The 121896-nt window shown below is 41.4% G+C and overlaps 1 protein-coding gene, 1 long non-coding RNA gene and 2 pseudogenes across 9 annotated transcripts; all 4 read left to right on the top strand.

The window, feature by feature from the left end:
* Positions 1-15443: 15443 nt before the first annotated feature.
* Positions 15444-15562, top strand: LOC118610320 (annotated as a pseudogene).
* A 7039-nt stretch (positions 15563-22601) lies between these two features.
* On the top strand, positions 22602-22718 carry LOC118610449 (annotated as a pseudogene).
* A 1733-nt stretch (positions 22719-24451) lies between these two features.
* On the top strand, positions 24452-58168 carry TMX3 (thioredoxin related transmembrane protein 3). Of its 8 annotated transcripts, XR_004953765.1 has the most exons (17): positions 24452-24601; positions 25627-25681; positions 29549-29588; positions 30763-30886; positions 35625-35670; positions 36828-36908; positions 39322-39421; positions 40037-40114; positions 43738-43804; positions 44764-44862; positions 47622-47679; positions 47839-47892; positions 48666-48722; positions 51966-52095; positions 52260-52440; positions 53264-53332; positions 54807-54945. XR_004953765.1 is itself a non-coding variant. In XM_036230120.1 (16 exons), the coding sequence occupies exons 1-15, from the start codon at positions 24556-24558 to the stop codon at positions 52430-52432; spliced, it is 1089 nt and encodes a 362-aa protein (XP_036086013.1). In that variant the 5' UTR covers positions 24452-24555; the 3' UTR covers positions 52433-52440; positions 53264-53332. The 8 variants fall into 8 exon arrangements, 7 of the variants coding, with proteins under 7 accessions (XP_036086013.1, XP_036086010.1, XP_036086012.1 ...); XM_036230120.1 differs by lacking the exon at positions 54807-54945 and having other exon boundaries at positions 52379-52440; XM_016120994.2 differs by lacking the exon at positions 52260-52440 and having other exon boundaries at positions 24556-24601; positions 54807-58168.
* A 2419-nt stretch (positions 58169-60587) lies between these two features.
* On the top strand, positions 60588-69043 carry LOC107498201. Its single transcript, XR_001593972.2, has 3 exons — positions 60588-64232; positions 67011-67127; positions 67443-69043. It is a non-coding gene; the product is annotated as an uncharacterized LOC107498201 (long non-coding RNA).
* Positions 69044-121896: the final 52853 nt, after the last annotated feature.

Below are 121896 nucleotides of genomic sequence, written 5' to 3'. Positions count from 1 at the left end.
GTGAGAACTATTGGAATTACTGGACAGAAAGAACAGGATAGCTCGACTTCTCTGAGTACACCTTGTTTAGTAGATTCGACTTTCAGACCATGTAAAATCAAATTAAAAAGCAATCGATCTCTAAAACTGCAAAAGAAAATGAAACCAATAAACTTATATGCATATCAGGTTAGTGGCAATGACCACACAGGGACTAACAATTCCAAGTTATTTCAATTCCAATAATTCGACCACAAGAGCTGCAAAAATTTTAAACTCTTTTCAATAGTCATGTTCTTGGTGATGACGTTGGTAATGTTATCCAAGACTGCTGAGTGTATATTATGGACAATGCAAATAATATATTCGACCCGTGATATGTTAATGTTATCACATCTAGTATCTTCAAGAACCAGGATTTTACTACGTAAAACTATACAGTTTATAAAATATATATAACCTAGCTTTGTTAAATAAAAGGGCCAAGGAATAACAGCAACTCTGTAAGCAAAGATGACCCCTAACACACAAAGGAACCGTTTAAACATGAACTAAAATAATAACTTCAAAACAAAATAATTTCAGTGCTGCCTACCGAAAGATGCTAGTGAACACCTGACTAAATAATTATATTGCTTGAAATAATTGTATTTGTTAAAAGTGAATACAAGTTTTATGCAAAGCTGCTGAAAAACGGTCCTATTTTGGTATTCATTTACTGTTAAGATAAATTTATATTAGGATGCTATGTAGCAATGGTTTTCGGTCGTTTAATTTTTTAATAAATTTCAGTAGATACATTTATATAAAAACTTTATGGAAAAAAATTAGGATCTAGAAGATTAACTTTAAAAACTTTTGAGTAAATCTGACCTGCTCTTTACCACGTGTGAAAGTGAACTCACTTCCTGGGCTCTGCAGGACGGATGGAATTAGCCTTCCCTCGCTGCCTGGCCCCTCTCCAGCTCCCCGGCCCTTCTCTCTGCCTCCTTATAACTCTGGAGTGCAAATTATTTACAGCTGTAGACATCCTGTAACACGGAAAACAATGACCAGGTTTCAAATTTAAGGGAGGAATGCAATCCAATTCCTTTATCTTGGCTTTGTTTTTCTAGTTATGAAGAGACAACTTCCAAGAATGAAAATATCGTATGTCACTTTGGAAGACGTTCTTAGAGCTAACGATACAGTTTGAGTGCATGCTGATAACGACGCGACCCTTTTCTTTACTTTGTAATTTTTCTTTTAGGTTCCACCTTCTACGCCTCAGGAATGAAAACTATAACATTTATTTGCCCATTTTCCTCCTCACCAGAAAGCTTTAAGTCCCTTTTCCGGACTCATCTCAGTTTGGTCTCTCTCTCTTTTTTAAATATATTTCTCATCTCCTTTATCTTTTTTCTTCCAGAACATTTTGTTAAACCACAGAGTTCCCTGGGAACGTGTACCAGCTCTCTCTGAAAGAGAAACATTGATCCTATCCTTTTAATTATTCTGCTTGGAATGATCCAGACGAATCTAGCTATGTTCCAGTGTTAACATTACTTCTTTCCTCGAACTAGATAAATTATTTCTAAAACTCAATTCCCAAATAAACAAAAAATTAACATTTTGATTTTTTAAATCATTTATCAAGATAGTCTAGCTCAATGAGTAATAAACAACTTGTTAAGTAGTTCACCTTATTTTACAAAATTAAGAACAAATCACCCAGTTCCTTAGCAGTCCAGACTTTGCCCAAGCCTGTAAAACATAAAGCAAATGGAAAGTTGGCCATAATGCTTGTGAAGCAAGCCAAGCCAGACAGTATGGGTCAGAAAGCAACGTTTTTTACCCAGCGCTTAAATATTAGAAGTTATTCACAGCTGCAGATAATTTGTACGCTACAAGTTCTAAGAATATGGTGCTGAGTATAGCTTTGTCCTAATTATCTGGTTTGGCTGCCTGGGCTGCCCAGCTTTACAGGCTGATTTCCAACTTTCCATTTCACCTTGTGCTGGCAACAAGAAAGACTTCAGTAAATAAATCCATTCGCGTGAATAAATCTTCAATCTGCTGAATGGTACTAGGTTGTGTACAAGGCTCTGGAGGGCTGTGACTTTGATAGCTGAGCCAAGGTGCTCAAGTTTGGGGTCAAGAACTCTTGGATCTTTGGCTGATGTCATGGGAGAAGAATTCGATCCTGCTCCTCATTACATTTGATTATGTACCTGGTTATGTTAATCTCTAACCTTGGAAATGTGTAGAACTGAAACAATACAAATCAAAACAATTGGCAGGGTAAAACGGTTAATTCTGAAGTGTTACAAAACAGGAGAGACCTATTTACCTTAAGTGGCTGTGACGAGACATTTAAGAACTAAGAATCTTGGGAATTCTCATTTCCAAGCGATATGCGTTGTGTGTTTATATTTCATAGTAACAACTCACATGTGCAGAAGTGTAAATTTCTCTGTTTTCTTATGAGTAAATTCAACTCTCAGGTGACCTGAATTTTGACCCCTACTCCACTGATGGCAGAAAGCTCTGATTTTTCCCAGTTCAAGGTCACTCAGTCACGTCCACGTTGGAAATGGAGACCTTGTTGGTAGATATGCAGATGGATCCATGGCCACCTGTCTGCCTAACCCCAAAGCTCTTCCTCCCCTGATGCCACCCCCAACCTCATTCTGTAAAGCAAGACACCCCTCACCCCATGTCACAAACTCGCCCGGTGTGACACAAGCGCTAACATATTATTCAAGGTTCCTCCGAGGTTCCTTCCCCTTTCCTTTTTATGGGCGTTACCTGGGTCCCACGGAGCGAGAGGTAAAGAGAAGCGTGTGACTGTCATTCATCCTGAGTTGGAGATGTGAGCCCCTGCTTCCTGAGCTGTCTTGGTCACTGCTGTCTCATGTCATACCACACCCTGATGCTTGTAGGCGTTTGGGAGCAGTACCAGCCACGGGTGTCACCAGTCCCTTACAACTCCTCATCTTGACTTGTCACACATTCTACACCTTCTCGTTCTGGCGCAGGGGTCTTCTGAGGACTTCCTCTCCCATGACGGGCTGGGGAACCATGTAGTATGTCGAATTCTAAGAGGCTATCGTCAGGCCCATGTGCCTAAACACCATCCCTCAGCCACTGATCATTTAAACAGATTTTATGTTTTGCCCCTTGCAATCTGGAAGGCCAGGCATGAAAGCCCTAACCTTTGAATCTGCCAAATCTGTCACCGCCCCGCTGAGAGGCTTCTTGTCATCTGCCAGCATTGATACCAACCAAGGCCCCTCAGAGCCTTTTTTTTCTAACCTAGAAACTAAAACATTTCTTTCTTTCATGATAAAGCCATAAGTATTTTACAATATCAAAGATTTCTCCTTTGAATAGAACAAAAAATTATCAGATTTGTTGGAAGCACAAAAGACCCAGAATTGCCAAAGCCATCCTGAGAAAAAAGAATGAGGCTGGAGGCATCGCTCTGCCCAACTTCAAATTATACTATAAAGCGACAGTAATCAAAACGGCATGGTATTGGCAGAAAAACAGATACACGGACCAGTGGAACAGAATCGAGAGTCCAGAAGTAAACACATATTTATATGGGCAAATAATTTTTGACAAAAATGCCAAAAATATACAGCGGAGAAAGAAAAGCCTCTTTAATAAATAAATGGTGCTGGGAAAACTGGAAAGCCACATGCAAAAGAATAAAACTAGACTATCGTCTAACACCACACATCAAAATCAACTCACAATGGATTAAGGATCTGCATATAAGACTTGAAATAATAAAATGCGTAGAAGAAAACATAGGAACTAAACTCAAGGACCTTGGGCTTAAAGAGGATTTTACAAATTGCCCTCAAAGGCAAGGGAAGTAAGAGCAAAAATAAATAAATGGGATTACATCAAACTTAAAAGCTTCTGTTTAGCAAAAGAAACCATCAACAAAGTAAAGAGACAACGAACCAAATGGGAAAATATATTTGTAAACAACACCTCTGATAAGGGCCTAATATCTAAAATATACGAAGAATTCATACGACTCAATAACAACAAAAAAACAAACAATCCAATCAAGAAATAGGCAGAGGACCTGAACAGACACTTCTCCCTAGAGGACATACAAATGGCCAACAAATACATGAAAAGATGCTCAACATCGCTATTAGGAAAATGCAAATCAAAACCACAGTGAGATACCATCTCACATCTGTTAGAATGGCTATAATCAACAGGACAAGTAATAACAAATATTGGAGAGGATGTAGAGAAAAAAAACTCTCATACACTGCTGATGGGACTGCGAATTGGTACAGCCAGTATATAAAACAGTATGGAGGCTCCTCAAAAAACTAAGAATTGATCTACTATATGATCTAGCAATCTCTCTCTCTGGTATTTACCCCAAAGATTTGAAAACCCATATCCAAAAAGATATTTGCACACCTATGTTCATAGCAGCATTATTCACAGTGGCCAGGACATGGAAGCAACCAAAGTGTCCTACGATAGATGACTGGCTAGAGAAGCTGTGGTACATACATACAATGGAATATTACTCAGCCATAAGAAGAGATGAAATACTGCCGTTTGCAACAACATGGATGGACCTTGAGGTAATCACGCTAAGCGAAATAAGCCAAACAGAAAAAGTTGAAAATCACTTGATATCACATTTGTAAGATATAAACCAAAAAGTAACAAATGAACAGGACAAACAAACAGAGACTCATGGACATGGACAATAGACAAGTGGTTACCAGAAGGGAGTAAGGAGGGGGGAAAATAAAAAAGTAAAAGGTTAAAAAATAATTATGTATGTATAGGATGAAAAAAATAATAAACGGGCATTAAAAAATAAAATTAAAATAAAGATTTCTCCTTCAGTAGTGTAAAATTCTATACGCAGTCTTCTGATCTTAGCTATCAATTTTTAAAACTTAGCTTTTAAGAATCATAGAGAATCCTGTCTGCTTTATACAAGGCTTAGAGCTTATGAATCGAAATGCATTCAGCTTTCCAATGTCACTATAGTCAGCGAGCGAATCTACCATTAAATGCAGAAATGCTCCCTTTAAAATCCAGGCAAGGGTCCCACGGCCTCTGCGTCCGACCTCCTCGTCTCGGCTACCGTCCTTTGCCACCTGGACTGATGCGATCGCCTCTGGACCCACCCACCTCCCAGCAACCACGCCTGTCACTACCCCCACCCCGTTCCAGTCTGTGCTTCAGAGTCATACGCTCAATGCAATTATGACCATGTCGCTCCGCAGTTTAAAGCCCTTCAACGTTTTCCCATTTGCTTTAAGAGAAAGACCCACCTTTTTAACACGCCCTACAAGCCTCGGCATAATGCATGCTCCCTTTCCAGCCTCGGCTCTTGAACTTGGCCAAGCTTCGCGCAGACCGGCCATGGCAGTTACTGTCAGTCCCCGGGACAGAACTTGTCTCTTCCTCACGCGCACCCTCACTTACCGCGAGCCGGGGGCGTCTCGCCTACTGGCCAGGGAGTTCTGCAGCCCCACCCTGAGAGGTCGCCTTCCAGCACCCACTCCTTCGTTCGGGTTCCTACTGAAAAGAACGTGAGACCAAAGTTTGGGTGCAGTTAGGGTACCTGGGGATATTCCAGGAGCAACAGCAGGAGCAGAGAGAGTGAGGGGCATAAAATGGAACACAGGTGTGCTATGAACTAAACTGCGTCCCCCCAAAATTCGTATGTTGAGGCGCTAATCCCCCGCACGATGACGTGTGGAGGTGGGGTCTTCGGGAGGTAATTGATGTAGATGAGGACATGAAAGCAGGGCCCTTACGAAGGGACGAGTGTCCCGATGAGAAGACACACCAGGGAACTCGCTTCCTCTCTCATTCCCCCTGTGAGGATGCAGTGAGGAAGCAGCCAGCCGTCTGCAGGCCAGGGGCCAGGAAGAGGTTCTCACTGGGGACCTCACCAGCTAGCACCTTGATAGTGGACTTCCCAGGCTCCAGAACTATGAAAAAGAAATTCTTGTTTAAGCCGCCCAGTATTTTATTATGGCGGCCTGACTTGATAATACGAGGTGCTGACAAAATTTTAATTACTGAAAATCTGGTAGGTTTTTAACAATAATGTGTTTATCAATATATTTTTTCTTTGCAGTTAACAATTTTTATGTCTTGTTTAAGAAATCCTATCCTGCCATGCAGAGATATTATCTATCGACTAAATGATTTTTAGTTTGGCTTTTATATCCCTACCTGTAGTCCACCCAGAATTTTTTTAAGATGCGAGGTGGGAGTCCGATTTCATTTTTTCCCATATGAGTATTCAACTCACTCTGGTATGACCCCCCCCAGATTCATTTACACACCACTCCACAGTAATCCAGCTAATAACATAAGCCCTGCCAGGATGCTCTCTTGCTGAAAAACCTGCAACAATTCCCCATCGTTTAGCAAATGAAGTCCAAGCTCCTTGGCGTTTTATGTAAAGTTGATTATAGTGACAACTCCCACCATATTCTTCCAATTCCTTCTGCTCTAAGTATGCGAAATTACCTAACTCCCCAAAAACACGACATTCCCAGTGAATTTACCTTTGACTCATAACAGTAAACCTTGCAATGATACAGATTCTGTACAGCTAAAGAGAAAAAATAAACAGCTAAATTAAGGGCTCATTTTGGTAGGACTGAGGTATAAAACCAAAAATTCAGAAGGAGAACTTCAGACATAAATTTTTAGCCACGGAAATAAAAGCTTCAAGATTGTATTTTTCTCAAGACCAAAGAAGATGATGCTGCGCTACCGCTCGTCCCGAAGCATACCGTCACTGTCCCCAGAAATCCAGTGACGAGGGGCTCGGCCGTTCCTTTGCGCGATCTCAGTGTGGTTTGGATTAGGAAAGAAGCGTATCACGTTGGGTAACAAACTGTTTAAGATTCCTCTCTGAGAAAAAGTGAATAAATCTTCCAACAGCCCTTTGAAATGTCTTTTTATTAGGATAGGATTCTCAGCTGAAAACACTTAAAGTGTTTTTTTTTAGTAATCTCCAAATGTTTTATCTCCTCTTCGGGTGATGAATTGCATTCAGACAGTTAAAGTAAAGGTAACTCTTAAGAATCCAGAAATTATGCAAAGTTTGATTCCTCTGGAAAAAGTTCTTAATACGGTGGTGACATACTGAGTGACTGGTTTCCAAGCGCACATCTGGGGTCTATTTCTAAGGATTAGGACAAGATGTCATCTATTATATATATATTTTTAATTTGCTGTAAGTCAGTAAAAACATTGAAGATTTACTCTCTGCTATGTTAGATGACTTACATGACTGTAAACAATATAATTGAATGGATGACAGAAATACAGATGAATCACTTTGGTGCCTTAAGGAAACCCAATAAATGGCAGCCTTCATCCCTCCTGAGTTCTGAGCATACTAAAAATGAGGCTGGGAACAAGGCCTTCGGAGGACACACCGGCATCTTGACCGTTCACAGACGTAAGTTGTAGGAGGCGGCCCACGGCAGGCGGCGAAATGAGCTCCCTGACTGACCTGCAGACTTAGTCCCAGTCACAGGAGCAGCTAGAAGGCCGTGTGTCTTCCCGCGAGGACGGGGCCCCCGAAGCGGACAACAGGGTCCACGGCGCAGAGGACATGGGTTGCCTGCGGCCCCGCTGTGCCCAGGAAGCGGAGCAGAGGACCTGAGGAACCAGGTTTCTCTCCTCAAACGTCTGGTCACTGCAGCACCACCAGCCCCACCTCGTGGGAGCCGCGGAGGAGGTCACAGAAGGGAAACCTCGCCCCCTCAGAGAGGGGAAGGACAGGTCTGTCCCAACGTCGCTCAGCCGCTCATGCTTAGCTCACCGGGCCAACCCCGTGACCACAGCGTGGTGCGTCCTTCTAGAGGCAGGAGAACACACGCCCATCCCGATGTCCCGTGCCTGGCCGCATCCTGAGGCCACCGCCCGCTCCCCTGGACAGACTCCCGAGGCGAGCCCCGGCTGCCGCTGCAAACGGTGGCAGCAGCGGCGACCCGTCCACGCTCACAGACGACACTGTGGCCGGCTCGTCCCGGCCGCACCTTCTCCAGGGCCTTCGCGGCGACCGACCGCCTGGCAGCTGGGGGTAACCAGTGGGGAGCCATCCGAAGGCGTCTTTGCACACTCGTCTGGTGAACGTCCCAAAGGGGCTGTCGGATGGGACCTGAGCCGGTGACGCTGGCCGGGGCACTCTGCTGCCACTCCTGGGGGCCTGGGCTGCGCCAGAGCCTGGAGGCCTCGGTGCGGCCGGCAGCCGGCAGCTCCAGGCTCGAGGCAGGAGGCCCGAGGCGACCCGACCCGACGAAGCCCCCTGATGGAGCACGTCGCCTCTGCCGCGCTCTGCTCTTCACTAGCGAGTCGCTGCCAACGTCCAGATTCAGGAGGAAGGGACAATCCCCGACCCTCACGACGGGAATCTCGAACTGTTTGCAGACACGCTGCAAAACTTGCACAATCCAAAACCCGTGAGCGTTGACCCTGTCTCGTGAGGACCCGAGATCCGTCAGAAGAACACGCTAACCCAGGACGCCCAGCTCCGGCCGTGCCCACGACCACGGCAAAAGCCCCCGCCGGGCTCCCCGCCTGCCGCTCAAGCCGTTCGGGGGTGTGCCGCGGCCGCCACCTGCTGTCACCCCGAGCCTCGCCGCGCGCCGCGCGCACAGCCGCGTCGTTCCTATCCCCTCTGAGGCCCGGTCCCGGTGCCCGGGACCGCCCCGCGGCGGCTGCTTCTGAGCAGAGGCGTGGGTCCCCGAGAGGAAGGGCTTCAGTGCCCGGCTCGGCGTGCCGCCGGGGACGGGCGCGTCTCCCCGGGTCGGCCCACGCAGCGGGGCCGCAGCTGGCCTGGTCCCCCGGGAGCGAGCGCCAGCGCCGGGTCCCACGCTGCGGCAGAGGCCACCAGGGGCCCCACGCCCTGTTCCCTTGCAGCGTGACCCCGGGACACGTGACCACCTGAAATGCTAGAGCATCAGAATCCGCACTGAAGCCCTGGATGTGAGGGCAGGGACCGTGAGCAGCGGCCGGCCGCGGAGAACACTGTTGGGGGCCCAGATCCCCTCCCTGGCAGCCACGCCCAGCCCCATCCTGCGGCCCAAACTCACAGCCCACGCCAGCTCTGGGAGCTGCCCTCAGCCTGTCAGGATCCAGCGCGCCTCCGGGCCCAGGTTACAGCCAGAAACCTACTGCCACAGGCCCGAGAAGCAAAGCTTGACTCTTTTGCCTCAAACTAACGCCAACCTTCCTGCAACCCATCCATGCCCCAGAGCTGCGCTGATGAATCTAGCCGCATGTGGCTATGGAATGTTTGAAACGGGTACGCTGTTTACACATTGGATTTTGAAGATTTAGTATCAAAAAGAACATAAGATTTCTCATCAATGTGTTTAATACGGATATATGCTGAAACGACAATATTTTGGCTGTACTGGCTTAAGTAAAATGTGTTTAAACCATCTGTTTCTTTTTACCTTTCTAAATGTGGCTACTAGACAGTTTAGAATTACAGACATGGCTCGCAGTGTGTTTAACTATCTGCGCTGGGCAGCACTGCTTTGAGCCTCCGCCTGGACCCGACTGAATCCAGTCTCCAGATGACACTCGTTCTTGCTGAGCTGGAAGCCCGACCCCCTCCCGCTTCCCCAGAGCACACCCATCACTAAATCACCAAAACAGAAACCGCCTCAGAACCAAACCCGAAATCCTTCATGCTCTATATAACTTAGGTCTTCGGTGCTCCGTAAATAACTGGATAGGATGTACATCGTCAAGCTAAGACGAAATGAAGAAAACAGAACGTATATAACAACAAGCACTAGGCACCAAGAAGATCCCATAAGGACGATGTGCTTGACGTACGGCATTAGGACATGGTGTCAAGTGGCGTGCCTGGTGCAGTGACATAAATGATGATTTTGATCAGAACGCTAGAAAAAACGCAGCCTGCATCGCGCAGGTCTTACGCTGGCTCCTAATCAGTCAGCGATAATTCACTCTCAAGGTGGGGGGCGACCTCCGAGTGTTACGGATGCTATTCCTGGGCTCAATATTTGCGATGATCATCACTGCTTTCGATTAAGTGAAACTCCACACGTCGTTAAAAATGTGGGAACCCACAGGATGTCATTAGGGTTCAAACCTTAAACGGCCTGAAATTTCAGGCCTTCTCGAAAACGACACTCGCGGGGAGCTCTGTGCTCTTGCTCAGCGTTTCTCCGGGGACAGCCTCACAGGCGTCCCTGCGAATACTAACGTCAAAAACGTGCGCTGAAAATTCTGAAAAGTCTTGCCCAGCTTAACTGTACTATACAGTGACAAAACACTCGTTTCATAGGAAATGGTACAGTATTTGGCATAAAGGTGCTAGGTAAAAGTGTATCTGGTCCCTGAAGAGCTGACTTCACGGGAAGAGTGACGATTAACGAGGAACAGGGCCAACACGCCGGCCTGCGTTACCTCATACTGCCACACGGCGTCGCTCTAACATAAGGTACTGAGGATGGAGTAAAACCTTTAGGAGACGTTGTCCAGGAGAATATGCCCGATAATGTGATCGTTTTGCGCGGTGACAGATGATGACTAGACTTAGTGTGGTGATCGCATCCTAAGGTATATAAATGTCAACTCACTCTACCATACCCCTGAAACTAATATAATATTGTGTACCAACTATACTCATATAAATAAATAGATAATTTGCAGATAAAAATGTTTAGTTAGAACTATTGTGAGCAACGCAGATCTTACAATATTAGGTGCTTCTAATTGGTGAGTTTATACTGAATCTCACATCTTATTTATCAAAAAAAAAAGTACTTATTGGAATGTTCTGGACATATGACAATCTGCAGCTTGGTGAAGACACCTAGTAAGAAGTATGAGCAGTTCAGACAACCAGGGCGTGTGTACTTGAGTTTCTTTACCAGATCTTCCTTAATGCTAAACAGGATACACGCAAAAAAAACCACCATATCTGTACATGCTAAAGTAAATTTAAGGACATCAAAGATATAGATTATAAAATTTATGTATTATATTATCATCTATATATAATACGTAGTTACCTATTATAATCCCTCTATATAACAGAGATTATAATATTAACCTATAACATAGGTTATAAATTTATAAAGCTTCTAGTGAGTTAGGGCAGATCACCTGCAAAGAAACAAGGATCAGAAGGATGAGAATGCATGCAAGGGAACGAGGAGTAGTGTGCGTTTTAAGTATTTAAGGAAAGAATTTCAGATACAAATTATATGCTCAAGCAAATGTCCTTTTAAATACGTCGTTATAATAGAAACAAGTCAACAATATAAAGCGTCAGGCATTTTTTCCCACAGAGGAGTCCTTTATAAACTTTCGTGAAGTAAATACTGACATGAGTTCCTCCAAGAGAGATGGAAAGGATATTCGCATGTCATCATGAAGTCTTGTGTGGTCTAAAACACCGCATCTCAAAGAAATTAAAAATAATATCCATAAGAACTCGGTTCAAAATTCTAGAAAGCATCAACAGGTCGAGAAGAAGGAGGATCGACTAAGTACTTGCACCTTTCACACGCTCTGTCTTTGCCCTGCCGAGCTGTGGAAAATAGATGGAAAATGTCTAGAGGATGGTAATGAATGGTTAAGTGCTTTGTTTTGTTTTTTTCCAGGAAACGCACTTAAATAGCTACGATCTAGGCTGAAAAAAAATATCTGAAAATGTGGACATTTATCAAAGCCTGAGAGGAAATAAATGTGAGGAACTCATTTTCAGGATACTGAATTAGGAGGCTGCGCATTAAATCTGAAATAGACTTAAAACTGTGACACACATAAAATCCTTGGCATTTATGGATTCCCATTCGTGGTTCAAATATATGGGATGCATAACATTTCCCCCTGAGCCAGGTAAGGAGAGTAATCTCTTGCTATTGTCACACCCGTGGCATTCAGAACTTACTGACCCACGCTGACTGGAAAATGCGCTTTGGACTTTAAAGACCCTGCTGTCCTGACTCATCTCCACAGCCCCGATGTAATAAACGCACCTTCACACAGACATGTCCCTAGCGTCGACTTTGCAGAGCCCTGGGCCTCCTAATGAGCCCCGAAAGCACCTACCCTGGGGGCAGGTGACTATTCTTTCCTGCCCTCCCCAGAGGACAGGTCTCCTTTCGCTGCCATAGCAACCACTGCAAAGGGCTTTCAGAGTTTTTAAGCATCTTTGTGGGTTTCTCTGCAAAGGTACTCTAGACGCTCTTGGCTGTTTCAAAATCGTGTCTCAGAGAGCGGGGCTTTGTCTGTAATAAACCTTTATAAATAAAGCACGGACTTTGTTATTTCTCCATCTGCATGTAGATCTGGAACCTCTCCGGGGAAAGGCAGGCAGAACTTGGGTCAAATTGGTTGGCTGCTCAGACCTAGCTCTTTGATTCTCGAACACATGGTTCCAGCAGGTGTCACCATTCTTGTAAGTAACAAAAAAAAATTCAAACCTAAAGGACCTTCCAGATGGATAGAAACAAGAGGAAAATGCCACCGCAATATGGAGCAAACCCATGCAGTCAAACATCCATGTCTTTTTTAATAACTGAACTTACAGAGATTAGTTGGAAGGCCACTTAAGTAAGTTCTCATTTCAGGCAAATAATCGGCATGGTTTGTTTCCTGAATCTCAGTTTACTCATCTATAACAGGTACTGATTCATAACAATTGAAGTTGTTAAAAATGTGCTATATGCTGACAGGTGTGATGTGCCTGGCATGCCACATGCCTCCAACAAACGCAAGCTTACTTTGCTTCAAGAGTGGAAGGGTTTATTTGGCAAAGCCAAACTATGGAGAACGTGGCCCCAAGGCAGCCAGTAGTTGGAGCCAGAGAGTCTCGACAAAATGACAGATTCTTAATGTTTCATTAGAAAAGCATTGCGGCCCCGTGGAAACCTGTATTTTCGGGGCCTCTTTCACAGACCTTCAGGTCCTCACTTACGACTCGAAGTTCAGCCTGTCTCTCCCTCGGCCGAAATCGCAGTGTCCTCCCTTCTGCCTGCTCCACTGTTGACCACAGGCACTGTGATTCTCAAGGGGACTTAGCCACGTTAGTAATGTTGGTGCATTAAGTAAGCGACATGTGATGTGTGCTCTTCCCCTTTCCTTTATGATTCTCTCATGTGTTTCTTAATGAAGGACACGTTTTCGGTTCTGAGTCTGGGGTCTCATCTTCCGGGACAAGGACGGAATATGTGAGGGGCCTGTCCCTGGTGTCTTACCGTCAGGCCCAGCTCGTCGTCTCGCCTTCACCGTCCTGGCTGGCTCTGGCTCCACTCGTGGGCTGCTTTCGTTCAGAAAGACTCGTGAGTTCACTTGAGCATCATAAACTAAGTCCATTTAGCCTCCACAAAGCCTTCCCCAGCTCTTACGTCTCTACACTGTTCTTATGTATTGGACGTCTTCCTTTTGTTCCTAGGCTAGGTCACCCTGCGGGAGCCTCTCAGTCCAAGGTCCTCAGTCCCCCTCTCGTTAACCTGTCGTGGTCCCTGGTTTATAGCTGGCATGGCGGGAACGACTTGATGTTCCAGTCTTCTGTTGAAGGAAGTCGGAACAGGACACCCTAAGATGTGCTATACTGGCATATAGATTATTTTGAGCTGAAAGCAATCGAGACCCTGCCAGCTCATGAGAAACATGTACCTCTCCCCTTAAAGAATTTAAAGTAGGGGCCTGCCCCATAAGAACAAGCCGTCACCAGAAATAACTTTTTATAAGCTATCTGCAGGGCAGGGCAAACATCTAACTACTGAACATCTGTTCTTCTTATCAACCTGCCAACGACCTTCCCCCCCACTCTGAAGGCCCGAGGTGCCTGCTCTCATCTTTAGCTCAGAATGCCATTTAGAACTTAACTTTCTGCCTAATATACATGGGTTCCCATACGTACATATTAACATCCCATATGTACATCCCATTAACATGAGATGTTAATTTAATTATTTGACCAGCCAGAAGAACCTAGAAGAGTACAGAAAAATGTCTTCCTCCCTGAAACAGTACATGGTTCTGTGAGCCATGACATCCTGAAACATTAAAGACAAAACTAGAAAACTTCAACCTCAAATAGATGAAATCATGTTATCTGTGGTCACGTGAGAGTTATGAAAGAAAGATAACCGGGAGACATTCCTAGAAAAAGCCCTCAAGAAAGGCCAAATACCTACTCAGGGGAATAAGACATCAAGGTCTAATTATTTCATGAGACCTGGGTGGGGTCTTCCCTACAAACACTAGTTTAAGTACTAGAAATACTTACAGTGCAGAGGATACTTGTAAAAGCCTTGTACTCCGGACTCTGGCCCACATGAAGGAGGCTGAAAATTCCTTCCCTGAAACAGAATGTTACTGAAATTAACTCCCACTCTGAACTAGAACGTTTGAGTACTCGAACATACACCGGAATGGAGGAAGTCCCTCAGAGCATCCGGGAATACTGAACTCAGAAAACTGAGAAATTTTTTCTTTTTTGAAAAGAACAAGACCTATTGAATAGACATAAAACTTAAAACTGGAAAGCCATTAACTCTTCTCCTTTGATATGAGATATAATCACGGTGTTATATAAAAGAATTTCCTTCAAAAAGAGCTCGGACTACACTGATTCATATAATTTTCCGAACTTTTATTAAAAAGGAAATGGCATTTAGAGATTTCAGTCTTAAGAACAGTTGTCTCTTTGAAGAGCTTCCCTCCAAATGAATTTAACAAATGATATATAGCCGAATTAACATTAATGCGTAGCAGATTACACAATGAGCATGCGCTCCCATATACATAACGCACATTAATTATTAATAAAATTAATTGTACCTCCCTGTCTACTAACATGACCTAGAGACAATGGCACCTCAGACTAATAGTGTAAACATGAAGCCCAGATTATAGTTTTTAAAAGCAATTTTCCATGAAAAGGAATCTGTTTCTTGGAGGGATAACTGATTCCATGTGGAGAAGGAAGGTGAAAGAGAAAACAGAGCTTCTTTATCAGAAGCCAAGGTTCTATTCAAGGTTTAGTGAAATCAGGTCAGAAGGACACAGGAACCAAATTCTAGAGGTTTGATTGCGACAACATGGGCATCCAAAATGGAATAATGACTGTGATAACTTAAAATACAGTAAATCTACTCAATTCCTGACTCCATGATATACAAAAAGATAAATACTTAAATATGCCGAAGAAGGTCAAGAGTTCAGAATATATTCCTACTGGATCTCATTACTCGGTCCTTTTGGTATCGTTGACACATTTATCATATTGATGAATGATACAGCCTCTAGTAAGTATTAAATACATAGTCTAAATGGCGTTTTCTGACTCAGGGGAATGGCCTCATAAGTGTGGAATCCAGGCTGACAAAGACATATGACATCCAGAATCAACGTGCTATCATTGAAAACAGAAAGATTTGCACACTTTTAAGAATATGGTCTATGGCCATGCCACCCTGAACAAGCCCAATCCCGTCTGATCTCAGAAGCTAAGCAGGGTCGGGCCTGGTTACTACTTGGATGGGAGACCGCCTAGGAAGACCAGGCACTGTAGGCGTGAGACCGCATTATGTTTACAAGTGTTTAAAGCTCAGGGGAAAAGGTGTTTACAAATCTAAATGTTCTAACTGGCTTGTCCTCGGTGCAGCGACAGACTTCTGTGAGTAGACAGAATTATCACATGAGTCACTCCTCTGTTGAAAGCAAGAAAAAACTGGCATAATAACTAAAAATAAGGTTCAAAGTGTTTCCTCAAGGTTACAGACAAGAATCTAAATTATTCTCTTGGTCTAACTCTCCAGAAGTAATAATCTAATTAACTGCATTCTATAATTGGGTTGGCACCTTTCGACCCTAGGGAAATTTAGAAGTAAACACAGATATTTTTATAATAAATAAAATAAAGCATTAACATTTTCGTATTTTTCTATTTGTGATGGATCAGAGAATCTGACCTGCAATAATGAAAGCCTTGCATCTCATCTGAAACACATAATCTAGGAATTTATTTAGATGAAATCTTACCTCTTATATCTGGTATTAAAACATCTAAGAGAAACTTAGGTGGCCTGCAGTCTTCTATATTTTACTCACATCAGCAGTGTGAGAACTGCTGGTGTCCCAAGACCACACACAAAATGAAAACCAAATAGTACGTGAATGAGGTCTTACTTTGCGTTACATATTTTAATGGCATGGAGCATTTTTGCGTATTTTTAATATATCTTCTTCTGTAAGATAGCGGTTATATATTTTGCTCATTGTTATGTGACGCACTTTTCACTTTTTCTTGATCAATTTTTTCTTGATTTTTTTCATTAACATCCTTTTTTAGGTACATATGTTGCACATGACAGTCCCAGCTCTGCCGGTTTTCACTCTACTGTCTCCACGGTGTCCTCTCAACGAATGTATCAGTCTCTTCCTTCTGACTAGCAATTCCTGTGTTTAAGAAATTCTTTTCTTCACCAAAATATTAAAGGTATTCTCATATATTTCCTCTAAAGATTTTACTATCTTGCTTGTTCATTTGTCTTTTTTCTCACTAGAATTGATTGTCAATGGTGTAAGAATTGGATCCAAATCAGTTGTTTTGTTTTACGGATATTGTCTCAGTTCAATCCGTTCTTGCCTCCCGTGTGATCTGTTACACACCCGTGTGATCTGTTATGTACGTCTCTGAGCTGTCTGTCTAGTCCGTAGGTCGCTTTGTCTGTCTCTGGGCCAGCACCAAATCATCCTCATCTCTTTAAGTACTGATGTCCAGAAGAATAAGTTCTTTCACCTTACTCTTTTTCTATGTGAATGTCTTGGCTAGACTCGGATGTTGGCTCTTTTATACAATTTTTAAATCAGCATGTCAAAGTCCTTAAAAAAACAAGATTTTCAATGACATGTCCTTGAGTCTATAGATAATCTATAGATAACAGATAACTATGCGATGTTGAGTTTATTGGTATCTTTTTAGCTTATTTAAATAATGTTTATAATCCACATAGCTGTCGCTAATGGCAATATTTTTTAATAATATTAATGTTTTTTAAATGTATGTTTTCTTTTTGTCATTCTAAAGAAATACAATTAATTTTCCCATAATAATTTTATACCTGCCCACTCTGTTAAACTTTTATTAGTGCTAATAATTTGCATGAGTTTTTCAACTTTTTCAAAATACAGTCTTATCTATAATTAATGACAGTTTGCTCTACTCCCCATCCTTATGCCACCCCTTTTTCTTCTTTATTTTACTACACGAGCCAGAACTTTAAATGCAATATTTAATAGGCGTAGTAACTGATATTAAAGGAAATTTTCCTATTTTGTTTTACCTTGGCAATAATGTTTGCTATAAGTAACTAATCGTTATTATGTATCCTGGTATTTCCCAACCCTTTGAGCACGGATCACACCCGCAGAACATGATAAATCTGCAGGGTGCATTGATGTAAACGGATGAGGCCGCTCAAGGCAAGAGACAACAGACGAGGCTGATCTGCCCACTCCAGGCCACGCCAGCTGCTCCTTAGATAGCGTGGTATCACAGCTGCAACAAATTCTCGGTGTGTGGGTTTAGAGCTTTACTGTGATCTGGGGAATGCGACCAGGGGGACCAAACTGGCCCCATACTTCAGTTTCTGCCATTGTTCAATCCTCAGGTAGTATTAGCAGCATCAGCTTCAGTTATAGGTATAAAAAGCCAAATCAAGATTATGCAGCACGCCTGGACATGCCATTCAAGACCTCCCAGAGAAAGAGCCAGCATGGTCTGCTTGCCTGCTATGTGCTGGACCTGCTCCCAAAAAAGACAGTTGCAAATGTTGCTTTTCCTGTTGGCAAGCGGCGAAACTTTATTAGCAACGTGAGCTTCGGCAGAGCCTAGTGGCATGTCACCATTCAGTCCATCACTGCATGGCCTGAGTCTCAGCACGTCCACTCCCATCGTGGGCCCACTTTGCCACCTCGAGAGACAGAACCAGGGCATCAGCATGACTCCAGCCACCTTCAGAGACTAGAGGAGTCCTTTGCTGAGCAAGAGAACGTTCCACTTTGATACGCACTCAGAAAGGCTACAGTCATCCCCGAGCGTGGTACCTGACACAGGGTACCTTCAATGTCCATTTCTCTATGGCTCACTTGCCAGGCCAAACTGCGAGCCCAGAAGCACCAGTCCAAGAGTCACTATGCACCGGCTGGCGGAGGTTCTGTGTCCAGTTCTCGCCATCAGCCCACAGGCCGCTGACCTGCTTCTGCTTTCTCCCGCGAGGAGCTCACCACCTGCTAGACACCGGGCAGCTGCTTTCCCCGTGGCACTCCATTCTGGAACCACCACCTCTGAACCAGGCCAGTTCCCTTACAGCCTTGGGAAATTCGTGAAAATTCGAGGCCCATCCGTAACTGCAGCAGGCACGTGCTCAGGTGGCTTTATGAGAGTCCAGTGGAAAACAGGCTGCTTGCTCACGGATACATGGAGTCCCACTGTGCGCCACGGCAGGACGTGTCCGTACTGTTACTTCCATTATGATGAACATTTCCTCCCTTGTCAGAAAGTTTTTCGATGTTACCCATGAAACAAGGAGTATTTCAGCAGTTGATATAATTCTGTGTCCTTCAGTTAAAGAAGCCTTAATAAGTGGCCAATACTAGCTAGTAACTGTCCTTCAAAGACAAGCATGAGAAAGCAGCATCAGATAATTGTTGGCTTTCGCCAAAGACTCGAGTCTCCATGGAGGCAGGCGGCTGACATTTAGAATACTGCTTCAGCATTAGGTCCTGTATTAGTCCACTCAGGCTGCCATGACAAGACACCATAGATGGATGGCGTAAACGACAGACATTTACTCCTCACGATTCTGGAAGCTTGGAAGTCTGCAATCAGGGGGCCAGCATAGCCAGGGGCCGGTGGGACCTCTCTGCCTGGCTTGCAGACAACAGCCTTCTTGCTGTATTCTTACATGGGGGAGGAGAGAGAGCTAGCCTGTCTCCTTCTCCCTTGTAAGGACACTAACTCCATCATGCCCCCCACCCCCTCCATGACCTCTAACCCTAAATACTTTCCCACCTCCAGATACTATCCCACGAGAAGTCAGGTCTTGAGCAGATGCATTCAGGGTGCCGTGCCGCCGTACATGACTGCAACACACGTCCACGGGAAACAGCCTGGGCTACAGCCTGCACAGCTCCAAAGCCTGTTCTTGTTCGGGCTTCCGATCACACACGACTTTGACCAGATTATTTAAATACATTGTCCCAACACTGCTCTTAAACAGTGCAAATGATTTCTCCAAAAGCCAAACAGGCCTATTAGGCATTTGGGCTACTGTTTCGTCTGTGGACCAGGGAGCAAGAACATTTCATTCCTGGCGGTCTGCAGTGCGCTACAAGACACTCCAGCCTGTGTCAGCCCCCAAATAGTCTATGCAAGGTCCCAGGTTTTTTCAGCATTCATTAACCATCCTGGATCAGTCATCTGATTTATGATCATCGTAAAGTTGCTTTTAGCTTCATTCTCAGTTTCAGAAATAATCATAACATCACCAGTTGCATGTACTGGAACCCTGTACAGCTGTATCGCACTAGACATGTCTCAGTAAATTGAGACAATACACAGGGGAGTTCATTTATCCTCGAGGTAGATGCATCCTGGGAACCAATCCACATGAATGCATGTTGCTATTGACTCTCCCTGGCAACATGTATTGCAAAAAAGGCATTGGCTAGGTCAACCACAGAATCTCAGGTACTCTGTTTAGCAGCTGAACAATCTGGACAAGCATTAGAGTTACTATGAAATACAGTCAACTACCCCACAGGATCAGCCTCCACGACCTATCTGTCTTCCTCAAGGGCATGGGCAGGTCATTGCTGAGTATGTGGCTCTAACACACCTACACCTAACATGTCCTTAATTAGGGTGATAATTCTGTATTGCCCTAGGCATATGACAGTGTCTTAGATGAACTGTTCCAGTCCGCTTAGGTACTCAAACAGCTCCCATCACTCATACCCAATTAGGACTGGGTTTAGGGCAGATCTACTAGTTATTTTTCTCAGCAGAGCGGGGAATCGTTAACCAATCATTACAACCATACTAATTATACATTCGGGTAAAAGGAGACATCCCCACAGTATCTTTTTAAGTCATATATTTCAACTTTTAAGGAGACTTTCTTTTATTCTTTTTACAGTGGTATCTCCTGATTCCCCTAAATTAATTCCATCACCCCTAACGGGCTCATTAGCAGGTCTAGGCAGCGCTCCTGCATCTGGGTGACCTAAAATCGACAGGCCACTCCGCCCACACATTCGTAAAAGGCCTGGGTTCTCCCACGGGGATTTGGTCAGGAGATCCTGCCCTTCATGACACACTGTCCCTCCCTGGCCATATGCAGTCGGCAGAATTCTAAAGATGTAACATAATAGATTTCTGTTGTCTTAAGCTACAGTAAAAGAAAACTGCTATCTTGCCTTGGTTGTAAAAGTGGGCATTTGGAACTCAATGCCATGGGCTCATGAGAGCCTTTCTCTCTCTGAAATTCCTGACAAGACAGCATATCTGCCTGGTATTTTTTAGACTTTGGGAAGTTTGAGGAGAGGCAGTGTGTTTCCTTGGCTTCCTCTAACATTCTATCAAGGTTTTGGCGGGCACTCTGCCATTTTCCTTTTTAATGCCACTTTAAACGAACTGTCTGAAGATTTCCAAACTAATAGGTCCCGAATTCTTGCATTTTTCTTGTTGTGATTTCCTTTCTTTCGTGAAACCCGAACCTCCCTATTATGTGAAGTCCCATAGGAGGAAACTGAGATAAAAGATCCCAAACTGCCTCTTTCACATCTTTTGAGGTCCTACGAGCGGTATCACACATGACGAGCATGGTGGTGGGGCACCTCTTATCAACACCTGGGTGAGGGGGACCCCGCGGGGAGCCAGCCCAGCACTGTCTGCATCAATAGATACTGACATTTAAATGACAAGGGACGGGCAGGCCAATTACCCTTCTCTAATATGAACGTCCCCTGTCATAATCCATTCCAGGCAGCAAGGACGTCCCCTTGAACTACCCCCACCAAGTCAGCGGCCAAGGGAGGACCCTGAGTGGGTACGAACATCTCCCTCAACTCGACAGTGTTCACAGCCAGAGACGCCGCCACCTGATCTCAAATCCTCAGACGCCATGTTAACAGATGCCATGTGAACGCCTGTGTCAGCACTGAGTAATCCCTTACTGATTTCTGCCCTGTCATCGACTGTCTCGCTTGAACGACCTCACCATCGTGTGTCTCGTGGGCTTGGCTGCCCATCAGAAGTTAAGCATGCCCAGGCTCCTTCAGTCAGAGTTCCATTAGCCAGCCGGAGAGGACAAGGTTCAATTCAAGGAGATTCCGAACTTTCCCTTTTGCTAACACTAGAAGCAGCGGCTAGAAAATTGATGTGGCCGGCCGGCCATCGGTTTGCCTTTGTCTTCTATTTCGCTAGTGTCTGGCGTGCATGTCTAGGTTGCAATGGGCAGTCTTATCGGGAACTGATTTCAAAGCCTGTGTTACTTCGAATCATTTACTGCGGCTTGGCGACCCCCCTGCGTCAGGAGTTCGTTTCCATCCCCTCTATCAGAATCGTCCTTTTTCTAAATAATGCCTAAGCCATACTTTTAGCAAAAATGAGTCAGAGTCCTGTAAGAAATCCCATCTCTAATAATGCCAACTGTACTAAGACAGGGTTTGAATGCAAAAGAAGAAAGACTGTTAGGACCGCAAATAACAATACAAATCTATAATTTCTTAGAGAGAAAGGAAACCATATAACGACAGCGTTGCATTAGGATGTGGATCACTGTTAATGACTGTCGCACAGCAAGGGGCCTGGCGAGGCCTGGTACAGGCTCCTACCTGAACCTTCCATACAGGTCATGGCTGTGAGCACTGTCTGCTTTGAATCAGGAACCACCTTCCTATATGTACACAGTACGCCTTGGAACTAGGGAGTCCGGGAATCTCGCTGTGTGTGTTTGTTTGGTTTAATATTTTGCATGTTCCTGCTACAAAATCAGCCTCGACAGTAGCGATCTCTGGAGGTCTCCCTGTGACCGGATGCAAATCATTAACCTCGCTCTTACCAATAAATGATGCTGACGAGTCGGTAAAAACCACCCTCAAACCTCTTGGATCCATGGTTACGGAAGCAGCGGTGTTAACCAGCGTGCTTCCTGCACGGGGACCAGAGCCGAGCGACAGGCGGAAACTAGCAACACGGCTCAGGCTGGAAACCAGCCTGTTCAGAAAAGCATCCTGAAGAACGGTCCTACTACTCGCGATTGACTGGTATCGGGAGTGAATATGTATCAAATTCTTTTATCACATTTATTTAAATGATTACGTATTTTCCATCTTCTGTTACTGTGGAAAATTTACATCGCTTTGCCCCCACTAATGTTAAACCATGCTTGCTTTTCTGGGGAAAAAAAAATGCAATTGCATCTTTTTTTTTTTTTTTTTTTTTTTTTGGTGCACTGCTATATCTGGTCTGTTAACATTTTATATCTTTATACTTCCTTCACAATTTTGCTGTGAAACTAAAACTGCTTTTTAAAAGGGAAATCCTTGTCTATGGCCATGCCACCCTGAATGTGCCCAATCTCCTGATCTCAGAAGCTAAGCAGGGTTGAGCCTAGGTAGTACTTGGATGGGAGACCACCTAAGAAGACCAGGTGCCATAGGCGTTAAAAAAAAAGAAAATCCTTTTTAAAAGAAAATGAAGCATAGAAGTTTTTGCTAATAATATTCAATCTAACATAATAAAAATCATTTTACCAAAGGTTCAGGGGACGAAAACTGCAAGGCAAGTTCAGCTGGGAGCTGTCACTCATGCGCATAGTTAGGGGAGGGCGGGACTAAAGGGAGAGAAATTGGAGAAAACAGCTGATGAAAGTACTTGTACGGAGCACATAGCTATGATTTTATCCTGTATTCCAGGGAGAAGTATTAATGTTTTAAATGATGTTTTGATTTGTAGTTTCGAAACACCAATCTATCCATTGATGCACAGGATGGCTTGGAAGAAAGTGAAACTAGAGGCTAGGAGCCCAATTAGGAGGTTATTTCGATTATCAAAGCAAGAAAAGATGAACCTGACTTGAGAATAACAGAGATGGAGAAATGGCCGCAGATGCAAGAGATACTTAGAGGACAAAAGCAGCAAGATGTGGCAACCAGTTGGATATGGAAAATATTAAGTTGGTAAGTTACTAGACTAACTCCTGGGGAATGTGACTGGTTGTACATTTGTACCATTAGCCAAAATAAGATGACTGAAAAAGACAGGTAAAATGGAGGGAGATAATCCTAGAGCAGGAAGAAAGCCTGAGAGGCAATGCAGAGTCCCAGAAAGAACACCAGCTCTGGAGTCTGAGACTTCGTTTCAAACAGTGACTCCATCATTTTTAGTTATGAAGTAATTCATAACTAAAGTTATTAATTACCTTCTCTGAGCCCCTGGATTCTCACCTCTATTTCCTATTTTAAGAACTTTTATGAGGATTAAATATTTATGCATGTTAAGCTCTTAGAATAAACTAGACGCTCAAATAAAAAGTATATTTGAATCTGAAGGTTTGCATTGGATACTATGCTGTATGCATAAAAGGAATGGAACCTAGGGTTTACTCTCCATCAGATTATAATCTAATTTTCTAGTCCTTCTAGTAATTTTCTGTCTAGTCAAATCTCATAGCAATGTTTATGAGATTTATGCCTGTTGGAATTTTCGACCTAAGGTGAACAAGGCTGACATCACAATTCGTTTTTGTTCTCAGAACACACATTCCACAGCTAATAATCTAAACATTTTGGTATTTTATTTCCTATAAAATGTTCATCTAAATTAGATGTAGTCATTGTTGCAGGACCCATCATCTAAAACTATATCGCTTTCATAAATTATCTTTTTGTGTGTAGAAAAAGGGTAGCAACATAAATATTTTATGGCATTTGACTTATCTCAGGTTTCGAGATAAGTTTTTAAAAGGGATTCCTCTGGTTGGCAAAAATGCGTCAATGGAGCTTTCTGTACCACCTTTTCTAACCACCGCTAACACCCACCTCTCCAGGAATTCGGTCGCTCACAGCACGTGAGCAGCACAGCGAGGGAAAGATCTGGCAGAAGCCGCCCCCCAGCAGCATGGTCAGAGAGCGTCCACCTCCAGTTTCAAGTTTGGCGGGTATTTCGCTTCCCGGAAACGCCCCCCGAGCCACACACGCCGCGCCGCCCTCACACGACGGCGACCGCACGCCAGGTTCCCACGCTCCGCGGGGCCGCCAGGGGCGCCGACGCCGCGAGCGGGCGACTGCGCGTGCGCCGCGGCCCTGCGCGTGCACCCCGGCGCTGCGCGTGCGCCGTGCTTCCGCGCATGCTCGGAGGCGGGGGCCGGCGCGCCCCGCCCCGCCCCGCGCGCCCGGCCGCCCCGGCGCGCGCCCGCTTCCCTTTCCGGAGCGCGGGCGGCGGCCCTCGGAGTCTTCCCCTCGCTCCGCAGAGTCGGCTTGCGCTCCCTGGTGGCAGCCATGGCGGTGCGGAAGCGCAGGGACGTCCTGCAGCTCTGCGCCACTGGTAAAGGCCGCGCGCGTGCGGCGGGGATGGGAGCGCGGCCCCCCGACCCCGGTGGGGTCCGGCCCGGGGCGGAGGGTCTGTGGCCGCGGGTGGGGGAGGCTGCGGCGCCCGCTGAGGTGTCCCCGCCGTCGCGGCGCCCCGCGGCTGGGCACATGCCGTGCGCTCCTTGCGCCAGCGCGTCTCGGACGGAGACCGGCTGCCGGCGCGCGAAGATGCGGCCGTCTTCCGTGGAGTCTGGTTCTCGGGGTGTCAGGAAGTTTCAGGAGCGCCGACCGCACTGACAGGCACGAGGGATGATGCCGCCCCTCCGGCTAGCAGCCAGACCTGGCTTCGGCTTTAGGTTCCCAGGCTTGTCACGTCCAAAGACTCTCTACCCATCCAGGGGCTAAGAGAGGGATGCCCCGGGACAGACGTGGCCAGCTTGTCGGGGTTGTGCAGTGCGTAAAGTGACCCGTGTCACTTTAATTCCTCGGCTTCCATATGCCAGCACCAGGTACCCCGGTTCGCCCCGTGGAGTGTTTACATCTTCACAACTGTTCAGTTCCCACTATGTGACACACACCTCTGTAGTCATTAGAGATGTAGCCGAACTTCGTTGCTATCTATAAATTGGGAGGAAAAAACTGGCAGTATTTTGAGTGGCATTTTGAGTTTATACCCAAGAGGTAACTGCTGCTAGAGAGAAAGGAGGTAGATACAGAAGAACGATTTCGGTTTCTACACCCAAAAGATGGAATGGTGAAGAGGAAAAAGGATGAGAGTAAATGTGTATTTAAAAACAATCTCCGTGTCTTCGATTTATTAGTGTAACTCGCCGGCCACAATATGGCTGCGTGCAGAGTAAATAGTCATTGAACGCGGAGTGTTTATGCTTTTGCATCACTGGTGCCCCGGGATGGCTCAGTGATGAATTTTTTGGGAGGCTTTAAAAAAAATCAAAAACATAGGTGACTAAGTATATAGTATGAGTCAAATGATAAATCAGCATTTATGACATACATTTTGTCGGGTTTTTTTTTTTCCAGCTCTTTTACTTGATATGGCTTTCTGTAAAGGATTTGTAGAAGACTTAGATGAATCGTGAGTATGCATGTTTTCAAACAGTATCTTAACTTCTTGCAACTGTGGATATTTACGTGAATCTAATCTTTTAAGAGAGACACCTGGTGTGCCTCTTGGCTTGCATCATCGCAGGAAGTGAATACAGCCTTGTCACTCTCAGCTTGGCTTGTCCTAAGCAGCCACCTCAGCACAGCGGAGCTGACGTAGCGGCAGGGCGGTTGGCGGAGCGCAGCGCCCCGTGGCTGAAGGGCTGCGTGGGGCCCGCCAGCACCTCGCCAGCCCTGCCGCTCGGGGACTGCTGGCGGAGTGCGTGTGGAAACCGTTTGATTCCGAGGGGAACCGTTGTCAGCAGGGTCGTAACCTCATTATGCCGTGTCGCTGTACATGTCCTTCAGAATGGCCTAACAGCGGTGACTTTTCCTGAGGAGGAGGAGGGGGAATGAGCAGACACCCAAGACCCTCACCTTCCTCAGCTCGGTGCTTTCTGGACCCTGACAGATGTGGCCCACCATCGCGAGTTTCCTGTCACCGAAAAGCACATCTGTAGGGGCCCCTGCCAGCCATCCCAGTGATCCCTTGGGTCTGCAGTGAGGGGTTAAGAATAGCTCGTAATGAGACAACCAGACGCAGATTTCTAAGTGTGTCCTCGCTGCTCCTGCCTGTTACCAGACTCAGTTAAGTCTCCTCAAGAAGTCGGCCCAGCTGGTCTGTGACACAGTCCAAGTCTTAACTGACAAATTTATGGGTAGAGGAAAAGCAGCCACCGCAAGATAAGCACAAAGAGTGGCATAGGAGTTGGAGCTGGGCGCCTTCTGGGTGAGTCGGGCGAAAGGCTTTCAGGAAAGATGTCCAGGTCTGGTTCCTCAGTAACGGGGTCCCAAGGGAGGAGATGGATAGGCTCCTCACCGTGGGCCCGATGGCCACATTCCAGGCCCTGAGGAGTCTGATGGGTGTTCCCACTAGGGACCACAGGACAGCCCCTATGACTCTTACAGATGGTGTCCTGCCGTCCTGCCCAGTGAGTCTGGAGACGAGTCAGAGCACCCTGGAACGGGTGCCCAGACCCTGACAAGTTTTTAGGGTGGGCCCGGAGGTTCTGTGCCAAGGTCAGAGTTCACTGGGGAGGTGGGACAGAATTGCACATGTCAGACCTTGTGGATTCGGTGCACAGCTGAGTGTGATCCCTGCAACCCAGGATGAGGAGGAGACATGAGATGCCCTCCGGCCTTGAGTCTGGTGGTAGCCACGGGCGCCCTGGCCCAGGCCGGCTCCGGTGAGAACGTAGGGCCCCTCCTTCTGAACGTGCTGTCGGGATGGACGTGGAGTCTGTGTGCAGTCCTGCTCGCCTCCGTCCCCTCAGGGCCGTCTTAGTGGGGCACGTGGAAGACACTGAACCTGCCCGACTCCCAGCTCCTAGCGCCATCGTCTCCCAAAAATCCTAGGGGTGGCCTGCGAAGAAGTGACTGTCGCGAGTGCCGAGCTGGGGGGACCCGAAGGGCCCCAAGGACTGTCTCATTCAGCAGCCCTGCCCGGCCTCACACAAGGCCTGGGTGCTGGGAGGCCCGCTGTCGGTTACCGGCAGCTCCGTGTCCTGGTGCTGCCCTTGACGCTGGTGGGGCTTGACTTCAGGAAGAGGCCCGTGGGGAGCCCAGTCTGGGGCAGTGGACGTCACTAATGCTTTTTTCAGGTTTCTCCCCACTAAGCTGATCAGGATCAATTTCTTTAATGTGTGACAGATTCAGCACACTTTAACGTCCTCCTACGAGGCTGTCTAAATCCCACCCATCTGCCATCAGTGGGTAGCTCGTGGTCCAGAAATAGGCCTGCTTGGGCGGGAGCATTGGTCTTCCACTATATCAGTGGCAACTTCCCAGAGGACCCAGACAGGGGCAGGGCCCAGCAAGGACTAGACACCATGGCAACATGGCTGGGCTGTTCCTACAAACCAGGTACAGGGACCTAGTGCCCCACCGAAATGCCCGGGCATGACGTGGGAAGCAGTACAACATCTCATTCCAGATGAGATTGCTACTAAACTTTTGGCCCTTTCTGACCCAAAAAATAGAAAAGCCCAGGAATCGATGGCTCTGTTCAGCTGCTGATGCTGCCACCTAACCTGTGTGGGGATCTTGATAGCACCTATTACCAGGTTACCAGAGAGGCCACTGCCTTTGAGCAGGGCCCCAGCGAACAGGACCACAGGCCTCTTTTCCCTGGACCCCATGGACCCATGTCTGCCGTTGGATGTCTTAGCAGCCTCTCAGTTCACTGATCGGGGCCCGTGGCAGAAGGACAGCACCACGGGCCCGCACGAGCCCATGTGCGCCCCAGGTTGGCTGAAAGACGCACACTTCCTGGCTCTCGTTGGGCCGTGGCGGGCGAGTGCAGTGGGCTCACGGGCAGAACTTCCCGCCACGCCGCTGAACAGGGACGGCTCTGGAATGTGGCGAAGTGGAAATGGCACGTACAGGGCCCGGCTGGAGTCGCATGGCCGCACGAAGAGCAGAACTCCCAAGGCTGCCGCCGGACCACCCCGAGCCGGGTTCACGGACGGCACCTCCCAGCTGGCTGCCTTGGAGTGGAATTGGGTGTGGCCCCCGCCCATCCCGAGGGAGACCTGTTCTTCGCCAAGCATGGCAGAGGAGGACCTTCACGCAGTGGCGCCTCCGTGCCTTGTGGAAGACAGATATCCGCCCCGGGGCCTCCACCGCGCACTCGGGCTCCAGCCCCGGCAGATAAGCACAGCTGTGTGTTCACTGACTCGGGGCTGTGGCTCCTGGCCTGGCCATTTGGTTGTGTGGTGCATGAACAGACGAGACACTTGGTGAAAGAGAGTTTCTGCTCCCAGTAAGAGTTTTGTGACTTACGTAGATGTTTACCAGAAAGGCCTCTATTCTGACAAAGGAAGATATAACTAAGGAGCATGTCCTGCTTATCAGCTATGTGCAGAAGAGGAACTATTCTTCACCCCAGAGCAAGCAGATGTGCACCAGCCGCCTCCTGGATCCACGAGGGGATGGTCTGTGGAACTTAAGATGCCACCCTAGATTGGGCTGGTGTGCACAGACCGACAGTGCTGTAAGAAGACACCAGAACGTGAAAAAGCCATTGTGCTTGTCACCCTGGATCAGGCTGAGAGTACTCCCCAGGAGCAGGTCGCTTCCAGCGGCCCGGGGCCTCCCAACATCCCACCCAGAGCCTTCCCCTGGATCCTGATTGCAGTTGACACTTTCTCTGGGTTTGGCCTAGCCATCCTCATGCATCCCATGGACTCAGGCGACATGTCCAGACCCCGCAGGAACACTATTTCCTGTCAGGCCCCCTGAGAACGCTGCATCTGGGAACAGCCCTGGGTTTGCAGCACAGGCTGCACATCAGGGGCCCGGTCAAGGGGCGCACAGCAGACTCTCCGTGCTCCCTGTCACCCCTAATCCGCAGAGGTGGTTGAATATTTAAATGAACAATTAAGCTAAAGGGCAGGCTGCATATGCCGTCGGGAGGGGACGAGATCACTCTAGCCTAGATCTCACACCTCAGGCCAGCAGCCCGGGGTCCCCTGCACGGTACTTTTCACGAGTGCTGCGCGTTTGGCCAAGGTGTCTGCTGGCCGCCTTCCATTGCACACCCTTTTACAAAGGGGGAGCAGAGCCTAAAGATGCGGGTTCACCAGCGTCGAGGGTGGATTAAGGGTGCCGTTCTTGTCCACGGCACAGAACAGACCGTCGCAGGTGGAGAGGTGTGAGCACCTTGGGACCTGAGATCTCATAATCGGGCTGTGCTCTCTTGGCCTTAACTGTAGGTTTAAGAACCTTATGACAGTACCCACCCCTTCGCTTATGTCTGCCTAACTGCCTAACGATTTGTTTCCTATTTTCTGTTTTTTAGGTTTAAAGACAACCGAAAAGATGACATTTGGCTTGTAGATGTGAGTATGTGAATTTCTTGTACTAATTAAACACCTCTAACATTTTAACTGTTATTTTGTATTCTCCACCCAGATATATCCAGTTAGTACTTATGTATTTTACTGAGTTCATTTTCTCTGAAAGTACTGTTTGGGTTTTTATATTAAAATGAATATCAGCCTTACGGTTCCTGACAAGAAACATGTTTTTGATGAAATTCTGATGAGGTTGGCTTGTGGATTATTTCTGAGGAAGATCATGGGATGATTTTATTACAGAATTTACCCTTTTTAATATTATCCAAGAGATTGTGTGAATTAACATCACTTGACAGTCAAAATCAGATTTCATCTGAATAGTAAACAGAGGAACAATTTTTGCCTTCCTTTTCTCACGTGCAAATTTGGGATGTATTTAAACTCACGGTGTTCGGGACCCGTGTTAACGTGCGTCCACGCAGAAAGTAGGCAGCAAAAGTGGCCTGGCAGTGGCGGACTGACAGTCGCAGAAGCCAGGCAACGAGGCACGAAGGCCCGAAGTTTAAATCTCTCTCGGTGTATGTTTGATCGTTTCCATAGGATGATGTTAAAAAATAGATGTCTTAATTCCTTAAAATACAACGAGCAAGTGGGTATTCCATTTAACTAGAGGTGCCTGATTACCACCCCAGCCATCTGGTGTTGAAGGAGGAAGAACTGTGGTTTTAGTTTAATCAGCCTGACTTGTCCCTCCGCCAAACGTTAGTCAACTTAATGGTCTCCCATGTCTTACCAACGGTTACGCATAAACTAGCAAAGGCACCTACTTTGTTGGAATTTTTATAGTGTAAATAGATTGATGTTTATCATGTACACGTAAGAGGCGTGTACATGTACCTAGTGGTCTCGTGTATAACATAGACACACTCACTTAGAAGCAAAGATGTTTTTATTGTAAATCATAGATCTGTCTTAAACAGTCATTAGTAGTCATTTCAAATGAACTCAACGGTAGTGTCGACACTGTGTTACAAGCCAGGAGTTAACCTGTCGAGGCTTACATGTGTCTTATTATGTAATCACTTTGAAAATTATATTTAGACCTTCTGTCTAAAACAGATTATTATCAGGTCATTCATTCAAAGAAATTCTTTAAACATTAAGGTTGATCCCCACAGTAGCATAGCATTTTCGTGGTTGTCTTTTTTTTTTTAAGTTTTATGCACCATGGTGTGGTCATTGTAAAAAACTGGAACCGATTTGGAACGAAGTTGGTCTTGAGATGAAAAGGATGGGTTCTCCAGTTAAAGTGGGAAAGATGGATGCTACTTCCTATTCTGGTAAGTATTTATTTACTCAGTTTACCACTTCAGTCTCCTCATAATGAAAATGTTTTAAGTATGCAAAGCTGCATTCAAGGTAAGAGGAAGAGATGTATATTCTTTTGTTCATGTAAAATTTAAGTTGTCTTAATTTAAGACTGGGCTTTATGAGTTAAATGAATTAACCATCGACTATGTAACATGCGGTGTATGTTAATGTTACGCCCACTAGAGCTGCGTAAGCTTTTGTTCCTGCTTTGAGCCACCTGAGAAAATCAGCACCCGAGGCGGCCACAGCAGGTGAGTGGCAAAGCATCGACGTTGCCGTGGGAGTTAGGAATGAGAGTCTGAGCGCTGAGATGGCGTGGTGGTGGAGGAGATGGGAATCCGAAGGATGCGTTGAGTCGGGATGAACAGAAGTGAGGGTCAGGGAAGTATTCCCATTAGAGAGGCTGTGAAAGCAAAATCGTAGAGCAGGAAATGAGCGTAGATAAGTACGGACGGGGGAACAGACCGTCTTAGAGCGGAGGCAGAGGAGAGGTGGCCGCTCCCGTGTGTGTAAATACAGCCGCGTGGGACGCAGCCACGCTCGTCCGTTAGCTGTCGTTGTCAGTGGCTGTTCTCATGTTCCCGTGGCCGAGGTGAGCAGCTGTAGGGGAGACTGTATGTCCCGCAAAATATCTATTTATGATCCTTTACAGAAAAAGTTCACTAACACTTGTCTTAAGGGATTCGGGGAAAGACAAGGTGAGGCAGAGAAACGTGGGAGGAGCGTGGCCCCAGAGAGCCGACTGGCGTCACGCCCGGCTCCGCCTGCTGCTCTCGCGCTTTGGCTTCTCGCGTCTCCAGTTCGTACACTGGTAAATGTTTGTGGCAGCGGCTCTTTCATCGGTGGTTCTGAGGTTTCGGGCACACAGCACATGTGAAGTCCCTCACCGCGTTCCGCAGAGCAGGTTCCCTTTTTCTCAGTGAGTGGGTGGAAGTGTGTGGCGCGTCTTCCCTTTTGGGAAGTCAGCATTGTGCTCTCGTTACAACCCCGGGGACAGACCTGTGTCTTCCAGCTCTGCCGCGCCCTGCTCCTCTGGCGTTGGGGAAGTGCCACAAAACGCCATAACTTCAGTTTCCTTGTCTGTAATCCTCCGGGTTGCGAGGATTGTGTTAATATTTCCAAAACCTCTAGGACAGTGGCTCACACATGTAAGGTGATAGTGGTAGTGCCATAATTTAAGGGCCTCTCAGGTGGGAAAAAGTGTTCTGGATGTTATCTGTTGTCAATTGAGAGGCGTTGCATATTTTTGAGAAGGCAAGTGATTTGAAACAACATTTTGGGCAATAACATGTAGCATGGAAAGAAGAGCAGAAACGAGACAAGCCTCTAAGTCAACTTTCGTGTGCATCTTGGCGGAAGATGCTGGAAGCCCAGACTTGGGCGGGTGGCAGTGGAGCAAAGAGGAAAAACAGTGACTCTTACAGAGAGTGTCAAGGGTGAAATCACAGGTGTGATGGATCAGCTCTGTGATGTGAAGAACAATCGAAAACAATAGTGTGCGTTTCTTAGTGTAGTTACTGAGCTACACGGCCGCTGGTCATATGGAAAAGAATAGATTCGATTTTGTGTGCATTTTCATGAATTTGTGGTATTTTGCTTTGTGGATGTTTGGAAATAGGAACTAGAGTATACGATGTTAGAGCTGGAGTTACCGAGTGAATTGTTGAAACTTTGAGAGGAGGAGAGATCAATAGCAGGAACTTACTGTAGAGAGAGAATAATATGCTTGAGTTGATATTTCTTGCAATAATTTTAAAAATGTTAAAATATTCAGCTGTTGCTCATGATGTAAATTGCTGTGTTTAGGCACATGTGTTGATTAGGCATGCATGTACATATATTCATTCATGTAGACCATTCATAGTCAATATTTACTTAACTGCTATTTGTCAAGCCCTGTACTAGTCTCTATTGATTAAAGAACCAGAAGAAATCCTCATCATGGAAATCCTTACAGTGTAATAGAGGGAGAAAGAAGAACTGACCAACAAGTGCAGTAAAGTCTTAAACATGGCACATTCTCGGGATCAGTTGAATTATCCTGTGAAGTAACAGTACGTTATAAAGGAAAGTGGAGTATAGAGGTAATCAATAAAAATAGTACCTATAAATCAGTAAAAATCTTAGCGAACTACTCACGTGATGCTACACTGATAATTAACCCTTTACATAAAGTCAAATTTTATAGACTCTAATTCATTATTCAGTACTTATTATGTGCCCCTGTGGTTAGGGAGAAAAATAACCAAGACTGTTTTCCTAAGTAGTTTAGAGGAGAAAGTATTTCAAATGCTGTAACTGAAAAGCAATGTTCTTATAGGTCTTAGTTTTTTACATACTTTACGATGGGCCTTAATCATTTTACTTTCATAAACCATTAAGAGGTTGAAATTTCACCTGTGGTGTCATGATCATAATAGATTTTATTTCTTTTTCACTTAGCATTTTGTTATCCATTATGTTGAATTAATAGGAGAGGCTTCTGTGCAGTGCGTGAAACATGTCATGTGACACATCATCTCAAGCGTCTAGCTTTAGGCAGGGAAAGGGGGCGTGCCGTGTGCTGAGGACCACTCCGCCAAGCGTTGCGATGGTGCTTCATACAGTTTCTGTCCTTTACTCCGTGGATGGGGACCAACAAACCCCCTCCACCCCCACCCAGCAAGCCTGCACCCAGCCTGCATGGCAATGCCCGCCTGTAAATCCTGCGACTACTCGAATCATACAAGGCATTCATTCAGCAGGCATTTAATGAGCGCTTGCCGCGTGCCACGATACGCCAGGCACGTTCTGGGCGTCGGTGATGACAGTAGTAGCAAAACAAACGCTTCCACTCGTATGGGATGAATATTCTAGTGGGAAAGACAAACAGTGACCAGTGAACGTAAGTAAATCGGTATTATTTAGTGTCGATGTTAGTGGTGGATGCATTTTCTACTTTATTATGTAGTCAAGGAGATGTTCTGTGTGCCATGGAGAAGAAGATATTTTCTTCTTAGTATTTAAAAAAAGTTGATAAGTGTTCAAAACCCACTGTCTAGAGATTATAAATAGATTTTTGGCATATAAGTCTTAAAGGTCCCTTAAATTCTTCAAGGCAGTTCCAATACAGGCATTTGAGTAGAACTTGGAATCAGGTAAAGAAATGGAGTTTCTTTTTCAAGCTATCTGCCAATGAAATTCCGTGTCTAACTTTAGAATACTAGAGGATTGCCTGTTTCCTAGGGATCTCTTCCATCCCCGTCGGTACTTTATAGGCTGTCACAGAATCAGTGTTTCTCGGCATTTAGTCTGCATACTACCTGCATTAGGATTACTTGGGGCGCTCGTATAAATTCAGATTCCAAAAGCCCATAACAGCCCTACCAAATGAAAATTTCTGAGACTGGGTCATGAGAATGTATTTCTACATGGACTTCAGGTGATTCTGCTGCACGCCTATGTTGGGGAATCTCAAAGTATTATTGTAATGGCTCGTTACTTACAGGGCTTTGCTTTGGGGTGGGATGGGATTATTCAGTGATCAAGTATTGAAAAATCTCTTATAGCGTATTTGAGAGTGGCTTATTTCTCAATCATGTAATTGCAGGGGTTGGAAGCAAATATACTCAGTGTATACACTCTGTGTGTAGAATTCCTGAACTGGAGAAATTCGAACTGTCGTGACATCCCGCCCTGTATGCTTGGAATTTTGGATGTTACTTTGTCACAAGTTCTCTTTGTCTTTATTCTTGCATATTGGTGGGGAGTGTTTTGAAACCAAAGATTAATGATTACTAAAGTGATTGGCAAACCAGAACTCATGTATAAAAGTAGTTTCCTTATACCCAACTGTGATAAGGAAATATCCTGGAAATGAAGAAAATTAATAGAGGGAGAGATCACGTGAATAAATACATTTATTTATAGTTGTGTAAATATATCGTATATTGTCTATTTAAAGTGGGAATATTTTTTCTTTTTTTGTCCTAATTGCCTTGAAGCTGTAAACTAATACAGTATTAATTTGCTATTTTTATTTCTATAATTTTTAGTCCTAATTCTCTGTCGTTTGCTTTTGTTATTATTTCAGTCCCTCAAAAAGATGCCATTATAGCAGCCATGTCTCATTTTAATGCAAGGATTTGAGAATAGTCTTTGTAACATTTGGAATTATTCTAGGTTATTATAAAAAAAACTTTTAAAACGAGTAGATAAAGTTGCTTTTAGATCATTATAACTATAGAAATTAAATAATTTTTCAGATATAGTTTTTTAAATTAAAATGTAATGCAGTTCTTTAAAGTCTCAAAAGACATTAAGGGAAGAGACAAGACTTTTTTTTAAAAGAACTATTTGTCCTGGAAATGAATTCAAATGAGAAATGAGATTTTATTTATATATGTGTGTTTGTATACTTTTTTTTTAACAAGAATGTCTTTTAAAATAAGTACTGTAAAGATAAAATTCTAGCTATTCTTTTGACAATTTTTATGTTGTTATACATAGTATTTTGTGCAGCCCATAGGTTAGATTGTTAAGCAATTATTTTGTGTGAGAATGTCATGTTTTTTTGTTAGTGTATATTCTTTTTAGACTTAAAAACAACATATCTCTTTGAGTTTGTGTAAATATGTTGATATATTTTTTAAATAAAAGGCTCATTTATTACTCAGTTTCTCATTTTTTTAAAAAAATTTAGAATCATTTATTCTTTTTCTTATCAAGGCATTGCTTCAGAGTTTGGAGTTCGAGGTTATCCAACAATTAAGCTGTAAGTTGAGTGTCGTACGTTTATATGTGTATTTTTATTAGTTCACTCTACTTACATTTACTTACATTAGTTTCTAGTAGCTTCCTTGGAGGATTGAAGATTTGAGTCCAGCAGTTCTTTCTAGGTCCACTATGTGATCAGAGGAAAAGGGGCTGCATCTTCATGCTTTTCTTCGTATTTAAGTAACTGTGTTGTTCATGGCTGATACACTAAATGTATTTTGAGTGCTAACTGTGTGACAGGCACTCTGCAGAGCAAGGTGTGAAAGGTCTTTTATTCTTGAGCTCAAGACTATATTCCGCTTTGTCATATGAATCTCGTCTCCTAACAAAGTTTACTTTTCTATAATTGTAATAAAGATTTCATCAGAGAGGAAGGAAATAGGGAATCAAAGTTATGGATGTTAACTCTGATTTGTAGATGTTGAGCAAGTCTAATACACAGCGCATAAGTTGGAAGAAATGGTGTGATAATCCTAAAGGGCTCAGTTTATTTTATACTCGTGATTTTACTGAATTTTCTTAGGAGCTTCATTCATATCCTTATTTTCATAATGTGGGTAGTTAAATCATTTTCATATTAATTTTCACAATAAGTTTTTATTTTAGTATTTTAAGATCTCAAATTTCAAAATTTGAGTGATTTTAGTTTTTTGTTTATTGGGTTTTGTGTTGACCTTCCCTCTCTTTTTAAAAATGTTTGCTAAACCTCTTCTATTTTCTTGTGTTAAGTAAATTATCCTTTCCATTTTTTGTTTAATTATAAATGTTCTATTGTGCTTTCACAATTTTTTTTTTTTTTTAAATCTCAGTTGGACACAGTTCATTGGCAGGCTTTTGGAAAATACCTAATTTTCTAGAGTAGATGTTCTTATGCATTGGTTTACTGTAAGCTTGGAGCATCTGTCAAGCATATAGCTATCAAATACAGAGTAAAATATTTTCATGTAATTTTAATAAAATACAGCCTTTTTCTTTATATTTTGAGTCGCCTGTCTTTTGAAGCCAGTTGTCTACATTTATGTAGTTATGATACTTCTAAAACACCTCCGCATTTATTATTCACATACCGTAATTTTTATATAATAGAGCGATCAACATTAAATATTAAAACAGTTGAAATAATTCAAGCTTTTTCCCTTCTTTTTTCTTTTTAAGATTAAAAGGGGACTTGGCATATAATTATAGAGGACCACGAACTAAAGATGATATTATTGAGTTTGCTCACAGAGTATCTGGGTAAGTTTTTACTAGGAAAAGCCTTTACTATATGATATTAATATTTAAAAATTAAATGTACTTTAGTAGAATGTTAGTGTACACACATATTTTTAGGGACTTAACCTAAATAAAATTTGACTTTATGAGAAAAGATACGGTTACATAGCATATATAAAGAGATCCTTTAAAAAAAAAAAAAAAGGATTTGTGCTTTGTATTATAGACTTCTTAACCTCACATTTAAATTCATTTAGTGTATAGAAGAATTTTCCCCGTTTTTAATAATACATTTCCAAAATCGGATTACTTCTCACAACCTTGTGAATCTTAATTTTTCTTTTATCATTTTGATTTTTTACTCCCTGGTTTATATCAGTTTTTATTGTTACATATTTCAGAGTTTAAGAGAAACCTCACAGTATTAAAAGCCCAGTAGATTTGGACTTTTAATCCCCAGCCTGTGCACTGGAAAATTCTTCTTAGATGCAGCTGAAATATTTGCCCTGCTCTGTCGCCCTCGGCTTTATGCCTTCTGTGAGGTGTTACTGCACATTTTGCTTAGGATGTGACATAATTAGAACCCAGAGATCTATTTGAGTTTCAGATCCCTGAGGCTTTACTGATAAGGAAACAGATTCTTCCATAATAAGCACGTCCTGTGTATTTGAATGCAGTGATTTTGTGTTTTAATCTACCTCTTGCTCGGTTATAAAGAACATTGGTGTTTATTACTATGGAAATGATTATGTGCATCTTTTTGAAGAGAACACTCATATATATAGGTTAATGTATATTAACTTTGAAGGTAAAAGGGGTCAAATATGTGGTGCCAGAAAGAAATCTAACTACGTGAGGTGAACATGATGTAAATATATATATGCCTCACTGTTAAAATGTACAGCTGAAATTCGTCAGTTGCATTAACCAATGTCACCATAAAAAGTAAATAAAAATGTTTTAAAAAGCAGAAAAAAAGAAAGTATAAGCACTCTCTTATGAGTTTGACAGGATATATTCTGTTGATAGCTTTAAATAGCTTTAATATAAATTGAAAGATTGGAATGCATTACTTGGGTGGCATGATACCACTTGGCTTAAATTATTTGAGAAAAGACGGGAATGAGCTTTATATATTAAAACTTGCAAAGCTTAATAATATAATTTTCACTGTTTTCTCGTTGATTGTGTACTACATTTTCTCTATTTGTTCTGTGAATTAATTTTGAGATACCTTTAAAATATATGAGAGGATTGCTAGTAGGATGTACTTTATTCCCCCATAATTTAGGTTAGCCTTTATGTTTTGGCAATTTTTAATGAGTTTTAGTTTAAGTTTAGGAAGGGTTTCCCCTGATGTAACTAGGGGTGACTTGATTGCAAATGGAATTTCAAGAGTCCGTTCCGAAGTTGCATCACTTACCAGTTAATTACCAAAGTAAAAATAAGAACTAGAATCGAGTGATGCAATGCACCTAAAGAATTGTGCATTTGGAAAATATGTTTGCCCTTGTAAAATGTCTTTTGTTCTTTTTGCAAATTTGGTGGAGTTAGAATTTCATAGGCTACATTTTTTAAAAGACTGTTTCTTCTTTAAGTTGTTTTAATAGCATTTTGTAAGTGATACGTTTTGTAACAACTTTTGATGTTAATTCATTTCTGAGTCTGTTTGGCTTTGAAATATGCTTCTATAATAAAATCCTTATACTGTTTTTATCAGTTTCTAATGTACTATTACGACTACCATTTTTTATTTTTCCTGAAAGGAAAATGTACTTACAAAACATTTCAGATGTTTAACCTCTATCGAGTATTTTAAAACTACATAGCATTTAAATGGGGACAGAGTAAGACAAATATTCTTGACATAGTATTATACACTCCTGGGATAGTATTTCAGTGTGTTCGTGTGAATGATCTTTTGAAAGGAAGAAAAAAATAATTCTCACGTGGATTATTTTGTTTTTGCTGAAGACTCTAAACAGATGTTTTTGCCTATCAAAGTACTGGCTAAGATGATGGTACTCTTTAAAGGAATGTATTTGAAACTTAGTTTTTAAACAGAGATTAAATTGCAGGTACTGTATTTTTGTTATATGGATGTAATGGTAGCCATGTCCCACAAGTTTGATAAGATTTATGTGAATCGGCTGATACATTTAAAATGCAGTTAATAAAACATTTAAACCTTATGGCCTTGGACACAATAGGCTGTCACATGAATAAGAGTAAATAAATTGTTCACTGTCTTTAGATCAAATGCAAGTTTGTTTTTGGTTTGCATTGCTTTCTTTTTTTTTTTTTTTTTGGTTTGGTTTGGTTTTAATTGTGGTGAAATACAACACAGAGCTTATCACCTTAACAACTGAACATGTGCAATTCAGCAGTGTCAAGTGCATTCAGGCAGTCACGTGTGCGTGTGGTTTCCCATCAGGGCCCTGATCCGGCCGCTGCCCAGCGCGCAGATGTTCGAGCATGTGCGGAAAAGACACCGTGTGTTTTTTGTTTACATAGGCGGAGAGTCACCTTTGAAGGTATAAACAATTTTATTTTTTAATCCAAAAAATTGCTTCACTCTTATTGGAGATAATTTAGTTCAATCTAATTTGGAAATTTTTATAATAAAAATACTTTCTCAGATATCTTCTATAGTGTTCCCCTTCATGAAATACAGTAAATGAAAAGTGGGTAGATGGTGTCTGCCTTTGTAGTTTTTCTATTATTGTCCTGGTCATTTAAATTTTATATTGCTTTTTGCATTTTGAGTCTTTGAGACCACAAAATGCATTTGAGTGTAAATTTTTTAAGGGAAAAGATCATCGTCTTAAATTATTGTAGAAATATGTATCTGTGTCTACCCACACCTCTTCCTTTAATCAAATTAAAATACACTGAGCTTATGCTGTATTTAACGAACTTTATTTAGAGTGGTGTGAAAGCACTTGGTTATAGTGGTCATTTGCTCTAGAAGCAGTTTACTGCATTTGCTTAAATTTCATCTTTTCACATAAAAGGACGTAAGGTAGAAAATTGTAATGAAACTGCCTAATGATGATACCACTTGCACCGAATGTTTAATGAATGTTTAATGAGGAATGAATTTTGATCTTAATATTTAAAAATCACCTTTTTTGTTTGCATTTTCACAGGAGAAATACATAGATGCAGCTTCCGAATTAATCGTATATACATACTTCTTTTCTGCCTCAGAAGAAGTGGTTCCTGAGGTAATTTTTAAAATTAGATTTTAATGACAGTTCTATTTTTCTAATTATTACTTGATTTTATCTATCGGACTTATTGTCACTGTGACATGTGGAAACAGTAAACATAGTAACTCTGAGAGCTCCAGGCTGCTTACTGTTAATAAGCAAACATCACCAGGTGGATGGCATTTAGGGATTATTATTATTACAGTCATGCTTTTTTCCTCTTTAAAATAATAACAGTAGTGAATGGTGATACCTCGTGCCCTCAGCTGGTTCATAAGTCGTGGGTTTGCTTATATACATATGTATATAAATTAAAACAGCGACTTCTTATCCCCTAGTCACGTGCCGTGCACCGTATGAAGTCCGGGGTTGGTGACAGGCGAGATAGTCGGGATTCTGATGGGCTGGAGCTGGCGTTCTCACAGGTGGAGGGAGGGACCGAGTTTAGAGTTTCGGGTGAGGTCTTCTGTTGGGTCTTCGGAGTGGGATAGTGACCCTCAGTAAACAAATCTATAAACATATCAGAACCACTATAAAAAAAATAAAGTGTCAGTAGGGACATTTACAGTTGGGGTGGCTGCGCTAGATCCGTTGATCAAGAAGCGTCTGTCTGAGAAGACGACACCTGCACTGGGACTTCTGCGACATGCAGGAGCGTGCAGAGCTCTGTGGCCAGAGCGAGGCAGAAACAGGGAAGTGAGACTGCCGTGCCCAAGCCGGGGCACGCCGGGCACACGCGAGGAACAGCGGGGGCCGGTGGGCCGCGATGCCGCGAGACGGGAAACCGGAGGCGGGCAGAGGCCTCGCAGGGCGTGGCCGGCGCGCCCGAGCCGTTGCCGCTGGTGAGGGACTCGTTCTCCAGTGTATTTTAAGGACGTTGCCCTGGGCGAGGTGCTGAGTGAATCGGATGGGCATTTCTGTAGGTCCGGAGACGTGAGTGGAACTCTTGAAGTAACACGGGAAGGGTGGGCCCGGAGGTTAGTGTGGGAACTGGGGAGAAGTGAAAGCATCGTCGTGTTTCTGCAGACGGCATTGGCCGAGCTTGCTGAGCCGGAGGAAGAGGGACAGGTGAAGGACGCTCATGGGTTTGCGTTTGAACCACCAGGGGGAAGGTGTGCATGAGCTGTAGGATGTGGCAGGAGGAACACGCTGGGTGATGGGAACGGGATCCGGAGTTTGGAATGGTGCGTTTTTATTTGATTCGGTGTATTAGACACCTAGGTCCAAGGATCATAGACACAGCCGTGTATAGGGGTCTAGAGTTAAGGCTCTATAAACAGACTTCTTAAACGCAGGATGTAGAGTTTTAAAGAAGTAAGAGGGTCCAGGACCTAAAGGTGGCAAAGGAAAATGAGAAGAAATAGCCACTAAATAGAAAGGCAAGATGAGTGGCAAGCCAAGATCTGAAACAAGGAAAAGTGTGTAAAGTGGGCGTGCCCAGCGAGCGAGCTCCTTGCAGCGTGATCCCGTGAGGACGGGAAGGTAGCGAAAGAGGAGCAGTTTCCTTCGCAGTGAGGGGACACGTGCCTCCTCACTGGTGTCGTGTACGAGGATGCGGGGAATGATCGGAGGCCACAGGTAGAGGCTTCTCTTCCGAAAAGGGTCACTGCACAGGGGACCTGAGAAATTGTAAGTAGCTGAGTGGAAACGCGGAGTAAATCAAGGGAGCTTGCTTTTTAATCAGTGTAAGTTATAAAAAATCAAAACCATTTTTTTCACAAAAGTATGTGATATTACACGTTTTTGGCTTAATTTTGTTAGTTTATTTTTTAAACTTATTGAGGTGACATTGGTTAGTAAAATTATATAAGTTTCAAGTGTACAATTCTGTAATACTGAGGGAACCGCAATGAAAACTCCAATGAGAAACCATATCACACCTGTTAAATATTTTGTTTTAAGACAATTACAGTTACCTGGAGTATGTGTTTAATGCTTCCCGCAATATTTACGTAGATGTTTATCCTATAAATATGTATTTTGAAATGATTTTCAACTCTTTGGGGAACTGCCACCAATTTCTGGTCAGTTTAAACTCATTCAGGTTTGCTTGGTTCGGTCTAAGAAGTTATTTTGCCATATTTTATGTGTATGCATTCATTCTTGACGGGGGGGAAGGTTTGCTGGAAAATCAGCCATGCAGGCCGTCGGAGTCTAAACAGATGCCTCAGAAGCTTGTAAACCCCCATTTTGGAATGCCTTAGGGTATCTTAATATATGATAGCCTAGAATGGACCAGAACTAGAACTTTTAATACACTTTCGTCTCCTAAGTACAGTGGGCCACACCGAGTTAGTGTTAGAAATGAGAATGAGTACTGGACGCTCATCTGTGAAGCTGTTCGGGGCATTTCACGTGGGGCGATCCAGGCCCTGCCACCGTCCGACCCTATCTCTGTCCTCAGACGATGATGGGGTTCTGAGATGTCTGTAACATCTGGGTGGGCAGAAACGGCGTCTGCTACATGGGCTGACTTGGTTATCAAGCTGTTTTTATTTTTATTATTAGCCTTCTAACAGTTTTCCGTATCATTCTTTAATTATTCCTGCCAATATCAATATTTGTCATATCTTTTCTAGTTCTGAGTGTGTGGTTGCAAAAGTTGGCTGGGGGAAGTGGCGATCGTTCTTTTCCAGAATAACATGAGGATTTTTGCTCCCATAGAGATTTCTCAAGGACAAAGCCCATGAATTTATGGTCTTCCCATACTTTGAGTTTTAACACGTGGTCATGCAAGGCTGCTTTAGCTCTCCAACTAGCACTTATAAAAATCGCAATAAGTGTAATAAAGGGATAAAAAGATGAATTAAGACAATTTCTGACTTCGGGATGCTCAAAGATGCGTGGAGGAGATTGTCGTGCAGACAGATAACTGTAATATGAGGTAGTTTAGGGGGAGACAAGGAAGGAGGAGGAGGGACTCACAACACGTGGAAACAGACGGCCGCAAGGTTTCAGCTGTTCAGTCATGGTGTGGCCCACTCAGGTGCCCTCGAAAGACAGGGGCTTACCGTTAACCATACCTGGGAAGCACCGTTGTGGCTGAGTTGCTGAGATCGGGTGGTAGAGATGAGCGTGTTGCCACAGCCTCACGCAGAAGCTTCGCCCCGCCCTTAAGATAGCCATTCTCGTGGTGCCGTCCTGTTTTTTGGTAGAGATGTTTTGTATTACCTGAGATACGCCTCCTCCCTTTGTGATCTCTCCAGGACTGCTGTTGGTTTTTATTTTATTGTTATTGTTGCTTTCTTTTATTAGTTACATACTGATTGATTTCTTTATTGTTACTTTCAGTATTATGTCACTCCTGTGAAAATTACGTGGCTTACCTAAATTATATCTCTTCTGCTCCAATACTGGTTTCCATGCTACAATTTCCCTATTTTGAAATAATTACAGCACAGATAATTATTGTACGAAGCTACGTTGTGAATGAATCCCTTATTAATTACAAGGTCCCACTTATTAAGGGTTTACAGTATAAGGCTGCTCTCTCGTATGTCAGTAGATCTGACGGCTCTTTTTAACTATAACTTTTGTCATTTGTGTGTGTATTTCTGGTGTTACCTTGAGTTTTGAAAATATAGCTGTCCATTGAAATTTTTTAAACGATAAAATTATTTCCGTGTCTGATTTTGCAGTACGTGACGCTGAAAGAAATGCCCGCAGTGCTCGTGTTCAAAGATGAAACTTACTTTGTTTATGACGGTAAGTTCCAGAGTTTTAGCTCACATAAAACATTTTAAACTTAAAATGCTGCGCCCATTGTAGGACTTAGGTGTTGATGAAAGATTTAGTAAATGCAGCTGCTGCTCACGGTTTCCATTACTTGAAAGACTGATGCTGCATTTTTCTTACCCTTCAACTTTAGTTTTTCCATTTAGTTTTCTTTCATTCAAAGTTTCATTTTTCTAGCTCGAGTCATTTGCCTTTTTGAGAAGTAAAGGCGATGCAGATTCTGTATATTACTTTAAAACATCCGAATTTAATTGTTAAAAAGACATGACGTTTCAGACACACACACCGGTGAGGCAGGAAAACGTGTTCGGCGGCGAGGCCCGCGGCTTCCTCCCTGCGCGCCGCCTCCCTGGCGGGCGGGGCTGACCGCGCACCTGCCGCTCAGCATGTCTCCTCGAAGCAAACACCGACTCTATGAAATATTGTCGTTATGTTAAACATGCATCATGATGAGGAGAATGGTGAATAACAAACCTCTACGAACATGCCCATCACCCAGCCCGGACCCTTACCGAGAACTTAGCACATTTGCTTCAACAAGCTTTTCTTTGCTGAAGTGTTTAAAGCAAATCCCAGTGGCAGTCCATCACTGCGTGCTTCCTCAAGCATCTCTTTAAAATTGTGGACCTTTTTTTTAGATTACCACATGCCGTTACAACATTTAGCAAAACCGACAAAATTCCTTGGCATTATCAAAAAGCTGTTCCCACAGTTCCCAGACAGTGCCCTCAGCTGTCTCGGGGCAGTGTGACAAGCTCAGCGAAGAATTGCTCTGTGTATGAATGTTCGTGCATCTGGTCACTTAGAGTAGATTCTTACAAGTGAAATTTATAATTTCAGATTATGATCACGCATCAGCCATGTTATACGACATTATCAACATTTTACAGACTTAACTACACTGTAACATACCAACTTTGTTTTTTAAGAGTACGAAGATGGCGATCTTTCATCTTGGATCAACAGAGAGAGGTTTCAGAACTATCTGACTGTGGATGGCTTCCTCTTGTATGAACTTGGAGACACTGGTAACAAACATATGTACAACTCTCCCTCACCCTACAGAATTTTTCCTTAATTGATGACTTAAATCAGATTCTGTAGAAAATGAAGTTTAAGCTCTATTTATAATTTCTTCTTTAGACCTGAATGCCAGTTTTGCCTTATGAGAATATAGATTAATATTACCAAAGAGCATATCTTAATATGTAAGTCAAAGAGCAGCTAGAGAGGGCTTATTTATAGAACCGAGAGCAACAGGAAAACGGAGCCTGGATTATGAGGAAATGAGAAAAAATAACTAACCAGGAAGCTGGTTATAACCAGCTCAGGAGGCTGATTTCGTGATAGAAGCTGAATAGAACTCACAACCTTTAAAGCCTGCTTTTGTTTGTGAGGAAAATACGAGTATCAGATTTGCATGATTCCTTAAAGCTCCGTGATTGAAATTGACAGGCAAAGCAAGTATAAATATAGATGCAAAAAAGAAAGCTATACGAAGCTAACTGTATGGTCTCAAATGCATGAAAACTATAAAAATTATAAGAAGCTACCTGTGTAAGCTTTAGGAGGAAATGTTCCATAAATTTCTAGCAAATACAGGAACTTGGCAGTAGGTACTAGTTTCTAAAACATAGGAAGTCACGGTCACTGCAGCATCTGGTTCCATTCACGACTTTGTGATGAGTGGGATGGAAGGGGAGTTTTAGATGGAGAGAACGGGGGACCTTTACCGAAGGCTCAGCTTTTTTATTTGAGAAGTGACAGGCTCTAGCTTCCTCTTCCTGCTGTCCTGCTCTTGAACCTGATTGAGAATACAAAATAGAAACACGCTCGCGGTCCTGTTGTTTCATAAATCTTTCTTAGGATGGTGTTTGTTCTGGTCCGAAGCCTGTTCTTTAATATTCTCTATCCGGTGGTGTTTCTGTCTTCACTTGTCCTTCTCGGGGGCACACGTCAGCTCAGTGCTGGATCCTGACATGTGGATACTGTCGAAGATTTTAGATTTACTTGCTAATTCTTCCAAGCCCATGTGAAAGGAAAAAGGAGAAAATGGAGGAATACAGTCATTTTCCTTTCAGTTATTGTAATCACAGGAGACAGCCTGACCTCAAGGCAATTAAAATAGGCAGCTTTGGCTCGGTCTCTCCTCCCAGATCTATTTGGAAAGAAGCTGGCTGTGGCAGTCAGTGCTCCTGCCGTGTGTCCACCAAACCGCCCTTGTCGGGTATCAGCTTCAGCCATCATTTCACCCGGCCACTCATCCTACAGGCGCCGCCACCAAGTCCTGACTCTAGTGGCTTCCGAGAAGTTCCGGAGCCCGCAGCTTCTGACTCCTGCCCGAGGCGCCAGCCTCGTTCTCTCTCGTCCTTCCCCACCCGCTCCCTTCTGCAGCCGCACTGACCAGAGGCCACGTGCCTCGCGCCAGAGCACCTGCATGCATCCTGTGCTCTTCGCCTGGACGTGTGTAGTTAATTTACTTTCATGCATCAAACTCACGCCAAACGCTGCTTCCTTAGGAAAATCTTTTACGGACCCCTCAAAACTGCTGTGGCTTGCTGCGTGGGGCTCCGTTATGAAAACACCACGTGTCTCCCCCTCGGACTCCGGCTGTGCACTGCGCATCCCTGTGATCGTCCGCCCTGCAGGGCCATGTGCTTGCCCCGCGTCCAGGCCCACGTCTGCGCTCGCCACCACGCCTGGGGACTAGCCCGGTGCCGGGCACACGCCTCGGGCTCAGGAACTGTGAAGTTTATGCGTGAGAAACTGCATGCTTGGCCTGTGGAGGGATGCCCCACATGCTGTAGGCATTTTGAAAAAAACACATGGAGCACTTGAGAATGAAAGAAGCACAGCAAAAACCAAGCACTGACTAGTGCATGAAATGACATTTCCAGAGGAGAAGTCATTAATTATATGGAATGATGTTTGCAGCTGAGGGTTAAAGGAAGAGTCAGGATTATGTAGAATGCAAGACACTTTTGAGCACTTGAAATTAGGAAAGAAGCATTAAGATGTGGGGATTATGTTGAAAGATTATTGACTTAATCCTCAAGTTATATACCTACTCTGACCCAGAAGCTGTCCCAGTGTTTTTGAGCACGCCATGTCAGTCAGCTCCCTTATTAACTTGGCAGTAGGTACCAGCTTCTAAAAACAAGTGGACGTTTGCAAAGGTGAAGCCACACAGCCGACAGAGACGGCGCTTCCCCAGGGTGCTCCCGGGCCTGGACCGGAACGGGCCCTGCTGGGGTGGGCTCTGGTCTTCGGCTCCCGCGCTGCTTCCTGGAGGATGTGTGTCGGAGGCAGACATGCTGTGCGCTCTGCAGAGGGCTGCGTGCATCTCACGAGCCGGGTTTCTTTGGTGTGTTGTTGCTAGCAGGTAGCGGCCAGGGCACCAGAGGGAACAGCAGAGTCAGAGTCCTCCTCTTGTTGTAGACCATTCTTTAGAGCTGTGGCAATTAGTGGTACATTTCCTTATCAGCTTATTTCTTATGGTTTTAGCTTTTGACAGACGGCTTATTTTAATGATTCTGTGGATTGTGTGAAAAAATACAGTTTGTGTATTTGAATCATTAAGTATTTACTATTTGCATTTCGAGGATGGGAGGTGGGAAGGGATTCGCACCTGAAGTTGACTTACTGATTTCACTCTACTCAGTATATAATGTGGGATAACTAGAATTAAATTCTAGCAGTCATGTTTACTGATTCCTGATTCGCAGCTATAATAATTGAAAAGTTTGTGTAGTTAAGGTTATTTATATTATATCATTCTTGATTTCAGGAAAGCTCGTGGCTATTGCAGTTATTGATGAGAAAAATACATCAGTCGAGCATATCAGGTATAGTGCCTGCAGACATCGCCCAATTCCAACTTTACGTGGCTTCAGATAAACAACATAGTATCTTTTCTTGCAGTGTTAGCCAAGTCAGCAGGTATTATTATCGAATAATTATAATCTTTAAGTGAAGAAATGAAATATTCTGTATTTGTTCTACAGATTAAAGTCAGTTATTCAGGAAGTCGCTAGAGATCACAGAGATGAGTTCCACAGGTAGGTGCTTACATTCTGGATGTTCCTCAATCTTGGTTTAGTTTTGTATTATAATAACCAAAAGTAATTGCATTTTATACTTTCAAAGATGAATCAAGGAGCCGAAGTGAATTATAGTATATTACATTTCTGTATGAATTGTTTAGACTTGAAATTTGTTGAAATATGTCCTACAATTAAGAAAAAAACCTTTTATAATTTGTATTACACCTGCTCCTTGATTTGGGATGAGTTTGTGGTAAGAACACATGCACATGTGCTCATACATTTGAGACAAAGGTAAAGAAACAATCACAAGTCAGCTAGACAAATGATCGTTAACAGGCGCTCAGCATAATGAATGTTAAAATAAGTGCGTTTTTATTGTGCGCTAAGCCATTGCTGCCATAAGAGACGCTCAGTGTAAATGTGTTATATTGTTTACCTGTTACTCCCCTTTTATTCTCAGTCTTCTAATGGTGTATTACTGATGTATACTTATCTCCTGTTACATAGTATGAGCATCTTCTAGTCCTGTTTTAGAGTAAGTGGGTAATATTTCTTAAACGTGTTTACTTGGAAAAGCTTCTGTTGCCTTGCATTTTAATTTTATGTAAACAAAATAGAAATGTCTCATAATTTAATTCTACCTGTGTGTATTTGTATCTCAACAGCCTGTAGAATTCACACTCCTACACATTGTGATTCATGTTTACATGCTATTACCAAGTTCAGTTGTTTATTTTGTATTTAATATGACACTATTTTTTTGTTTGTTTGTCGTTGTTGGTTAGGGATTTTCAGTTTGGACATATGGATGGGAACGACTATATAAATACCTTGCTAATGGAGTAAGTAAAGTGCTAAATGATTTTGCTTTTAATTCTATCAATTTTTAAATTTCATTTTCTGACAGACGGACTCATAGCTGAAAAAAGCAAATAAGTGTTTGGTGTATGTTGTTGCAGATATTCTTCCATTAAATATTTCACTTTAATTCTTAAATCTATATTTGAAACTTTTATATTGTTCTATACTAAAATATTTGTTTCCCAATTCAGTGTTAATAATTTATAATATTTTGAAAAGAAGAGATTTGAAATCTTAAAATTTTGTAGTTTTTGTTCAATACACACCTTAAGTTCACTTTTAATGAACAAATGTAACTTAAGTAGAAAATTTAGCATTCAAGAATTAACAGCTATTCTAGAAGAATTTATTTTAACAGGCTAAAATAACTTTATAAGAAAAATATGCAATTTCGAATTTTCATTGATTATGTTTATGCTGTAAGGATCTGATTGGTCACTTCAGAAAGTTGATATTGGAAAACATTTGCCATACCTATACTGAATTAATAAATTTCAAATAAAAACCTATTCAGTGAACACTTAGTGAATATTTACTGTATTTTATACACTGTGTTTGCCATTGTTGATGCAAAAAAATGAGTAAGTTAGGGTCCTTGTCTTCATGGGCTTATGGTCCGCTGGGTAAGACAATGCGATTATCACAGAACTGTGTGAAAAGGTCTGTGTGGTAGGGGGCTCTGGACACGGACTCCCACCCCGACCCCAGTGCACACGGAGGGGGAGGGGCTCGGAACACGCTCGCCGGAGGAGCAGAGACTGAGAAGTGCTGACGTTTGAGAGGTTAGCTGATGGGGGAACGCAGAGAGGTGATCCCAGGCAGAGCATAAGAGCAGGCGGGCATAGGAGGCGGAGGCGAACGGGGCTTGTGAGGGTGGTGGCGCTCACGGCGGCCCCCGGCGCCGCTGGGGAAGCTCACCAGAGGCGGCTGCGCTTGTCCGGCGGCGTGGAGGCCCCGGTCGGTGGGCCGCGGTGTGCTGTCTCTCTCTTCCCTCCCTCAGCTCAGGAGCGTAGGTGCAGCAGGTGGCTTCGTTCATGGTTGCAGGATATTGGGTTAAATTAGAGTCTTCCACTTTCCAGGGAAGAGCAGTGGGGAAATGAAAACCAAACTTAAAAACTCAAAGTGACATTCATAATTTTCAGTTAAAAAGCTGAAGTTATAGTGTTATTTTTCTTCATTTATGTTCAGTTTTTGTCTCTTTTATTCTAATTCGAGATTTGCCAGAGATATAAAGTACCAGATATAAGATATAATGAAGAAATCATGACAAACAAAAGTAAAACAAATGATTTCTACAGTCATTAAAAGGACTTGAAAAAAATTGGTCTCGAATTTTTAATAGTCAAAACAAAGTAGGAAACCATTGCTTAAACAGAGTGAGCAAGAGGTCAAAGCAGTTTGGGCGCAGTGACCGGCTGGCTGCTCGACCCAGGGTGACGTCCGGGATATCTAGAGAGGTGGCAAGGCGCTGCTTCCTGAGTGCTGCTTCTGACGTGCGTTGAGAGAGAGCAGAAATTTTGAGCTGTAGTTGAGGTCAGAAAACAACCATGATCTCTACCACCGCCCCTTGTAGTTTGGGGGGGCGGGGTGTTTTCATATTGTGCTTTTGGTTTTTGTTTTTTTGAGAGAAGAGAGAAGGCGTATGGTGGTCACGTAACAATAATTGAAAGTTTTTATTGAGCACTTGCCCTGTGACCAACACGGGACTAAGTGGTCATGTATGTTTTCTAACCTGTACAGTAACTCAGTAAGGTGTAAGTACCATTATTATCTGCATTTTACGAAAACGAGGAAATTCATATTTCTTGGAAGAAACTCAAGTAAGTTAAATGATATGCCAAAAGGTGCCCAACAAAAAAGTTAGATCCAGTCCTCAAATCTCTTGCTCGAGAAGCACTTAACTGCTGTGACATTAATGGTGACAGATAAAGTCGTGGAATTTAGTAAGGATTGATGCCTAAAATATTTTTAACTTAGGACAAACAAGTGATATATAAAAATAAATACATTGTAGCATTGACTATATTTTTTATTTTTTCTCAAAATAGGGTACTATCAGACCTTTGGTCTATTAAATTATTTTGTATTGGGATTTCGTGAGTATAATTAAAAGGGAATAGAGTGAGATGATGCTATTTTCTGTTGTAATTCAAACTGAATTACTTCAAAACAAATAGTTTCTAGTTCAATTGTATTTAATATTTTCATAAGATGTGTTTTTATAGGAAGGCCAGGTTCTAATCCATTCCATGAAAATAGAATTTTTTTTTTTTGCTTCCCATGAATTATACCGAAACCGCAGTCATTTATTCTCCCTCCCTTGGCTGGGTGTGGCCGACCTTGGCTGGGCCAGTTAGGCTCAGGTGTACGCCAGTCTTTAATGTCCTTGACCCTGGCAGGCTGTTTTCCTGGGGATCGTCTCCTCACGGCAGCCACCACACACAGGGGGGGCGCGCCCAGCCATGCGAGCACGTTTCCGGCTCCACTTCGCCTCTTCTGTCACCTTGCACTTGACCAAGTCCCGCAGCTGTGCCTTCCTTTGGTGGTGATGCAAAAACCAGTCTTTGAAGGAAAAATGATAGTGTCAGTGCAGTGACTCTCATGGTACTAGTGCGGTTTTCTGTCTGCGAACCGAGTTGGAGTCTGGTGGCTCACGGAGGGGCGGTGGCCTGTGTGTGGGACATGGTGGGTGCCGACAGTCCAGGGTGCTGAGCCGAGTATTTAATCATTTGGTTTTTATAAGAAGATAGGGCCCCCCACACACACCTTTATTCATTTATAAATGAAAAACATTAACCTTAAAAAACTAAACTATGGAAAAGCCCCAGATCTGGAAGCAAGCAGTGCAGCTCCAGAGAGCATGGCCTTCCCGCTCGCCACCTGAGTGCCATCGGAGGTGGGTCGTGTGTGCTGGACAGTGATGTGTGGCAGGGAGTCATACTGCCCTGAAGTTGATACTTCGCACATCATAATTTTTGCCCTTAAGTTTACTTGTGAATACTCAGTTGTCTGATATTGTATATTAGAATGTTTTTCATATCACAGTTTAGCTATTTTTTACATAGATGCAAAAACAAGTTTATGTAGGCAAAGGGAAGCAAAGCCATCAATATAGCTCCTGCTTTTTGTAATTATAATTATTTAGATATACTATAAACATTTATCGGAATAGTTGTCATGTCTGTTTAATGCGTATTTTGATTTCTTTGGTTTTCTGTTCTCAGCGAATTGAAAATCCCGACTGTGGTTGTGCTGAACACTTCGAACCAACAGTACTTTTTACTGGACAGACAGATTCAGAGCGCCGAGGACTTGGTCCAGTTCATTCGTAGCATTTTGGACGGCACAGTAGAAGTAAGTTGTTCGCATCCTTTTCAGAGGAATGGAGAAAGGGGTTTCCTTTCCTTCTGATTCTGAAAGGGAGAGGCGGCCATCCCTGCGGGGAGGGGACAGTCACATCCTGCAGACAAGGTTCTTCGGTGGCAGAGGCCACTAGTGGGTTGGACTGCCTCTTACAGGGTTACCTGGAGGGTCTTTTGGGGTGTCGCGGTGACCGCGAGGCTCTGCTGCCGTGGAGTCAGGTGTGGGGTGTGCTCTGTGCAGAGCTGTCCCGACGGCACACTTTTCTGGCTCATAGAAGCTTCCCAGATTCAAGAGCACGACTGGTTGTAGGTACTCGGATCGATCCTAAGAACACCTGTGAGTAGGACCACAGCTCCTAAAGAAATAGCTGCAGTGAGAGTCAGAGCCCCAGTGGAAAGTTCCAAACCCTATGAAAGGTTTCTCGGACATGAGGACCAGATGGTCTTAACTGTCTTTTTTTCTACAATTCTTCCTGCAGTGCTTTTCAGACAGTGGGTCATGAAATGACTTCAGGTTGTGACCAACGTGCGCCTCAGCTCAGTAGACTAGACTAAAATAGAGAATATGAACTTCCTGTGCTTTCAAGAAGTTTAGTTATTTGTGAGAATTTTGTTTCAGTTTTACACAAACTTTACATGGCCGTTGGCTCACAGAGTAACAAGCATTTCCGCTTTGGAAACACTTGATCATGAATTCTGTGTTTGTGGAAGACACCGGGGTGAGTGGCCCTGTTTGTTGGTGAGGCAGCGGAACCCGCTCAGACTGTGTGACGAGAGGTGTCGCTGGCTCGCACAGCTCGGGGATCCGAGCGAGGCTGGTTCCCCTCAGGAACCTCCTCTCAGCACTCCCCTTGCCGAGCGGCAGCCTCAGGGGACTCTCCCCACACAGTGGCAAAGGTGAAGGTGTTTCACGGCCTCAGGTCACCTCAGGACGGGTCAGCACAGCCGAGCTGCTTGGATCGTGAGCGGAAGGGTGTGCTCTTCGGGGAGAATCAGAGCGTCCACGTGGGCAGCTGGGAGGCAGGTGGCATGGCCCTCTCAGGTGCTTTGTGTACTCTGTGCGTGACCCTTGACCTGCCGTGGTAAGGCTGTGTAACAGGAAAGCGGGGTGGTGTGGCGCTTCCGTGACAATTTAATGGACTTTTCCTGTTAAATTCAAGGCCCAAGGAGGTGACAGCATTTTGCAGAGATTGAAAAGAATAGCGTTTGATGCCAAGTCTACTATCGTGGTAAGTCGTCACAGTTCGTTTAATGTCATTGATCACTGAGAATATGTAGATACGCAGTTCCTTTATGTCCAGTTAAGGTAAAATCTGGAATTTCAAAGGATTGGGGAAAAATGCATCCCTTTAATTTGCAAGGTAAGATTACTAGGCTGTATTTACATTAAGAAATTCTCTGCCTCAGGTGAAAATAGTTTCCCTGTTCTTCCCCTTCTGCTTGGTGGTGAACTGGAATTCAGAGCCAGTTAACTTGATGGCGTGGCCTAAAGTGTTTCAGAGTCTCTTCCCTCCTCCTGCCCTGCTCAGCCCTTGGGTCTGCCCCCTTCTTGCTTGGAACTCTCAGAAGCCTTTCCTGTCAGCCTGGCCTTGACTGTCAGTCAGTGTGACAGCAGAGGCACCCTAAATGTGAGCCTCACGCTTAGTTCTGGCTGCCTCCTGGGAGCTACTCCATCGACGTTTTCATTCATTCTGGCCAAAAGCAATCATCAGACTAGAGCTGGTGAGAAATAAATTCTAACAGTATTTGACTTATTCCATGTGTCCTTCAATTTATTAGGTAATTTCCTTTATTTCCTGTTGTCACCAACGTGGACCGGCCCTTAGCGTGTGTCTGGCTGCTGCTTACTGTCCTCGCTCCCTCTTGCCCTGTCTCCAGCCCACTCTGTACCCGCAGCAGAATTTACATTAGCAAAACGATGGGGTTTGCTCACCTTCCGTGCCCTTTCCTGCGGTGCGCGTCAGAATACTCTCTATCCAGGGGTTGTCCTTGGTGTCGGGGCTGTGCCAGCCCCCCCCCCCCGCCGGGCCCTCTGGGTAGTGCCGGCCCCGCAGCATGGCCGGCCTCGTGCTCACCCTCGCCCAGGCTTCTGCCTGAGAACACTTTCACGTGGGAAGCTGCTGTCCCAACCCACAGGGACCTTGCTCTCCTCTGAGTTTGTCTCTGTGGTTTGCAGAGTCAGAGTCACAGTCCATAGACTGCAACACAGTCGAAAAACCTGTTCAGTGAAATTGCTTTTACTTTTTGGGGAGCTGAGGAGACAGCATATAAATTATTAATGGAAATCATTAAGTCACTGTGGCTTTTCTACTAACCTGATGAGTAAAAGATAGTGGAAGCGTCTCGTGCAGAGAAGGCGTGTGCCCCTCCTCAGCGAGCAGAGCCCTGTTGTGCACGGAGCAGCTCGAGAGCCGCTGGGCACGTGGCTCCAGCTGCGCCTTCTAGACCTTTGTGGGTAGTGTGAGAAAAATCAGCGGCTTTAGAACAGGCCGTGGAGTATTCGGTGCCCTTCTCCGCGGCCGGTAGGTGGTTACGCACATGCACGCGTAAAACCCGTGTCTTACAGTCCCTTTGCAGTGGTTACTGCAGAAGCCGACGTGGCTTCATCAGAGCTAAAAGCACGTCGGGGGGCAGCGAGAAGAAGGATGGTGTCGCAGTTCTTAGTCCGTCTGGGGGACACTGAGCTGTCACGTCTCTCCGCAGTCTATCTTCAAGAGCTCTCCCATCATGGGCTGCTTTCTCTTCGGCCTGCCACTGGGTGTCATCAGCGTCATGTGCTACGGCATCTACGCCGCCGACACAGACGGAGGTTACATAGAAGTGTCCAAAAGTGAACTCGAAAGCCCGGAGCCGATGGACGAGAGCGGAGGACAGCAGGAGCCGAGAGATGGAGACTGCCCGGTGCCCGCCGTGCCGGAGCCCAAGGACGTCTCGGAGAAGAAGAAAGACTGAGGTTTCACCAGCGTCAGAGATCCTGTAGCGTGTCAGATTATTCAAGAGTCTATTTATTGAATTTAGACGTTTAATCATGATCTTCGCAGAAGAGAATGTGTTATTTGTATTTTGCTATTACCAACTGCATGGATTAAAGTGGTCCCTTCCGTAAATGGGCAGGTGTTTGGAGCAGAGAAGGAAAGGTTTGTCTAAGGCAAACAAAACACACTCCATCACGGTTTGTTTACCTTGTAGATGCTGTTACAGCAGATCGGTTCGGTTTGCATGTTCCTCTGTCCAATATTCTGTGGCAGAATTAAGATTCTCGGGCAGAATATTTTAAATTGGTCAGTCAGGTAGAAGATTCATGTTTGATGGAGAAAAATAATACCTCCACCTCCTACCCATCCGTTCTCCTCTGATATTTTGGATAAGATTTATATGGACAAAATTATGTCTTTAAAATTTAGGCACTTTAAGGGAGAACCAACAACTTTTTCCATGGGTCAAATTAAGATTATGAGATTAAAAATAATTTGATTTTATATAGCATAGTGATTTTATTTTGTTAGTTGTTATTTTTAAAAGAAATGTTACTTTTTAACTTTATACTTAGTTGCATTATAAAATGTTGGCCTACAGAGTGGCAGGAAAATAGACTTATGTTTAATCTTTGCAACATAAACTGGATTTACTTGGAGCAGTGATTTCAAGCCATGCCTGGGACACTCGTCAGGTGTCACTGCGGGAGCCGGAGGCGCTGTCACCCTGCCCTGCACTAGCCAGGCGGATACTTTCTTTCTGTTTTCTATATTGGAGTTTCTTCTAAAAATGTCCTTTGATAAAAGGCTCTTGCTGCTTTTTAAAGAGTAATATATTTTCATGTTTATGGCCTGGTAGCTTACCGTCTAATAGATGCTTCTATGCTTGTATACACACACATCCATATGTACGCATAAACTGTGTCGACATACACCCGTTACACAGTGCCGTGGGCCTGTTCATAATGAGTAATGAGTGACACCATCATTCCGTCAACAAGACTCATGTCCAGTGACCGAAGAGGGCAGCCAGCTCCCTCCATCCTCTCAGTTCTCTCATCTTCTCTCCGTAATGAAATAACATAGGAATTCTGTCTTGAGTAATGGATAGAAATGGGTATTTTTTAAGATATCAGTTCGATATGTTTATTTTAGATTAGTTTATTTTTGAGGTCTTTGTTTTAGATAAGTTTTGAATTTTTATTAGGTAACTTATTTGGGTGATTATTCATTGAGTAATTGAATTATTCAATATAAAGGATTTTATTGAACATTCAAAATGTTTATAATCACTTTAAAACTATGTAGTTCCTGGTCCTGATTCTGAAGCTGTTTAGGGCTCTGACCCCCAAGCCTTGGTGATCTCCGATGCCACGCTGATCACAGCTAAACGGAAACCTGTATCTTAGGCAGTTGTTTTCTTGTGTCGTGTACTTTATTGGTGTGTGATATTGTCACGCCATCGTTTCCTTTAATGATGACACACATACGCAGCCACCTGTGCAGGGAATTTCATGGAAGACGAAGGCTCTTCGTTTAGCAAGGGTGTTCCTCCCCACGGAGACGCGAGGGGTCCTCCTGGAAGGTGCACGTTCCTGCGCTCAGGGGTCGCAGGGCTGAGAGGCGAGCACGGACGCTTCGCTCGAGTCTCGGTGCAGCGAGGAAGTAGAGGCTCAGCCAGTGGCGCCGACAGAGGCAGTCGCAGGAAATGCCCTTGCTTTTCGTGTCTCCGCATCTTCACCCTGCGTCATCTGCATGTTTCTGTCGTAAGCATCACCTAGAAAGGAATGACCTCAATAGGGAAAAGTACAAAAAAGCAAAACCCAGTGTGTACCGACGGGAGTCCAGCAGCCTGCGTCTGATGGGGGGTTTCAGACCGCCGCCTTCGCCTGCCTTTCCACAGCTCAGTGCTGCTGCCCCGTGTTGTCCTCACAGAGCATCGGGAAACAAAAAGTGTGGCTGATTTATAACCAAAACATTTGATTTCTTTCTTTTTGTCTTAAAACTTTGCTTTTTATTTACATCTTTAGAATCTTGTCAGACTCCTCACAGAACAAGTTTAGTATATGTGCTGCCGAAGCGTGTGCTCTCAAAACATTTAAAAATGTTTGTTCGCTGGCATGTTGTTCCCTTCGCTGTGGTATCAGAGCTTACCAGGAAGGCTATTTTCATTTCCAGGAAAAAAAATAATTCAAAATAAAAGTAGCTTTCTTAACAAATCTGGTAGAACAGATAGCGTCTTAACTGATCGATGAATCTTAACCATGATGACCTATCACTAGAGGGACTGTCCTTCAGTCTTGGAGTTTTTTTGCCTTCTCTATTAGTTGCAATAAGTTTCTATTTTTGACTTCTAAAATTCACAATCCTGGATGCTCGTTGTTGCTGAACCTGGTGCTCAGATAGTCGTCAAAGACCTCTCGGAGAAAGGGCATGTCTTTAATCAAGCCGAGCACCCACGTCAGCTTGCATCCTTCCTGTTCCGTTGTGTGCATTAATATTTCTCTAGCAGCCGCCTTCTGAAACTTATTCGAGGTGGATCAGACCAGGAATTTTCATCTTCTTCTGCATACACAGCACTTCTTGGTATCTGACTGAGAGGTGACATTAGAGGCAGCTTTCCAGAGGTCAAAGGAAGGGTCTGTCTGCGTAGTTCACCAGGCAGCTCTAGCTATGTTGTTTTTAGTGGATTTTTGTTGTTTCTTGTGTGTGGTTTCTGGGGCTGCTTTGGGGAGGGGCTTGGGTTTTGCAAAAAGTAATTTAAATATTTTTGTCATCGCTTCAGTGTGACGTGGCAATAGGACAGGGAAAACTCAGCTACTGTCATGATGCAGAAGTCGTTCAAATAAGCCAGTTTGGGGTGGTAAGACTATCAACTGGTGGGGTTAGGTTTGCCATTTTATTTTTATAAATATCTATTTTTTCTGAATGTGTCTGAGTCCGGGAGTGGGCAAAAGATAATTTTCTACTGTGGACTGCCTATAAAGGTTTTTCGAAAGCCTGTATTACTAGTTGAATCCTGATATCCGGCCTTAAGGCACCAATTGTAAACCTTTGTTTTTCTAAAATAAATTAATTGAAAACCTGTAATCATTTTTTTGTACTATTTATCTCTTGGTTTTTTTGCGACACGAATAATTCCTTGTACAAGCAAAGAGCACAACTAAGACTGATCTTTCACAAAGTATTCCTTTTATTAAAGCATAAGTTATTTGAATTATCAAAACAATTTTAGAGTTTACACGGACTTGAGAAACAGCGTTTTCTAACCCCCTCACATACGAAGAACCTAAGATTCGTAGGTCTGACGTATTTTTTATTTGTAAAACCTGATTATTTTTAAATATTACAGAGTTTCGAGTCCTTGTTCAACTGCTAAATTGTGGTCTTGGACACAGCACGGCCACCCCTCACTTGCACTGTCCCGTAGTAAAATGGGACTCTAAAGACTCAAGATTTTCCTTTTTAAAAATAGCCTGCGGTGGGGAGAGTATATTGTGAAAAAAGAACACTTTACATAAATGTCGATGTGTTAATTCGCGTTTCACGTTTTGCACTGTGGGCGTATCGCTTCCCGAGAGCTGCCCGGCCCGGGAATCACAGGCCAGAAGCCGGCGCCGTGCGACTCGTGGGTGCGTGTGGACCAGCTGGCCCGATGGCCCGTGGCCAAGCGACCGCGCGTCTGGCTGCGTCCGGTCTGAGTGGCGGGGGCGTGACGGAGGCCGCGGGCCCGCACCGCATCCTGCACGGCACGGCGCAGGCCCCGGGGCCCCGCCGCCCGCATCCTTGTCCTCGTCGCTCACGTGCGTGCGGTTGGGGTCGTCCCTGGCGAATGGTGGCACCGGTCTCATCAAATTGCGAAGGTTCAGTGAGTCCCACGTGACATGTGTCTAGAACGTAACTGACACGTAGTCATAGCTTGGAATTTAAATTTCTTTCTCGCTTCATTTAGACTTTGTCATTGTTGACCACAGAAAAGCGAGGGCATTGAGAACGAAAAATCCTCATATGTTTAAATTTACTGGGCCTCTTTCTGTAATTTAAATTTAAGTTCTAACATTTTGGGTAGAAAAGAAAACGTTATTTCTTTAACGTTAAATTACACTTACAAATATGTAGGTTCACAAACATCTCTGGAAATCCTTTTCATTTTGTGCTTTTAGTGAAATGAATAAGCTTATGGAGTTATAAGTATCCAGTAGGATTATTAGTGTGTGCGAAGAGATGAAATGTGATTTAAATAGATTTAGAATATTTGTGGATATTAAATATAGAAAGGAAAATTATTTGACTTTCCTGCATGTCTTCCTGATAATGTTCATAAGCCCTCAACTTTTCTCTAAACTGACCGCATAAAAGGTGTTTTAAACCAGTGGAAAAGCGGCAATTATTTTCTTGCAATTTGTTTTCTCATCAGCTGTATATTAAACGTCTCCTGTGCACTGCTGAGCATACACCAGCGAAGGGCAGCCCTGGCCCCAGCCCTCATGCCTTTCTGGGCCGTAACCGATTCTCAGTGTCTACCCACAGTGCTCAGTTGCAAGTCCTACTTTTCTCTTTTTCTTAGTTTCCCTTCTCATAGAATCTGTCGCTCAACATAGGATTAGATCTTTGGGACCTAGGATAAGAGACCAGGACGACGCGGAGCACATCGGCGTCCTTGAACTACGTGGAGGGGTGGGATTTACTCGACGTGTCTGCAGTGTGGCAGTAGGGCGACAGACGGGGGTCAGTTCAAGGTAAGGAATCACTCAGCAGGACCCTGCAGAGAGAGCAACGGTCCTGGGGGGTCCAGGGTCCTGGCTGGAAACGGTTTCACATAATTCAGACAGGACAGCCCGCTGGGGCTAAGCTCCCTTGATCGACCGAGGTCCCGTGAAGCCAGTAACATCATAAGCACCAAAGCCCATTCTGTGCCCGTGTGCACAACGGTCCCTTCTTACAACAAAAACAAAATCCAGGGTTTTTTTGGCCAGCGTGTACATAGTAAATTTCAGTTGGGTAAATGAAGCAGTCGAGCGAATTTGAAAAACGTACAGTAGAAAAAGGAAATTTTCCCCTCTTTCAGACTTTTCCCGTGACCCTTACTTAGCATCACCGCCTTCATAGCCACGGTCGCTCACGGGTTCCCGTAACCGCGGTCAAAGCCGTTTGATGCACCGCCGTTTCTGAACGTTATGTCTGAGGCTCTCACAGGAAATTCTATACCAGATCAAAAGAACCCGGTCAGAGATGCAGTAAATGACCAGGTTTCAACGACTCCTTCGGCGACGCTTAGTATTTTGAGAATATACACCCAGAAATAATGTGCAGCTAGAAAGTCCGTGTTAAAGCCCCGTCTCTCCTTGTTACGGTCATGCAGCGCTGGGTGACCCGGGTGCGTTCTGAGGGACACGTCGTGTCACTGCGCGACTTGTGCTAACATCCTGCCTTTTACACGCACCTGGCAGGCAGCGCCCGCGCCTGTAGCTGTGTGGGCTCCGCTCCTACGGGCCCGGCACGCGGGGCTCACACCAGCTCGCCACGAACACGAGCGCCGGCAGCCCCGGCCCTGGCTCGGCGCTTGTTTTCGTGACGCAGGCGCCTGACAAGCTTTGACTGCCGAGGCGTCCCCTCCAAGGAGGGCTGTCTCAGACGGACACACTGCGCGCCACAGGCTAGTTTAAAAGCTCAGCCTCTTCCCCCACGGCGGGCCCTTGTTTCCGAGAGCTCGGCTGACCTCCATAACTGACCACTTGGGCTGGCGCGTTTTTACCTTCCCTGTGCTTTAAGTTCCCACTCTTATGTTCTAAATTCACCAGTAGTGAGCCCATGAAACCCTAGTTCCCTACCCCGAACCCCAATAAAAGCAGAGCCCAGGCCCACCCCAGCTCTCTACCTGGGGCCTTGCTGTGCATCCACCTGCAAGCCTTCGGTGTTCCAAGGCCTCTGAGTCATAACCTTTCTTCAATGGCTCCAAAGGGTGTCTAGGAGTCATGATATGAATGGTTAGGTGGGTCTGGTTCTAACACTGGTCTAGAAAGGGGGGTACCTGTAGGAGGGAAGCTCAGGCCCTCTTTCCTTAGGTCACCTGACCATTCACATCTTTATCAGCCGTTCCATATAATTAGACCTCGCCTCCAGCTCTTCCCAACCCCTTTACTCTGCTGCTTGATTTTTTCTAAGCACGTTATTATAACATTATATATTGTTTACTGCCTGCCTCCCCCTTCAAATACACACTAAATGTAAGCTCTGAACTTTTTTTTTCAAGACTATATTCTCAGTACCTAAAACATCCTTGGCATAAGGTATACATTCAATAAATATTTGTAGAATAAATGAGTAATTGCATCTATTACATTGATATAATGTATTTATGACTACTCAGTTAAGAGTTGGTTTATGATTTTTAGTACAATTTATTTTAAGATTTTACATGCCTGTTCTAAAAGTACATGTTTAATGATTAAGCAGTAAGAAAGATAAGTAACATATAAGAGTCATAAGCTTTGGAAATATTTTGTTTTATATGGAATATTTTTATCTTAATAGCTTAGGATCTAAACTATGAAAATCTGTACCATTGGTTAAAATAAGAATAGATTAGAGGTCAAGAATTATGGGAACTTTTAGGTAACCAAATAGTCTTTATCCCTCCAATACTACGGAAAAATAAATTATGAGCTCTTGACAATGTCAGTCTAAACTTTTTAGCCTTTGTGGTAATAATTACTATATTAAAAGTCATGGATTCTTAGGGCAGCAGCGCTTATCAGAGTTACAAGCCTCGATCACCTCAGATGATTTATAAAAATGTTCCTAACCCCTAGAAAATCTGGTTGGTCCTGGATGAACTTCCGCTTGAAGCCAGAACAGAAGAAAAACAACCTTTCTCCAGATGATTCCGATGTGTACTCTAAATTGTGAAGCGGTGGTGTAAATGATTATTAGGAGGAATAAAAATGTCAGTGCCTCTGAGAGAAGCTGTCTTTTTTTGATTTCCTTGTGAGCATTCGGAGGTCAAATATGTTACAAAAACATGATATGCCTCAGTAGCCCCATCGTGACCCCTTGGCCTCGGCCGGCTTCGGGAAAGTGGTTTTCATTCTTGTAAACAAGAAAGTAGGTTATGTCCAGCTGGGATGATATGCCAGTCTTCGCATTCTACCCTCCTTCCTCCAAAGATGAGCAGCAGCTCGGGGGGAGAAATCAGCCCGTGCTTTGGGCCACAGGCGTGATGGGGGAGCTCAGGGAGGCAGGAGCAGCCGGATTTCCAACTTCCGGCTTCATCCTCATGAGTCATTTCTGCAGAAAATGAAACATCATGCAAAAGTATGTCCACAATTCTGCTTCTTTCTTCTACGCTCTCTAATGTAAAACAGGATTTTATGTGCCCAGTAACTGGCCCCCAATATAAAACATGTACCAACATAATGGAAGCTGAAAAGCCCAGAAACATCCAAAATAACAGCTCAGTAGGAGAGCGTTTCTGCTCGCGCATCTGCAGTTCCTGTCCAGATAATTGGACTTTTGTGATCAAAAGCAGTTCCTTCCCCATGGACCTGGATTGTATAACTTCAGATTGTAGAGTAATAAAAAAAACAAGAAAGGAACTAAAATTCCCAGTCTCCAGTGGTGTGATGCCCTTAGAAAGGGAGAAAGAATCGCACTATAGCCTTGACCCCGATCATTCTGCTTTTAGTCAGTTTTATGTGTTCTAGCTTAAACAAAAAGTATAAGGACTTCCTATTGTATATATTTAGAGAATCAAAAAGGTAAAGCAAATGTGGCTGAATGTTTACAATTGGCGATTCTAGGTAAAGGGCATGGGTATCACTTAGAATCACAAATTGTACTATGCTTACGACTTTATGTGGGTTTGAAAAGTTTCGAAATGGTGAAAAAAATAGAATAAGCATTATAGTAAATTCTTGTTTATGATAATCTTGACTATATACCCAGAGATTTTTTTTAAAATCTCAAATATAGAAATGTGCATTGTGGCTTTAGATAAAATGTACTATGGTAGCAGTATATACGGATTTTTAGAAATATTGTATCTCAAATATCTTCGATGCAGAATGGCCTTATGGCCTTATGTTCAGCGAGAAGCTTGATATCAAAGATGCACATGAAAGATTTGAACGAAATTGCTTCATGGAAACATTAAAAAGGCTCCTGCTGTGAATAATAAATGAACAAATCATGTTCAAATGTCCTGAGTGTAGATTTAAGTTCCACCCTTTTCATTTGATGTGGCAAATAATTACACTCGATTATAATTTTTTTATGAAAGTATTTAAATACTTCCCGACTACTGTCAGTATGTATCAGAGTATGACTAAGTTTAAAAACAACAAAAAATTCAGCCTAATTCATAAGTCATTACCTCTTTCAGGTGATCATGAAGAGAAATCAAGACCCTGGGTATCTGATGGTTATATTAGTTAAGTCCCTACTCAGATTTAGTCGTTCTAGTTCACCCCTCCTAAGACTCATGTTTTAGAGAAAATCCTCCAAAGTTACAAAAACTATTAAAAGCTTGCTTTTTGATAAAATTAACAATTGCTTAAAAACTATTCTCTACTCTTATGACTCAGTGTTATTATGTCCCATTTTGCAGATGAAGAAACGTGTCGTCAGTTTAACGTAGCTGTGTAAGGTCTCAAGGCTGGAATGTGACGGTCGCCAAAACTCACGGCTCCGTCACATCTTCCCAGTTGCTCTCAGTGTGGCAGGAACTTGAAGTTGTCCTAGGCAGACCATTTTGAAATTCCCTTTTCCTCTCTTGGCTAACTCCTACTCAGTTCCAGTTTTTCCCAGTGTCTGCAATCATTTCTTCAACAATTTTATCTCTGCTTTATCTTAAAACAGTTTCATTCTCACAGCAAAAGAGTATATCTGTTATGTTTGTTTACAAACTCCTCCCATGTTTTGTTCCAGAAAGAAACTCTCAACACATATGCCTGAATCACTTTTGAAGAAAAGAGGAAATGTCAAATGAGATCCATCCAGTTAAATTCGTTTGTTAATCTGCTTCATCATGTAGCTGAATGAATGAGAGAAAGAGCCAATCCGTCTAGAATCAGCGTTAAGGAATGAGGTGGATGAGCACCGTAAGATCACTGCGCACACCGTCAAGCCTCACGAAGCTGGCCGTCTGTTCTGGGAGGTAAGACGGGCAGGAGACATCTGCTAGGCCGTAGCATAGACTCCACGTGTGAGAGCAGCTTGTGGAACTTAAGAGTGATTTACACGCGATAACCTGATGATTACTCTTCGGGGATTATTTTGATGCAGGGAGGAGCCAAGGGAACTAAAGGGTTAAATCAAGCGACACTCAGAGCCTGCAATGTGCTGACCAGCTCTGCAGCCAGGCCCGGAGGACGCCTGCAGAAAAAACCAGATTTCTGCTGGGGTCGCTAACCACCCATTTCCCCACACTGTGGCGTGATGGGGAAACAGGAACACAGAGTCTTTAAGCGGCGGCGCCCTACACAAAATAAAATCCTCCACTCCCTCTGGCTAAAACCAGCTCCCAGCAGACCTTTTCATGCCACATCCTCTTCCCTTTCCTCAGTGCCCATATCAAAGGAAATGGGTAAACAAAGTCTTTCAACTGTAGCTCATAGGAACTGAAGAAGACACCTAAACCACATTCCCGACCGCTCTCGGCCCCTCGAGGCACCCTGAGTCTCTCTGACTTCTCTCAGCACCCTCTCCATACTCTTCATGCTGTCCTTCTCTCTGTCCTAATCTCCCTCAGGCTCCCCCACTCTCTGTCTCCAGGAGGAGACCCCACTCTCTGCGGAGCGTCACCCCCTCTCCAATAAACTCTCCTCAGACTCTAACTTTGGCGTGTGAATTCTTTCTACACTCTCCACCAACAACCCTCTTCTCTCGGGGTAGGGCTTGGTCTCCTCCGGCTCGGGAGACTTTGCCCTGTCCCGCATCCATTTCATTTTAGAATAATTGTATATTCGAGAAATAGTTATCATCCAGTTTTACAAATGAGGCGTCCAGGCTAAGTGAAATGAAGGAGATGCCTCGTGTCTCGGGGGTAATGAACACTTAAACCAGACTCACACTAATTTTTCTTTGCACACTCCGGAGAAATCTGTGGATTACGAGAGTTGAGGCAGGTGCTTCCAGTGAGTATAGGCTGTGAAATGATTGTTGAGATTAACATGAGCACTGGTCGCACAGGAGGAAATCCAAGCTCATAGACTAGACGTGAGGAAGGTGATGAATCAGTGCGTTTCAGGTAATAAGTGAATTAGTATGCACAGTCTGAAGGGTTTGTGTTGAGAGTAATGGTGAATAATACTGTGTTGTACAAACAGCAATCAATACTGGTTATTGATTTGCAGTTTCCATGTGTAATATTGAGTCGATTACTGCTTCCGAAACCCTGAGAGACACTGATATATAATTTGGGTATATATAAGCAAATGATGCTGAAAAATGCTAAAGGCAGCATGATTCATAACTGAAATATTTCTGAAACAATATACTTATTGAAAGCTCAGAAAAGTCTAAATGTATACTCTCTCTGCCCAGGTTTTTATTCTTTCTTTAGCTGAAGGTGAAATATTACTATCTCAAGGGACCTGGAGTCCATGATGTGATATAAAAGAAGACAAAAAAAAAAATGTCATAGAACCTAAAAAATTATCAGCGGATCAGTGATTTACTGACAAGTCTGTTTCAGCAGAAAGTTGGCTTTAGAAACTTGGGAACCCCGGAGAAGGTTCAGCGGTTCCACATGAATAATAAGTATAGATTATCGGAAAGTAATGGTGATTTAATTCACATTATACTATTTATTCCAAAGTTTTCCACTTGCTTGAAATATTAATACTCTGAATAAAACTCAAATATTGAGCAAGGACATCCTACCTGATTCTTTATTTCTCCTAAGTGATGTGCAGAAACAGCCAAAAGGTAATAAAGATTGTTTGAAATACGGCTACTCATCAAAAATATGATAGCCAAGAGAATAAAAATTATATAAAGCACTTAGCAACTCCAAAGTGCTATAGGAATGCTCAATTGTGGGGCATGGCTGGCAAGGTGGGTGACTGTCATTTGATACATAAACTATATATATAGATATATATATTCAGGATTTAAATCATTCTTTAAAAGAGAACAAAATGGGTACAAGTAGTTAGATTCAGAGTGCTATAAAGAGTGTGTGTGTGTGTGCGCACGCACGTGCGTGTGAGTGCGTTTCTGTCTATGCCTATGATCACTCACAGAAAAGAAATAAACAATTCCAGTTATTTTATTTAAAAATTGTATTATGAATAAAATGGATCATTTGAATTGAATTCAGTTCAGTTGTTCTGCATTCATCATCCACTGTACACCCAATGCAGTGTCTGGTAACTAGAATTAAAAAAAAAAAATTTTTTTTTAAAGATTTAGACCTTAGGGGTCCTTCTCACTCTTGAGCAGGGAGACACATGTATGGGGAAATTCTAGTGGAACGTAGGGAAGACCATAAGGTGGTTCTCCATCTGCAGAAGTACAGAAACCAGAACAACTGCCCCGAACTACACCTGTGCCCGCCTTTGGGGAGCACGGATCGGGGTTCGAGGGTGCCTTTCGGTTGGTCGTCGAGGTCCTCTTTCAGCGCACTCCTCAACCCATCTGTAGTTGAGATTGCCGAAATTGTACTTTACGGATAATTTCGAGGATAAGAAAATACTTGTCACGAATATCAGAATAAATCATGAGAAGCTCACATGTACAAACCATGCACCCAGCGCCAAGCAACTCTGGAATTATAAATTGTTAATATTCTCGTGCTTGTTTCGTCTAGAGTAAACAGCTTATCAAAGCTAAGCATTTTTTAACGTTGAGCGGGTCTGCAGTGCGGTCCTTTTCTGTATGGCACAGTTATTCTTTTTTGCTGTAGGACATAACAGTGTTTCTTTGTTTCCAGTAACACCGCTGCAGACTGGTACACAGACGTGGTGTGTAGCTTGTTATTAACCTGGCCATTGAAATAGGGTGATAGAATCCTCTCAGCCTTCTGAAGAGGAAAAGAAAACTCTTCAAGGTAATTCCTTAATACTGAACTAAAAATCTTGTAATTGCTGATAAACGATAAGTGTTTTTATGCCTTGCCGTATTGCATATTTTTCTCTCTACATTCATAAGCCCAATCTTATAAAAAAATGGTTGTTGTTATAGTCCAATTAATAAATATGTCACTTAACTTTGTCTTTTGTCAATGATGAACATGATCAATATTTGATTACCTTGGCATTGGTCTTGAATCATAAAGAAATTCATTCCAACAATTTTTTCCTTAACTGTATGCAACTATTTCAGTCTTAGGACTTACCACTCATTTTGCTCCTTGAAATTTTAGGATCAGCTCGTGGCATCCGATTAATTAAAAACCAGAGATGCAGCTTATGTCATTTTCAAGAGGAAAGGAACTCTCTGGTGTGCTAAAATGTTCCTCCAGTTGTTTATACTTATTTTAAAAAATAGAATCCTGGCAGCAAGTAATACCACAATCTGTAAGTAATAACCTGTTGGGAAGGCTGGACGGGCAGCAAATTGATGATGACGATTACAATCAATAGTGTGGGAGCCAGTAATGTTACATGAATTATTTAGTTTTATGTTTCTTCCTCAGGAAAAAAAAAAAAATCCAGCGGTTGAGCACACAAACACTCTCATTACATCCTGTCAGTCATTTCTAACCACACATCATTGGTGGTTATTTAGAGAAAGATTTTTATCTGGAGGAAAAAGTAGCAACTCTTGTGGCTCTCCAATAAAACATAGAAAAACTTTGAAAGAGCAGGTTTCCGGGGACAAATCACCCCTGCATCTGCCCAAGGAAGTTTATTATCTCTGAGCCATGCTGAGAAATATTTCTTAACTTAAATGGTAGCTCTTCACAGATCCTCTTGAAAGAGTAGGAGGCACAATCATGGAATGATATTAACCCAACATGTGCTGACCTATGGGTGAGAAACTCAAATGGTTTAGGTTATGAAATCTACACGTGAGTAAACCCTAGGTGGCCCTCCTTCAACCACTGCCCACCTGCGGCTCGCCAGCCAGTTCGGAGCATTCCACCGAGAACCAAAAGGCAACATAAAAAGCAATTAAAGGACATCTCGAGGTGGAATCTGAAAAATCCAAACTTGTGAAAACACAGAGTAGAATGGTGGTTCCCAGGGACTAGAAGGCGGGAGAGCTGGGGAGAGATCGCTTAAGGGTACGAACTTGCAACTAGTAGATAAATAAGTCCTGGAGATCGAATGCGCAGCATAGAAACTTCAAAGTTGCTGGGAGACTAGATCTAAATTCTTCCTACTACAAAAAATTAAGTATGTGACGTGAGAGGCGTTAGCTAAGCTCGGTGACAACATTGCAATATACGCATGTATCAAATCAACAGGTCATAAGCCTTAAACTTACACAATGTTATGGCTCGGTTATATCTAATTTTTTTTAAGGCAGCTCCTCTCATCTTCCTTTTGACAAGATTGCACCCTCACCTTCCCTGTCCAGGGATTGAAAAGCAAGACAAACAAAAAATTGGGCAAAGATGATAATATCTTCGGAGTTCGACAGATAAAGGTTATTATATTATTATTCACCACCTTTTTACAAAGAAAAAGCAACACGAGGAGAGAGGATGCTGAGGAAGCAGCAGAGTTCCCTGCATCCGGCCTTCGGCGTCGTCTGCAGGACCACGCAGGGTCCGCAAAGGCCGCATCAAGTCCTCAGCTGTTCTGGCGGCCTGACCCCTGCCTCCCAACCGAGTTACGGCCCCTCGTCCCCTCCACGATGGAAATTCTGGGGCCACTGCTGCTGCAAGTTGAGCATCACTTAACATTTAAACGATGAGAGTAGAGAACGCTGAGTCCAACGTATCTTATTTTAGAATTATCGGATCACACAGCCACCCAACTGATTTAAACTGAACGTGCAGAGTAAATGGGGCTTTCTCTACAGATAGAGATTTTCTTTTTTCTTTTTTTTTCCCCCTACCTCAATAGTTTTGCCTTTCCCAGAATGTCATATAGTTGGAAATATACAGTAGGTAGCCTTTTCAATTGGTCTCTTGTACTTAGCAATGTGCATATAGGATTCCTCTATGGGTTTTTGTTGTTGTTGTTGTTTGTTTGTTTGTTTATGGCTTGGTAGTTCGTTTCTTTTTGTTGCTGAATAATATCCTATTGTCTGGACGTACCAAACCTATTGAAGTTGCTTCCAAATTTTGGCAGTTATGAATAAAGCTCCTGTGAAATTTGAGTGTGATTTTTGTGTAGATATAACTTTACAAGGAGTTTGGATAAATACCAAGACGTACAAGTACTTAATCGTGTAAGAGTTTATTTAGTTCTGTAAGAAACTGTCAGACTTTTTTTCGTGGTGGCTGTTTCCTTTTGCTTCCCCACCAGCAGTGAGGGAGAGTTCCTGTCCCTCCACATGCTCGTCAGCATTTGGTGTTGTCAATGTTTTGAATTTTAGCCATTTTAATAGACACATGGTGGTGTTTCATTGTTGTTTTATTTTCAGTTTCCTAATGATAAATGATACTGAGCATCTTTTCATATGTTCATTTACCATGTGTATATCTTCTTTGGTGAGGTATCTATCTGTTTAAATCTTCTGTTCACTTTTAAATTGTATTGTTCATTTTCTTACTATTGAGTTTTAAAAATTCTTTGTATATTTTGAATACCACTCCTTTATTTTATATATGTTTTGCAAATATTTTCTCCTAGTCAATGGATTGTCTTGTCACTCTCTTAACGGTGTCTTTTGTAAAGTAGAACCGCGTATTAAAAAAAAATTATTATGATAGCTTTTCATAGTAATTTTAGGTTCACAGCAAAATAAGAAGATACAGGGATTTCTCAAATACTTCCTGGACCTGTGTATATTTAAATAATATAATTTATGGACTACTATGGTCTAGACCCAAAGCGATGCCTCCTGGGAATGTGGTGAGACCCACCACCCATCCGGGGTGCTGGTCTGCAGAAGCAGTGACCCCCACATTAATGGCTCTGCACGTCTCTCTGTTTTCCCTTATTCTTGTTTTCCCTTGTCAGCAAAATGAACTAATTAGGGTATTACTCTAAAACTAGCTTCAAGCCCAAATTTGTCAGAGATTATTGCTTGCAATTCTACCGTTTCCTTCCCTCCCCCCCCCCCCCCGCCCTTTCTGGATCGATTCTGAATGAACTTTTTATGTTCATTAACTCTAGGTATAACTAGAAGCAGGGGGGAACCTATGGGAAAAGACCCATTAATTTTCTTACTATTTTGCCATCAGCAGAAAACGTCACATCATGAGGCGAACTTAAAAACTCACATTAAAGGAGGCCACTAACTGGGGTACAACAGCGTAATGGCACCTGTATCTTTTCAAAGAAACCAAAGATTAAGCCATCTAACTCTTCAGTATTAAAAACATGCAAAGTAGAGTCGGCAACACTAGCTAGTCCCTTCCAGCCGAATGCATTTGATTTGCAAAGTGTATAAAATGTTTTCATACTCCGAAATCATTTTCAGATATTCAACCGCTTCTTGAAATGGTTAGCAGTTCCTTTAAAGAGGTAATCACCAGGCCTTGAGCTGTCTGACATAAAAATATGTATATACAAGGACGCTTTTCAGAGGGCAGAATGCAGATAGATCTGCCTGTCGCACACTTCATCAAACAATTGCTTTTTCCAAATGCATGTTTTTTTTTTCTGCTGAGGAAAGACACACATCTCTAGTTCATCCTATTATATTTTTTGGATGACTCACTCTAATCTTAACTTAAACCCTCACACATGCATAATAGATTTAACGGCAACTATAGATGTTTATACATACATATTTGTACCATTTTAGTTACAATGTGTTGAGCTTTCTGTCTCAAAATGCATGCACTTCAAAATGGCATAGAATCCTTCTTTTGGTGCACGCAGTAGCTGACTCTTTTTTCATATGAAGATACCAGAGGCCCGAAGTTTCCAGGAAAAATAATACATGTACGTGAACAGAAAAGATCCGTACCGTGGTTTTGTCGTTAGTTTCTCTTTGTGTCTCCACACCTGTATGACCCTTCATAATGACATAAGTTCCCCATGCCTCATTACCCCTGCAGGAATATCTGTTCGTTTCTTTCATATGGATACTGTCCCAAACAATCACAGCTGTTAAGAAGTCATCTTGGACTAAGATGCGGCTGAACATCAGGCTCTTAGGGCTGCCGCAAAGCGACACAGGCGGGGAGCTCACACGACAGAAGTTCGCTTCCTCCCACTTCCGGCCACCAGGGATCTGAGCTGGTGTTGTCCGCAGGGTCGGTTCCCTCCCAGACCACGAGGGCGGGGTCCGTGCCAGGCCTCTCTCCTTGGCTCGGATGGAGATGGCCGCTTTTTCTCTGTGTCTTCACATCGTCTCCCTTCCGTCTGTATCTTTGTCTGAATCTCCCCGTTCTTATAAGGACACCAGTCATACGGGATTAGCGCCCGCCCTAGCAACTTCATCTTAATTTCTTCAGAAAAGACCCTGTCCGCAAACACTGTCACCTTCCGAGGGACTGGAGGTTAGGAATTCAACCTATGGATGTCCAGCTAGGCTATTGTCACAGGGTAAGCTCTGAACAGGACCTGAAACTTATAACACAAGCATGGAATTGTTTTTGTTTTTTTCTCATGGAGTGACACACACTATTGCATGTAACCACTGAAAGTGAATAAAATCTGCAAATTGCTTGTTTAAATTTCCTTTGTTTAGGAATCAATATAATTCTGTTTTTTTTTTTTTTGGTTCGTATGTCTTTAATGAGAGATGCTTTCTGTTTTTTATTCTAAATAACATAAGAGGAAATTCTAATGGGACTTTACCATGGGTCCCCAGTTTTCTCCCCCCCCCCCCCATGGCAAAGACTATGATATGAATAAACTTTGTCACTTAGCCACACAAAGATAGCCCTTATCAATCAGCAGTCGTGATATGGGGTCCTGGGAACGTTCGGTAGCTGCCGACTCATTTATTTACTATTATTAGTAGTAGTGATGATAAGAACTCATGCGTTTTAACATATTTGATGTTTTTCAATCCTGCCATCGTTATTCTTTCTGCTACTTGAATTTGTTTGTTTGTTTGATTACTTTTCCAGCCTCACCGAGGTATAATTGGCAGATAAAAGTGTAAGACATTGGACATGTACAACGCGATGATTTGATGCACATAGACACTGTGACAGGATCCCCCACTGAGGTAATTAGCCCATCTGTCACCTCACGTATAAATACCTTCATTGTTGTTTTAGCGAGAACGCTTAAGTTCTCTCGGCGAATTTTAATTGTTCCATATATTGTTATTATCGTCATCGTGTTATGCGTGAGATCCTCAGACCTTATTCATCTTATAACCAAAAGTTTGCACCCCTTTTACCAATCTCTCCTTGTTTCTTCTGCTCCCACCTCACACTTACCCCCCCACCCCCACCAGTTTCTAGAAACCACTTTTCAACTTTCTGTGAGTTTGACTTAAAAAAATTTTTTTTTTCAGATTTCATATACAAGTGATACCACTGATATTAAAATCTAAGAATTAAATAGTAATGGCTTCATTTCACAAGAAACCAAGTCTCAGAAAAGTTAATCGGGTCACCCTATTTCACACAGAGTTGAGACTCGGGTTAGATGTCTCTAACGCAGAAGTTCATGTTCTAATTAGTGCAACATATTGTCTTTCAGAGTCCTCTGTGTAGTTGGGGGTCAAAGGATATCGTGAGTGACTGTTATGTAATTATGTTGCATTAAAACCATAAACCACTGTTTAAGGGCAGAGTATTGTAACCCACAATGTCATATAAAGTTGCCCAATGATTTTACCAGTTGCCATCTATCCTTTGACTTTGCCTGTGATGTTTATTGTGATGTGAAGATTTTTTAGTTTGGAATTATGTAAGCTTTTAGTCTACTTTTTTTTTTTTCTTTGCTTCTGGTATGGTGGTATTGTGCTGTGTGTTGACTTTCATGTGGAAAAAGGGGGCTTTTGTGAACATGCGTGATTTGTAAAATTTAAAACTAAAAATCAAATTGAGAACAACATAAATATGGTCTATAAGTGAGTAGAATTTGAAAACAAAAAAAAAGTCCACAAAGAAAATAACGTTCTAAGATTAGAATAGTGTGACAAAAAATGGTGAGTGAAACGTCCTTGAAATGCTCAGGAGAAAAAAAAAGGAAGTGAAAATATCAACAACTGTACCTTTGAGGCACTGTGAGGTTAACTACCTGCAGAAGATGTCAGAACTGTAAGTCACTCCACAGATGCGAAGTGTTACAATTCACGGTGACAGACGGGGGTGGCACCACGCGACGGAGTCCGCCCTTTCCACATGGTGCTGGTCCTGCATTTCCTCCGAAGGGAAAGGAAGTAAAGCTGGAGGTAAATTGCACACTTTCTGTGGCATGTTTTTTGCATCAGTCAAATCCGTCCAGCACTCGAGTGCGGTGAGAGGCCACGTGCACAGTGGCGGAGGAGCATTCGCTATAAATCTTTTATCTGCGTTCCACTTCGGGTGAGACTCTGTCGTGTGACCTCACGGTCACGCCGCAGTTTGCGGGGCTCATGTTGTGCTCACACTCTTCATTTTCCAGCTTTGATCTTGAAAGAGTTTTGATCCTCTTCAGAAATAACATCCACTTTTAGAAGGTAGGAATGTACATTTCATGACTGCAAAAAAAAAAAAAAATTTGCATAAACTGTAAAGAAACCATCTCTTGAGAGTTTGAAAAACAAATGGTATCTCAGTACGTGAAATACACAAGTGACTTTCCTAGGACCGTGGAAGACGACTTAGAATTGAATGTTTATTTATATATATAACTTTATTCTTTTATTTATTAAACACTTACTGGGCTTTCAGCGAGTACCAACAAGTCAGCCAAGCGTAGAGAATGCAAAAATTTAATAATTCAGAGTTGCAACCTTGGTGCAGTTTGTTCTGCTGTGTTTCTGAAAATTCTTGTATGTGTGTTAAAAAAACCTCTTGCTATGGATAGTCAGTGTTATGGACAGTAAAGCATACAAACAGATCCGATATATATTAGCCCAGTTACTTGCCTTTCTAAGCCTTAATTTGGTATCTGCGAAGTGAGGTTATTCACAGATTGGCTTTGAGAGGTACATGGAGCACTATACTTAAATTCTTTTTCCCAGTGCTAGGTACATAGTAACCACTCAATAAATAACTGTATGAGCGCTATTCTTTTTTTAGATTTTTGTCAAAATATTTTCATTTGCTCATCTTTTTGTGTTTATTTTCTTTAGTTTTGGGAGCCACAATGTATTTCTTTTCATATATAGGTGCCATTTCATACAGACCTAAGGATTCATTCGTTCCTTCTGTACATGATTAATGAGGAACCACTGAGTGTAAGAAAACTTTGCTTGCGTTACATTATTGAATCCTCTCAAGAAAGCGAAGAAGTAAATAGTAATGGCTTCATTTCACAAGTGCAGAAACGGAGTTTCGGAGAAGGTAATTGGGTCACCTGACTTTACCGAGTGGAGACCCGAGTCAGGGGCTTCTAACTCAGAAGTCCACGCCCTACCGTTGTATTGTCTTCCAGCCCTGTTTTGTTGTGGGTCAAAAGATACGGAATTGAAAAGTAATTATGTAATTGTTCTTTAATATCTCCCACTAGAACTGTAACTCCTCAATAAATATTTGTCGAATGAATTCCTGCAGTATAATAGGAATCTCTATATGATCTCCAACTTTTTATGACGTTTCTATAAAAACCTGTACTATAAGGGATTAGGAGAAGGTAGAGAGGAGAATAACGCCAGGTGGAGTGTTCAGAGAAGAGATTGGGAAGCAGGCGGGGGCCTGCGGTTGGAGAGGACTGAGCAGGGAGGGAACGCAGTCTCCCATGGATGCGTGTGCAAAGGTACTAGCGAGGTAGACCAGGTGGCTGGGATGATCCCTACATGTGGCTGGAGAAAGTGACGTTGGATGGTAATGTGCAGCCCAGCTTCACAGGGCCTTGAACAAGAAGCCAAGTGGGCTGACAGCCTGTAGAGCAGTGGTCCCCAACCATTCTGGCAGCAGGGACCGGTGGTCCTAGGAGATTCTAACCCCTGACAATCTGATGTGGAGCTGAGGCGGTGATGCTAACGCTGGGAGCAGCTACAAATACAGATGAAGCTTCGCTTGCTGGCCTGTCACTCACCTCCTGCTGTGCAGCCCGGTTCCTAACAGGCCACAGCCAGTACGGGTCCACACCCAGGGGTCGAGGACCCCTGGCATAGAAGATAGAGGGTGGAACTAAGTAGGGAGAGAGAAATTTAATGAACTTCTTTCTTTGACCTACTGTGCTTGGGTTTTGTGTGTTGCATCATCTAAGATACTGGCTGTATGTCCTACACTACAGATGCCCGATGCCATCCCGAATCCTAGACGTGAAAGATGCAAATGCCTTCCACGAAATCACGAAAGGCAACTGTTTCCTTACGCCCTGCAGAGTTATCTTCTGTCGGAGGAGGAGGATCCGTTGTATTTACTTACGATGCAGATTTTGCTGAGGAAGGGCTGTCTGGACGAGCAAACCTCTGGTGTTTTAGGGGGCAACACGTCGCCCACAGGGACTGTGCTGGGCCTTGGGGCCGTTTTCACCTTCACAGAGGTTACAGCTGCTTTGCTCGCAAAGCGCCACGTTGCTCCTTGGCTAGCGCCTCTTCTGAGCAGAAAATCAGGACAGAGAAGTGCTATCTTTGTGAAAACGCAGTAGGTTACATTGATTGAGCCGAGCAGAAGGAAGCGTGAGATCTGGACACTAATTCGTAGGGATCCGTTAGAATGCACGTTTCTCGGGGAGTGTTCAATGCCTCTTGGCTAGAGAATTATGGGCTCCTTAGAGGTTCAAAACGCGCTGTCACCTTGCATTTCTCTTCTGTCCTAATAAAAATAAAGCCCTCGCTCGACGGTAGGTTTTTGTCCAACTAAGGCCTCACTCACTCCTGCCTTTCACAGTTGAGGGTATGGAAACGAAGTGTCGTTTACTCGATATGTGCCCTTTAACACCTGGCAGTCACCTGGCATGTGGAGCTTCGGCGGAAATATTCCCCAAAGACATCTCTCCCTCCCTCTCTCTCTCCCTCCTCCTCCCCCGCCCCTCTGAATCTAGCCCAATAGGCCATTTTCACATTCATCTTAGCTAACCTCCTCAGAGCATTTTCTGACCTCCCTTTCGTGTGCCTTCTTCCCGCTCCTTTGCCGCAGTCCTTGGCCGCCCGCACTTTCCCAACCGATAGAGCGCTTCGCACATAGTTACACGCGGCGCCTCCGGAAACCTTCCTTGAGCCCCACTGACAAGGAATGTTAGCTAATCTCACCCTTCCTCTGCTTCCTTTACGCTCGTTGCCTTTGAACGAGCATCCCCCCACTCCGTGGCCTCCTCGGCATCAGCCAGATGGATCCAACACACAGAGGAAGGCAGAGCTGGGAGAATCGCAGAGAAAAAGAGGCAGAACTGTAGCATTAAAAAGCCGAGGTGCTTCCCATCCCTCTGAACTTTTGCTTATATGATGCAGGACATGGCTTTATTTCGTAAGCCATGATGACTTAATTGTGTAATGCTGTGGAATAGCCCATCGTATGAATATGCTGTTGTGTGTGTATGTACAGGCGTGATCCTATCTGTACAGGTTTTAATAGTGTGTTATTGCTATTAGTCATTGGGTGTTGGACATATTTTTAATGTTGATTTTTGCCTGTAATTCTCATTTTAAAGCAGGCATTTTTGTTTATTTTAATTTTTTGTGTAAAGTGACACAATTGCAAAAAGACGTGAAAATGTGATTAATGGCTTGTAAAACTAGGCTTCTAAGGAGTCTTAAAAGAAGCTTTAAAAGCTATTAGGTATGTAAATCATTATAGATGACTAAAATGCTTGAATGATCAATTTTGCTTTTTAAAACACATTCTCTAACATATCATGGAACGTCATTTAGAAAAAAAATTAGGAGATAAATTCTTAATTCAAAGAAAAAATAAATAAACCTGGACCAGCTCGTCATCATTATTAGGAAGGTATGCCACAAACCCTTTAATCCCACCTTATGAAATTACGCCAGCGCCGTGACATATGGGAGTTTCGCAGGCTAAGGTCATATGATGGGGGAGTCTGTGGCATGGATTTGTCATCACCAGAATCAGAAAGCAATTGTGTGTCCCCGTCCCTCGATGTTACCGCTGTAGCTGGCAGCCCCGCTGGGGGCTTCTCTTCTCTCCAGGACTGCCACTAAGTTATTAGGTGAAGGCCACACTCTAAACGAAACGGTTCTGTGTCAGGGGTTAAGTCTCCAAAGTTTTAGCATAAATCACTGCGCTCGGAAGATTTCTGTCTCAAATAACCAAGTGATGCATGAAAATTAGGTATTTCATAAAAGAGATGTCAAGATTTGTATATTAAAAAAAAACAGCATTCAGTTTGTGCAAATAGAGCAATAATATGAAGAGAAATACAATGATCTTTTTAACATTTGGAATGTTAATTGGGATTTGGCATATTAAGAATTCCTTGTGTGCATAATGCTTTCATATTTTTTCTTACATTTTTTATAAGCACAATCTACACATTTTAAAACCGGGGCACTTATGTCTGTGATAAAGCACAATACACAATAATTTTTAGCAGGTACAGGATAGAGATGGCAGTGGGAGGATGTATGTAGGGGTTATCGGGGAACCGAAGCACGTTGGAGAGCTTCAGATGTTCACAAGAAAATCTTTCCAATCTATATTTAAATTGCTAGTAAATTTTCATGTAAGATGGCTCCAGATATTGGACTTCCCCACGAGACACAAACATTTCTTTATCTATGCTTCCCGTGACTGCCCAGTGAAGAGCATGCAACCTGGAAATCTATCAAATAGCTACACGGTGAAGGCATTTTTCAAAGTATTTAACCATCCTAAGTTCTCAAACCTCTTTTTGTAATAAATAAGATGATCCGAACTGCAGTAGTAGTCCTTTAAAGCTTCCGCAATAGAAATCAGTCTTGCTCTGAAAAGCAGAAAACTACCACTTTCCATGGCTGGCAGTTGCCTTGAGGAGAGAGAGCAGCCCTGTGAAAAGTCAAATTAATTTAGATTTCGATATATTCTGCAGCAAACCACAGTCACCAGCTTATTCTATATGTTCAACTTATATAATATTATTATTCTGCAGGACATTTGTTAAACGTACAGATTTTACTTCCTATGTCATTATAAATTTCACTTCAGAAGGCCATTGTTAATTTCGGCTAATCATAAATGTTTTGGGTCAATTCCAAGTTAAACTAGCCATTGGAGTATAAATAATACATAGTTCTCATTCCTCCTGTGCTAATGAATACATTTTTGAATAAATAATCTTTTCCCATATTCCTCTTTGACAGAGTGTCTGAGAAGCAAGATTAACAGGAGATATATACAATACAATTGCTATTCAATTTCATTGGCCTGAGGTAAAAATACTTGGAAATTCAGTCATGGATTTTTTTTTTTTTTTTTTTTTGACATTGCTCTTAAACGTCCTTAAGAATAGGAAAGGATAAATGTTCTGGAGAAACTCCTGCTCCCGGATTAATGAAATCGGAGGATCCTGTTGCATATTTCACACTGGGAATGGCAGTAGGTAGGTCTCAGGAGGCTACGCTCACACAGGGACAGCACATGTTTGCAGGACTGAGCCTTTACAAGCTGCCTGGGGCAAACGTCATCATCAATTTACTTAAAACCCACCCTGCGCAGAACGCTGTGGTCTGTATTCTTTGAACAGAATAGATACTCATAGATGACACTGTGTAATGAGCCTTAAAATAATGTCCACTGTTACATTTACAGATATGTGTTGCCTACTTTTATTTGGGGGGGAGGGGGAGGCCTGCTGGACCAAAATTCTAAAATAGTATGAACACTTGTTCACCTATTACTAAAAAAGTATTCGTTAGTTTCTTCTTCTGTTTCTCCCACCTGGACGATGAACTTCTCAAGGAACAAGACATTACATTCTGCCTCATTATACTCTTCCTTAGCCTCCCAAGTCCCTAATAGAACATTGGAGATCCATTAAGACGTGCTTAACAAATGAATGAGGGAACTGAATCTCCATGAAAACTTAATTCTAGAAGCCATTCATCTGATAGGTGGTGACCGATCTCTGTGCCAGGCCGTTGTCTTCCTTTGCTTTCCACTTCAAGTAGTAACATCTTAAAGCAGAGACCTCTATTATGCCTAAATGTCCATTCTCCACTCTTTCTTTTTTAATAAGATCTCCAATTTGTGGCTGGGTCGTTGACTGCTCAGAACAGATAGTCACACTGCAAAGGAGCTTGGTGTGGCCATGTGACTGAATTCTGCCTGTGTAATGATGTGCTATGTGCAATTTCAGGTCATGTTCTCCAGGTATCTGTTCTTACAGCAGCCTAATCCATACTCTAACTACTAATAATATACCTAATATGTATCATTTTATAAACGACACTAAATACCAGGCTAGGATGTTAGATAGAGGCTGATGTCATTATTCTCATTTTTCGAACGATGAAATAGACTCGTAGGTGTTAGTAATTTGTCCAAAGCCACTCTATGGTACGAGCATATCCCAACACGCTGTGGGACATCCCTATACCACTGTGGCACTTCTCTTTAATCCATTATTGAAGTTGGTGATTTTAGATGAAACCGTCTCCCAGCTTCCTTCCACCACCCAACGAGTCCCGAAGTCTTTCAAGTCGCGTCTTTGAAGGAGTCCTAGATTCTGTCCTCTTTGCTCCTGACCCATTGCCACTGCTCTAACCTGGGTTGTCGTTCTCCCCTTCCACTATTCCTGTTGTATCATAACTGTTTTCAGCATAGTTATGCCCTCTCATTAGCTGGGTCTTTGAATGAACCCTTCCCTCCGTCTGAAATCCCTATTTTCTACCTTCCTAATTCTCGTTTCTGTTTTTCTAATTTCGTTCCAAACGTTCCCGCCTGAGACACCTCCTTTTTTTTTTGCACAGCTGAACATGTCCCTACTCTCTATAGTCATAGCAATTGAGTTTATACCCCAGCTCTTTTTTCGGTATCATTTTTTCCATCTTTATTTAAATGTGACTGACAAATAAAATTGTATACTTAAGATGTACGACGATGTGATATTTTTATACACGTACATGTTGTGAAATGATTACCACAATCATGTTAGTTAGCATATCCATCATCTCACATAGTTACTTTTTTTTTTTTTTTAGTTTTTGTGGTAAAAACACTTAAGATCTCCTCTCTTAACAAATTTCAAGTATACAATACAGTATTCATAACTATAGTCACCATGTTGTACATTATGCTTCCAAAACTTATTCTTCCTGCATAATTCAAACTTTGGAACCTTTGACCAACATCTCCTTACTACCTCCACCATCCAGCTGCCGGCCACCACCAGTCTAGTCTCTGCTTTTATGGGATACTAACCCCTTATCAGATATATGGCTTGCAAATTTTTTCTCACATTCCATAAGTTGTCTCTTCACTCTGCTCATTGTTTCTTGTGCTATGTAGAAACTTTTTAGTTTGATGTCCCCCTTGTCTGTTTTGGATGTTGTTATCTGTGCTCTTAGAGTCATCCAAAAAAAAAAAATTATTGCCCAGATAATGTCAAGAAGCTTTTTTTTTTCATACGTTTCCTTCCAGTAGTTCTATAGTTTCAAGTCTAACGTTTTAACTCTTTAATAGACTTTGAGTATGTTCATATAGGGTGCGAGGAAAGAGTCCAATCCATTCTTCTGTGTGTATATGTCTGGTTTTCCCAGTGCCATTTAGTTTAAGAGAATATTCTTTCCCTACCATGTATTCTTGACACACTTATCAAAGATAAGTTGGCCGCAAATACGCGGGTTTATTTCTGGATTCCCTATTTTGTTTGCCTGTTTTTATACCAGTACCATCCTGTTCGATTACTGTGGCTTGGAATGAATGTGTTTTGAAATCAGGAACCATGATGCTTCCAGCTTTGTTCTCCTCGAATAATGTTGCTTTGACTTTTCAGGGTCTCTTATGGTCCCATATGAATTTTAGGACAGCTTGTTTGTTTGTTTGTTTTAAATAAAAAAACACCATTGATAGGATTGCATTGAATCTGTAGATGGCCCAGGGCAGTATATACTTTTTAACAACATTAATTCTTCCAGTCAATGAACACAGGCTGTCTTTTCAGTTATTTGCATTTTCTTCACTTTCTTTCATCAATGTTTATTAGTTTTCAGAGTACATATCTTTTACCTCCTTGGTTAAATTTATTCCTAAGTATTTTATTCCTTTCATGCTGTTGTAAATAGGATGGTTTTCTTAATTTCTTTCTTAAAAAAAAAAATAGTTTATCGTTAGTGCTTAGAAATGCAATGGATTTTTGTTGTCGACTTTGTATCCTGAGACTTCACTGAAATCATTTATTAGTCCTAACAGATGAATACTGAAAACATGTATTCTGCCATCTTGCTGACATCACTCTTTTCTGCCTATCCCAACATAATTTGATTTTTACGTCTGTTTCCTACAATAGACAGTACGTTTCTCCGGGGAAAGGGCAGTGTTTTGGTTCTTTATCTTCAGGGCTGAGCTTAAGCTCTCAAATAGTAATCATTGTTAAGTGAAGACTGCAGAACCTAAAGATTCCCTATATCTGTCCTTATAACTTAAGTTGTGAATAAGACTGCTTTTATAATTTGACATCTAATGCATTGGCACTATAAATATATTTTTGGTGCCATTCGGGTAATTATTTTCAGGGGCAGACAGTGATTTCATACAGAGGTGGATAATGCTAATAGATCATATATAACTTGGAAGTTTACATTTTATCAATTAAATTTTGAGAAAGATTGAATTTTGTTTGACTAGGAAAGGGTGATACACCTCTCTCAATTGGTTAGAATAATCTTACGGTATCTTCTAAACAGTTTAGTCAATATGTTTTGTTTTATCTCATGAAAAAGTGGATGAGTTCACATTTTAGTTTTTTAATTCATGGATTTTCCGTGATTGTAAATAGAGTTCTAACATACTTATTTTGCAGCAATTGGATATGCAATATTCTCGGTGTCGAGCATAAGCAGTGATTAAAGCACTACTAAGTTGAACTGACAATACTTAAGTAGGGCTTTAAAAATAAAAAAACTTAAACTGGTATAACTAACAAATAGCCCCCTCCTTTTTTTAGATTTGAAGGTACGAAGACACAAATAAAGATATACAGGCTTTTCTTCAATTAGTAGAGTATACAATAACAAACTAGAATGAAGTTTCTAGAATTTTTTTTTTTTTAATTCCATGGTTTATATTCAAAATACAATGCCTCTACTCCAATTCAGAGAAACATTTTCCAGTAACACTGTCACCATGGCATTTGCCTCACCCTAAATCTAGTCTTAAATAATACACTAAATGAGGACGTGAACAAAATTCAGAGACACACATTTTCATTGAGAATATTTTGCTTCTTGCACTATATTTTTTTCCAGAATTGACTGCAATAACCCATGGTTATTTGGGGAATACTGTCTTGAAATAAACTGTAGAGTGTGAATTAAACTCCCTCAAGCGATCCCAAGATGTTGATTCTCATTCTTTTTTAAGCACAACTCTTGGTTGTCTGAAAGTTAATATTTAAATCTTCACCTCTCTATGTTTAATTAATTCTCCATCTTTAATATTTTAAAGTGACATTGAAATAAAGTTTAAAAGCTCCAGGGGTCTTTTGTAATCAAGCACCTTCTCTTCCAGGAACGTTTATTTTCTCTAATGAAATGCAAATCTCCATAGCAACAAAATATTGTGAGAATTATATTAATTTCCCAAGGAAATTTTTCCAGTTCTATATAGAGTTTTTATTAATAGCCACAGAATTTTTATCAAGTACCTTTCAGCATCTATTGATATCAGCATATGGTTTTTCTTCTTTAATTTGTTGCTGCAGGAAAATTTGCTAAACAATTTCTGACACTGAACGAATCTTGCAGATCTGATCTAGACAACATGTCATGAATTTTTCTATTTTCTTGGATCTTTTAGCCAATACTTATTACATTTGCATATCTACTCTTAAGTCAGATTAGTGTTAGGGATTACTTTTGCCAGGTCTTGTGTCATAGGTTAGGAGTCCTTAGTTTGATCCATGGCCTCGAATATCATAAACAACGTTGGACGTACCAGTCCTTTGAGAGAGAGAAAAGAACTCGTTTGTGAATCCATCTGTTCCTATTGCCCTTTTCAATGGCCAAGTTCTAAAAACTTTTCAGATTTTGTTGAGGGTAAGTAGTTTTTTGTCTTATTCTATATTTTATTTTTAATTTTGGTAACTCGAGTTTTGCTAAGAAATCATGTTTTCTTTTTAAAATTTCAAATTTACTACTATATAGGTCACTTAGTATTTGCCTATGAGCCCCTACTCTTCCGATTCCTGTTTCATTCCTGATGTTGTAATTTATGCTCATTCTCCTTTTCCAGGCCTTCAAAATTGGTCTTAAATAACTGTTTGTTCACCTTATCTACACCTACCTTTCTTTCAAACCAATTACCACATTGTAATGAAGGTTGTGACCACAGCTTTTAGTGATGCCTCCCTTGTCCAACTGCTATACACTTATTGTGTATTGAAGGCCTGGAAAAATATATTACATCATTTCAATGTTTGCTAAAAGACCAGTTCAGAAGTATGGAGATTTCTTGCAGGAGTGGTAGAAGTAGTTAAACAAATAACTGGTGACTTGATCATGGGAGAGCCTTGAACATCAAGTTCAACACTTAGAATTGTGTTTCATGGATACTAATATAGCATGGAGTTCTAGAGCTGAAGATTAGCATGTGCAAAGAGGTGTTTTAGGAAGTAAAATAAGATAATGTTGAGGACGAACTAAAGTATGATGAGCTTGGAGACAGAGAAAAGAGGAAACTCCAGAAAAGTGAACAAGGGATAACGAAGGCCTGGATGAAGCTGGCGAGAGTGGAATTTCCCTCTCTGGGCTCTCCAAGAGAGGAGACCTGCTTTGATGGTGACAGTAACTGTTGTCTATCCTTTGAACAGCATCCTTTGGCATACCTCTTTACTTGCAAAGTTTTAGAGGGCGACATGGACTAAATTTAGGTTGACGAATTTAACATTTATGAAATGTTAGACTCCGTCAGAGCTCCATGTGACTGTCGTGAGTTCTCTTAATTTTGTGGATGGAGACCTATACGGCACCAATTGTAGGCAGAGGAGGTTCCTATTATCATCCAGGCGGCTCGTAGCCCATGAAAATAGAGCTGGTCAGAAGGGAGAATTAATTAAGGAAAGAATTGAAAGGTTGGAAAGATACATGGGGGAGTTTAATTGATGTGGATCTTGCATGGTAAGTAGGAAAGTGTGGGAAGCTGCAAAGATGTTAAAAATGAGAGATCACATAGTAACCGGAGTGGAGGTAGGAGGAAGGAGGGGGTGGGTATTGACAGGTTTCTCTCACAGATTTATGCTCTGAACTCATTACATCTCAACTTTTGTCATTAAATTTAGTACAGTAAACTTTAATTGGCAGGCGAACACCTCAGTTCATTTTTAAAAGTGTTGATTTTTAACCATGTTAAATGTCTCATGTACGAAATGCTTATCATCTTAAAATAGCCAATTTGTGCAACACAAGCTTAAGAATTCTTTTAGGAAAAAAAAAAATCCTTGGAGGTTAAAGAGATTAAACAGCAGTCTTACTTTTAAAATATGTAAATGTTTTAAATTTTTGCTTTTTCCACACTCATCTAAGGCACACCACCAAATGTAGTGAACCAAATGTCATTTACTAAAAAATTTTCCCATTACCTGGAAGACCAAAAGATTGAATTTCATAATTGAATGGACCAAACTCATATTGCACGATGTTACGTAAAAGCAATGAAATTCAGTGCAACGCTTTAGGTCTCAGGTCGAACCCAGGGTGACCCCTGCCTTGGCAAGGCCCGATCCGGACAGGTTTCTACGTGGGACCCAGGCTGACCCCTGACCTCTTCAGGGCCCAACCCGGACTGGTTTCTACGTAGGACCAGCCTGACCCCTGACCTCGCCAGGTTTTTAAGCGGGACCCAATTCAACTCGGCGTTTCCGGACCCAGTGTGTGGTCAACAGACGTGCTGGGATGAACCCGAAGGCGCCTAGTGGGGGAGCTGGCAGCTGGACCCGGGTCCGAGAGGGACTCCCACCGCCTCCGAGGCCGGGACAGCGCGGCGCACAGGTACCTACTCCCCGTCGCTGCTGGGGGATGCTGGGGGGGGGGGGGTCTCCTTGGGGTCTCGCCTCTGACAGCAGGACGGTTTGGAGGTAAACTGAGGCATCTTTAACAAGGGCGAGAGTTTATTCGAATAAAAGCCGAAGGCAACGAGGCGGCCCCAGGCGGAGGTGGGTGGCGGCGCTGATTGGCGGCAGCTGCGGGCTCGTGGTGACTGCTGGTGGCCCGCTGGGCCTGCGCGGCCGCGCCTGCTCCCCGGGGCCTTGGCCGGGCGTGGCTTGGGTCCCGTGTCCCCCTTGTAGAGGTGTGGCAGGCCCACGCCTGTGCCGCCAGAGCTAACGCGATCTGGGCGTCGTCGCCAAGAAAAAGGATGCGCATGTGTGGATGCGCACAGGGCAGGTGTGGCAGGGCTTCCGAAGCTTTAGCCCGGTGACCGTCACTATCCATTTCTGAAGCAGACTGTGACTCTAGTGAACACAGTCGTGGGCGACGGCCCAGCCTGCTGAGGTCGGTGTTTCTTAGCCGAGAGCCGCGGGCCACCAGCTCAGTTGCGGCCTCCTTCATGGGCAAAGCCTGACTCTCTCTCTTGGAGCCTGGGAACTCCAAGCGCGGAGACCCGCGAAGTGAAGATGATTATGTAGTGCTGGCCCAGGCACTCGATGGTCGGGATTGTCACCTCCCCGTTCCCTTTTCGTTGTGCGTTAAAGTCTTTTTTTAAATTTTATAATCCTACAACTCAAAGGAACCCAATTGTACTGATTTCAAAGTACATGGAGTCCGCAGAAAGCTCATCTTATAATCAATTTACTTATGCAGACGCTTTTAATTTAAAAGGTTTTCATTGTTTTTTTTTTTCCTTTTTTTTTATGAAAAAAGAAAACAGTGCGATTCTATTGAGATTAGAATTAAGAGGTGCTAACATTAAATCTTACTGGAACATATTTTGTTATTGATGTTGACTTCCTGCTGATCCGCTTGCTCTGATAGTGTGGTATCATTTTATTTTGATATTTTCAGTCTTCTTTTTGGGTCATGTTAGGCAGTCAAAATGTAAGTAGATACTTTTTATATGCAAATATTCATGTAATTACTACATCAAGCTATTCTATTTATTCTGGAAAGAAAGGTAAGATTTAAAAGGTTGAAGATACTAGTAAGATTTCAAAACCTCTCTTTCCCTCTCTTTGTCTCTGAGTAAATGATTTTTTTAAAAAATATAATTATAACAACTAATTAAGATGTTTCTGTCTCAGCTCATCCCAGCTCATCCTCCCTCGTTGAAGTTCTGTGTTATAAGTAATAAAAATGCAAGGGGCATTCACCATACAATTATGTGTCTGAATACATATGTACGACACTGTGATCCACAGAAAAGAAAACATTATTCTGTGATATTTTGTGTACCAGTTATAAACAGGGCTTAGAGTAGATAAAAAGTTAAAGAAGAGTTAAAGTGGAACAAATTTTTTAGTGGCTTGATAGATCTTGAAATATGATTTCATTCTTTTCTTAAGCTATTTTTGTTTCTTTTCTCCACTAGCAAAATGGAATCTTCATGTATTATTGTCATTTCAATTAAAATGAAATATGATTTTTCTTTTTATTGTTCTGTTTCTCGTGTACCATCATAAACAATTATTATATACAGTGTTTGATCTGTATCTTTGTATTTGTTTGTGTCCTTGAAAAATGTAGCATTCTGTATGTTTTTAAAATTTGTTTTGTTTATTTGTAAAATTTACAAACCTACAGAAATGTTGAAAGAGGTGTAAAATGAAGAATTTAGATTTATAGTCATTAGCGTTGTTGCCTTTTTTCTCTTTGTCATTTCCTCAGTCTCCCTTTCTCTTATTACCTCAGGAGTTGCAAAATAATTATTTTCTAACTATTATTTCTAACATTCATCGGTAAATAAGAGTTTTCCCTCTCTCTATCACCTTTATGATCCATTGATTTTTTAAATTCAGTGTGTCAAAATCCCTTACTATCATTTTTCTTCTCGATGTTCAAATTGACCTAAATTTGAAATGTGCTATCCCTTCAGGTGGCTCCTCTGTGCTTTTGATATGACCTTATTATCTCTTAAGTGCTTTCTGGCTTCCTGGTTCAAGTTTATGTGCTTTAATTGATTTGTCTTGTACTTTCTCTGCTCTGGATTGGAATTGCTCTAAGGAACCCTGGTTTCTGTTGGTGAGGAGTAGATATGGGCACCAAGATCTGGGTTTGTTCCTGGCTACCGGGATCTTGTCGCTCCTGGGGTGTTAACTGATACACGCATGTTTTAGAAAGTGTGAGTTCATACTAAAACTTGTAATAAAAATTCACTTAAGTTCCTTTTCACTATCTTCCCTTCTATAGTTCTATTTCCTTTCTTCCCCAATGAAAACTCTCACACCCAACAATAATATATTATTCATTCATTCAGTAACGTGATCTATAAATATAATTTCAAAATTACAACCATGATACTGTTAGTCGATGTGAGTGAAATAGGAACAAAGAAATAGGGGCGTAGCCTAGAAACCATCCAAAGAGCATCCCAGTGGTAGAATCCTGGGTACGTACATGCACACTAGGCAAAGAGTTATATAGCAGCCGGGTGTCAATCAAAACGACCTCACTTGGCAATCACCTACGAATGCCTTTGGAATCACCCATAATGGCCCACGTATAATGCAGACATTCCCACACCTGCATGTGGTTGCTGGTTGTTGTCATTACAGAGTTGCTACAGCTGTCTTTGCCGAAATCATGTGCCTCCCTGGGGTGTGCTTTGTCTTTCTAAAATATACTTTTAATCTTTTCTAAATCTCACTGACCTGTGATTCTTCACTGCGTCAATGAGAAAGAACCGAGGGGAAATGCCAACCACACTTCTGCGCCATTATCCCTCTCCCCTTGCCTTTGGGGTGACGCCGAAGGTCAAATTGGCCCAACGGTAATGATATCACCGATGATACACCTTCTAAGTTTAACATTTCTTTGCCATTTGAGTTGTCCCGTTCAAGTGCAAGCTACTGTTCACATTCTTTGAGTCTTCCAGGTATGTATTCAACTTTTCCTCATGTTAATGTTGTTGCGCATGTATTTGTAATAAAAATATATTATTGATATATTGATAGTGATAGACTTCATTTTGTTTCTTCTTTTCCATCAAGATAAAATTAAAATCATTTTAAGATCTTGCCATATTACTGGGTTCATCTAGTCCATTGCTTCTAACTGCGGTGGAATTCCCAACTCTGCATCCGCCTCGTTTTACTCAGCTCTTTCCCCAGAGATGGTCAAGTAGATTGCCTCAAGCTTGGTGATGCTGCATGCAGAGCTGCTCTTAGCAGTCCCATGCTATCGCCTGATGAACCTCTCCAAGAATTTCTCTGGATTATACTCAGGAACAGCTTCGATAAATTATTACGTACAAATATACTTAGTTTGATCATCAGGTTATTGTCCAAAATTGATGTTTCTATTAAACTCCCACCAGAAGTGCTTGAGAATACCTTTATCTCACATTACTACCATTAACTGATACCATCTTGCTTTCTCTAGTTTACTAATGTGAAGGTTATCAAGTAGTGCCTTGTTGTTTATAATATCTCCTCATGTTTGTTAGCAATGTGCATTTCCCCTTCTGTGAACTGCCTGTTTTTACTTATTGCTCATATCTCTTTTGGCTTTCCCATCTTGTTCTGATAGGAAATGATTTTTTTTTAGAGTTAAAGTTTTCATGAACTAAACACATTGGCAGTGATTCTATATTATTAATTCCAGTAGTAATTCTTTTCATCTGCGTTCCAGGGATTCATCTTTTTCCCATCGCTTAATGCCATTTTGGGGCAGATTCTAACATATATCAGTCATTTTGGGGTGTTCAAATTTAGCCCAGTCTAGTTTAAAATTTCAGTCTTGTATTTTTTCAAAATTTCTTCTCGCTATTCTCCTAGAGTATGCTTGACTTTGAACTCCTTTGTTAAGGGTCAAAGCGCATGTGTGCATACGAGAGAAAGAGAGAGAAAAGAGAAAGCATGTGTCTTTCTAAATGAAAAAGTGTAAAAGTTCCCTCTATTAACATATCCCACATGGAATGTTTGCAGCCCAGAGAATAAAAGATGGAATATTCAAATTCAAGGACACTGCAGGTTCAAGTAAACACAAAAATACCTGAGCAGGGTGAATAATTAAAACAACAGTCAACAATTTTCACCTGTTAGGAAGGAGAAACACTTAATGTAGATTGTGCTTATGGTAACTTCGAAGATGAGGAAGCAAGAATTTTAAAACTTAGAATCAATTACAGATACATCATGCTTACCATGTAATAGACACTCTTCATTTTACTTTTAGTCTTTCGGGTTGATACCCTCGTACCACTTTTATTTCAGGTTAGAGAACTGAGGAATGGTGGTATCACTAGTATATAACTTGTTTAAAAAGTGGAGCAATGGAGATTCAAATGCTAGTGCTCTTAACCTCTTAATTGCTATGTGATACTGGCCTTTGGTATTCTGGAAGGGCAGTTGAATGAGAATGTGCCGTATAGAAAGTCAAGGGAAATGTTGTAGGACACCATAGGTGGACAGAGCAGTGAGGTTTTAGAAGCTTTCTGTGTAGCTTTGTAGATCCCCCGAGGAAGTGGGTAACCACTCACCCATAAAGGTGGCTGACTAATGCATCCTTTGTGTTGGCTCGTCTCGCTTTTCAGCTTTGCTCCGTTCGTCCTTCACTGCAGCTCTCTGGGATCAAACTCTCCCCGTATATTGCTCATGCATTAGCTTTTGTCACAAGCTCTAAGGAAAACTAGCGCCTGGGCAGTCGGTAATGGGTCTATTTCAGGAAGTTAGATGTGAAAGTGGAAAGGGGTTTGTGTGTTAGTTACTGAGAGCTTTGTTTTGTTTTAAAAAGACTAGACTATTGATTCTCAATCCTGGCCGCATAATAGAATTATCTTGAGAGATTTTTTTAGAGTTTATTTTTTTAGGGCAGTTTTAGGTTCACTAAAAAATTGAGAAGAAAGTACAGAGGTTTTCCATAAATCTCTTGCCCCTACACATGCATAGGGGTCCCCATTATCGTCATCCCCCTCCAGAGTTTGGCATTTGCAACTAGTGGTGAACCTGCATTGACACATCATATGCCATAGTTTACATTCGAGTTCACTCTCCGTGTTTGGATTAATATGTAACGACATGCACTGGTCATCATAACGTACAGAGTGTTTTCACTGCCCACAGCATCCTCCGTGCTCTGCCTGTTCATCTCTGTCCTTCCCCTCCACTCCCGCACATCCCAGACCCTGGCAACCACTGATGTTTTTCCTGCCTCTGGAGAGAATTTTAAGAATGATTATACCTGCGTCCCAGCTTCAGACATTTTTATTTGTTCTGGAGTTGGTCTGAGCATCAGTAGTGTTTGAGAGTTTCTAGATGATGGTGCTAATGTAGCCAGAGGTGAGAAATCTGGGTTAAACTATTAGGGGAGCATTCAAAAGAGGAGAGATCAAACTGGAATATTTCATAGCTCATAGCTTTTCAGAAAGGGGAAGAGAATGGGATTCAGGATACTTGTGGAGAGAAAGAAAGAGGAACACCTACCTACATGGTAAGGGCTCAGGAATTTGTCTTAACAAGTGGTCATCTGCACGCAAAGTACCTGGAGATCTTGTTAACATGTAGGTTCTGACTCTGGACATGGGGTGGGGCCCTACACGCTTCTTGTCTACCAAACTCCAGGTACTGCCGATTATGCTGACTCTTTAGCCACATCTTTGTTAGCAAGGATTCGGTTCTTTTCCAGGTAAGTGTGATAAAAGAGCAGTGAGAAAGGCAGTTTCAGATGTATTTTAAATAATTTTTATATGATGCTTAACTGATGCTCTCTGGAATCTAAGCTCAACAAAAAGGGAGGTGAAGAGAAAAGGGGGCTAACAAATAGGACACAGAGGGGTCAAAAAACTGAAGATTCCGATGCTCTCGAAACGCAATTGCAGCAACAATACTGAAGCAAGCAAGTTAGAAAGATGGGAAGGAGACTGCGATGTTTGCATGAATGTCATAGAGTAGGAATACGTTTCAGGTAATCAAAAAAACTCAAAACCTTACGAGGGCTGAGACAAAGAAGAGGGTATCATTGGAGATGAGAAAATCAAGGATCTAAGGGGCCATGATGTTAGATTACCTTTAAAAAAATTCAAGTTAGGGCGGAGAGGAAGTCACACAAACATCGTCTTTAATGAATGAAGGGGCTCATTGATAGATTATTACAAGGGAGGGTAGGGTAGTGTAAGTTAGTTGGCATGAGCCTCAGAGGTATAGGTTTTTTTTTTTTTTTTTTTTTTTTTTTTTTTAATAGTAGTTTCATTCCAACATGGCATTAGGACATATAGAGGGTATAATTCTACTGTCTTGCTCTGGAAGGACTGGGGATGTAAGAGGATAGACTGCCTCTGCTTATGGGCCTATGGAATTTCAGCAATAGGAAAGAAGATGGAGCGTGCAAAGTAGTTGAGATCATTCTGAGGAAAGCTTGTAACCACAGAAAACAAGTCAGGGCAGCCCAGCTTGGGGGGAAAGCGCTTGCAGGATTAAGATCAAGAGAAAAATTATAGGTAAGTACTGGGGAGACAATTCAGTAAGTACAGAAGGGCTGTAACACAGTGACCAGGACACACATTTTGGGTCGGGGGCAGTTATCTGCTTATACCCTCTTTGACAAAGACGTGCTCTTGGGCATAATAGTCATCCACCACATGTGTTTTAGAAAGGAATTTCCAACTCCCCCCAAAGAGGCAGACATTTCCAGTCCCCTTAGCTGGCCGATGTTGACAGCTGTAACACACAGCCCTAGATGGTGGTGGCGTGGAGAATGTGGATGATATAAACCAGGAAGTCACTCTTTCTAGCAACTCAGGAGCTAGAAGTGTCCAAATGAAGATGAGTCTTATGCTGCTTGGACTAACCTGGCCGCTCAGGTTCCTTTATGTCCTGACTCCTGATGACATGGTGACCGACAGGACTCTTCAGGTTTAGCAGTGGCCTTTCCCACCTCTTCTCTAGAGGCTGAGCAACTTTAGATTGCTTATGCATGTTGTATGTTCTTCTGACCCTTTTTTGTTTTAATTATCTTTTTTTTCACACAGGGAGAACAGTCAGAATATTATTAACTAGATGCTTTTCATGTGTAAATATCAAAGTAATTGCAATACCAAACCTCACTAGGTATCAACAAAAAAAAAGCTCTTTCAACAGGAAGATTTAAAGATTAGATAAAATTCCTCTGACTTTCAGATTGCTTTTATTCTTTCCTGTACACAGTCCTGTCTCTCCTTTCTTTTTCATTTGAAGGGACATTCTGCCTAATAAGAAAACTCCTCGAGTCTCCTGGCCCTTAACACACATCCTTCCTGTGCTATCTGTGGGGCCATCTGCCCAGCTCCGTGCAGATGCTCGTGGAGCTTCCTCTGGGCCTGCCGAGGGAGCCTTCGTTCCTCTGGGATCTCATGCTCAAAACAAATATCCCGACACAAAGTAATAGGAGGAGGAAGTTCAAGAATAAAGAAGAGCAGCACATTTGGTCAGTAGCCGTCCCTTCTGTAAGTCCCCGAATCAGCTCTGTAGCGTAGTGAGTGCCATTTCCCTAAGTGAAGTGACTCATGGGGACAGCGCTGACTGTCTGCCAAGCTCTCAGCTCTGTTCTCCATATGCTACAGGTATTAATTCACTGAAGCTTCCAAACAAACTTACTGTCATTCAGAACAAAACACTGTCGTTATCTACAGCCTGCATGTTAGGAGAGGAGGGCGGTGGGAGCTTCAGCAGTCCGTCCGAGGCGATGTCCCTAACGGGGGGTGTGACTGGGGTTCAAGTGCTCAGTGGTGAGTGGCGGCCACCTTCCGAAGCCTCTGCAGATGCGGAAGGGGCCCTCGTGCCGCACGCCCACCTCCCAGCGGCGGCTTCGCTCCAGGCCGGAAGGAACTTGAGTCGGAACCTCGTCAGACTTGTGGCCACGGGGGAGGGACGTGACAATGTGCACTGGTTTCTCAAGCTTCTGCTCACAAGTCGTGCCCGGCACTTTGTCCACACTTCATTTCCGAAGCAAGTCATATGACCACTCCTGAGTCAACAGGTTGATCCCATGATTTTTCCTCAGTGCAGGGCACACTTCACACGGCCAGGCCTGATGTCAGGGACAGACTCTAAGTCACACACGATTTCCAGTCCCACACCGAGACTGACGTCAGGGCGTAGAGAAGCACACGTACTCCTCTTCCAGGAGGAGGGGCGCACGGTTTAACAGGAGTAAATCTACTGTTCCGTGATGTTCGCGCCTCTGAAATAGTCTCTCATCGGGTGTCTCTTTATATGTCGAGTGGCTGTTGAGTCTGTGAAGGTCAGAGGCATGTCCACTTGCCTATTCTCTTGGTTTGCTTGCTTTTCTGAGTATTTTCTGTTATAGACATGACAAAAAGGCTATGTTTTAAAAATGGGGACAGTAATAACTGACATGGCTATATAAGGAAGGTAAACAGTGACTATGAGGATTTGATTATGCCTGACATATGGTAAATTCTCAATAAATAGGAGTTATTTTTTAAATCTTGTCCAGATTGCAGGTCATCAAACTACAACCCGTGGGCCAAATCTGGCCCTCTGTCTATATCTGTCTATTTTTGTAAATAAAATTTTATTGAAACACATCCACACCCAATGTTTAGGCATTGCCCACGGCTGCTTTGTGCTACTATAGAGGTGGAGCTGAGTGATTGTGACAGAGGCTGTATGTCCCGCAAAGCCTAAAGGACTTATTATCTGGCAGCAGGGGGTGCAAGTGTTTTCAGAGGCTTCCACCTGGCCTCTCCCACTAAGAGATGTCTTACCTCACCAAACCAAGACCCTTATGAAAGTTCTGCCAAATATCAAATATGTCCAATGGTCCTAGTGGATCCAATAAGAGTTGAAACTGGGCCAGGAGACCCTTATGACCTGGCATATAACACCTGCTGTCTCATAGCGGGGCATGATAATGCTTTGCGTTCCCAGGTATCATTGACTACTCAGACCCTGTGCCCAATTGATCTCAAGATTTATAAGTATGTCCCTTTTAGGATTATATGGTTACCAGGGAATGACCATAGGTCTTTTGGGAATGAACTGGGAGAATCCCTGCCTTATATACTTGCCATCATGTTTCAGGGTCCATCCTGCTTGAGACTCAGCCCCCTCCTTCAGGAAGTAGGTTCCAGACTTGAAAACTGGCTCATGTCCAGACACTAGGCAAGAGATTGTGACTTTCGTGGGAGCGGTTGCTCTCAGACTCCTAAGCATCCTTTCTTTCATTCTCTTGGTTGCGTAGATTGGACAGTACCCTTTTCTGATGCCCATATATCTGGAAAGGTCATCTTCCATTAACTGCTTCATTAACTCCTGTAGCTCAGGTGGCTGCCACATCATTTTGGCCACTCATTATGATAGTTGCACCCATGGAGGTAATACCTGTCCTCTATTATTTGGGGATCTGATGGTTCCCGTTGCTATCAGGGAGCCCGGTGCTGTAAGAGCCTCTCCCACCATCATCCCTGGTCTACAGAAGGTAGCCACCCCTTCTTGGTGGTGCTGATAACACACATTTCTTATTGCTCTGATCACCTGAGATGAACATTCCTTATTGCTTTGAAAGGGAGATCCTTCTGACAGGCAGGTCATATGGTAGCTATTTGGGTCCCATGTATCAGAGCCAATTCAACACACCTTTTGATTTAATCAGAGTTTACCACTGTAGTTCTACCATTTCAACTACATTTAATACAGGCTGTCACTTTTTCTAAGCTTCTAAGTGTCATCCAGCAGCAACATTAGAACAAGTCTCCCGAGACTTCTACCATCTCCTGGGAATGCTCCCATGCTGAAACATTCTCGTTTCCAGCTCTCCCGCCTTCTCCCGTGGATCCAGCACTCTCCCTTCCTGTAGGGTCGCAGCCCGTCCTGCAGCCCCTCTGGTCTGCGCATGGCCCCGTCTCTCCCTAGCGAACCCAGCGGTTCTCTTGTCAGTTATCGATCTGATGGGCTGCACTGAGGATCGAACTGTTGGATAAGTACAATTAAAAACTATTTCCAACCCAGAAAACCTCTCCACAAAGGCAGAGGGAAAAAACAATTTCATTACTGAATAAGCATTATAAGAGAAAGTGATGTGCATCACAGGAAACCCATTAAGAGATTGCCAAGACAGAAAGAAATCTCACCGTTTTATAGAGCCAAGCAGATACAACTCATTAGACACGTTCTCAAGATAAACAATAACTAGTTCAAGCCAGAGGACTTCACAGACCATTTGTCATACATAGTTATCCCAGATTCACCTGGTAATTAGAGTGATCATCTGTGTTTGCTAATTGGCTTTTTCCAAAGGACAAATAAGGCTCTCATATCATTATAACTAGAAGAAGTTTTGCAATTCAGAGTGAGATGCCTCTGAAGTTAGGCTCCTACCTTCCCACAAAAACTGGGAGATAAGGGAGCTATCTTCTTAAAGATTACATTTCAAAGAGATGGTTCTCAGGTTCTTAAGAAAGACACTACTGCATCCTAAAGCTGACTAAAGGATTATTTAGCTTTTAAAAAGATTTACATACACTTCAAAGTGGGAGAAAGAATTTACAAGTTTTCTAAAGTCAATGCTCTAGGAAAAGAGAGTGGAGGAAGTCCTCCCTTGTTAAAAAAGGGAGAATTAATCCCGTTATTGCATTTTATTTGTATTTGCCTTTCCAGGGTCACATATTTACCTGGCAGGCAGAGTCGTCAGGGTGGTCTTCAGGCAGTTTCCAGTTGGGCAGTCCGAGAGGGTGTCTGGGAACACAGGTGCTCTTAACTCCTGCAGTCACTCGTTCAGGGTTCCGACCTTGACAGACAAGGCCTTCCAGAGCTGAGAATCCACACTTTCTTCAGTTCTGCTACTTAATGACTAAGTCCTGGGCCTCAGCCTTTTCTTTCGCTTCGATTACTAACATCAGGCTTCCATCGTCTTTTCCAGAAAACCATCTAGTACTCCCAGCAACAGCTATTCAAGTTCATCATCATTCCTTCCGTCCCTGGTTTGCCCTCCCAGTTTACGACAGGGGCAAGTGTTAACAGGTGTCCAACTGCTAGATGCAAAGGTGCCTCAGTACCCCACTGACCGCTCCGCAATGGCATCGTGAATTTTTACCCCAAACTCATTTTGCAAATTTTGAAAACTTTGGAAAAGTGATACAATGACTATTCATGTCTACTTAGATGCAATAAATACTGACAATTTGGTATATTTGCTTCATATTTTTCTCCCTCTTTCGTCCTCGTTCATACATGTATGTGTATATGAAGTTTCATATGTATATATACACACATAGATTTTTTGTTATAATATCTGAAGGTAGCATCATGGAATTAAATAATGATGTGGTCTGTATTTTGATAACTGTTCTGTGGTAAGAGTTTTTAGAGTGGACGCGAATTTCAGAAAACGTTTAGACTGCCAATTTCACGTAAGAAAAACTCTCAAACGATCTTTGCTTCCATTTCCACGAATCCGTTTGTTTCACAGCTGCGAAAGCTGCTGCTCATTCTTTAAACAATTGTTTATATTTTGAAAATTTCTGTTTTCATGCAGACTTAAATCAGTGATAACTTAACCTGTCGAATCAGGAATGAAGTATTTGCTAGTACAGACATATGGTTTTTGAAAAGAATATTGAAAACCATGATCTTTTTGATCTCTACGTTAAGCTATCAGAAAAATATGGATAATCACACACAAGATCATATAATTGCCCTGTTTTGCTAACAGTTTCAAAATGTGGCAAATAATAATTGTTTTTTCAATATTCCATAATACCGATGTGTGTACTTAGCACAGTGCTCTCTACCTGAGCAGCTCTCCATCTGCATATAAATCTCCGTGTTCATCTCCACCTGCGTGTGTATCCACATCTATATATATGCCGGTGATTTGATGAGTAAAATGCTATAAAGCAGTTGTTCTGATCTCCCTCGGTTTTTACCAGCCTCACATCAGCAATGCCAAACCCTTCATAATACCTACAGACTGTTCTTGGGTCAATTCATAACAAGAAGGCCATCTTGTAATTACATTTGTACCTTGGATTAGTATAATAATTTTCTTCTAAGGAAGTTCTTCACACTTTCTGAAATATTGCCTCATTTATCTTTCTAACATCCCTGGAAGGCCTGAGTTAATCTTATTACTTCTTTCTCATATGTGTAGAAACTGGCTCGCAAAGAATAAAAAGAATTTGCTGGGAGTTACAGACCATCAAGAGGCAAAGTAGATTTATAATTCACATTAGCAAGTGATCTTCAGTCCAGGGTGAAGGACTTGTTTGTGGACTGAAATGCAATTTGTCTTCACTGCTATTTCTACCCTCGTCACGTGTTTAGCTGCGTTTTTACATTTTTTCTGAAAGGATTTAGCCTCTGACCCTGTCCTGCGACCCCTTTCCTCTGTTGCTTAAATTTGTTCTCTGTCGGTTCCCTGAAGTAAAAATCGATGGTCAAGGAAAGGTATGTCTCTCTGGGCAAACTTGCTGTGCATTAAATATCAGCCAAGAAACAAACAAACAAAAGGAAGACAGAGCTGTCACTCTCTGGGGGCCGCATTTTCGTTCAGGTATCTTCTGTCAATGCTGGGATGACTCCACCAAGCCTAAGACAGAATGTGACCACTACCTGGCATGTAGAGGAAAAATAAAATGGTCAAAGTAATTAGAAATGTGATAGTGGTTTACACCAGCAGTTCTTCCTGTATACGTTCCCTCGTTCCCGACCCAGCCTGTCAAATCCTGGGTCCTGCACCCTGGGAGTGGCTGCCCTAAATGCAGTGGCGAGCACTCACTCTCTGCACAGCCCACTGCATGTTACCTTTGAGTTTCCCACATGGCACTCTTATGTCTACTATGCGAATGCACCCGAATATTGATGAATGCTGAGGTTGTGAGTTTGGAGGCCATTTTTAAATGTCTTGAAGAGTGAGAAGTAAAAATAACCAGATAGCTTTCTCAGGACCTGTCGAAAGGTTGGGAGTGAGGGAGAAAGGTGCCTGGAGGGACCAGAGGGTTCAGGATGCCTTGTTGTTTTAAACATGGAAATGATTAGAGCTTGTTAAAATGCAGATGAAAAGAAAGCAGTTGCAGAGAAAGAGTAAAGATGGACCTGGACATCTAATTCACATTGCTTACATGTGAAAGTCAATTTTTGAGAATCCAACAATTAACTTAAAGTAAGTTATTGATTGACTCATCGATATATTTATTGGTGATGCTGGTAGTTTCTAAATAATTTTTTTTCTATTTTTTTTCTAAATAATTTTTGTAAGTGGTTCTGACCCAGAACTTGACACCGGCATCGCACTCGGGCTTGCTGCAGCCGTGGACGGGCCCGCACGTGGGCCCGTGTCTGGGGAAGGCTCCCGTCTGGCGCCCACGTGCACCCTGCTGCTAAGACCACATTACACACAGACGTGAAGGCTGTGACTCTCGCAAGTCGCTATTGAACATGAACGTTTTGGCATAAAAAGGAAAAAACAAAACAAAACAAAACAAAATAAGAACACAAAAATAAAAGCCTTCATTCAGGAAAAAAGTGAGTCGGTCATCTGATATATTTGCATACCTTCGATTGCAGTCATTTTTCTCTGGAAAAGCAAACGCCGTGTCTCTGATTCCTTTTCTGAGGTTCTGTGGGACTGCAGCACAGCTCCGGGCTGCGCCTCTCTTGAGAGCTTCGATTTTCAAAGACAGCACGTGGGAGTGCAAATGGGTCTTATTTATAAGATGCTTCTGCTGATGAAACTCATTTGCCTTACCGGAAAGTTAATTAGAATCTTCCACTAATATCAATTGTACACGCTTTTTGGCTTACTCTTCTTCTTGGCCTGGGTTGAAAAGGTTAGCGGACGACTTTCAGCTTTCCTCCCGGGGCCCAGGAGGTGAGTCCTTCTATGCCGTGTGGGCTGTGTGTGCACAGTGGGCAGATGCACACTTTACATATCCCATATACCCTATATTTACATATGTAATGCATATATAAAACTATTCGACATTAATTTTCCAAGGAATAAATATGGATGTAAATATGAGCATAGTGATTGTATGTTTGAAGACAGAAATAGAAAAAAAATAACTCTTCTATACGTCTTAGAAAAAAATATTTTTAAGTGAAATGTGCTCTAAAATCTGAACTTCTAAGATAACAAGCAAGCAACATCGTTCTTTTTAAATATATTCTTTAAGTTTTAAGAGAGAAAAATACTGTGTTTAAAGCGACCACTGTGAATGTTATTTCTACTTTTACAAGGAAAAATAGATTCTAAACTATGACTCTTCAAATCTAGGGAGATTACATAATAATTAAAATTTCCTGTTTTAGTTGTGAGAACAGACGATGTTAACCACAACTTTCCATCTTTCTAGTGTTGATTATCTTTGACTATTTCAAAATATGCTCCAAATTAGATTGTTATTTTCTAATGCTTGTTTTTGAGTTAGTAGAGATGATTTTACACAATCAAAGAACAAAGACAGATTGTTGAAATTCTAAAAATGTTGTGACTCATTAACTCTCAGTGTCCATTACTTTTGGTTACATCTTTTCCTCCCCACTGGATTGTAATTTTCCCAGGGGGCAGAGATTATAGGTTGTACCTGGTTTCTCTTCTTTATACCTCACTGAGAACATACTCTCTAGACTCATCTCTCAGTTACCACATCAAGTGGTCCTTCACGGATCATTGGTCATTTTTTTGGAGACAGTGGACATTGACGACTACTTACTCTTTTTTAGACTCTCTTCTAACTTCTTTGATACTATATTATCCTTTTACCTCTTTGAACTCTTCTCTGTCTACTTAATTCACTCCCTTTCCCGTTTCCATTCTCTAAACATGGATGCTCTACAGGGTCTGCTTCTGAAATGTCACACAGCTAAGCAGAGTCTCTCCTGTGCTTGCCGCTTTATTGGTAGTGAAAACAAGACATGCCCTCGGCCTAAGAGATGTATGGCACAGTGAGGAAATGGTTCATATTCAGTGTACGAAGTCAAATTCAAAATCCTAGCATCAGCTCAAGGTTCTCCCAAAATGGACCTTTTTCAAGCTAAAAGCCCTTACTTACTCTTTTGCAAAAATGACTTTGTTTATGCTGTTGGCTTTTTATTTGCCCAGATGGATGCTTGATCTTGTGCATCTTGTGTCTCTGGAGTTTCTTTCGTCTGCCCAGGTGATCATAGCAAACAGGTAGTCAGGAAGACGAAGGGCCTTTAAATTAGGCCCAGGTGCCACCGTGGAGCAGGTGGTAATGTAAATGACCAAGATGCAGATGCTCCAGGGAAGGCACAGGGCCTGGGGACCAAGATGACCAGTCTGCCCCTGGGTCCCTGAGTGGATGTGACCAGTTTACTTATCCTCTCTGTGCCTTTTCTCTTCACCAGAAATCATCCTTAGTTCAAATGGTTGTGAGAATTAAATGAAGTAATATATAATTTTCTTACAACTTGAGGAGTTATATCTTTGTTCAATTCTGGAAAAGTCTCAGCCAAAAACTGACTGTATTTTATTCTCTCTATTCTTTCTTTTTGAAATTTCTCTTAGACAAATATTGAAGCTTTTTGATCTATCTTACATTTCTCTAATCTTTGGAAATTTTCATGTCTTATATCCATATGTGGCATTCTGGTAATTCCTTTTGTTCTATCTTTTTAGATCCTAATTTTTTCTTTATGACTAGTCTATGTATAATCTGACTGTTCCTTTTGTTTTAGTTACTGTATTTTTACTTTTAGATCATATTCTTTCTTATTTCATTATTTCCCACTTTTTTTAATGGGTTGATTATTTCTTTTATATCTTTAGATATTTTAAACATACCTAGTTAAAATTCTTTTTTAATATAACTTAGCTGCAGGAGTCAGACCAGTACACACAAGTCAGGGGCTGTTTTTTTTTTTTTTTTTTTTTCTATTTCAGTCAAAAATTATAATAGAATTCAAGCTGAGACTGCTCATTACAGTGATCTTATTTGTATAAGCAGAGTTATAACTTCAGTAGTACAAAAATGATTCTTTGTAACCTCTTGTATTTTTAGGTGAGTAAATAACAGCAATAAAATACTCATACTTCCGGTTACAGAGTATGACTCGCCACACAAAATAATAATTGTTAATCACTTTCTTGGTAATAGACCCCTAAGCCTTTATAAATATTTACTACTTTAAGATTTAAGCACCTTTGAGATTAGTTAGTACCCATTATTTCAGTTTTATAACGAAGGTAAGAGACTCCTACCATGACCTAATAGGAAGATAAATCTTGACTTTTTATGTGACCTTGTCCTAATATAGTCTTACTAACAAGTAACACATATAATCAGCTTGCAAGGGTGTGTGTGTGCGCATGTGTGTGTGTATTTATTAGTTTATACTTCTAGGAACTAGGAAAGTGTTGACATCAACTTAGTTACCTCTACTACTTACCTGGCAGACAGCATTACTCACCTTTGGAAAGCAGTACTGCACTAAAGAATACTCAGGCATAATTTATTCTCACATCATCTTGTAACAAAAAAAGAAAGACAGGAAAACTACCATTCCTTTCATTTTTCTAAGAGCAAATTATAAATATATTTTTAAAAGAATAAATTTTCCTTTGTCCAGCATAACCAATAATTATCTGTGATTAATAGAAGTTCAACATATATCATACTGTCCCTGGGTAAGTGAATTGTAAAGACAAAATACAGAAAATAGTAAAATGACGTTGAACTTTATTCTTTTTTTGGATATTTAGATAGTATTTAATGATAACGTAGAACCTTCTTTTCATCATTGAGAACTATAATTTTATTGAATCTTTACTGCAGAAGCAGTTAATAGATTTTTGACTGTTAGGTTGACAGATGACTCCACTTTAATTCTGGCTCAACTCATCTCTTGAGTTGACCAGCAGTTTCTTTGAACTTACTGTGTTTCTTCATCACTGTAGAAAGTTCACAGGTAGTGTAACGCAGTTACAGGGGGAACGTTGGAGAGACTGGAGGTGGCCCACACAATGACAGCTGTGCTGACGGATCGCGTGCAGGCCACTCCGTTAGAGTCCATGCCGACTCTTACTGTGCGGATGTGCTTAGATGAAATTTCTCACGTGCAGGATCGATTGCGTTAAAAGATACAGGGATAAAAATCCTATTTGCAAGCATCTCCTGGCCAGCGCAGGACTGGTAAATGTTTAAGCATCACTGGTGGGGTAGGGAGGCTCCGATTTGTAGATTTGATGATTTCTGCAGGGTAAAAACTCTTACAATGGCAGTTTTAACTAAAATTACTGAAAATTTAACAGTTGGCTCTCACGAGCCAGGAAAAGTCAATCCAAGCACTCCACTGAAAATTTTCCCCATGTAAGTGAAATATAACAGGAAAAAATAATGAGATTTAATGTGCAGTGATCCTCTCAATTAACTGGAAATCTCTTGAAAGTCAGGACTAAGTTCTGCACTCAGAGAACAGTAGAAAGACAAAGATGTAAAAACCCAACAACTGTGAACGGAACCTTCTTTGATCAAAGTGGCTTACGTGCTCTGTTTTATTGCTTTTACTGGGATTTATAGAGAGAGCATGCGTGGTGGTGGTGTATTAGTCTTTTCTTTCATATCTAAAGAAAAATTCTATGTGCTTGAAAAGGGCTAGATCAATAGAAGGTGAGAATAAATATCATCGCTTTCTAAGTCCTTAACTTCAGTGACTCATAGACTGACAAAAAGATATTTTTGCCAATAATTAATCTAAAAATATGAACATATTAAAATGCATATTAAAATACCATTGTTTTATGTGATATTGTTTTTATCACAACTATTAAACCCATTTCCTTTTATTTCAGAGAATGTAGAAAACCCACTTCGTATTAGTATGACATTTTATTTTGTTTAATTTCTTTTAGATATAGTAACAATGGTTTAAATAGTTCTTTTTATTTAACAATATTTTTTATTGTTAAGAACAGTATTTCAGTAGCATTAATCAAAATGTTAAGATAATGAATTACTCATAATTTCATCATCGTAATTAGATATTACACATTTCTTTCTTGTCTTTCTAAATGTGTGTTTTTATATTGCCATACCTGTCATTAACGTGAAGACATCACACATTTTTTCCATATTGTCAGTCTTTGTAATATTGTCATGGTTTATAGCTGTATATTACATTGAGTTGGTATATATCATAATTGGATTACTTATGATTGTTTTACTATTATAAATAGTATAATAATATGTTATGAATTTTAAAATAATTTATTTGAGTTACGGATTTTAAAATAATTTTATTTGAATTTCCTGAATGGAATTAGCAAGACTCTAGTCTGTCATCATTTGATAAAGTCTTTCAGTGGGATCTGTCTGTTAGTGCCTAGGTAACAAAACAGGTAGCTTTACCACGTGTAAGGCAAGGTTTCAGAGCCACGTTTCTCTGTAAATAAGGTAACTAAATATTTCTTTCAAGAAGCATTATCTCTTACACAAGGGTCTTCCCCCAAACCATGATTCTTCTTTTATTCCCAAAACTTACAATCTTAGTTAAAATATTAAAATAAAATTTTAAATTAAAATAATACTCAGATATAATGTTTTAGAAATGTGACTGAACATTCTCCCATGTTAAATATTATTAATAATGATAGGAATGTTTTTAGACACTTAGATTTATTATCACTTTACTTTTAATTCTCACAATACTTCTGTGGCATGAGTAATAATATCACCCTCAGTTTACAGATGAAAACTCTGAGGCACAGAGCAGTTAATTAACATGTCCAGTGTCACAGTGAGCGGCTGGCTGACAGGTAGGATTTCAGCTGGCTTCTCTCTGATACTGGTGTCCTTACCAGTTTATATGTTTACCTCTGTAGCTACATATTGACAAACAATCCAAGGAAACCCACTTCTAGACTTTTGTATATATTTTCAAAAAGCTTTCAGTCAGATATTATGGGCATGGATAATGTGATCATACAAAGACGTTTTTCCTTTTAAAATTTTGGTTAGATGGTTTTTAAAAAAATATGTATTTATGGATGTTTGGAAACACCTAGCTGTGTTGTCATAAGCCTCTGTTCTACTATAATGCGGCATATATTTAGTTAATGCATATATTTAGTTATTCTATAGCATATATATGCAGAAACATTATTCTTTCTTGTGTGAAAGTTAAACACGAAGGACTTTTTGTTGTGTTTTCACAAGACACATTTGAGTCTCCTGAGGCATATTAAAATGTAAAAGGTATAAACTAATTTTAGTGATTTAATAATAGTGAAGTAATATAAAATATCAACAGAGATATTAAAAGTTGTATAGAAATCAAATACTGGAAAAATCCTTTTCTGCTCCTTTTGGAAGGAGGAAAAAGAACAAATCAGATTTAAAAATTAATCAAACATAAGGGACAAGATGAAGATTTAAACAACCAGGTAGATTCATTTACAGTAATTTTGAATAAATTATATTCAAAATTAGAAAGTACTTCACTTTGTTTCTTTAAATGTGTGTTTATTAAAATCTAATGTTCTTCCATGTTACTCCACTGAGCGTCTTGGGTATCAAAGATGGAACAATAACATAGAGAGCATCAGAAACCGTCGGCGGCACTGATATCTGTTGTCTGTCGATGTGTCTGAGTAGCTTTTTTCTTCCCTCCATATAGGTGTAGTTGGCTTAATATCGATTAAAAGTCTTGGCTAACATGGAACAGTTACTCTGTAAATACTCTGATAATGTTCAAATCAAGAAAAACTCCCTGACAAAATATAGCACTAGAAAAAATAGAAGAGACATGCTAAAACATTTTCTGAAATGTGGGCAAGTTTTCGTAAATCAGTAATTTTGATGCTATGCAGCTTCCAAAGAGACAATTGTCATTTAGACACAAATTCCTTTAGAATCTTTTAGAACTCTGTTAGTCTTACCCCTTCTGTGATAGAAACTCCAAGTCTTTGGAAATCTAAGCTGTTTATCCCAGTGTTAGATGCTGATGATTTTCCACTTACTTAAGCTGCTGGTTTTAATGTGGGTTGTTCAGTTACATGTTACTGTATTATTCATACTCATATCTGTGAGACTGTTATCCTGCATGTGTGTTTATAGTGGTTATTGTAAATTAGTTACCTCAAATTCCGCTTGAAATTAGGTGGGGTAATTTCTAATAAATAAATAGATACTTGTGATAAAACACATTAAAAATTTTTTAGAAGAATCTATCTTTGCTTTCAGTTTAATGCAGTTAGTATTATCATATTATAAAGACTAAAATTCCAGGGTTCTTCTATATTTTCAGGGAAATTAGTGCCCCAAATACCAGGATTATCAAAATCTGTATTGATCTATGGCAGAGACAGCCATAGCTGTCAGTTTCTTATATATTACAATGTGGCTTCAACTGTATGTAGAGAAGTGGGTAGGACACAGACCTCACTTCCTGGGTCCATACACATAATGTAATTCTTCAGTTTTGGGTTGGGATAAATAGGGTAAACTATGTCTGATGGAATATTCAGTTCCCAAAGTCATTTTCTGTGTAATTTCTGATTTTGTATTGTATTATCTCTATGGGTTTAATTACTGAATATCCCTTTGTATGGTATGGGAATACAGATGAATAGTTTAAACAAGAAAAGCTGCAACCTATGTATTCTTTCAAGTTCAAGATTTCAAAGACCCGAAAGAAGGAAAACTTCCCAAGTGGTTCCAGCTGAGAAGTTTTTATTCTCATTGACACCTACTACCACCCATTACCTCTCATCCTTTATTTCTTTGCCACTCTAATACAAAGCCATTTCCCTTGAATGAAATACTTTGATTTTCAATGAAAGAAATAACTTTTAACTCCCTTTTCCTTGTGTTCCCAAATGGAAACTGAACCCACCATCAGAGTTAATCTCTTTCACCCATTAACACTCCCTGTATCTTTTTTCTTCCTCATACAGAATCAACTGTCTACAATTTAAAGGGAGATTTTCAAATAGTTACTTTCAAAAAGAAGTAATGTATTTTGTACTAAATAAGCCCAATTGGGAAAAGATGTTCGATTTCAATGCAGTTCAACAAGTCTCCTGTCAAAAAGTTATATAGTATCAGAGTAACTCCAAGTAATCCGCTCACTCATTTATTGTCTTTAGTTCAGAATGAATTTCTTTAAAACAAAAAGCTCTACTTTTTTGCTCACGTAATACTAAAGACCTTTTTACCTAAGGCAAATTCTGTGGTTGTTCATTTTCATTATTAATTGTTTTATCAAGAACCATGCCTCAGTTTCCTCATCTGTAAAAGAAGTAGGTTACTTGCATTGGATGATCTTTTAGTTTTCCTACAGTTAAAATCTAAAATTATTCTATTCTGTACTGTGTCGGTAGTTAAAAACCACTGTTGGGATAATACAAAACCCCTCTGAGGAAATTCAAAAAACAAGACTTAAGATATTTTAAAATCTAAGTGCTTAGAAATAAAATCAGTGGGAAAAACAAAACCAAACCCAGAGACAGTAAAGTGTGTTTGTGGGAGGGGAGGAGGACCAAGTGTTGTGGGTTGGCTGTATCAGACAGCCTTCTCCCGGCTCCTCTCCTGTTTCCGCGGCCCCCAGTGCTAAATCCCCATCAAATTAACAAAAACGCAGCATCTTCATGACAGATCTCTGTGTTAAGATGTGAGTATGTGACATGCTGAGGACGCTCCGTATCAGAGAACAGTCAATTTTCCTTTTTTTAGCTTTGTCTTCTGCCGCTTCATAGACTCAGTGCCCTGGCCGGACCGGGAGACATCCCCATTATAATGACATGCTCCACGCACCCCTGCTCGCCGCTTGCCGGTCCCTTTGTCTGAAGCCTGCACCCCGCGTCCCAGCCTTTCGCGGTTCTGGCCGTCACGCAGGGCCTGGCCAAAATGCCAGCTCCTTTCTGAAGCCCGGCCTCATGTGATCTCTCTCAAGACTATTTCATGCAGCTTCATGTTTCTATTTCACAGAGACTGGAGTAGCGCATGCTACTCACTTTTGTTTTCTTCCTCTTCCCTCATCTCCTAATACAAAGCAGGTGACAGGCACATTGAAGATGTGTACAGGTTCATGTCCTGTCTAAAGACTTTCTTCCTGCATTTCATAGGTGCGAGAGAGAACATGGCAGGGCAGAGAGCGTGTAGTAGGTAACGATGGAGTGAGCGGCGTGTATTTTAACATTTTTTAGCACAACTATATTTTCTCTAAGTAGAACCTACATTTTCAGTTAATATCTCTTATAGGTTTTTCTCTATAGACTATGAGTTTTACTTTTTTCAAATTTCATAGTATGGCCTACAACATATTATTTAAAGATTCTGCTATTTATAGATAAGACTTTGAAAAAAAATTTAATATTATATACCATGTAAAGTGAATGTTTTTATAGAAAAGATTTCCAAAAGTAGCTGTATTGGATCAAAAGTTATGCGTGTTTTTTGCTGACAGATTTTGCCAGTGAGGAAAACAGTGGTAAATGAAATTTCCCATTCCGTACACTGTCGCCAACTCCCCAACCTTTATGCTCTTTACAGTCCGAAGGAAATGACGCGTGTCTCGTTGTGACGTCCAACCGCCAAACCGCTGTCTGTGTCTGTGAGTTTTTGTTTGTCTGTCTTGTTTGCTTGTCGCTTTCAGTTTTATATGCCACATATAAGTGAAATCATATGGTTCTCAACTTTTTCTGTCTGATTTATTTTGTTTAGCATGATAATCTCAACATCTATCCATGTTGTTGCAAACGGCAGTATTTCATCTTTTCTTACAGCCAAATACTTTTCTAAAGAAGTTTTATGATTTTTCTCAGCAAGGTCTTGGACATTTATATTATTGTTCAGTTCTGTGTATAATTTAATTTATTTACTATTATAAATTTAGGTTACCTTTTTATTATATTTAATTAAATATTGCTGTTTTATGGGATAATTATTTGTTTTTGCCCATCAATTTTGTGTCTAGTGACATTACTGAATGCTCATATTCGCTTAGATGGACAGTTGAATTATTACTTATAATATCAGTTTGGATTGTTGTTTTCCAATAGTTTAAATTTTATTTCTTTTTATATTCTTATTACATTTGCTGGAGTTCCAGGGAAATGCAAGATAATTATAGTAATAATGTGCATTCTTAATTTTTTTAACTTTAATAAAACTCATCTAATTTCCTTCTATAGTTATGTTGTTTATAATGGGGTTTTGCTATAAAACCTTTATCAAATTAAGGAAATACATTTTTTTTTTTAAGTTGTAAATGTATTTTGAATTTTTCCAAATGCTCTCTTGTGATTTAGGGAGAACCTCATATGCTTTTGGCCTAAAATTGGCTAATATAGTAAATTACCATAACACATTTTTTAACCTTTAAAACATCTTTGCATTTTTGCTTAATCTATTCAATCCTGATGTATTTTCCTTTTAATATATTGCTGGATTTTATGTGTTACGATTATATTTAGGATTTTTGCTTTGGAATAAATGAGATTTAGCTAGGGTATTGGGTGTGTGTGTGTGTGTGTGTGTGTGTGCGCATAGTAGTAGTAGTAATAGTGCCATTATTGCCTGGTTTTGTGCCAGAGTTTAGTGAATCTTACAGAATGAATTAGAAGGTTTGCATCATTTCGTAGGTTCTGATTTGTTTGTTTCTTAGTTTGATCAAAGAGCATTTCCTCACATATAATGACTTCTCTATTGCCATGCCATCATATAATGCTGTTATTTCCTTAGCTCCATGTGACTGTAGCCAGTGTTGACTCACAGAAACGTAATACCGCTCTTCTAAAGTTAGCATATAATTAACTTGCATTTTAATCATTTAAGACAGATCAAATCCTAGATTACTTGTTTATAAATAAAAAGCAATATAATTACATTTCAGCAAAACATGCTTAGTTATTGCATATATATTGCATTTGATTGTGATATCAAATAAAACATTAAATAACATTGCAAAATATGTTTGTTTGAGTTGCAGTGCCATGGATTATTATGCCTCATGGTGAAAAGTCTTTCTGTCTCCCTTTTCATTTGTCGTTTTTATCTTTAAAGTCAAAAAGGGGTGATGAGAAATTTAAAGATTTAGCAATGTTTCTCCAACTTGACTCTAAATTGAGACTGTCTCCCTGAATTGAGCCGCACATAGTAATAAACAGTGCGATTGTTTTCCAGTGTTTATGGGGGTTAGTTTTCCTTGGAATAATTTATCCTGGTTGATTTTTGCTTCTTTTTGCTTTCCTTCTGCGTTTTCTTCCTCTTCTCTATTAGCATTTCAAGTGAAAAGTGCTAAGTGAATAGCTAACCATCAAAGGAGAATCTTCCTAATTTGTGTTGCATATCTAAGATAAAGCACCAAAAGTAATATTGATTTTTTGTGTTAATTTTAAATATATCTTTCATATCAGTTTACTTTGGGAAAAAAATTTAATTCCTTGGCAGTGTATAATATACTAAACACAGAATTTCCCTGTACATATACAAAAATTATATAATTGTGCTTCTCCGTAAGCTAAAGGTTTTACCTTTCTCATTTTCAAAGCTTTATGTTAATCCTCTCTTTGATTTTTAACTGTAGATTTGGGGGTAGAAAAAAAAACTGTGCTTTTGGGGTTTGTGCAAAAATAAGATAAGAAATAGTCTTATATTAGCAGCTTAATGAAATCCACATATCAATGCTTAATAGAAAGACTTGATGTTGATTTCAGTGACAGATATAAAACAATAGTTGAAAACCTGTGACTGCAAACATTATAGAGACTGTGCATGGAAAGTGATATAAGGATTTCCAAAAATTTTAGGGTGATGCTTGAAAAACGCTAAACATTTTGAGAAAACACTGACGGAATGAAATTAATATAAACTTCTCCTTTATATTACTATTTAACATGAGATTATCGGGTTGTTAGAGGTAGGTGTACACTCTTTTTTGTCTTTCTAAAATAAGTTTTTATGATTTCGAAAGGAAAATTTTACATGACTAATATCATTTATCAATATATTTCTTAAAATACTCAATCCAATTTTCATATTTAAAACCATAAAACTATAGATCCAGAAAGAAACTTAGAGATCAGTTGATAACATTCTCTAATATTTCAGGGAAATTTTAGTCAATATCAAAAGCCACTAGAGAATTTCAGAACCTGGGTCCTAAAAGATTTGAAGACGCTAGATTAGTTCCATTTTCATGTTTGACATTAAAGCAGCGTACCCTTTTGTACCACAAAAGCAGCCAATACATGCAGTGATTTTAAGCACGTTACCGCCAAAAATTTGTTACCATTACTATTTATTTGTTAAACAAGTAATCATCCTTTTTCCTTGTGGGTGTCTGTTCACTAATTGCCTCTTTCTATGATTATATATCAGGTATAACCCCTATCAAAAGCCACATGTAAGGCAGATAATCATTTCCATATTCAAATAGACAAAGAGAATCTACATAATTACATTAAATAATTTCACTGAAAATATTCAGATTTTAGGATCCTTATAGAGAGGCTTTATGTGTATGATTCATATGGTGATTTATGTGTGTGCTCCCTCAAATATATTACCTTCACCCAACTTTCACCCAAGCTCTTGTCTTGGGTTCTACTTTTAATTAAAAGAGATGGAGACATAAAAATATAGATACATATTGATTCAGCTTTCGAGTATGTATTTATGTGTATACCTGTGCCTATGTTTTATAAAATGCATTCATGTACATAATACATGTGCTGTGTGACAATATCAGGATGTCAGAAGATGCTACTGAAAATACTCTTGCTGCGACATCTTTCTCTTCATGCATCTTTAGGGTTGGTCAAGTTTAGTTGTCAAGTTTCTCATTCTAGTGATCATCCTGAAGTTGCTCAGTCAATAAGTACAGTTCCCTTTTTCTCCTGTCTCTACAAATTCACTCATTTATTAATATTCCCACTGTGTGTGTGTGTATTTGTATTTTAAAACCACACATAATCCACTCTGATGCTGATTTCTTGCTAGAAATTAACAAATTCTTTTGCCATTTAATTCTGTAATTCTTTTCTTAATGCTTCCAATTCTTTCTCTCATTAAAAAAAAAATCTTAATACATGTATTAAGAATTTTTCACACAGGTACAAGTCATTCTTACACTTTCAGAAAGATAACATATTAAAGTATGAAATATGTTCTTTCTTTCCTGCTTGTATGAAATTCCTCCACTTGTTCTGTACAGCCACATGGTCTGATCTCCTAGGCTTCAAGTCACTGTAAAGTCAGAAAAACAGTTGCGACGCACTGAATTCTAGAGTTCACAGGTCATAGCTCTAAGTGTGAGAGAATCGGGGTGCACACCGCCCTGAGAGACCAGATGGCGGGCTGGAGGGGGGAGCTGCCGTTCGGAGAGCACGAGCCTCTGGCAGAAAGAGCACCTCCTTCCTCACGCCCGCAGGGACCCGCAGTGACCCCACATCAGTATCGTTCGTGGGTCCTGAAATTCTGCATGGGTGTTTGTGGAGGCCGGCCTGGGAAGGCGGCCCCTTGGGCTCGGGTTCAGGACAGAGCATGGGCACTCGGGACGATTCGAGACATGGAAGGGACAGAGAGAGAAAGCCCAGCCCTGACAAAGGTGAGACTCGGTGGATGAAATTCATGCCTTGCAGGCTTTCATCTGTAAATGATGCTCCTTTTGGGGGGAAAAAAAGTTATTGATTATAGGCGTGTTTCCTTTTTTTATTATTGGTAATTTTTTTCTACAATAAATATGTATTGAATTTGCACCTAAAAAAATTAGATCTAAAATGTGTATCTACTGTAGATCAGTGACCAAGTCCACTATCTGTAAGTGTAATATTTTGCTTTTTAATTATTTTATTCTTGTACTGGTTATCTATAGACATACAAATATTCCTGTAAACATGCACGATTTCTAACGGCTTTCCAAAACTCAATATATTTTAGATTATTATAATTAACAATTGATATTTTATGCAGTATTTTTACAAAGTAAAAGAAATATGCAAAGTTAATACAAATTATTGTCTTATGGAATTTATAAAAGCTCTCACAACTTGTTTCAAATTTGCCTCCACTTTGCTGTATAATGGACAAATAATTCTTTGTAGTGCTGTTTCTCTAACAAGGCCAGAACAGTTTCAGCCATATTCATTTGTTGCAACTTCCTATTTATAGAATAAATGGAAATCATCAAACAATATTTCTTTGGAAGAGAATTGCACAGAAATTCAAAATCGGTTTATTAGAAAGCCGGTGACTTATTGTCATGTGCAAACTTTGACTCTAACCAGTTACAGTGAGGTTCTGAGTAAGTAGGAAGATGCTTCTTTCTCTGGAGCACAAAGTGCCTCAAAACAAACGCAGTCCTTGAGGGAAATGCACAGCCATCTGCCAGTGGCGTCTGCCAGGAGATCAGACGCCGCCACTGGAAGAGCCACCCTCAGTCACTTGGCATCCGACATGCTGGATCTGATGAGGCGCATTTGATTATATTGCATTTAGGCATTTTCTTGGCCGTGCATCCAGCAGCTACGGAGGAATACGTGAATCCTGCTGTAAGCAAACCCAGAGGGGTGTGGAGGAATGGAAGGGCAAGGACACTGGTCGTCTCCTTTACTCGCCAGTGAAATCAGTGAGGAATGGTTAGTTTATTCCTGGTTTCTCTATCTCCCTTGGTGGTTCCCTTTGTGAACTGGCAGGCGGGTGATGGAGGCCAGAGCTTGTCTATTTAGCAGTAGAGGCCTGTGATCTCATGTGCCTCCAAGAGGAAGGTGGTGACTGGAGAGCGGAGACAGTGGATTCGGTGCGAAGGGGGCAGGTTGGAGCACGCTGTTGTTTTTATAGGTCTGAGTCTTCACGTACAGATGGGAGCCTCTGTCCAGTATATCACTGAAACCTCGCAGCGTGCCTGGTGCACGGCCGCTCTGCTCAGTAATGTTTGGTGAGTTGAATTAAATTGAACTGATCAACTCAAGTAAGTCACATGAGAAGTTAAAGCTGACAGCATTGAAGAAAAACAAGATTTGGAGTACGTGACAAGGTTTTCTTGAGTTGCTGAGAAGGAGGCATTGGGGAAATAAGCAGAAATCATGTTGATGAAATGGTAGCCTGGAGTTCAGTGAACGGCCTTGAGAGCTTTAAGCAGTTTACATGTGGTAGGATTTGTAGTGGTCCCAGGGTAGGACACTTGCCATACGCCGTGAATCCGTTTTGCTGCATAACTGATAGATTCTACAAAGGGTAGGTAAGAAGGCAGGCGCAGTGGAGAGTCGTGGGTTTTCCCCGTCATCAGCTGGCTGAAAGAGATGAGCAGACCACCAGGATTTGAAAAGAACAGCACTTTCAACAGGAACAATCTTTGCATCTGATCACTGTGTTCTTCTGTGCCTCCTATTAGCCTCTCTCTTCAATTATTTACTGAGTGTATAAACACTTGTCAAATACGGACATGTGTTTCTAAAGCATTTCTAAGCCAAATTCTCCAGTCTCTCATTACCTCAGGAACTCGTTTGCAGAATTGGAACACCAAATGTGGATGTGAGGAATTTCTGCTTTCCTCGAGGTGCTGTGTGTGTGTCGTGAACGCGTCATCGTTCCGAAGTACAGTAGTTCTCGTCTTCAGTAGAAAATTATTCAGCATTCTTTGTTGAATAAGATATTTTAATTTATAAGATATTTCTTGTATAAATTTTAAATAGAATGAATTTATTGAGGTGCGAGAGAATACTATCTAGCTTTAAGATCTCGTATTTTAAATTTTAAAGTAGACATTAGGGTTATTTTTGCAATAGTATGATGTCGATTATGACGGATACATCAGTATTCAGTACATTTAATCCTACAGAGGAAAAGTTGGTTCTAATGTAAAAGTGGGATAAGGCAGACAGACAATTCAAGATGTTGGGAAAAAATCAGCTAAAATCTGAGTGAAATGAGAACGGTTAGTTGTATAAACATTTCTACGTGACAGCAGCCATGGCGACCCCTGAAACACAAAGGTTGGAAAGCAAGAGATTTCGGTTCGGTTTTCAGCTGTGCTCTGTGATGGTGGAAAATCTCTTGCCTGATTTTCCACAATAACCAGACTCATAAGAATGGAATGAGGATCAAATGCAATAATTCATATTCCTCAAAATATCTCAGGCACAGGTGTAATTATCAGTCATAACAACATTGTTTCCACAAATTTTTTGTCTGTAATATGATGTAGTACTTATATAAGCCATGCAATGTCGATTCAGCATCCTAAAGTTGCAATGGGATTTCTTTTATATTTGTAATATATTTCTTTTGTATTACAGTCAGATAGAGGGTTTCTTACATAAGAGAATTCACTGAAAAACAGCGGAACAGTATCGCCGTCTCTTCTGGGTTGGGTATGTTTGCCAAAGGAGCCTTTCTGATAAGATTAGAAATGAGATTTCTCCTTTCTAGGCTCATCCTCACTTTTCTGGTCTAGTCCCTTGGCATAATAGGTGGTTTCACAAAGAGAATAGATCATAAATCAGCAAATTTTTAGGAAAGACTCCTGAGGGTTTCATGCTTTGCTGGGCCTACTCATGGCAGTGCACTTATTGTAATGAGCTTTGGTATTTAAAATCAGAGAGTGAAAGTATTTCACCTTTTTGAAGGTCAATTTTATTCAATAATTTAGAGAAAAAGGTTAAATATTAAAATACATTTTAAAATTTCAAACAAGATGGGAACTTTGTAGAAGAAAATCCAGTATGTACACAATAAAACATGAGGTGTGAGATCAGTGTTGTGACTCCTAAAATGACAGTCATCTCAGGCTCTGGCCTCTAAGAGCAACTTTGGACTGTTCATCAAAAAATAATCCCAATGTTAGGGCTAGCAAGTAGGCTTCTGAATTCACTCGAAGAATTCTTTGAAGCTCTATTAGTGCTTAGACAACATTCCTCTAAGGATCTGCAAGCAAAACACTGCCAAATTCACTTGAAATTATATATTTTTTCTTGGTGGTTGATTTATCAGCTTCCTATGCAGCTAGTTTTATCCATTTCAGGGTTTTTTTTTTTTTCAATTTTTAGTAGTTTATTTTTTCATTTATTTTTATTGTATTTATATTTCCTAAAAATATCTAACTCTTATATTTTGAAAAAGAAAACTATCCACAGAGAATTCTCACTTCTGGATTGTCCTGTTATACTCCCTGTCTCCTCCTTTAGGGAACCATTTTTAGTTCTTTGTTTTTCTTGCCAATATTTAGTTTTGCAAATATTATAAACACTGCCCTGGACTTTGTTGTTTCATATTTTTCTCACTCAGTGTTTGTGGCCTCAATGGTGATGTTGGTTTCGTGAATATATACTTATCTGCAAATTCATCAAGTTGTAGACATTAAAAGTGTATAGCTTTTTACATATCAATCATGCTCCAATAAAGTGGTTTAAATAAGAATATTAAATGTTTTATTAAATAAAAAATCTAGTGTACAGATCACTTTGTATCAGTACACATATATTTTCTTCTTTTTGAGGCTACATGGTATTCAGTTGTACTAATGTTCCATATTTTATTCAACCATTTCCCTACTGATGGACGTTTTAGTTTTTTCCAGTGTTTGTTTTTGGAAATAACGCCACAATAAAGGCCTTGTTATTTCATGGTTCTGCCACTTCGTGTTTGGCACTGTTGAGTCAAGGGTACATTCTCATGTTCATTGTGCCCTTGCAGTAATTAATGGTTCTTCACATACCTATTTATGCCTGAACAATATACTGTGGGTTTCAGTTGCTTTGATATTTATTCATAAATAGTATCAAACTGTTTTAAATATTTTAGAGCACTTATTAATTACAGTGTTAATCAGTACAACTTATCTTGCTATGAGTAGCTATAGTTCATTTGTTTTTGGGCTCTGTAATATTATTACTATGAACATTCTTATGCCTCTCTGTTCTGGTGCATGTTTGCAAGAATTTCTGTTTGTGTGTGTGTGTGTGTGTACAGAAAGTCCTCTGGACAACGTTACCATCCTCTGCTTAATCTCCAGTAATGGTTGCTTATTATCTACCAAATAAAGCCCAAATGAAAGTATTACAAACATGTCTAGTTATGGTTTTCAGCTACTTTCCCATGAGCAACTGTTGGTAAACTTTGCGATGCTGCATCCTATCTCTGTTACTTAGGACAAGCTAGTTCCTTGACCTGAAATGCACTTTACTTTCAGTTAAAACTAAACTTCGACTTGTCTTTCAAGAGTCAGTTCAAGTATTTCATCCACTGCCTTCAAAGATGAGATACTTGTCTTTCTTGGCTGTTCTTGTGTGGAAAACACCTATTCGAATACTAAACCTGTATGTTAAGTGTTTGTGGACCTAACGGCCTCTGCCCCTTCACTGCGAATCACCAAAAGGGAGGGGCGCCTTCTGGTCATCAGCGCCTTACTGGCATCTCACATCGTGTTTGGCTCATAGCGGGCCCTCGAAATGTTATTTTTGTTTTTTGTTTGTTTGTTTGTTTTAAATTGATGAACCTGTGTTTAAAAAATACTGAATGTGCATTATGTGAGATGCATAAGATGTATAAGAGCTCAAAATTTAATCTCGAAAAGTCTCCCAATTCTCTGACCCTAAGAGGAGGCAAACACCCAGAAACGAGTTAAATATTGAGCTAATACCTTAAGAAAGTTGGGGGTGGGGACACCTTTCATGGTCAATCAGAGGCACCCACAAAAATCATGAAAAGAATTAGGATTTTTAGAGCAGGAAGGCCAAGAGAAAGAAACAGTTAAGGGTTTTGTGTTGTCTTTCTTTGTCTTACATCCAGTTGAGAACTTTGAAACTCAAAAGGGAAGTCTCAAAGGGTAGTAGACCATAAAGTTAGTATCATAAGTGTTAGAATGAAGAATAAAGAAAGATGGCCAGGGGAAGCAGAAAGGATGGGGGGGTGGGTGGATGAGGGCGTTTAGAGGAAGTTCATTCCTCCCTTTGTGAGTTTCCTAGTCCTTTACCCGTACTGTAAGCCACACAAGTTCTTCTTGGTGTCATCAATAGTTGCCATCTGTTTCTTGGTATCATCTAGGAAGATGCAATGTGCTCGTGCCCTAGGTGATCCTCAACTCTGATTTGAACTCCCACTTTGTCATCAGCCTGAGACATTAGTAAATAGTCTTCACTTCTGCCCAACGAATGGTAGAATTCATGACACCTAGAAGATCAGTATCTATGTGAAAGAAAATAGCCAAACGTGAATGTCTGGGTCGGACTAGAAAATGGAGAGGGACACCTTTACAACAACCTTGAGAAATTAGTACCATTATATATATTTTTCAGATTAAAAATATGAAGTTTAGGTTAACTCACTGGGTCAAAGACATACATCTAGAAACAGAAATGTAAACTCAGTGTTGTCTGGCATTATTGAGGATTTGTATTAAATTCTCCCCCTTGCATTGAGTAAAAAAGAGGTGAGTTATTTAGTTTGACAATACAAGCTTTTACTCTGTCTGCCATGACAAACTCTGACCGCTGCTTATCTGCAAAGGATGAGTTCCTGCTTGGCAGGTGAAGTGTGACGATTTATGTATTTTGCTTCAGACTTAGCTGTCTGTTCCAATACAGAAAGTAGCTTAGGCTATTTTTTTATATATATGTGTGTATTAAAGACAGGGTCGAGAAGAACATGGATTTAGACTTCAGGAGCGTTAGCTGGTACTTTACTGTTCTGGCTTCTTGTAAGCTGAGGGACGCTTAGCTCTCTGGTTATCTACCTCACCCACAGAGGGAATAATATATGAATTGATTTTACATTTTTGTGATGATCAAGTGAGATGATGCCTATAAACCACTTTAGAAGTATAGTGGTATATTAAAGTATCATTCATTCAACACATTTACTTAGCCTACATATTTATTAAATACAAACATGAGTCATGTATTTTGTTTTCAGAATTTTTTTTTTTCCATGATGGTAACACGACATGCACAGAAATAACTGTGCATGAAAGACAGTGGGGAAAAAAAGATGAAAGAAAATAGAGGTTAGAGTATGGCTTATGAAACTGAAAAACACTCATTTGTAATGTAAATGTTAGCATTTGAAATGTCTGTGTAGCAAGAAAAATTTTTTTTTATATCATATGTAGGCTTTCATTGAGAAAAAACAATTTCCCCTAATAAGTCCAGTGGACTTCAGTAGGATTGACTTGCCACTCTTGAAGAGGTCCTGTGGTTTATATATCTCCTGTTACTGGAATATCAAGCCCAGGAGAGTTTTGCTCTTAGTATTATTAACAATATGTAATAAGGTTAATGATATTTTAAATTAATTGAAGCTGTTCATTTTCTATTAACTTTTACAGAATGGATAATTTATAGACATGACAAGGTACTTATATGTCAATATGGCTGACAGTGAAGACAGTGAAGCATTACGTTAATTTTTCAATCAAATGTATGAAAATGGCCACTAGTATCAGTAGATGGGCACAATAGCCCATCTCTTTCATGGAGAATTTTTGCAAGTAATTAATTTTTCAATCTTAGTAATAGATTTACTTTGAAATCAAAACCAGAATGTGTGTGTCCATGCGTGTGTGTGTGTGTGTGTGTGTGTGTGTGTGTGTGTCTTGCACTGCTACTGGATGGTAAGGGAGATAAGAATAAAAGTTAAAAAAGGGGTCACTGAAATGTGAGCAAGCAGTGTTTATCTCAGTGATTGGAATCCAGTTCTCACTGTGCACCTTAGAGCTGGCACCAGTCCCCGTGGCGTTTACCTGGCTTCTCCCTGCCCACGGGCAGCAGCTGTAGCTTCAGATTTGGGGATAAAATTAAGGACAATAAGCCAATAAAATCAGCTAAAAACAAAATCGCTGTGTACTTGGTAAGATTTCTCTTGAGGCATCAGCAGTAGATGATTTTCAGAACTCTGAAAATTGCAACCCATGCCTTTCTTTTGACAGAAGCCCAAGGCTTCTTTCTCCTATGTCACAATTTAATTTAGAATCTCATGTCTTAGAACAGAATTAGAATTTTATGAATATGCTAAGATTGTATTCTGTCTTTTTAACTTGTCAGTTTAGTGTGTGTGTGTGTGTGTGTAGTGGATATGAGAAACCCATGTTCTGATTTCAGTGTGATTCTGCATAAATATCACAAAACCATATTTTAATGGGCTGATCATTTAAGGAAAAAAAAGATATATAGATTGATTTTCTCTTTCTGCCTTAAAAATACTTTGACCCAAGGCTTTGAATCTCTCTCTGCTTTAGTTTTCTCACCTATAATATGAAGTCATTTCAGTAATCTCGTGTTCACCGAATTCTTAGAACAATATAATTTATATTTACAGGGTGTTTTGAAACTTTTCAAAGGAAGTATTTCATAGTTATAAGATTTAATCTTGAGAGCTTTTTCTTGAAATTAACTCATTGCTTGACATTTATTTTTCTATTATGATCTTAAGAACAGTTTTATTTTCCTGTCACTTGATAACCTATTCTTCTTCTGGCATAAAAATTTAAATGGATTATATTAGCGAATATCTTATTTTACGCTTTACTGGGTATCTCATATTCTTTTTGGAAAATAAAATCTTCATTTAATTAAATAAAAGAAGGGGTGAAATATTTTGTAGGTTTATATTATATTGAGCAAACGTCTGTCTATATACTTAATAGGGGAAATAAGTGTTTAGTGAGAGCAGAAAAAAGAAAAAAATTATTTTTAAGAATAACAAATACATTAATACAAAAAGTAAGTTAGAGATAACATTTATTTTACACTAAACATGAATCTATCCTGACTGCACCAGCAATGTTCTCAGTAAATAAAAATACTGAAGAAAATAGGATAATGCCAATTTCATGCCAATTTCGGTAGCAAGACATATGTAAAGAATGATTTAATAATCATGGTAAATATAGCAATAACATTTTATTAATATTTAAGGCACTGTTAATAACATTAATAAATAGAAGAGGCATACTAAGAAGAACAATAGTATTGAAATTTAAATTCAATCTTGATGATAGATATTAGAAATTGACAAGACAAAGCATTTAGTAAAATTGTTTTCCTCTGGCTTTTTAAACAATAAAGACTCATGTATATTTTAAGACAGAAAGATGTCCCTGGGAGACTCAATAAGAGGCATTTGAAAAAAAAAATAACAGGCATAAAAGAGGAATTTCAAAATGGCCCACTGCTGGGAAAGTGGTCGGTGTACATTGAAGATTCGTCTTCTAAGACTTGCCTGTGATTCTGACATTCTCACTATGTCTCACAAAATTCCCTTTGATCCTGACCAGAACCTTTCCTGTTTTTTTGTTATTGTTCCACTGCTTTTGTCACTGTTGGCTATTGTCTAGTACTGCCTTTAAAGCTGGAGAAGTACGCTGTGCCACATGTAAAATAAATTCTAGGGAAAATATTAAAGTTATATAAAATATGTTCAGAAACTATTCCCTGTATCACTTTCTTTTATCCCACTTATTTCTTGGTTGACTTTTTGTTGATTGTTACTTATTCTTCTAGTTCTCTTTTGCCTATTCGTTCCGTCTCGAGGCAACTACATAATGAAAGTGTATGACATTTATTAATTAAACCAATGAAATTATTTTTATCCAGCAAAATTGTTTATTAAAAAATTGATATGAAAATTGTGCCTCTGGGGAGATGGAGTAGTTTTATTTTTCTCTATTCTTCTAAATACAGTTAAAACCAGTGCGTGTTACACACACACACGCACACACACACACACACACAAAACGCATGAAATGTGGAAAGAGGGCAGCTCAGGTAGAAACTCTGGAACCTGCGTAATGACATGGTGATGAGTTGTCAGAATTGTCTTTTTGCCAGATATTTCCTAGACTTGGAGCTGAGGAAGCCCATGACCTCAAAAAGTTGGTGGATACAGGAAAATTAGAAAAGGCTAACTTTCTAGTCGAAGATACAGAAAATGAACCAAATAGCAAGAGATATAACTTTGAAACAATACCACTCTGTTTCAGCGGAAGAACGCAGAAGAACTCTCACTGTGTCCCACCGATGCCTGTACAAGTGGAGTAAGGAGGCTTTTACACCTCGGACATGCCCACCACCGTGGTGTCAGAGGCCAGGTGTGAGCTGGGACTTTCATCACCACCAAGTAATGAGGTGATGAGGCCTCTCCCTGTGGTGTGGGGAGACTGCATGGGGGGATGGGACTTCCACCTCACCTGGCACGAAGACAGCGTCTTGTCCTTCAAGTAGAAACTCTTTTCCTCCCCTCACAGAGACATCTCATCCGCTGGGAAAACGCCACCTTTAACTGGCCGCCTTTTGATGGCCACCAAGAGAAAAAATAAGACGTATATGTATCAGTTTATTATTAAGAAACACAAGAAAATAAAATATGATAACATTTTAACAGATAATGACAGATACTGGAAAATAGAATCATGATTTATAAAAAAAAATTTTATGAACTAAAGCAAAATTTGAAATCTACATACTGACAGAATCATGTGAGTCTGGGAAAATCAAACCAG

The sequence above is a fragment of the Rousettus aegyptiacus genome, unplaced genomic scaffold (assembly GCF_014176215.1).
Source record: "Rousettus aegyptiacus isolate mRouAeg1 unplaced genomic scaffold, mRouAeg1.p scaffold_m13_p_12, whole genome shotgun sequence".
NCBI lineage: Eukaryota > Metazoa > Chordata > Mammalia > Chiroptera > Pteropodidae > Rousettus > Rousettus aegyptiacus.
Note: the sequence above shows the minus strand (reverse complement) of the source record. Positions and strands in the feature narration are given on the sequence as shown.

Coding starts and splice junctions, on each gene's coding strand:
- TMX3 (XM_016120994.2), top strand. CDS start 24,556: ATGGCGGTGCGGAAGCGCAGGGACGTCCTGCAGCTCTGCGCCACTG. Junction 36,909..39,321: donor TTTGCTCACAGAGTATCTGG/GTAAGTTTTTAC, acceptor GTTTCCCATCAG/GGCCCTGATCCGGCCGCTGC. Junction 40,115..43,737: donor CAGAAGAAGTGGTTCCTGAG/GTAATTTTTAAA, acceptor CTGATTTTGCAG/TACGTGACGCTGAAAGAAAT.